This window comes from Zingiber officinale, chromosome 4B, assembly GCF_018446385.1.
Source record: "Zingiber officinale cultivar Zhangliang chromosome 4B, Zo_v1.1, whole genome shotgun sequence".
Lineage (NCBI taxonomy): Eukaryota > Viridiplantae > Streptophyta > Magnoliopsida > Zingiberales > Zingiberaceae > Zingiber > Zingiber officinale.
In genome coordinates, this window is record NC_055993.1 from 140138334 (window position 1) to 140279220 (window position 140887).

General features: G+C 38.3%; 13 protein-coding genes, 2 long non-coding RNA genes and 6 other non-coding genes across 39 annotated transcripts in view; 7 read left to right on the plus strand and 14 right to left on the minus strand.

The window, feature by feature from the left end:
• The window catches only part of LOC121978045, a 1453-nt gene extending 1014 nt beyond the window's left edge, over positions 1 to 439 (minus strand). Inside the window, exon 1 of the mRNA XM_042530438.1 lies at positions 396 to 439. Within this exon, the coding sequence (XP_042386372.1) occupies positions 396 to 403 (8 nt within the window). The 5' untranslated portion in view covers positions 404 to 439. The remainder of the gene's footprint in view (positions 1 to 395) is intronic.
• Positions 440 to 22049: 21610 nt separating this feature from the next.
• Positions 22050 to 26063, plus strand: LOC121977161 (peroxisomal fatty acid beta-oxidation multifunctional protein MFP2-like). The gene is made up of 18 exons (XM_042529721.1): positions 22050 to 22232; positions 22307 to 22378; positions 22473 to 22547; positions 22642 to 22698; positions 22769 to 22836; positions 22917 to 22998; positions 23072 to 23127; positions 23249 to 23551; positions 23642 to 23728; positions 23857 to 24031; positions 24126 to 24247; positions 24345 to 24508; positions 24594 to 24842; positions 24941 to 25062; positions 25226 to 25347; positions 25422 to 25573; positions 25655 to 25796; positions 25884 to 26063. The coding sequence occupies exons 1-18, from the start codon at positions 22139 to 22141 to the stop codon at positions 25890 to 25892; spliced, it is 2151 nt and encodes a 716-aa protein (XP_042385655.1). The 5' UTR covers positions 22050 to 22138; the 3' UTR covers positions 25893 to 26063.
• Positions 26064 to 26299: 236 nt separating this feature from the next.
• Positions 26300 to 31385, minus strand: LOC121977162 (E3 ubiquitin-protein ligase RFI2-like). Of its 2 annotated transcripts, none has more exons than XM_042529722.1 (6): positions 30305 to 31385; positions 28466 to 28632; positions 28090 to 28148; positions 27622 to 27650; positions 27210 to 27546; positions 26300 to 27043 (listed from the first exon to the last, which is right to left on the minus strand). In XM_042529722.1, exons 1-6 carry the CDS (start codon positions 30444 to 30446, stop codon positions 26593 to 26595), a joined length of 1185 nt encoding a protein of 394 aa, XP_042385656.1. In that variant the 5' UTR covers positions 30447 to 31385; the 3' UTR covers positions 26300 to 26592. The 2 variants fall into 2 exon arrangements, with proteins under 2 accessions (XP_042385656.1, XP_042385657.1); XM_042529723.1 differs by lacking the exon at positions 30305 to 31385 and adding an exon at positions 29958 to 30153.
• On the plus strand, positions 30996 to 36444 carry LOC121977163 (AP-1 complex subunit sigma-2-like). 2 transcript variants are annotated; one of them, XM_042529725.1, is made up of 7 exons: positions 30996 to 31129; positions 32512 to 32598; positions 33741 to 33832; positions 33945 to 34053; positions 34139 to 34174; positions 34258 to 34344; positions 36166 to 36444. In XM_042529725.1, the coding sequence occupies exons 1-7, from the start codon at positions 31112 to 31114 to the stop codon at positions 36235 to 36237; spliced, it is 501 nt and encodes a 166-aa protein (XP_042385659.1). In that variant the 5' UTR covers positions 30996 to 31111; the 3' UTR covers positions 36238 to 36444. The 2 variants fall into 2 exon arrangements, with proteins under 2 accessions (XP_042385659.1, XP_042385658.1); XM_042529724.1 differs by lacking the exon at positions 30996 to 31129 and adding an exon at positions 31631 to 31789.
• A 2023-nt stretch (positions 36445 to 38467) lies between these two features.
• LOC121977164 lies at positions 38468 to 43616 on the minus strand. Of its 2 annotated transcripts, none has more exons than XM_042529726.1 (5): positions 43236 to 43616; positions 40084 to 41788; positions 39557 to 39932; positions 39013 to 39314; positions 38468 to 38801 (listed from the first exon to the last, which is right to left on the minus strand). In XM_042529726.1, the coding sequence occupies exons 2-5, from the start codon at positions 41768 to 41770 to the stop codon at positions 38785 to 38787; spliced, it is 2382 nt and encodes a 793-aa protein (XP_042385660.1). In that variant the 5' UTR covers positions 41771 to 41788; positions 43236 to 43616; the 3' UTR covers positions 38468 to 38784. The 2 variants fall into 2 exon arrangements, with proteins under 2 accessions (XP_042385660.1, XP_042385661.1); XM_042529727.1 differs by having other exon boundaries at positions 38468 to 38806.
• A 275-nt stretch (positions 43617 to 43891) lies between these two features.
• TRNAP-UGG lies at positions 43892 to 43963 on the minus strand. The gene has a single exon. It is a non-coding gene; the product is annotated as a tRNA-Pro (tRNA).
• Positions 43964 to 44064: 101 nt separating this feature from the next.
• On the minus strand, positions 44065 to 44136 carry TRNAP-UGG. The gene has a single exon. It is a non-coding gene; the product is annotated as a tRNA-Pro (tRNA).
• A 90-nt stretch (positions 44137 to 44226) lies between these two features.
• On the minus strand, positions 44227 to 44298 carry TRNAP-CGG. The gene has a single exon. It is a non-coding gene; the product is annotated as a tRNA-Pro (tRNA).
• Positions 44299 to 44405: 107 nt separating this feature from the next.
• TRNAP-CGG lies at positions 44406 to 44477 on the minus strand. Its single transcript has one exon. It is a non-coding gene; the product is annotated as a tRNA-Pro (tRNA).
• Positions 44478 to 44641: 164 nt separating this feature from the next.
• LOC121978774 lies at positions 44642 to 50761 on the minus strand (the record flags this gene model as incomplete). Its single annotated transcript, XM_042531069.1, has 2 exons — positions 44642 to 45012; positions 50636 to 50761. Coding segments are annotated over 2 exons (342 nt in total), but the record flags the coding sequence as incomplete, so codon positions are not given.
• A 77-nt stretch (positions 50762 to 50838) lies between these two features.
• On the minus strand, positions 50839 to 53187 carry LOC121977165 (transmembrane protein 205-like). The gene is made up of 3 exons (XM_042529728.1): positions 52884 to 53187; positions 52524 to 52743; positions 50839 to 51191 (listed from the first exon to the last, which is right to left on the minus strand). The coding sequence occupies exons 1-3, from the start codon at positions 53081 to 53083 to the stop codon at positions 50976 to 50978; spliced, it is 636 nt and encodes a 211-aa protein (XP_042385662.1). The 5' UTR covers positions 53084 to 53187; the 3' UTR covers positions 50839 to 50975.
• A 1430-nt stretch (positions 53188 to 54617) lies between these two features.
• LOC121977166 (vacuolar protein sorting-associated protein 51 homolog) lies at positions 54618 to 68869 on the minus strand. Its single transcript, XM_042529730.1, has 20 exons — positions 68658 to 68869; positions 67629 to 67768; positions 67028 to 67082; positions 66830 to 66937; positions 66307 to 66405; positions 66127 to 66204; positions 65950 to 66027; positions 63701 to 63835; positions 62641 to 62741; positions 62444 to 62511; positions 61876 to 61949; positions 61347 to 61413; positions 59584 to 59699; positions 58403 to 58669; positions 57915 to 58031; positions 57365 to 57436; positions 57212 to 57262; positions 56583 to 56813; positions 55481 to 55657; positions 54618 to 54976 (listed from the first exon to the last, which is right to left on the minus strand). The coding sequence occupies exons 1-20, from the start codon at positions 68847 to 68849 to the stop codon at positions 54857 to 54859; spliced, it is 2346 nt and encodes a 781-aa protein (XP_042385664.1). The 5' UTR covers positions 68850 to 68869; the 3' UTR covers positions 54618 to 54856.
• Positions 68870 to 69511: 642 nt separating this feature from the next.
• On the plus strand, positions 69512 to 75824 carry LOC121977167 (probable serine/threonine-protein kinase DDB_G0282963). Of its 3 annotated transcripts, none has more exons than XM_042529732.1 (14): positions 69512 to 69634; positions 69730 to 70645; positions 70743 to 71148; positions 71306 to 71921; positions 72425 to 72465; positions 72724 to 72792; positions 73284 to 73384; positions 73530 to 73608; positions 74179 to 74277; positions 74365 to 74433; positions 74528 to 74577; positions 74684 to 74765; positions 75290 to 75381; positions 75465 to 75824. In XM_042529732.1, the coding sequence occupies exons 2-14, from the start codon at positions 70266 to 70268 to the stop codon at positions 75598 to 75600; spliced, it is 2220 nt and encodes a 739-aa protein (XP_042385666.1). In that variant the 5' UTR covers positions 69512 to 69634; positions 69730 to 70265; the 3' UTR covers positions 75601 to 75824. The 3 variants fall into 3 exon arrangements, with proteins under 3 accessions (XP_042385666.1, XP_042385667.1, XP_042385665.1); XM_042529733.1 differs by lacking the exon at positions 69512 to 69634 and having other exon boundaries at positions 69655 to 70099; positions 70170 to 70645; positions 75290 to 75371; XM_042529731.1 differs by lacking the exon at positions 69512 to 69634 and having other exon boundaries at positions 69656 to 70099; positions 70170 to 70645.
• A 31003-nt stretch (positions 75825 to 106827) lies between these two features.
• On the minus strand, positions 106828 to 115876 carry LOC121977169. Of its 12 annotated transcripts, none has more exons than XR_006110756.1 (8): positions 115621 to 115876; positions 115431 to 115548; positions 114398 to 114574; positions 112266 to 112365; positions 111137 to 111797; positions 110716 to 110943; positions 109684 to 109734; positions 106828 to 107140 (listed from the first exon to the last, which is right to left on the minus strand). It is a non-coding gene; the product is annotated as an uncharacterized LOC121977169 (long non-coding RNA). The 12 variants fall into 12 exon arrangements; XR_006110755.1 differs by having other exon boundaries at positions 112266 to 112369; XR_006110760.1 differs by having other exon boundaries at positions 111137 to 111501; positions 111604 to 112369.
• A 341-nt stretch (positions 115877 to 116217) lies between these two features.
• On the plus strand, positions 116218 to 117449 carry LOC121977168 (probable glycerol-3-phosphate acyltransferase 2). The gene is made up of 2 exons (XM_042529734.1): positions 116218 to 116353; positions 116463 to 117449. The coding sequence occupies exons 1-2, from the start codon at positions 116222 to 116224 to the stop codon at positions 117339 to 117341; spliced, it is 1011 nt and encodes a 336-aa protein (XP_042385668.1). The 5' UTR covers positions 116218 to 116221; the 3' UTR covers positions 117342 to 117449.
• Positions 117450 to 119890: 2441 nt separating this feature from the next.
• Positions 119891 to 123210, plus strand: LOC121977171 (probable pre-mRNA-splicing factor ATP-dependent RNA helicase DEAH2). Its single transcript, XM_042529735.1, has 6 exons — positions 119891 to 120206; positions 120426 to 120613; positions 120707 to 121830; positions 122476 to 122601; positions 122667 to 122905; positions 122986 to 123210. Exons 1-6 carry the CDS (start codon positions 120018 to 120020, stop codon positions 123106 to 123108), a joined length of 1989 nt encoding a protein of 662 aa, XP_042385669.1. The 5' UTR covers positions 119891 to 120017; the 3' UTR covers positions 123109 to 123210.
• A 508-nt stretch (positions 123211 to 123718) lies between these two features.
• On the minus strand, positions 123719 to 128046 carry LOC121977172. Of its 3 annotated transcripts, XR_006110765.1 has the most exons (6): positions 127474 to 128046; positions 126185 to 126350; positions 125614 to 126087; positions 125331 to 125507; positions 124964 to 125263; positions 123719 to 124832 (listed from the first exon to the last, which is right to left on the minus strand). It is a non-coding gene; the product is annotated as an uncharacterized LOC121977172 (long non-coding RNA). The 3 variants fall into 3 exon arrangements; XR_006110766.1 differs by lacking the exon at positions 126185 to 126350; XR_006110764.1 differs by having other exon boundaries at positions 125614 to 126350.
• Positions 128047 to 128176: 130 nt separating this feature from the next.
• On the plus strand, positions 128177 to 128248 carry TRNAP-CGG. Its single transcript has one exon. It is a non-coding gene; the product is annotated as a tRNA-Pro (tRNA).
• A 96-nt stretch (positions 128249 to 128344) lies between these two features.
• On the plus strand, positions 128345 to 128416 carry TRNAP-UGG. Its single transcript has one exon. It is a non-coding gene; the product is annotated as a tRNA-Pro (tRNA).
• A 96-nt stretch (positions 128417 to 128512) lies between these two features.
• Positions 128513 to 133462, minus strand: LOC121977173 (probable plastid-lipid-associated protein 14, chloroplastic). The gene is made up of 13 exons (XM_042529737.1): positions 133037 to 133462; positions 132899 to 132942; positions 132729 to 132807; positions 132495 to 132611; positions 132178 to 132360; positions 132017 to 132103; positions 130712 to 130818; positions 130525 to 130612; positions 130230 to 130310; positions 130061 to 130137; positions 129698 to 129833; positions 129363 to 129425; positions 128513 to 129261 (listed from the first exon to the last, which is right to left on the minus strand). Exons 1-13 carry the CDS (start codon positions 133316 to 133318, stop codon positions 128620 to 128622), a joined length of 1986 nt encoding a protein of 661 aa, XP_042385671.1. The 5' UTR covers positions 133319 to 133462; the 3' UTR covers positions 128513 to 128619.
• A 4765-nt stretch (positions 133463 to 138227) lies between these two features.
• The window catches only part of LOC121977174 (CTP synthase-like), a 5712-nt gene continuing 3052 nt past the window's right edge, over positions 138228 to 140887 (minus strand). Inside the window, exons 11-21 of the mRNA XM_042529738.1 lie at positions 140836 to 140882; positions 140670 to 140739; positions 140507 to 140569; positions 139943 to 140032; positions 139791 to 139829; positions 139457 to 139684; positions 139280 to 139365; positions 139153 to 139201; positions 138986 to 139066; positions 138812 to 138905; positions 138228 to 138689 (exon numbers count right to left, since the gene is read on the minus strand). Of these exons, the coding sequence (XP_042385672.1) occupies positions 138484 to 138689; positions 138812 to 138905; positions 138986 to 139066; positions 139153 to 139201; positions 139280 to 139365; positions 139457 to 139684; positions 139791 to 139829; positions 139943 to 140032; positions 140507 to 140569; positions 140670 to 140739; positions 140836 to 140882 (1053 nt within the window). The 3' untranslated portion in view covers positions 138228 to 138483. The remainder of the gene's footprint in view (positions 138690 to 138811; positions 138906 to 138985; positions 139067 to 139152; positions 139202 to 139279; positions 139366 to 139456; positions 139685 to 139790; positions 139830 to 139942; positions 140033 to 140506; positions 140570 to 140669; positions 140740 to 140835; positions 140883 to 140887) is intronic.

Below are 140887 nucleotides of genomic sequence, written 5' to 3' on the forward strand. Positions count from 1 at the left end.
GCTTCCAATGTGGCATTTACAAAGCAAGTTCTCTAACCAAGTATTTAGCAAATTCGATTAAGACACAGTCCAAGAAGAAAGATTATATGGTTTGCATGCAATAAATTGGACAAATGTAAATAAAATGATTGCCAAACCTTACTACTGGAGAAAGGGGAAATCGGTGATTTAGCATTACATTTTTATCTACATGAAAATAGTTATTTGGCTGTTGACTATATAAATCTTATACTAAGTACTCAGCTTTATATTTTACTTCATGAATAAATGATTTTAATGAAGACATTTCTTGGTATGTAAATAAAACAGCACTATTGATCTAGTCATTCTCTCATAATAGATTGGAATTGTCATTATACATAATATATAAAGATCATATGAAATGCAGAACTTACTCAAACATTGATGGAATTCTTGCCAAGTCGCTGATTGGACACCGATGACCTCTGATCGGCTGGACAAACAGATACAAACAAAAAAACACATGACTAGAGAAACATGATATGATTGGAAAGAAATATACTGAAAAAAAATACCACTAAAGCAAAAAAAAAAAAAAAAAAAATTGAAAAAAAACAACAAATGAGACAATGGGATAATGGAACAAAAAAGAAGCCACTACACTAAAAACAACTGAGAAAAAAGGCCTGACAAATGTTCTTTTTAAATAGTAAGATTTTAAGATGCTCAATTTCTAAATTTGATACATTATCAGAGGTCTAAACAAACAAACAGATGCAAAATCAAAGAGGGGAGTGATTCAAGTAAGCAGCATACACTTTCAATGTAACTATGATTGTAGAGGTCTCCATCATGAATCAATTCGTCAATGAAGTCTGGTGTTGAATGGCAGCCATTTGCATACAACCAATTTCCTTCTTCAACTTTTCGACAATTTGGGCATTGCATCACTCCCTTAGCATTAAATGCAGAACCAATGCAATCTGAAACAAATGGTTCTAAATGGTGATAAATCTTCACTATTAGACTACGTGGATGAGCCAACATAAATGACTGCTCAAAAGAGATGCTACATAGGTTATCTGAAAAGAGATTATGCACAAATTATTGTAAGACATAAATTCAATTGATTTAACTGTTTTTTCTAGCTTCATACATTTAGCCTATATATATAATTAAATCCATTGATGTGACAGATTAGGAAAAGGATGTAATAATAACACATTATTGATAATTTAACTGAGGTAACATCGTAAAATTTCTTACAGTAGAACTTTGAGCATTGGAATTCATTTTTCCTTGACTATCACTTAAACGGAAATAAGAACTGACATAAATGTTAAGATAAAGCTATATGTACTTTGAAGAGAGTGAATCGCAGGAGCTTAATTACGTTCAATGTTCAATGTTCAATAGTAGATTTCAACCAAAGTTTAAGAAGGTCCCAATGTTCACAAGGTTTGAGCTTTTTCATAAACCATGAAAGAGACCAAGGCAGCAGCAACAACAAATGAATGATGAAGAAAACATGGACAGCAAAAATTGTAAGTTAAGTCTTTCACTGAATAAATGAAGGGCCAATTTTTAGGCATATCTCGGTTTATGTGACGTTGTCATATCTCGGTCTGCATATTGATGTCATATCTCGGCTATATTCCAGCATGCGTGTCGCTGTTAAGTCCCGACCTGCATGTTATCTTCCGGATCCAGGTCACGCTCGACTAGGTGTCGTCAGATCCAGCTTTTAATCTTGCTTAGAGTCATCTATTTTTCTGGATCACGACAACTCGAACATCGTCCCGATCAGTTCATCGATCCATCAGAGCGCGGCCCCCTGGACCAGGGTATGTTACCGCACTCACTCTACATCCATTTCATTATTCTACTATTGTTGGTGCAATATTCCTTAGGTCAAGGTTGACCTGGTTGACTGAGCTTGAATTGGTTCAAGCTCGAGTCTTGATGTTTGAGTTTCGATGTTTGACAATACATGTAATCGATACATGGAGATTGCAGGTGGAATTGTTCATGTGGGGAGATTGTTGGTACAATTCCCTTTTTGGTCAAGGTTGACCAGTTCAAATGTGAAGGAGAGTCAAGTAGGTCAAGGTTGACTGGAAAATCCTGGTGAGTGAAGCCAGGTGAAAGACCTAGTGAGTGAAGCTAGGCAATTGGAAAATCCTAGTGAGTGAAGCCAGGTGAAAGACCTAGTGAGTGAAGCTAGGCAATTGAAAAATCCTAGTGAGTGAAGCCAGGTGAAAGACCTAGTGATTGAAGTTAGGCAGTATGGAAAATCCTGGTGAGTGAAGCCAGGTGAAAGTCCTAGTGAGTAAAGCTAGACAGAAGAAAAATCCTGGTGAGTGAAGCCAGACAGAAGGGAAGTCCTAGTGAGTGAAGCTAGGCAGAAGGAAAGTCCTGGTGAGTGAAGCTAGACAGATGAGAAGTCCTAGTGAGTGAAGTTAGGTAGAAGGGAAGTCCTGGTGAGTGAAGCCAGGCACGGGATAAGTCCAAGTGGGTCAAGTATAACCGGACACTTGGCACGAGGAGAAAAGTCCAAGTGGGTCAAAAGGATTGACCAGACACTTGGTGAGGGAGTCCTAGCAGGTCGAGGGTGACCGAATGCTATGCATGATGTACCAACAGGTCATGGTTGACCGGATGTTGGTTTAGGGGACTTTGAATTTGGTTTTGGGCAAAAACCATAAGTTGGATCGATCAGCCGATCGATTGGCTCATGCCCAATCGATCAGCCGATCGATTGGCTCATGCCCAATCGATCGGCCGATCGATTGGGAGCGGCGATTCTGCCAATAAGCCCTGGATCGATCGGCCGATCGATCCAGGCAATTCCCGAGAGCACAGAGGCGCTCTAGATCGATCGGTCGATCGATCCAAAGCCTCCCCAATCGATTGGGAGCAATCCAATCGATTGGGAGCAATCCAATCGATTGGGATTCGACCGTTGGCACTAGATAAAGACGTTGGCGTGCGATTTCGTCGATAGAAATTCCACGGCTTCGATCCTTCTCTTCAGCAATCTTCACAGCTACTCCATAGAGTTCTCACCGCCAGATCTTGAAGGCTCTTGGAGGCATTTCCAATTCAAGAGGTGGATCTACAGCAAGAAGAAGAAGCTAGGGTTAAGGTTTCTTGTGTAAACCGTGTAAGCTTTCCCTTGTATTTGCTTCTCTTTGTTTCTTGTTGTATTGAGAGTATTGTAGGGCTTCTCCGCCTTCGGTAGTTATCGTAAAGGAGCGTTTTCATAGTGGAGAGTGCGTGAGTGTGTGGATCCTTAGACTAGTCATATCTCCTTGAGGTGGATACCAAGTAAATCTACAAGTTAGCATTGTTGTGTTTGTGTCTTTGTATTTTCCGCTGCATTTCACCACAAGCAACAAGCAACGACGAGCATGAGATTGCGCCGAGCTATTCAACCCCCCCTCTAGCTACATTTCGGTCCCAACAAGTGGTATCAGAGCGAAGCCGCTCTTCACCGAAATCATCGCCGGAAGGGGCAACAAAGCTAGAGGATGAAGAAGTTGGAGCGAAATTCTTCAAGTCAAAGATTTCATCAAGCTCAACTTAAAATGGAATTCCAAGATGGACTTGGATTCAATACAAGGGTGCCTCAACCGTTCACAATGACAAGCTTCGATTCTTGGAAATCAAGAATCAAGAATTTTCTTATGATGGAGATAGAACAATGGTTTGCTCTCATGGAAGGCTTTAAGGCTCCAAGAAATTCAAAGGGCAAAATCCTCAAAAAGAGCAAATGGAGCCAAGAACAAATTCAAAGGTGTGAGGCAAATGACAAGGTAATCAAATTATTGGTTAATTTATTGCTAAGCACAATTCTATGCAAAATTGGAGAATTTGAAGATGCAAAGGAATTGTGGAGAATATTGGCCAAACTTCATGAAGAACTCTTCATTATACCAAACCAAGACAAATCCAAAGAGGGCAACTCATTGGGTCAAGATCAAGAGGAAATGGACTCCGAAGTTGAGAGATGCTCAACTTCTGAAGAAGAAGTCCAAGAAGTCTCATCTTCAAACGAATGCAATGAAAAGAGCAAAGAGGGAGCATACTCTTTGTTCCATGTACAAGATGAAGATGATGAAGCCTCCACCTCTAGGATTGAGGGGGAGCAATTTTCGTTGACACCGGTTCAAGAAGAAAAAGAAGTCTCTACATCCGGGTCAAGAGAAGAAGAGGATGAAGAAGCTTCCACCTCCACAAGTCGAGTCAAATCTATTGGAGGAGCATCATTGTCGGAACAAGAGGAAGTTTCTACCTCCGGATCAAAAGGGGAAGATGTCATCTCTACACATGAAGGTATAAATATTTCAAATAAAAATAAACAATATATCATATGTTTTGAATGTAGGGAACATGAGCACTACAAGAACAAGTGCCCTAAATTAGCCAAGAAGAAGGACCAAGTGGCACCAAAGGGCAAGGAGAAGTCCAAAGACCGCTCCCGAAACAAATAAGAGCAAAGAGCACATTGTGTACTTCTCTTGCAATCAAAAGGGACACTATCAGAGTCAATGTCCCAAGGGGAAGAAAGGGGTCAAGGTTCAAGGAAGAAGCACAACTCAAGGGGGAACCTCCAACGTAAAACGCAAGGTATCATTTGTTGAGCCTACCCCTTTAAATAATGGTAAAAAGCATGCAAATTCCAATTTTTTTTATCATTTTAATGCTATTTACCATAAAAATAGGGAGCATGATAGTATTAGAGAAAAACCTATGGCTCTCCATGCTAAGACCATCACACCTAGGGTTAAGAAGGTAGGTAAAAGTTTAGGCAATAACACTAAGGACCATAGTTATAAGCCTAGAAATAAAAATGCTCAAGGATTTAAGGAAAAATCAAAATCTAGGGATTTATGGGAAGAAAATCAAGTCTTGAGGTCAAGGCTTGATAAAATGGAAAAGACCCTAAAAAGGATGGAAAGTATCCTAAAAGGACAAAATGAGTAAAACCTAAGTTTAGCACAACAAGGGTCATCCATTGGCCATATATAGGGGTTTGGGATATAAACCTAAAACTAAAAAAGGATGTGCCTTCTTACCATATGATTTCATATAATTATAGAACCAACCCTAGGTCAAATGACCAAGTTAAAAATACAAGGGAAGTTATCCCTAGAAGTATTTTTGCAACAACAAACGTGACTAAAACTTCTAAGAAGTTCAAGAAAGTCACCAAGAAGGTCACAAGGGAGACAATCCCTAGAGTTGACCTAGAAAAGATGACCAAGGACTCTAAGAAGCCTAACAAGGTCACTAGGAAGGTATCTAGGGAAGTTATCCCTAGTGAATACTTAGAGCATCAAAGGAGCACCAATAGGTTTTGGGTTCCTAGGAGCATTTTCTCTATCCCTTAGATGGGTTAGAGAGTGTCAACTCCGATTAGAAGGGTAGTTAACCCAACTTTGATGAAGTTGACACTCGGAGAGCATTTTCAAGGTTATCATTAACCTTTGAAAATGAAAAGGATTATCATTTACTTCTTAAATGGAGTAAAATGTGTCATAATTTGAGTATTTGAATATAATTTTAATTGGCACAAGAAATCAAGTGTAAAGAAATGCCAAGTTAGGATTTTGGCATTTTATTGGAAAGTTAAAGGCAAATCTAAGCCTTATTTTGATTTGTTACTCTTTAAAAGAGTAATTTGTGCCAAAGTTTGAGGAATATGCTTAATTTAAATTGACACAATGTAGGAAAAGTAAAAAAAATGTCAAAATTAGGTTTTGGCATTTTCTTGGGAAATATTGGGCAATCTAGGTTTAAACTTTAAGTTAGCTAAGGTTTAAGGATACTTAGATAGTTATTCTAGATATTTTGTTTATGCTAATTTGCCATGCTTTGTTTGTCCATCATATGTCATGACATCATATTTATTATTGCACTCATGTCTTATTATGAAAAATACAAAAATACCATGTCATGCTATACATACATCATGTAGTTCTAGGAAATTTTCTTTTGAAAATTATTTATCTTTGATGTATGTCATATCGCATCATGCATAATTTTTAAATTCCTGAAATCAAGGACAAATGACATTTATTAACAAGTAACATCCTTGGTGGATGCTTATAACCTCAAAATGCCTAGATAGATATGCATGACCCTTAGATTAGGGCAAAACCAAATTTTACATCTCACTAAGAACTATAAGGTGACTTGTATGTGGTTTCGTACACATTAAATATAAGTGAGATGTTAGGATGATGAACAAAACTCAAGATGTAGATTTAGTGCACTCTTTTGAGTTTTAAGTTCATCAAAACACATAGTTATGTGTTTTCCAATCATTAGGAAAGCTAATGTACAAGTTATGTGCATTGAGCCCAAGGAACATGGTTGGATATTAGTTTTGAAAATAATTTTAAAATGATTTTGAGAAACCTTGATGAAGACTATCTTTTAATAGTGATCATCATTGAATAGTTAGACACAAACTTGAAAAAAACACTAAGGGTTTTCCAAGTTTTCAAATTTGTGTCAATATTTGAAAATAGAAAGTATTTTCATAGAAAACTATTTTTCTTGATATTATAAACTCTAAATAATGCCTACATGAATTTTCATGATTTTTGAAATTTTGTAGAATTTTCTAGGGGTTTCTGAAGTTGACTGAAATGAAATTTCAGCAATTTCAGACCTTCAATCGATAACCCTAAACCCGATCGATTGATGAGTCTCAATCGATCGGGTGATCGATTGATGAGTCTCAATCGATCGGGTGATCGATTGAGAGTGAGCTTCTCGCGAACAGAAGCTCACTGGATCGATCCACACTATCTGAATCGATCAGTGGATCGATTCAAGCAGGTTCAAACAATTTGAACCCAACTCCAATCGATTGGGAATGCTGATTTTGGTTGGGAAACCTTGATTTCAGCATTTTGAACCACCTTTAATCTATGTAACCATTCCCAATCCCTTAACACATATTTATATACATTTAGGGAGAGTTTTCATAATGAAAACAAGGATGGATTGGTCAAGGAAGACTAAGTAGAGGTTTAGGTTGATGTTTGGTTTCAATATTGAATTTTTGAACCTCAAAACTTCAAAATTTGGGTATCCTAAAGGTTTAGGGATTCCAAGTCATTGTTGGTGCAATGTCAGAAGTTACGTGCATGCCTTTAGGGGGAGTTACTCTTTAAGGACATGAAAATCTATTTTTCATACACCTTGGAAGGTGGTTAACCTTCTTTAGCGAAAATGCTCAAGGTTGGGCATTTGAATGTAATGAAGAGTGGATATCTTCATTATTCAAGTGGTATATGCTCACGGATGAGCATTTGATGACAATGAAGGGTATGAGACCTTCATTTGAATCGTGTGTGAATATACCAAGTGGTATATGCTCAAGGATGGGCGTTAAGAATAATGAATGGTATGGGACCTTCGTTATTGTGTTGTGAACAACGAGTGAAGTTGTAAACAACGTTGGGTAACTCTTCAGGGGGAGAGTTTTTGATGTGTGCCAATAGGGGGAGAATGTAGGGTTTAAGTTAGGCCTTCATTACCTAAGAGGGAGTCTGCTCTCTAGGAAAGGGGGAGAATGAAGGAAACCCTCATTCATACATTGACATAAAGGAACTTGAGACTATTGTTGGTTGCTACTCGGAAAACCTAGAGGTTCCACTGTACAAAAATTTTGTACAAAGGTCTGAACCTTTTCCTAGCTACCATGTGTTCTTTTAAATTAAATTTTGGATCGCCTGCGGAACTTAACACGTTTGATCCAAAGCTTAATTTATTTGTCCTTTTAGGTTTAGACTTGGATCTCTTGCGGAACTTAACACGTTCGATCCAAATCACCTAAGTTATTAATTCCATTAAATATTAATTTCCATAATTGGTTCCCAGTACTGACGTGGCGAGGCACATGACCTTCTTGGATATGAGAGCAACCACCACCGACTAGACAAAACCTTTTATGGAAAGCTAATATTTAATTTCCTAAAATAACTTTAGGTTAACCGAAAGGAACAATCAAATCACAAGGAAAAGAAATAAACATAAGAACACTACATCGAAAATAAATTCGAAATACTAGAATCGTAAATCTCTTGTATTTGGTATTATTTCCAAATATAACTAGTATGATGCGGAAAGGAAAAATTACTAGTTATACCTTCTAGAAAGACCTCTTGATCTTCTACCGTATTCCTCTTCTAACCTCGGACGTTGTGTGGGCAACGATCTTCCGAGATGAGAAATCACCAACACACCTTCTTCTCCTCCTTGCTAGGTTTGGCCAAAACAAAAGAGCTTCACCAAGGATGAAGGAAAAACACCAACCAAGCTCCAAGGGATACAAGCTTTCTCTTCTTCTTCTTCTTCTTCTCCAAGTAGTATCCGGCCACCACAAAAACTCCAAGCAAGAGGAAGGATTCGGCCACCACAAAGAGGAAGAGAGGGAGAGAGATTGGCCGGCCACAACACCAAGGAAAAGAGGGAGAAAACAATAGAAGTTGTCACCCATGAAGGCACCCCCACCCCTTCTTTTATATTCCTTGGCTTTGGCAAATAAGGAAATTTATTTATAATAAAATTTCCTTAACTTTCCTTGACAACAATTAATTAAGAAAAATTAAATAAAATTTCTTAATCAATTAATCATGGCCGACCACCTCAAATAGATAAATTAGGAGAGTTTCAATCAACAAAATAAAACTTCCTAATTTGTTTCCGGAAATTTAAAAAAAAAAATTCCCTTTAAAATCCCTTCATGGTTGATAAAAAGAAATTTCTATAATTTTAATTTTTCAATATGTGAATAATTTTCAAAGAGAAAAAATAAAATATCTTTCCAATCTACAAATAAGGAAAGAGATCTAATCTCTTTCTTTAATCTTTTGTAAATCCTTTTTAAGAGAGATATTTTAATTTTAATTCTCTTTAATAAATTATATCTTCCACATAATAAAAATTAAAAATTAAAATTCTTTTTAATTTAATGGGGCTTGGGTTCAAGCTAGGGCCGACCACCCATGAACCAAGGCATGGCCGGCCCAAGCTTGAACCACAAGCTAGCTTGGCCGCCCCCTTTATCATGGGTATGAAGGTGGGTATAGGTGGGTATAGTACTCTATAAATAAGAGACTACGATAGGGACCGAGAGGAAGAATTGGTTTTGGTCTCCCGATAAAATTAAGCATCCCGTGTTCGCCCCGAACACACAACTTAATTTTATCAATAATAATTCATTCCACTAGAGAACTATTATTGAACTACCGCACCAATCCCAAATTACATTTTTGGGCTCCTTCTTATTATGAGTGTGTTAGTCTCCCTGTGTTTAAGATATCGAATGCCCACTAATTAAGTGAGTTACTAACAACTCATTTAATTAATATCTTAATCCAAGAATAATACCACTCAACCTTATCATCATGTCGGACTAAGTCCACCTGCAGGGTTTAATATGACAATCTTTATGAGCTCATCTTGGAGACATTATCATCCTAAATTACTAGGACACAGTTTCCTTTTATAATCAACAACACACATTATAAGTGATATCATTTCCCAACTTATCGGGCTTATTGATTCATCGAATTAAATCTCACCCTTTGATAAATTAAAGAAATAAATATCAAATATATGTGCTTGTTATTATATTAGGATTAAGAGCACACACTTCCATAATAACTGAAGTCTTTGTTCCTTTATAAAGTCAGTATAAAAGAAAACGACCTCTGATGGTCCTACTCAATACACTCTAAGTGTACTAGTGTAATTATATAATTAAGATAAACTAATACCTAATTACACTACGACCTTCCAATGGCTTGTTCCTTTCCATTTTGGTCGTGAGCTACTGTTTATAATTTATAAGGTACTGATAACATCATCTTCTGTATGTGACACCACATACTATGTTATCTACAATATAAATTAATTGAACAACTACAACAAATGTAGATGATTTGATCAAATGTGATTATTTATTCAAAATAAATATTTACAAAAGCTTAGGCTTTCAGTATACACTCTAACAATCTCCCACTTATACTAATGACTAAGCTGCCATATCTTCTGCCATACATCTGATTTCCATTCCCTCCACATGCCGATCGAAAGCTTTTGCCGGAAGGGCCTTAGTGAAAGGATCTGCCAGGTTATCTGCTGATGCAATCTTGGCGATGACAACTTCTCCTCGCTTCATGATATCACGTATCAGGTGGTACTTGTGCTCTATATGTTTACTTGCCTTATGGGCTCGTGGTTCCTTCGAGTTTGCAACTGTACCGCTATTATCACAATAAATTATGATGATTTTGGGCAAACCAGGAATCACATCTAAGTCCATTAGAAAGTTCCTGAGCCATACTGCTTCTTTAGCCGCCTCAGAGGCTGCTACATACTCAGCTTCCATAGTTGAGTCCGAAACGTATTTCTGCTTAACACTCCTCCATGCAATGGCTCCACCTCCCAAAGTAAACACATAGCCTGATGTAGACTTACTGTTGTCCCTATCTGATTGGAAATCTGAATCCGTGTAACCCACAGGGAGCAAATCGTCTGCTTGGTAAACTAGCATATAATCTCTAGTCCTTCTCAGGTACTTTAATATATGCTTTACCGCAGTCCAATGTCCTTGTCCAGGGTTACTTTGATATCTGCTAACCATGCCCACGGCAAAACAGATATCAGGTCTCGTATATAGCATTGCATACATTAGGCTTCCTACAGCTGAAGCATAAGGAACTGCTTTCATGTCCTCTATCTCCTTTGATGTCTTCGGAGACATCTCTTTAGATAGAGCTACTCCATGCCTAAAAGGTAAGAAACCTTTCTTGGAATCTTGCATGCTAAAACGAGCAAGGATTGTATCTATGTATGAAGCTTGGGACAGACACAACATTCTTTTCTTGCGATCCCTTATAACTTTGATCCCAAGAATGTATGCACAATCTCCTAAGTTCTTCATATCAAATTATTTTGACAACCATACCCTTACGTCCGATAATACCTTGACATTGTTGCCAATTAACAAAATATCATCTACGTATAGTACAAGAAATACCACCACGTTTCCGTTACACTTCTTGTATACACAAGACTCATCCGGACACTGAATAAATCCATATGACTGGATTACTTTATTAAACCGGATGTTCCAAGACCTTGAAGCGTGCTTTAGTCCATAAATGGACCGATTGAGCTTGCACACTAGATGCTCTTTGCCTTTTTCAATAAACCCTTCTGGTTGCTTCATATGGATGATCTCTTCAAGACTTCCATTAAGGAAAGCTGTCTTGACATCCATTTGCCAAATCTCATAATCCATATGAGCAGCAATGGATAAGAGTATCCGGATAGACTTAAGCATGACTACCGGTGAAAAGGTTTCCTCATAGTCGATTCCCTCTTTCTGAGTGTATCCTTTCGCAACAAGCCTAGCTTTGAAGGTTTCTACCTTCCCGTCTGTCCCTCTTTTCCTTTTGTAGATCCACTTGCATCCAACGGCTTTTACACCATCAGGTGGTTATACAAGCTCCCAAACCTTATTAGAGTACATAGACTCTATTTCAGAATTCATTGCCTTTTGCCAAGACGCTGCATCTATATCTTGGAGTGCTTCATCATATGTTCGGGGATCAGGTTCATGTTTACCCGGGATCAAGTCCAAAGACTCTCCAAAAAATATGAATCTTTCAGGCTGCCTTACAACCCTCCCACTACGACGAGGCACTGTCTGTAGTTGTGTATCATGTGTGACATGTGTTGCAGTCTCTTGTGGTACTTCATCTTGTACTGTTGGTACTAAAGTAGACGTATCCTCTCTAAGTTCTTCTAAAACAACTTTGTTACTAGGCTTGTGATCCATTATATAGTCTTCTTCTAAAAACTGGGCATTGGTGCTAACAATGACCTTCTGGTCTTTAGGACTATAAAATAAACCACCTTTCGTTCCTTTGGGATACCCCACAAACACGCGAACTTCTGTACGAGATTCTAATTTATCAGCATCTGGTTTCAGCACATGTGCTGGACTACCCCAAATCCGAATATGTCTTAGACTAGGCTTTCGCCTATTCCACAATTCTGTGGGAGTAGAAGAAACTGATTTAGAAGGTACTAAGTTCAGAATGTACACTGCTGTTTCCAGAGCGTATCCCCAAAATGAATTTGGTAATTCTGAATAACTCATCATCGATCTAACCATCTCCATAAGAGTCCTATTCCTTCGTTCTGCCACACCATTCTGTTGGGGTGTACTAGGTGCAGACAGTTGGGATTGAATCCCGGCCTCTGATAAGTAATTCCTAAACTCTCCTAAGAGGTATTCGCCACCACGATCAGACCGTAGTGTCTTGATACTTTTACCTAGTCGTTTCTCCACATCAGCCTTGTATTCTTTGAACTTATCAAAGCACTCAGACTTGCGGCGCATTAGGTAAATGTATCCGTATCTTGAATAATCATCTATGAAAGAGACAAAATATTCAAAACCTCCTCTTGCCTGGACAGACATAGGACCACATAAATTAGAGTGAACCAATTCTAACACTTCTTTGGCTCTATACCCCTTGGCCTTAAAAGGCCTCTTGGTCATTTTACCTTCTAAGCAAGATTCACAAGTTGGAAAATTTTCCAACTCTAATGAACCCAAAAGTCCATCGGCCATAAGCCTTTGAATCCTACTTAAGTTAATATGACCAAGCCTTAGATGCCAAAGATATGCTTGGTTCATTTCCGAAGGTTCTTTTCTCTTATTAGAGTTAGAAGATGAGTTATAAATTCCCTTGTTTTGCTTTGTGGGAGAAATTGGATTTAAAGTATATAAATTGCCTACTAATGCACCAGAACAGATAATCACTTTATTTCTCTTAATAATTACATCATTACTAAAAGAAACTGAATATCCATCCAAAAACAGTTTAGAAACTGAAATTAAATTCTTTCTAAAACTGGGTACATAAAGTCAATTTCTTAAAACCAAATTTCTATTTCTATTAAAAGATAAGTAGACGTCTCTCACTGCAACAGCCGCCACCTTAGTAGCATTGCCCATGTAGACGGTAATCTCTCCTTCAGATAGTTGTCGGGTTTCCTGGAACCCCTGCAAGGAATTACAGACATGATCAGTGGCTCCCGTATCTACACACCAGGTGCTGGTAGATAACACCGCTAAACATGATTCAACAACTAGAGCTTGAGATATACCTTTGTTGTTCTGATTCCTACGAGGACAGTCCGCCTTCCAATGCCCTTCGGCTTCTTCACTCCAGCTTTAGGTCCTGTACTCTGAGATTTATTCACTTCTTTGCTGAACCAACTTGTTTCTTCTTCTTCTTTCCTTTCGGTTTAGAAGTAGAACCATTTTCAGCATAGTGAATATGAGAATTGTGACGAAACAAACCTTCTGCTGCCTGAAGTTCTGTCAGTAGTTCCGCCAATGAATATACCCTTTTGTTCATATTGTAATTCAGGCGGAATTGCTCAAAACTTCTAGGTAGTGTTTGGAGGATCATATCGATCTGGGTTTCCCCATCAATTTCTCCTCCAAGGATCTGTATTTCGTTCAGATAAGCCATCATCTTTAGGATATGATCCCTCACAGGAGTACCCTCTTGCATGGTGGCTGTCATTATCTTTCTCATGGCTTCTTGCTTAGAAGCCCGATCCTGATGACCAAAGAGTTCCTTGAGATTGTTCATAATATCATAAGCTGTTGGTAAATCTTGATGTTGCAATACATTTGACATTGAAGCCAAAATGTAACACCGCGCCATCTCATCTGCTTTTACCCATTTCCTATGATATTCAATCTCCTCTTGGGTAGATTCACCAGTGAGTGCATCAGGACAAGGCTCAGTCAGTACAAACTTATAGCTTTCAGCAGTAAGGACAATGTCTAGGTTCCTTTTCCAATCTATGTAGTTACGACCAGTAAGTCTATTCTGTTGTAGTATGATGGACAGTGGGTTGAAAGTCATCCTAAGAATCACAAATAACTTTTGGTCAGAACTCTAAATTTAGAATAATATTGATTCCTCAAACAATACTATTTTAAATTAACCAACGCCTCAAAACACCGTGAATTTTGTATGCCACGATAGTGTGGACGTATACAAATTCAGCATTTGTAAAAGGAGGGTTTAACCTATTAATTTTATTATCTTGTCAACCTAACTTTTTGACAAATAAAATTAATAGTTGGTATCCTTTGGTCACACGAATAATAGCAGTGACTCCGATGGGGAGGATACTATTAAACGTGCCTAAGTGTATACCATTACTTGACACTAAGTCCATTAATAAGATTGTGCCCCTTCCGATGGAGAAGATCACACGCTCTTAATTAACTTCCTATAGTCATCCAAAATGGAAGTTTGTTCTAGTGATCCACAAACAAGCTCATCCGATATGGAGGAAGGCACTCAGAGCCAACGCGCAAGCTTGTTTGCATCACTTACAAACCAGTAATGGAGACCGTGGAATTTATTTAAAATCCCTCTCCCACTTAGTTATTTATAAATGAGAAATTTTAACTATGCTAGCCTACTAGACATGTTTACTAACATGCACACACAGCACAATATAAAAGCAATAAATGAAAAACTAATTTTCAACTATTATGACTTTTATCTATTGTTGTCCTCCGTGTGTCGCCAACCCTAGCTGCTGCCTTATTTGGCCACCGCCACCGGGTCTTGTTGTCGCATCCATCTTGCTCCTTGTTCCGCTGTGCCTCTGGTCCTCAAAAGGTTCCACGCCTTGCAAGATTCGATCCGCGACATAAATAGAATTTTTATATTTTTCGATCCTATATTCCTCGAAGGAATGTACATGTGAACTAGATCGAACATAAAATAAAAATTTACATCCATCGATCCTATATTCCATAAAAGGAATGTACATGTAACTAGATCAAAAATAAAATCCTAATTAAAAACTAAATACAGCTCCTGCTGTATTTTATAATACAATCATGCACACACATAATTGCCCTTGACATGTCCAAGGGTCCAATCACACACATAAAGAAAACTATAAGCCATAATAGTTGGATCCTGCATCCACAAAGTTAGCACATCCTACTATTAACCTGCCTAAATTATGTATGACATGTGCATAATTAAACTAATACCAAATACACAGAGGCAAAACCCTAGCTCTGATACCAATTGTTGGTTGCTACTCGGAAAACCTAGAGGTTCCACTGTACAAAAATTTTGTACAAAGGTCTGAACCTTTTCCTAGCTACCATGTGTTCTTTTAAATTAAATTTTGGATCGCCTACGGAACTTAACACGTTTGATCCAAAACTTAATTTATTTGTTCTTTTAGGTTTAGACTTGGATCTCCTGCGGAACTTAACACGTTCGATCTAAATCACCTAAGTTATTAATTAAATATTAATTTCCATAATTGGTTCCCAGTACTGACGTGGCGAGACACATGACCTTCTTGGATATGGGAGCAACCACCACCGACTAGACAAAACCTTTTATGGAAAGCTAATATTTAATTTCCTAAAATAACTTTAGGTTAACCGAAAGGAACAATCAAATCACAAGGAAAAGACATAAACATAAGAACACTACATCGAAAATAAATTCGAAATACTAGAATCGTAAACCTCTTGTATTTGGTATTATTTCCAAAAATAACTAGTATGATGCGGAAAGGAAAAATTACTAGTTATTCCTTCTAGAAAGACCTCTTGATCTTCTACCGTATTCCTCTTCTAACCTCGGACGTTGTGTGGGCAACGATCTTCCGAGATGAGAAATCACCAACACACCTTCTTCTCCTCCTTGCTAGGTTTGGCCAAAACAAAAGAGCTTCACCAAGGATGAAGGAAAAACACCAACCAAGCTCCAAGAGATATAAGCTTTCTCTTCTTCTTCTTCTTCTTCTCCAAGTAGTATCCGGCCACCATAAAAACTCCAAGCAAGAGGAAGGATTCGGCCACCACAAAGAGGAAGAGAGGGAGAGAGATTGGCCGGCCACAACACCAAGGAAAAGAGGGAGAAAACAATAGAAGTTGTCACCCATGAAGGCACCCCCACCCCTTCTTTTATATTCCTTGGTTTTGGCAAATAAGGAAATTTATTTATAATAAAATTTCCTTAACTTTCCTTGACAACAATTAATTAATAAAAATTAAATAAAATTTCTTAATCAATTAATCATGGCCGGCCACCTCAAATAGGTAAATTAGGAGAGTTTCAATCAACAAAATAAAACTTCCTAATTTGTTTCCGGAAATTTAAAAAAAAATAATAAAATTTCCCTTTAAAATCCCTTCATGGTTGATAAAAAAAAATTTCTATAATTTTAATTTTTCAATATGTGAATAATTTTAAAAGAGAAAAAATAAAATATCTTTCCAATCTACAAATAAGAAAAGAGATCTAATCTCTTTCTTTAATCTTTTGTAAATCCTTTTAAGAGAGATATTTTAATTTTAATTCTCTTTAATAAATTATATCTTCCACATAATAAAAATTAAAAATTAAAATTCTTTTTAATTTAATGGGGGCCGGCCACCTAGGCTTGGGTTCAAGCTAGGGTCGGCCACCCATGAACCAAGGCATGGTCGGCCCAAGCTTGAACCACAAGCTAGCTTGGCCGCCCCCTTTATCATGGGTATGAAGGTGGGTATAGGTGGGTATAGTACTCTATAAATAAGAGACTACGATAGGGACCGAGAGGAGGAATTGGTTTTGGTCTCCCGATAAAATTAAGCATCCCGTGTTCGCCCCGAACACACAACTTAATTTTATCAATAATAATTCATTCCACTAGAGAACTATTATTGAACTACCGCACCAATCCCAAATTACATTTTTGGGCTCCTTCTTATTATGAGTGTGTTAGTCTCCCTGTGTTTAAGATATCGAATGCCCACTAATTAAGTGAGTTACTAACAACTCATTTAATTAATATCTTAATCCAAGAATAATACCACTCAACCTTATCATCATGTCGGACTAAGTCCACCTGCAGGGTTTAATATGACAATCTTTATGAGCTCATCTTGGAGACATTATCATCCTAAATTACTAGGACACAGTTTCCTTTTATAATCAACAACACACATTATAAGTGATATCATTTCCCAACTTATCGGGCTTATTGATTCATCGAATTAAATCTCACCCTTTGATAAATTAAAGAAATAAATATCAAATATATGTGCTTGTTATTATATTAGGATTAAGAGCACACACTTCGATAATAACTGAGGTCTTTGTTCCTTTATAAAGTCAGTATAAGAGAAAACGACCTCTGATGGTCCTACTCAATACACTCTAAGTGTACTAGTGTAATTATATAGTTAAGATAAACTAATACCTAATTACACTACGACCTTCCAATGGCTTGTTCCTTTCCATTTTGGTCGTGAGCTACTGTTTATAATTTATAAAGTACTGATAACATCATCTTCTGTATGTGACACCACATACTATGTTATCTACAATATAAATTAATTGAACAACTACAACAAATGTAGATGATTTGATCAAATGTGATTCTTTATTCAAAATAAATGTTTACAAAAGCTTAGGCTTTCAGTATACACTCTAACAGCTATGGGATTAACATAACTTAAAGGTATTGTCAAACATAAAAAAGAGGGAGATTGTTGGTGCAATATTCCCTAGGTCAAGGTTGACCTGGTTGACTGAGCTTGAATTGGTTCAAGCTCGAGTCTTGATGTTTGAATTTCGATGTTTGACAATACATGGAGACGATACATGGAGATTATAGGTGCAATTGTTCATGTGGGGAGATTGTTGGTACAATTCCCTTTTTGGTCAAGGTTGACCAGTTCAGATGTGAAGGAGAGTCAAGTAGGTCAAGGTTGACTGGATACTTGACTAGAAAATCCTGGTGTGTGAAGCCAAGTAAAAGACCTAGTGAGTGAAGCTAGACAATTGAAAAATCCTGGTAAGTGATGCCAGGTGAAAGACCTAGTGAGTGAAGTTAGGCAGTATGGAAAATCCTGGTGAGTGAAGGCAGGTGAAAGTCCTAGTGAGTGAAGCTAGACAGAAGGAAAGTCCTGGTGAGTGAAGCCAGACAGAAGGGAAGTCCTAGTGAGTGAAGCTAGACAGAAGGAAAGTCCTGGTGAGTGAAGTTAGACAGATGAGAAGTCCTAGTGAGTGAAGCTAGGTAGAAGGGAAATCCTAGTGAGTGAAGCCAGGCACGGGATAAGTCCAAGTGGGTCAAAAATGACCAGACACTTAGCACGAGGAGAAAAGTCCAAGTGGGTCAAAAGGATTGACCGGACACTTGGTGAGGGAGTCCTAGCAGGTCGAGGCTGACCGGATGCTAGGCATGATGTACCAACAGGTCATAGTTGACCGGATGTTAATTTAGGGGACTTTGAATTTGGTTTTGGGCAAAAACCATAAGCTGGATCGATCAGCCGATCGATTGGCTCATGCCCAATCGATCGGCCAGTCGATTGGCTCATGCCCAATCGATCGGTCGATCGATTGGGAGCGGCGATTCTGTGCGATAAGTCCTGGATTGATCGGCCGATCGATCCAGGCAATTCCCGAGAGCACAGAGGCACTCTGGATCGATCGGCCGATCGATCCAAAGCCTTCCCAATCGATTGGGAGCAATCCAATCGATTGGGATTCGACCGTTGGCGCTGGATAAAGACGTTGGCGTGCGATTTCGTCGACATAACTTCCACGGCTTCGATCCTTCTCTTCAGCGATCTTCACAGCTACTCCACAGAGTTCTCATCGCCAGATCTTGAAGGTTCTTTGAGGTATTTCCAAGTCAAGAGGTGGATCTACAGCAAGAAGAAGAAGTTAGGGTTAGGGTTTCTTGTGTAAACCGTGTAAGCTTTCCCTTGTATTTGCTTCTCTTTGTTTCTTGTTGTATTGAGAGTATTGTAGGGATTCTCCGCCTTCGGTAGTTATCGTAAAGAAGCGTTTTCATAGTGGAGGGTGCGTGAGTGTGTGGATCCTTGAACTAGTCACCTCTCCTTGACGTGGATACCAAATAAATCTACGAGTTAGCATTGTTGTGTTTGTGTCTTTGTATTTTCCGCTGCATTTCACCACAAGCAACAAGCAACGCCGAGCACGAGATCGCGCCGAGCTATTCACCCCCCCTAGCTACATTTCGGTCCCAACAACTATTAGTCTGTTCCTTACATATTCGTAGGATCTGCCTCGAGTATCGGGGTATCAGGGACCGGGGCAATCTGATCGTTGTTTGTTGGTAGTGTTGACCAGAGATCTTCTGACGACTTGGTCAACATAGATGACAACTCAAAGTATCTCCCTTCGGGCCATAGCGATTCGATCATATTCCAGCCATATCACCCCCGACGATCCATCTGACTAAGCTTCCGAACAAGATCATACGTTATTAATTAAATTATATAAAATCTTATAATTAAATATTTACTGTATTACATATTTCACTCTTAAATATTTTAAATTGTACCATTGAATATTTTACCAATTAAATATTTATAGTTTCACTACTATTGGATTAATTTACATCTAATTTTATATTTAAATAAAATTAATTATACTTATAAAATTTTAATTTAATATATTTTAATATTTATTTATATTTTGATAATTATTAAATATAATTAATATTCAACTTTTAAAAAAACCAAGAAGGGCCACCTCCTTCTCATGCAGCAGCAGCAGCTAAATTTACCTTTTTTCTTATTTTATTTTTACTTTTTATTTTTTTTTATGACAGTTAGAGAAATCATGGGTATAAATATTCTCAATCCCGGCCATCACAGTAGAAGATATTTGAACCCGATTATGATATTAGGGTAGGACATCTAAATTATTATCTAAGTATTTATACTTCGATCTTTAGCTATTATAATAAATCTCTCTCTATATAGAGTTGTTAATTTAGACTTGACCCATCTAATTAACCCCGCTTGATCAAACAATTTAAATATAAATACTTCGATCTTTAGCTATTATAATAAATCTCTCTCTATATAGAGTTGTTAATTTAGACTTGACCCATCTAATTAACCCCGCTTGATCAAACAATTTAAGTAGATTGAGTTGATATTTTATCGACCTAAGTCTATCGTAGGCTAAACCGCTTAGGCTCATTACCCGCACGGGTAAGTACGTGATGAGATTGATCGACCCACGGTTGAAAAATACATATAGGCTAAATTTTATTTTATTTTTTTATAATTTTAAAATAAAAATAATACTTTTTATTAAATACGTGTACTCGTTTATATCTAAACTAAAATGTAGGGGATATGAAACTTTTTTATTTTTTTTAATATTTGATGGACCCGTGGGTTGACCTACTTTGGATCGGGTTGAGTTAGAGATTTCCCAACCCACCAAGATGATAGGGCCAATCCGTCCTATCCCATCAAATGGTTGGTCCGTCACAGACTGACTCGCGTTGCCATAGATTGACTTGTTTGACAACTATACTCTAACCAAGTTATTCTAAAGTGTTAGTGGTAGCAAAAATATTATAATACTCATCCCAAACATCCCTAGTAGGTCAGCCCCTAGATTATATGAAGCAGTGATTAGTACACGAAGGAGGACAAGAACTTGGATATTAACCATGAATTGACTCCTAAACTTCGTCATGCCCCTCTATGTGCTAATCAACTATCTATTCTGAATCGATCATTGTAAAGTACTAGTATAACTAGTCCCCGAGATTATAGTGCTGTGGTAGGCCCCAGCTATGACATATTTATAGAAAGTTTTTCTCCAAATGAGACGTGTAATCAAAGGATCCTGGACTTCTAGATTATCCTTGTGCGCACTTTTCGATTTACCCTAATAGTCGGTGGAAAAATTTTATGGGATCCAATTAGTCATCCCAAGATAGATAATGAAATTAACTAGAATTTTTATTTTTATTTTTAATGTAACTAGACCAACAAGTTACTAAATCTTGAAATTTTCTATTAAATCAACTAAACTAGTCGAGGTTCAAATTCGGTATAATTCATTACTTGATCCTAAGATTTCTATTGAAACTCCCGTCGATCTTCCATAATTATTCAACATATCGCATCAAGATTTTCGATTGAAAGTTCCATCCATTTTCCCTTATTATTCAACATGTCACATCGGTATTTTCTTTTGAAAGTTAATTAGATCCAATTGAATTTTTTTCTAAACCATGTGTTCCAATATTGAACATTACTTAAAGCTAAATAAGATTAAAATAAAAAATATGAATAGTTATTGTCTTCCAACTACTCAAGTTGACTTTTCCACCATTTTGACCATTTCCAAAAGACATTTTCCTCTCAACATAATTTCACATTAGTTCAAAAAAGAAAAAATAATAAATAATTAATATTTTAGAATATTAGAATATTCTGAGTTACCTATCCCTCATGACTAAAATTTCCCAATTAAATATTTTAAGCACAAGAATTGTAAAGAACAACTTTAAAATATAAATATTTTAAATCTAAATAATATATATATATATATATATATATATATATATATATATATATATATATATAATTATTCTATATCTTCTAAGTTTACTTTGAATTAAGTATGAGTTCACTTTTTCTCTTGTTCCACGAAGTATGGGACTAAGAGCTAAAAAGAGGAAACGAAAATAATAAAACTATAGGGGCTAGAATATAAATTAATCTCTAACAACAACCCCCTAACTAGAAAACAACATCAACAACCATCATCTCAATAAAGAATTTGTATAAATACAAAATAAGCTAAATCCAAAGAAATTATAAGTCTTAAGGCATCTTTTTCAATATTTTCCATATAAAAATAGTAGTCAAATTTAATACTTGTAAATGAGTGAAAGTAATACTTTTGAAGATTATTATCCATTTAAAAATTATTAAATTTGGAGGGTTTATTTAATCTGATCTTATCCTATTTCTTTAGTCAATGAGTGAAAGTAATACTTTTGAAGAAGTCTTTTCTGCGCCACTGAAAATTTAATTATAGGGAATAATGAAATACTATGATAATTATCATTTATCCAAATCAAGTCTTGGTATTAACAAATGGTTTGTATAAAATATATACACATTAAAAGGCAAAAACTAAGATGCAAGCCACTAATCAGTCTAAACAACATTATATAGACATACTGTAGCAAACAATCCAAAACCAAAAAGAAGAAGAAAGAAGAAGAAGAAGAAGAAGAAGAGATGGGGAGGAAGCTGACCGAGATGGAGGTGGGCGGCGATGGCGTGGCCGTCATCACAATCGTTAATCCTCCGATGAACTTCTTAAACCACAGTGGTGATCATTAGCATATCCTCCCGCTTAATCTCTTTCTTAGTTGAGTATGTTAATGTTGTTTATCATTGTTTCAGTGTTTTGGAGTTTGAAGGATAATTATGATGAAGCTTTGAAAAGGGATGATGTGAAAGCCATTGTCATTACAAGTATTAATTCTTCAATCTCAAACAACTTTATTATTGATCAAGTTTCAGTATGCATGTTTTCAAGTGTAAGCTTAAGATTTCACTCCTCGATCAGGCGAAGGGCCTCATTTTTCGGGAGGTTTCGACATTGAAGCCTTTGGAAATTTTCAAGAAATTGATGAAGGAATAAGTAAGTTCAGTTCATCTTTCTTGTTTTCTCCATCCTTCAACTCCTTTTATGCCTCTAGTTCAAGCAAAGTTCTAATATCCACATTGATTGATAGAACTCGAACCGAAAGAAGGCTACTTGGCGATCGATGTGCTTACCGATACTTTTGAAGGTAGTTCAAAGAGAAACACCATCTGTTTCTATCACAATTGTGCATTTCTGATTTCTGCATGCTCATTTAGGTGCTGCTAAACCATCAGTAGCTGCTATGAAAGGCCTTGTTATTGGAGGTGGATTGGAAACAGCAATGGTGAGTGATTCGATTCATTCCTAAAACTCGTATCTGAATTTTAAGGCTAAGATATAACTTTATCTTTATCGAAACTTCAGGCATGCCATGCGCGAGTTTCGACTTCAGATGCTCATTTAGCTCTACCTGAACTTACGGGTGGGTTCATTCCAGGACTTGGAGGTAGGTACCCTTCCAAGTTTGGTAAGTTCTATATGTGTTAGCAACAAAATCATAAACTTTTGAGTTTATTTAGGAACTCAAAGGCTTCCGCGACTCGTCGGACTTCAGAAAGCCCTTGACATTATCTTGGTACAATATAGAAAATTTGAGTTAATTGATTTGAATATTGTTGTCATATAACAAATCTTGGTAGACTTTTGTTATTCAGTTAGTACAGTTGTTGTAAGTATGCTTTCATCAAACCTTGCAGTTGTCCAAACCAATTGGAGGCGAAGAGGCTTACAATATCGGTCTTGTTGATGCTGTAGTTTCAACTGATGAGTTAGTTAAGATGGCAAAATATTGGGCTCTCGATATCGCGGAGTTTAGGAAGCCATGGATCAAGAGTCTTCACAAAGCCGATAAGTTGGAACCCCTTGAGGAGGTGAAGAAAATGCTGAATTCTGCCAGATCTCAAGCTCGAGAGCGATCTCCTCATGTTCATTCCCCTTTGGATTGTATTGATGTGATCGAAGAGGGTATTGTCTCGGGTCCTCGCAATGGACTTATTAAGGTAAACTCGATTGGATTCTCACACTAAAAGCTCTCCTAATCCTTCACCAAATGCTAATATATGAAATGGTTTTTTTTCTTCTTATTGTAGGAATCCAGCATTTTTCAAAAACTTCTCTTCTCTGAAACTTGCAAGAATTTGATTCATGTTGTCTTAGCTCAACGCCGAGCTGCAATGGTACAAACACTATCTGCTTGTCTTTTTTATAAATTTTTTTTTTCACAAAAACTGAAGTCAGAAATCATAAATTTAAGTTTAGTTTGTGATGATTTGAACTAACTTTTATTCTTGAACACATCTTACAGGTTCCTGGGATCACTGACTTGGGTTTGATTCCTCGGAAAATAACTAAAATCGGTGTCGTAGGGGGAAATTCAATGGGCTCTGATATCGCAACAGCACTAATTCTGAAAAATTACCCAGTGATACTAAAAGAAGTAGATGAAAACATCTTAAATGCAGGAATAGATGGAGTCAAAGGTATAACAATCTATGTCACTGATGAATTCAGCTACTCACACTATAATTATGCTTTGAAAATTTGAAGTTCTTACTCGCAATACTAACTCCGCAGAGAATTTGCATACTTTCATAAGCCAAGGAAAAATGACACAAGAGCAATGTGAGACAACACTATCTCTACTCACAGGTGTTCTTGATTATGAATGCTTTAAAGATGTCGATATGGTTATCGAGGTAAAAAAAGGATTAGTCCAACTCCACAACTCAAATTTCGTGAGTAAAATGGTTCATTTCTAATTGTTTTTCCTCCTTGATACTTTGTCATTTTCAGACAGTTCTTGAGGATTTGCCTTCAAAGCAGCAAGTGTATGCAGATCTTCAGAAATATTGTTCTTCAGATTGTATATTGGCCACTAACACTTCTACATTTGATCTTAACTTAATCGGAGAAAGGACCGAGGCTCAAGATCGTATTGTCGGGGCACATTTCTTCAGGTAACAAAATGAAAATGCCAAGGTTGAACATTTGTTGCTTTTTTAAAAAAAAATTGGCACATTTCTGAACTTGTCTCTGTCGCAGTCCTGCTTATGAAACACCACTTCTAGAAATAGTTCAGACATGTGAAACATCTCCACAAGTCATCATAGATCTTCTGGATATCGGCGAAAAGATTCACAAGACCCCCATTGCAGCCACTAATGGCTCTGCTGTTGATAGGATGTTCATTCCTCTCACTCAAACAGCACTCTTTCTAGTCGATCATGGTCTCGATGCCTATAAGGTCGATGAGGCTTGTACTAAATTTGGAATGCCAAAGGGTCCCTTCAGGTACATGGACTAATATTCATTAAGATGATCAAGGAAATCTCATCAATCATCAGAGTGTGCAACTCACAATGATCTCTTTGTTCTTGTGGCTTGTACAGGCTAATTGATTTGGTCGGTATCCGAATTGCCATAGCTTCTAGCACAAAATACCTTGAGAGCTTCCCTGATAGATTCTACAAGTCGAGATTAATGCAAATCATGATCGACGATAAGAGGGAAGGTATGAAGATTGTCAAAGGTTATTTCCGATAAGCTAATTTAGTCTCATAAACAGTTTGTAAGTTTAGTCGAATGAATTACTTTTCAGTTAAACTTTATTGTGTATATAGTTACTAGTTTTTCAGTGAGTATATGTTTTTAACTTCAGAATCACTTTGTAACAGGCAAGGCCAATGGAAATGGATTCTACAAGTATGATGAGAAGAAGGAAGCCATTCCCGACCCCGAAATAGTTAAGTACATTAACAGTTCAAAGAATATGATCAGTGTCACTCCAAACCCTCAGGTTAGTTAACCAAAAACCCAGTAGAATTTGCTTAAGAACAAAATAAACACATGTTTGTTCAACTTGATCTGCAGCTGAAGACCACAATACCACACGAGGACATAGTTGAAATGCTCTTCTTTCCGGTTATCAACGAGGCCTGTCGTGTTCTCGACAAGAGAATTGCTGTGAAGCCATCAGACCTTGACATAGCTTCCATCATGGGGATTGGATTCCCAGCTCACAGGTTAAGTTGGCTGAAACTCAGAAGCATATGATTCACGATTTATATCGTTACGATTCATTCACTCATTTTCTTAAAATTCAGGGGTGGAGTGATCCATTGGGCAGACTCACTTGGTGCAAATTATGTATGCAAGAGATTGGAGGAATGGACAAAGGTGTATGGTGAGTTGTTCTTCAAGCCTTGTGCATTCTTGAGAGAAAGGGCAGGGAAAGGCATACCATTGGTAAGATTCAGATTGATCCTCCTTGTTGTATGTATATATCATTTGTGTGTGTGTGTTTTTTATAATCAATTTCTCAAACTTTTGCAGAGTGCATAAGGCAGTGGAAGGATCATGGCTGTGTTCTTCCAAAAACTATTTAGGGTCGACTATATGACTCGTACTGAAGAGTTGTGTTCCTCCAAACTATTTAGGGTCGTCTATATGAATCTTGTTATACCATTTAAATTCTGCTAAAGCTCATGCAATGCAAAGGCTGATAAAAGTCAAGTAATAGATTCATGATTGAATCAGTATTGTCATGATAAATACAACCATGTTTTTGAAAAAAACCACCATGAACTGATGCAACTGAGAAATCTAATTTTACCAACCAGAAAAATGAGCAAGTTAATGGCTAGTACAACATTTCATCACCAGAGCTAAGCATTTGTGTGTGTCGATCGAACAGCATAACAAAAACAAGATTCATCTTAAACTCAGTAAATGCAGCTTTGGAACACACATTTTCAAAGCATCCTAAATTTTTGATAGATTTTCCCATAATGAAAATCTGTGCATGTTTTAAGCTTCAGGGGACCTTCTCTCCCCTTACACTTTTAACTTACAACAGTTTCAACACCTTATTTTGTTCCTGCCATTTGGAGCCAGCATCCATCTTGCCATCACCAACCAACATGTTCGCACAGCTAGTAGAGTTTACAATTCGACATCACAGTTTAAAATGAAATTTACTGCATTCAAGGGGAGATTTGAGAATGCAAAAATAGTTCATCTTCTAGAAGTGCCAAATTCAGCATCACATCAACGACAGCATGAGGCCTGGAGGTATTATTGTCTGGTTGTAGCCTGCTTGTATTGATGATGACCTCTCGGGTCCGTTGTGTGACAGCAAGAGGGCCATCCGTGAGTTGCGGTCTGGTGCACCATTGGGCTGTGGGAAAGAGCCCCAGGCACTAGCCTCCCTGTCAATGGGAGAAGGATGTGTCATTACAGCTTCACGCTCCCATAGACGGTGGCGGTTTCGAATTCCCTCAGCATCTAAAGGAATGGGAGTTATCAGGAAAGGTGTCACACACTGGTCTGCTGGATTCAGACCCCTCGGGTTTGCAGATTGTGGCATACTTGTTCCATGCACACTTTGAGAATTTTGTCGATGGAAGCCTTCATGGAGATTGGCATGGGTTCGGAGGAATGGTGACACCGAGGAAAGGACAGAGGAGCTGGTGGGGCCAGATCTTGGGACATTTCTGGAAAAAAAAAAACAAAAAAGAGTTAAAATTCAGGTGGTGATCATATCGAACAAACTTGAATCATATTGAAAGCATGCATAATGATAATATTTGATAACTACAGATTTAGATTCAGAAAGAAACAGCCGGGTAAAAGGTAGGAAATCGATGCAATGCAACTCACCCATGACCAAGAACAAAAGGATGGAAAACAGAGTCTGCAGCAGGTAAACCATCCGTGTTGATCCTTGAAAAGTGAGATGCTGGATCATGGCTATTGAATAGGTAGGATGGATGATGGCGATTACTCTCTGCTATCATATGAGCGTGAATATCTCTTGGTCTTGAAAAATAACTCCACTGATGGTGATACCCAGAACCATCAAGCATGGCCTCAAATGACTGATTGGAGGAAGAAGGTTGGGGCAGTTGTGTGTAAGTTACGAAAGGGGGTGGATGAGGTGATGACATGGTCGACTGATTCTCAGAAACAATAGCATGATATCCAAAAGGATCACGAACTGCAATACCACAAATTCGCTGGGTTACTCAAAAGTTATTTAACTTGTCATTAATATAGATCTGCTTTGACTTACAAGGAGTAGCTGAAGAAGATTCGCCTTCCCTAAATTAAAATAGAAAAAAAGGTAAGTTAGATGACAAATGCCACTAAACGCTTCCAATGTGGCATTTACAAAGCAAGTTCTCTAACCAAGTATTTAGCAAATTCGATTAAGACACAGTCCAAGCAGAAAGATTATATGGTTTGCATGCAATAAATTGGACAAATGTAAATAAAATGATTGCCAAACCTTACTACTGGAGAAAGGGGAAATCGGTGATTTAGCATTACATTTTTATCTACATGAAAATAGTTATTTGGCTGTTGACTATATAAATCTTATACTAAGTACTCAGCTTTATATTTTACTTCATGAATAAATGATTTTAATGAAGACATTTCTTGGTATGTAAATAAAACAGCACTATTGATCTAGTCATTCTCTAGATTGGAATTGTCATTATACATAATATATAAAGATCATATGAAATGCAGAACTTACTCAAACATTGATGGAATTCTTGCCAAGTCGCTGATTGGACACCAATGACCTCCGATCGGCTGGACAAACAGATACAAACAAAAAAACACATGACTAGAGAAAACATGATATGATTGGAAAGAAATATACTGAAAAAAAATACCACTAAAGCAAAAAAAACAATTGAAAAAAAAAACAACAAATGAGACAATGGGATAATGGAACAAAAAAGAAGCCACTACACTAAAAAAATCTGAGAAAAAAGGCCTGACAAATGTTCTTTTTAAATAGTGAGATTTTAAGATGCTCAATTTCTAAATTTGATACATTATCAGAGGTCTAAACAAACAAACAGATGCAAAATCAAAGAGGGGAGTGATTCAAGTAAGCAGCATACACTTTCAATGTAACTATGATTGTAGAGGTCTCCATCATGAATCAATTCGTCAATGAAGTCTGGTGTTGAATGGCAGCCATTTGCATACAACCAATTTCCTTCTTCAACTTTTCGACAATTTGGGCATTGCATCACTCCCTTAGCATTAAATGCAGAACCAATGCAATCTGAAACAAATGGTTCTAAATGGTGATAAATCTTCACTATTAGACTACGTGGATGAGCCAACATAAATGACTGCTCAAAAGAGATGCTACATAGGTTATCTGAAAAGAGATTATGCACAAATTATTGTAAGACATAAATTCAATTGATTTAACTGTTTTTTCTAGCTTCATACATTTAGCCTATATATATAATTAAATCCATTAATGTGACAGATTAGGAAAAGGATGTAATAATAACACATTATTGATAATTTAACTGTGGTAACAACGTAAAATTTCTTACAGTAGAACTTTGAGCATTGGAATTCATTTTTCCATGACTATCACTTAAATGGAAATAAGAACTGACATAGATGTTAAGATAAAGCTATATGTACTTTGAAGAGAGTGAATCACAGGAGCTTACGTTCAATGTTCAATAGTAGATTTCAACCAAAGTTTAAGAAGGTCCCAATGTTCACAAGGTTTGAGCTTTTTCATAAACCATGAAAGAGAAGGCAGCAACAACAAATGAATGATGAAGAAAACATGGACAGCAAAAATTGTAAGTTACTAGCCTTTCACTGAATAAATGAAGGGCCGATTTTTTGGGCAAGAAATAGTTATCTACTTATCTTTGAATGGCCAACTAATCAACCTATTTACCATATTGTTGAATATAAATCACCATGAGTAACCCAGAAATAGCACACTCTTAAGTCACAAACAGTTGCAAAATCAAACCATCTACAAAGCTGGTGTTGCTACCTTGTCAGTTTCTGGAACCATAATTCTAATGGAAATGGAATTCTATCCCTAATTTTGTATTAAAATATCATTTTCACAAAACAAAATATTCGAAATAGGATTACATTATCACAGAAAACTTAGGTCTCAAATTATGATATTTGATTACTATGTTTGAGGAAAAGTAAGTTTATAGATTTGAAAGTCCAACCAGATGTGAGAGGATTTGTAAGTCTTAATAAGACGCAAGGGTATAATATCAAAAATATCTATACCCTATTATTCTAAACATAAGGAATGAATTATTTTTGTTTCTTGTTTTCCCAATGAAATGAAATATAACAACTGAAACCATTATTCTTAGAATTCCTTTCTGATCTACATAATATGTTGGGAACAAGCTAGGTTTTTTTTTATGTACAACCACCTTCAAACTCCACATAGAATGGTTGGCTTGTTGGTTCCTTGCCTTTGACAATCACACGGGCTGTTTTTGATATAATATGGAGGCTTTTGGAGGCAAATGTAGAAAAGGAAGCGGAGTGTATTAGATAAGTGTTCCACCAGAAACAAATTTTAGAAAAGGGAAAAACTCTTACACTTCTTTATTCCTTTACTTTCTACTTCAAACATCAAATTGAAATTCCAGTCCAACAGGAATCAATTGCAAACCGACTAGGTCTTTTTCTCTTCAACCAGCTTCAAACTTCCATAAAGTATGATTGGCTTGTTGGTTCCTTGTCTTTAAGAATAAGGGAAAAAGCTTGTTTGGACAGATAAGAATAGTTGATCAAAGACAATAATAGTTAAACAAAACAACAAAAAAATGCACCTTTCTATCAAATCAACTATTTTCCCCCACCGAATCATCAGAATTCAACCAAGTGATTAGCAAAGGAAAAAAAAAAAAAAAAATCAAAGAAGAAGATCCCCAGGACGAACTAACCGAGGTGGAATTCATGCCCGCATTGCAGCCAAGCGGTGGCCCGGTCCCCTCCGCTCTTGACGGCCTCGAGGCAAATCGAGCAGGTAACGCCGACGGCGTCCTCGCCTTCTTTTCCTTCCTCGACCGGCTCCTCTCGGTCCATCACCGCATGCCTGGTCCTCGATCGAAGAACAAGGAGACGAGGAGCGAAATCCACAAACTCCTACCCTGCGGCCGCACCCTAGATTTCGACCGCCACAAAAACGCCCAATTCTCCTCCTCTCCGCTCGCAATCAAGACGGCGATGTCTCTCTGATGAGGCCACGACTTTTTATTCGACGTACCGGGGACCGCAGAGTCCGCATACAGTGTATAATGCGGTAACGCGGCTTCATTTATCTCAACCGTTCCGATGCCGAGACGTGTTCACAGGCGCTTGGCGGCCTGAGATCCTTGCGGGGCCATAAATCACGTGCCGAATTCTACTTTTTCGAGGATCCCGCACAACTATGCTACTAATCCACGCTGCATCCGACCATTCATGTTTTGAATTTAAGGGTTTTACCGGAAATAAAAGGGGAGTTGTGGAAATTGTAAGAATAAAAATTTTCCCTGGTATTGGAGAGGATCCATACGGTGAAACGGAGAAGACAAGTCGCTCCTCCCTCTCCCTTCGCCAAACTCCGCCCGTCCAGCTCCTTCCCCGCCCAAAGGAGGCGTCTTGAGGAGTCATTCCCCTCCTTTCTCCTCCCCGCCGCCTCCATTTGGGACTTCCTGACGGGCGGCATCGCCGCCGCGCAAGAGGCCTCCGTTTCTGTCCGCCGAGGCATGCCGCTCTTCAGACAGGTAGGCCGCCAATTTTGCCCTACTCTTTCGGTTTGGTGCTGGGCAAAGAGACGCCAATGGGTCGTTGGCCGAGTTCGATGGAGCCATCGAGTTGGATCCGCGGCAGAAAGCATGTTTGCCATTAGGTTTCTTACCTTTCTTACACATTCCCCTTATCTCCGTCTTCTTCAGTTCTGCCAGACCATAACCTAATGCTTCTCCTCTGAGTTTCTGGATCACCGCTACTACTTGCCAATCCAGAAAAAAGTGATTTTTCTTCTTCTTCTTCTTCCTCTTCCTCTTCCTGCCAGTTAAAAAGTGAAGGGGTAGATAAAAGACGCAGCTCACGTCTTATTTGAGATATTGAAATTTTAAGGGGCAAATTGAAATTTTACCTTAGCTCGAATTCGAATATACTAATTTTCAGAAACAACCATATAATTTAAGTAATTGCATAACTTGGCCCAAAAATTCCCCCATTTGATATGGGCCTTTAATGGGCCCATTTGGACAGGACCCAGGGGCCTAATTTAGTGGCCTTCCTAAATCCTTTTAATTTTCATATCCTTTCATTGATCTTTTTAATTTTCATATCCCTTCACGATATTTTTCCTCGTCTTCTTCCGTCCTGATCGCGGGAGATCGAAGAATCACAGATCCGAAGGAAAGCCGATAGAAATGGTCGGTTATCGCTTGATCGTTTCCTTCTCCCTTGAATTTTTCTCTCTTATTTAAGATTAGAGTTAGGATTTCTTCGTATCTTACAATCGTTCGTCTATGAATCTATTCAATTTTGTTTTCCGATTCCTGAGTTAACAACTTGAGCTTATGTATGAAGGATTTCCTTCCGGTTGTGTGTCTGTTAATTTTCGAAGTCGGTGATTTCTTTGTGTACCCATCGGTATATATGCTTTAGCTAAAAAATACTCGTGGAATTAAGTGCGAAACATGATGGTAGATAATATTTATCGAAGTTGAAATCTCGTCTGTTGAGTTATTTCAACAACAGTGATCAGTTCCTCGGGTGCAATTTGCTGCTGTTTTCATCTTCTTTTTTTGTTTATGATGATGATCGGAAACCCAAATCATACGGTTTGAGATTTCCTTTTTGTCTTAGTTGATCGTGCATAATTTTATCCATTTTGAATATGGAAGCCATACAGATTTTTGTTCTATTGTGAAAATTGGTTTAGGCAAACGAAAAATTGTATGAGAAAATAGGCTTGTGATCCTGTTAATACTAGTGTATAGGAAAATTGCCCTTCTTGTTTAATAGGTCGATATGAAATTGGTATTGCCATCAGATTTGTCCAGAGTGAATGAGTGCCTTATTCTTTTAATTATCAAGCTACTTATTGAATTGTTTACCGAATTTTGATAACTTGCCTTCTTTGTAATGACAGATTCACTTTGTACTTCTAATTAGTCGACAGGGAAAAGTGAGATTAACCAAATGGTATTCTCCATATTCTCAGAAAGAAAGAACTAAGGTAGATATGATGTTTTACTCCAGATTTACTTTTCATATTTTAATTGCTTGCTTCAGTTTCACAATTCGTTCTCTAACTGTTGTCCTGGTTGCAAAGTCTGTCTGTGAATGAGTCTACTTCCGTTGATCACTGGAAAAGTAAAATTTGACCTAGTTGTTGAGAATGTCTTTGCATTTTGTTTCCTCTTCTCTCTGGTGCTTTTGTATATCATTCATGTTCTAAATTTTCTTTAATTTACTATAATGGATAGATATTAATATTTGTAAGCGGCATTATAGCTTACCTGTTTGCAGGTCAATTTGCATTATATATCTAAATTGTAACATTGTTCTATCATTTTTGCTCATTATTTCAAGTGTCAGTCCATGGTATCATATCATTTAGATACTGAATAGTGATTGTCAAAGTCTACGTGGTCTTTAGCAAATTGGTTCCTGTTTTCTACTTTTCCTTTGCTCGATGTTGATTCTTATAGACAAATAGCGACTGTTATCAGTTCACTAATTGCAGGCTTATTATGGTCAGCCTGATGAGCCTTGTAGACCTTTTAGCTTTATTTTTGGTCAATATTATGTCAATTATGAAGAATTAATTGGTCATCCTGAGTTAACTGCAATTCTGTTTTTGTTGGCCTGATCATGTATCTAATCTATTGTCCCTGAATTCTATTATTTTTTTTGGCAACATTTTCCTGTCTAAATTCTTATCTCTTTCATCCACTGCATTCGAAACTTAGGAATCATTCTAGACGGTGAAGTTTAGATGTGGACTCTGTATCCCAGGATGTTCCATTGCAATGATATGCTATTCTGTACAAAACGTGCAGTGAATTTACACCAAAAGCAAATTTTGGTTTCCTTGCATGCTACATATACCATTCTGATCTCAAGTATCCATTGACATTAGATTTACCCAATCATTCTCATGTAAGATTTTGCAAGTTGTTCATTCTGTTGTTGTGCATGAGATCCAGAATTTGTTCATTCTCTTGTTGATCGTATTACATTCAAGTATTCTATCAGCCTGGAAGGTTCACTATTATGGTGCTTGCACTCTGCTATTTTTTCATAGAAAAATATAAATGCTGATGCATTTTTTTTCTCACTATTATGACTTAATCACTTTCACTTTTATCTATTAAGGCCATCCGTGAACTTAGCGGACTGATTCTTCCACGAGGTCCAAAGCTTTGCAACTTTGTAGAGTGGAGAGGATATAAGGTTGTGTATAGAAGGTAATTTTGCTGTACAAATATGCATCTTTGTGGTGGTTATTTGTTGTTTTATGAAGTTTACTTTGCTACTTTTAAAATGCAATGCTCCTGACTCATAAAATATCATTTTCAGATATGCCAGTCTTTACTTTTGCATGTGCATTGATGCAGAAGATAATGAATTAGAAATACTTGAAATCATTCATCATTTTGTTGAGATATTGGACCGATATTTTGGCAGTGTAAGTCATTTCATTTAGTTGATGCATCTCAGAAAGGTTTTGTTCACAAATCAAATTATGAAGCTTTATGTTTCCTTATTCTCAGGTTTGCGAACTTGATTTAATATTCAATTTTCATAAGGTAATTTGTTTAAAGATGTAGATGCTTTCTTTGCCCATCTCTTATTTTCTTGTTTATTTCTTATCTGCTTATGAATTGGGCAGGCATACTACATATTGGATGAAATTCTCATTGCCGGTGAGCTTCAAGAGTCGAGCAAAAAGGCTGTTGCCCGTCTTATAGCTGCACAGGTATTTATTAGATTAATACCTTGACAACAAGTTTAAAGTGTGATGGGACTAATGGAATTAAGCTTTTACTTAAACCAAAAATAATCATCTATCTTATAGTTAGAGACAACAAATAAAATTTTGTTGATTGTGACACAGCCTTTTATTTTGGTGTACAAAACAATCATCCACTTACAAGCACACACTCTAGCAGTTCAAAATCAAATACCTCTATTAAGGTTATAAAACTATAAATTAGTTGCTTTCCTAATAGCTGAGGCTTTTGAGATAAGTGGTTAGTTAATTTTGAATCATCTATAGCAAAAAGTACCATCTCATCAATTTATGTGCTGATCACTTTCCTAATAGCTAGAGCTTTTGGTTTAAGATATCTAGGATTCAAATCCCTCGTGTCAAAAAATACCATCTCATCAATTCATGTTGTTGATCATTTGCCTAATACATCGAGCTTTTGATATAAGTGTTTAACCTATCATTAACATAGAATAAAGTGTAGGGTTTAAAGTTTGCCTTGTGAAAAATTATCATCTGATCAATTATTCCTATTGGCTTGAGCCTTTGGAATAAGTGGTCAACTAATCAACTATAACAATCTCCTACAATGAGGGTGGGCACAATCCAGTTTACTCTCTCGGTAGAGAAAAATTCAAACTTATTCAAAATTTTCTAAACTAAAGCTGAACCAAAAAAGAAGCTATAAGGTTTTCTACTACAACAACAACAACCAAGCCTTATCTCACTTGATAGGATCGGCTATATGGATCCTTTTACGCCATTGAACTCTATCTCTTACTATACCGTCATCTATACTTAAATAAATTTTATCTTGTTTTATTATTGTTAACCAAGTTTTTTTTTTGTTTCTCTCTTCCTCGTTTGATATACGTGTTTGTCATAGTTTCACATCGCCTAACTTGAAGTATTTATTGGTCGTCTAAGTACATGCACGTACCATCTTAAAAGTGTCTCTCGAAGTTTTTCCTCAATAGGTGCAACTCTCACTGTCTCTCTAATGTTCTCATTTCTTATTCTATCCATCCTCGTATGTTTACACATCTACCTTAATATTCTCATCTCTGCAACTTTCATTTTTTTGATCATGTGCTCGAGTCATAGCTCAACACTTAGCTTCATATAACATAGCTGTGGTTTGGTAGAACTTTTCTTTAACTTTTAAAGGTACTTTATAGTCTTATAAAACACACTCTTCTCCATTCAACCATCCTCCATTTCAGCTATAAGGTTTTCTAATTGAATTAAAACTTGGTTTGATTTATGTTTTATACAAAATTGTAAAACTAGCAAATTTAATTCTACTTGCTAGTTGCTAGAAAAAAGAGAAATCAGATATATATGTTTTCGTGTTGCAAGTAGAACTAGAGTTTCAATGCAATGGAAACAAAATTCTTTTGTTCAAAGTAAAGCCAAACTTAAAAATTTATGAACCTAATCTCTTGTTTGGTTTGATTCAATCCAAGTTAAATTTTCAATTTTTTGTTTTGGATGCCTGACCCTATCTTCAAGATTACTTCACGATGCATGCCACTACATAATTGGTGGAGTTAGGGAACAAAACAGATGTTATTTAGAAACTACAAGGTGGCTTTAAGACCATCTTTACTATAGCTTGTAGAGTGTCCTGCATGTATGGGAAGACAGAACATTTGTATGTGTCATATTCTATTGACAAACGACGAGCATCACCTTTAGTAGGCTAATTTGAGATGGCACACATCAGGTGCTTTCCCATAAATCTTCAAAAAGCCATTACCATTGCATAATAATCTCATTGTCATCGATCATTGGATTTTCTTTTGCTAGGACCAACTTGTGGAAGCAGCCAAGGAGCAGGCAAGTTCAATAAGCAATATGATTGCTCAAGCTACCAAATAGAGCTCCTTCAGTCATTGTAAGGCCTATCAAACATGACTGCCCTCCAACGTTTTCGATCCCTTGCACTTTACTACATGTTTTGGATGATTTAATTCACATTTCTCGAGCTTGATGAGGTAATCTTTTAATGAGAGTCGTGCTTGTAGAAACTGCACTCATTTTCAAGCTTAAATTTCTGAATAATAGTTGATGAAAGATTGTCTACCAGATGTACAATTTATCAAAAGGTCACAGCTTGTTTTGTGTGATCATTTTTCCTAGAAACTAACTGCTTCAGGGATTAAGAGAAAATGTTGTGATCAGCTCTGTCAATTTGGCATCAAGCTGTCAGCAAGCAACTTAGTAAATAGTATGTTATATCGAACATATTAAAACTCTTGTAGATCATTTTGTGCCTAATAAGAAAACCACAAACATAGGTCAAGTTTTTTAGTTTACACTGTATATTTAGTTTACGCTGATTAATCTTGACAGTGATCAATTCAATCCTTCAAAAGATTTCTACTGAACATCAAGATAAATTGGTAAGCGCTCTTTGCGGTTAATCAGTATAACATTTTTAGGTCCATTAAAAAAAATTATCTATTGATTTGTAGAAATTGTGACTCAATTCTTGTATGTCTGAGAAACTAAAAAAATAATCTGCATTGTATCATTATTTTGAGGGTCAAGTTCTCATCTCCTTTATAGTAAAAGATGAAATTCGTCATCCATCGACCTCATATGTCGGTTTCATGATCATCTATAGGAGATAAATCGAGAAATTATATTTACTATAATGGGAGGGTATTTTTCTCGGCCGATAAATTCTCATTGCATCGTATCTAAGTTTTCGATGTGATGGTTTCCAACTATAATATGCGGACTAATAAAAATAGTATATATGGATCAACAAAAATTTGACACCTTTTACCAACTTGATGTTAAGAAATCCCCGCACCTAGAAATTCATTTCGTATAATTGAACCTTTGAACCTTTTCAAACTGTTTCTTTTTAAAAACCAAAAAAACTTGTGCCAAAATAACAAATGCAAAAAAGAATAAAAAACCTTGGACCTGTAATGGGTCTTGAAACACTACTTCTGTATCTCCTTGACCAAAGCCTCCCACATTGGGATTGCTTGTTAATGGTTGATCAAGCTTGATGGATTCACCCTCTGAAACAAGAAGTTCTGGTCCTAGAGGTACAATGTCAACTACTTGATGTCCATCCGATGGATCAACAACGGTTATTTCATATCCACCCTTTTCTTTACGTATTTTGATGTGATGGTTTCCAACTATAATATGCGGACTAATAAAAATAGCTAGTAGTCATGATTTGTGTATCATTTGATTTCCATAGTTCATAAAGAAACAAGGCAATCTCATTTCCATCTAATTTCATTTCGTTTTATTTATAGGTAATTTTTTAGTTAATTTTATGGACATTTTTTTCTATTTTTATTTTTTGAGAAGTAATTGATTTCATTTCATCAAATTAATTAGTAAAATAATTGTTTTTAAAAAATTAATGTAAGATATATTTAATTCAAGCGATATATTTAAAACCAATTTTTCTTATTTTTAAATTAAAAAATACTTAAAAAATTTAATGGATTTTTTATTTTTTAAAAAATAAATTATTCAATTTGTTATTTTAATAGTAATAAAAACTACTTTAAAAAATTAATGGGCTTTTATTTTTTTTTAAAAAAATAAATCATCCAATTTGTTATTTTAATAGTAAATGACATAACAATATAGAAATCTCATTCAATTTATTTTTTATTTGAAAAAAAACTTAAAATCTAATCAACCTTTGATTTTATAAAAATTTATAAATACATAATTCAATTTATGCCATTTATCTTAAACGACAACGATTAGCAACATAAATTGTTATTTAGTCTCAAATATAATTGATATCTAAATACTAAGGAAATCATTTGTTATAAAATTTCTAATAATGATATATCTTACTTTCCTCAATCCTCCCTTGTATTATAGATTTCCATAAACACATTTAAATTTTCAGACTTCTTGGACAACGAGATTGGAGACTTAAGTTTGAATCCTAAAAACAACCTTTTATAAAAAAAGAGGATAAAACTATATACAATAGATCCTTCTCCGGGACCTCGTATGACGAGAATTTCGTGCACTGGACTATTTTTTTTAACTCGAACAAACAAGATCGGAGACTTGAGAGCTTTTTAGTTGATAGATTCTCTCTCACACGGTCACAATATTTTCAAAAATGTCTCACTAATACGTGGTGATAATATAGTGTACACTAAAAAAACCATGTAAATCATTTTTTCTAGGATTTCTAATAACTAGTAAAATTACAGCGGCCATGGCCTAAAGTTAAACTGATTTAGGTGGTGTTTACTTTGAAGAGATAGTAAGAGGGCTACGGAAGGGGATTCAGCATAAGCAAGATAAGAATTAGAATTACTTGGTCATTTTCTTCATTCTCTCTTCCTCTACCATCCTCTTAGTAAACAAACTCAGCCTCCTTCCTCAACTCATCGTCTCGTCACGGCTCCCCTTCTTCTCCCTCCTTTACCTTTTCATCCTTCCTGTCCTATCCATCGAAGCAAACACAATTCATTAATTTAAGCAAAGTAAAAAAGCAAGCATAAGAATTTGAGTTCAAAATAGATATCATCAGAATGCACACATGATGACTAATCTTTGTGAAAAGCCATCAGATTCAAACATTGAGCTTATTCTTATATTTAAGAAACTAGCAAAACAAACGTTGGGATCACACAAATTTCTGTGTCTTACCTGTGTGATCGAGCCTACTTGGAATACCAGCTCGACCTCCTCTCCCTCCGCCTGCACGCGCGGAGCTTGTTGTTTGACTTTGTTCATCAAGTTGATCATCACAGGAGGGAACGTCCTCGATGATCCTCAAAAGCTCTTGTACAGGATTGCTAGAATGAGAAGCCTGTTTTAACAATGAGTCATCATCGTCTAGTCCCATGAAGCACAAATCTTCCCACTGGAAAGCAGATTCATCGACATAAGGAAGCTCAGGGTTTACATCCCACTTTTGGTGTATGCCATACTTATAGCTTGGATTATGCCTACACCGACAACCCGAGAAAGCCAGTAATGATGTCAGACAACACTGCTAGAAGATCAAGTGATGTGCCAAATTGCAAAGTTAGACGCTATCAAAATCTAGTAAAAAAAGAATACTAGTCTCAATCCTGTGGTTTGGTCCTAAATACCATATGATGCCATACTAATTCTGCATGGTATTTGAATCTGTCTAAGCCACACAAAGTAGAAGTTCGCCAAAAAAAAAAAAAAAAGCAGACAGTACCTGGACAATAGCCGTAAGTTAGAATGTACATATACGAGATTGTCAGCGTAACTAGAATTTGATCTGTGTCTCTTTGCACTTTGGATATAGCTATAGGTACTCCATTGTTTCTCCACTGAAAATGAACTGATTGACTGAGAGAGAACTTTGAAGGCCACGTCTCTTAGCTCCTTTGTATCACCACCATGAAACTTCCACCACTGGAAAACATTGATTTTGGGATTTCGGGCATCTCTCTTGGCTATGGGCAAAGAGAACTTCCCCTTCTTCTCGATAAAAGACAGAAATTGCACACGGATAATATCCTGGCGGTCAGCATTTTGGTGCATTTTACATATGGCAGAAGTAGCACACTCAAATACCTCATCATCTTGATCTGTAAACTAAGGCAATTTCATAACTAGTCTAAAAGCATACTGGAAACAAGTTGTGAGATTAATGATGAAAACATAGTAGTATTACAAAGGAGGATTAATAATTTCATGCTTAGCATAGAAAGGGGAAAATGAACAGAAGAATGAATCTACCTGGGGGGCATCTCTTCCTACATCCCGGTGCCAGAAGTTGTAGGTATTCCTCATCATAGTACTTCGGTGTGAGAGCATAAGCCAAACAGTGCAATGGAAAAATTTTCTTGTTCCACCTTGAAAGAACCTTTTCTTCCACAATTGTATACATATCTTCAAGCCCACTCAGATTTTCTTTAATTTCCCCCAGCATATTATCCATTCTATCACATACATCACCAATAAGGGCACCATCTTGATCAGAAAACTTGACCATCTTATAAACTGGCTTGATAATGGATAAGGCCAACCGTGCTGGTACCCAAAAGTTCTCAGACACGACTGCCTCCTTCACATTATCGCCAAGAAGCTTCACTTTCTCCTTCATATTTGGAGAAGTAGCCCACAATTCCCAATCTTCAGACAACACAGCAGCTGTAAGAGATTCTCTGATGTCAAGTAGAACATAAAAAGTGATATAGTGTGAAGCAAATCCTTGTGCTGTAGCTTTCAGTAACTTCAATCTTGAAAATATTTGGAAGATATCACCAGAATGAGGATGGTGTAAGAAGTATCTGACTATACCTTTAGCAGTTCGATATGTCTGCTTAAGCCAAGGAAGAGCATTCATAATATCCTTCAGTATCAGATACAAAGTGTGAACCATGCAAGGATTCCAAAATAAGTGAGGATATACTTGTGCCACTTCATCACTGGCAGCTCTGCAGTCAATTGAATTGTCCGTTATCAATTGAACAACATTATACGGCCCCACCTTCTCAATTGCTTCCAACATAAAATCAGAAATGCTTTTCTGTGATTTCTCAACTGTTACAAAATCAAAGGCATTTAAGAACATGGATCCAAATTGGTTTGAAGCCAACATATTTATCAAAGGTAGGTTTTTTATGTCGCTCCAGCCACTTGAAATGATTGAAATTCCATATTGTGGCCACTTCTGTTTAAAGTCCTCCATTTCTCTTTCAACCTTAAGTCTTTCATTTTCTAGTAAGATCGTATTTGCTTTCTCATAAGATGGACTTTTGTAACCCAATTCTTTACTAATTGCCAATACCATATCTTCCCAATATGGCGATTTCAGAACACTGAAAGGGATTCCATTTGCACATAAACATCGTACTACTTTAGAGTCAACATCATCTCTATCCTGCGTTGAATACTCCTGCTCAAAAGAACTTACATAGGACAAGGCTAAAGAAGTTCCTCGCAAAGTTGCTTCTGAACTTGGATTGAGCTTTGACTTCCTCAAAGGAACAACATTAGGTGAACTTTCTACATTCTCAACTTCCCTTTTTATCTGCATTTGTAGATTTTTGTCAGCTTTGACAGTAGAACAATATCCGATCCCCTTGCTCTCTCCCTTTTTGTGACCCATCAAGTGAGCATAAACACGGGTGTATGTCCCATGATATATCTTGTGGCAATATTTGCACTTAAAGACATGAGAACCACCATGAGCATTTCCACACTTTTTCCCTTTGACAACATGTTTCCACAGCACAGTTGCACTAACATTAGATTGACTCTCATCAGTCAATTGTCTCTCAAGTTCTTCTTGCATTTGATCATCTTCATGATAAACCAAATTTTTATCCTCAAAAACAAAGTGGCTATCCCCAAGGTCCGGGAACCTCATTTCCCCTTCATTGGTGCCTGTATGTTCTTCAAAAGGAGAGCTAGTAGACATCTCTTGGCAGGAATATTCCTGAACATTTTAAGGTTTAGAATAAAATATGGATACTGGTTGTAAGAACAAAGAAGGAATTCTCTAATGCATGCAACTGGTGTTTGACCGTTTATTTCTTAAAACCATCTTATCAATTTGCACGTTTGGCAATATGGAATTCATCAATACAGCAGATAGTTTACCAATTATCATTATGCCAAAAATCTATCATCATCATAATCATCTCATCAGTAAAGCTAATCATTTAGGATATGCTAATTTTAGACAACAACGGTGTACTAAATCAATAAACTTATAATGAGGTTCTTTTAAAACTTCCTTTTCTCACATTTCAAATTCTCTCTTATGAGTACATTGGAAGTACCCATTCAAACAATACACTAAGGACATAGCATAGCAACAAGAAAAGCTAGTATTTTCCTAAGTACATCATTCTCCATTAAAGACAAGTTAATTGTGCTATGTGCCCTTCCAATACTCGACTTAGAATAACAGTTGGCATAAGCTAGAGTATATTGTTAAAATTTCCACCATTAAACACAAGTTAATCATGCTCTGTGCCCTTCCATAGGGATCCTCAAAATAGTTGATACAAATACAGGTTTCTATGTTTGTTCATGAATATTTATGATTTTATGAAGAAATATACTAGAAATTAAGATAATAACAAAAAAAAATGTCTACAAAAGGTAGTACCAGTGCAAGCATGTAAATGTGCCAAAGAAAATGGAAGGATTACTTTTGGCAGGATTGAATCACTGAAAACAGAAGAAGCATGAATATGTTTTGCCACGGTATCTAAGACTTAATGACCATACCTAAAAAGTAGTGTGCTCTAGTAGCCTCTTGCCAAAAGGACAATCCTCAAGAAGGGTAAGGTTTAACTGTTTAAGTACTTGGCTCATGGTACCACATTGGTGATCAACAACAACAGAGATCAAACATGGTAGAAACTTATCCCACTATTAGTCAAACAAATGCAGTAAAAAGATAGAAGGAATATTATAGCTATGTGGAGAAAATGCAAGAAGAAATTTGTTTGAACTGCTACAAATAGGATAGAAGCAAATTTAGCAAAACAAATGCCTAAGAACCAATAAGATAAGCTAGCTGGAAGCTACTGAAGCGCCTGACATTCAGCTGTCGCCAAGAATTTTTCTGAACCATAAATAACATTGGCGTTACTTCAGTAGCATGGAGCGCCAAGCCAACAAGTTGATGCCTGTGTCCTTCCACCGATATGATTAAGAAACAAAGGACCAAAGCAATCAAAAGCGACACTTAACATACGACACACACACAAAAAAACATGCCTTTGGTTCGAACTTCTGCCATAGAAATGGACAGAGGACCGGACAGTAAATGATTGCTAACTATATAAAAGAACTAATAGAACTCCAAAAAGGCATTACTTAACGCAATAATAAGAAATGAATAAGTTGGGATAGAAGCCTAAAGAGCATACCTTCTCAATCAATGAGCTACGTCCCAGCTAAACGTCGAATCAATCAAACTCAACAGTAGATCACGAGTCCGGAATCTACTTGAGCATAGCGGGAGCGAATACGATGAGAACAGCCAGCCGATGAGGGGAAACCCTAACGGGAAACGCGCTGTTTCCTCCGAGCGGGACAACTAGCGTACGCCGGGAGTCGTGTTCGAGGGGGAGAAGGAAGAATAAAACTCAAGGATTGGGGGGACACGCGAAGGGGATGGAAGGGATACGACGCCATTCGCTAGAGCTCCTCCACTGGCCCGCCATCGCCACACGAGCTCGGCCGCCGTCCCTTTCGCCTTTCTCTTCGCTCCGCTCCGCTCCGCTCCGCTCGTGCTGATGAAATTGGGTCGGGCGAGGCGAGCCTTTTGCGGGTCGGATTCTGGCGATGATAGAGGTTGGAGCTGCATGCCTGCATCCAGTCTGTCCTGTCAGTGACTATGTTAAATCCAGCCCGTTAACTGCAATCCGGACTTCGGAGACTGTTAATGACATCTATTGATATAAATTTAATCCGACACAATTTATTTAATTATAACATATATTGATATAAATTTAAGTTGGTTTACGAGGATAATAACAGGTTTTAAATGGCAAAAAAGTATTAATGGATTTAAAGGGAAAAAGGGGTGTTGCGAGAATCGAACTCGCGACCTCTCGCACCCAAAGCGAGAATCATACCACTAGACCAAACACCCTATTTGAACAAAGTTTAAGTTAATTTATTAAAATAATAATAAATTATATATGACAAAAAAGTATTAAACGATATGAGGTAATAATTACAAGTTTAAAAATTGGGGTGTTGCGAGAATCGAACTCGCGACCTCTCGCACCCAAAGCGAGAATCATACCACTAGACCAAACACCCTATTTGATTATAGTTTAAGTTAATTTTTAAAATAATAATAAATTATATATGACAAAAAAGTATTTATCGAGATCAATTAAGTTAAAAAATGGGGTGTTGCGAGAATCGAACTCACGACCTCTCGCACCCGAAGCGAGAATCATACCACTAGACCAAACACCCAATTTGATCTAAATATAAGTTAATTTATCTAAGTTTAAGTTAATTCGTGGAATAAGAATGTATTTTTCTTTGGAAAAAAAGTATTACTTGAGATCTGCTTAAAAATTGGGGTGTTGCGAGAATCGAACTCACGACCTCTCGCACCCGAAGCGAGAATCATACCACTAGACCAAACACCCTATTTGATGAGAAAATTAGATATTGGAAACTTATAAGAATAATAATTAGAAGAAGTCAATTTCAGATGCAACCAAACCAAGCTCCGAGATATATACAGTGGCATGTTAACTGCTTTGCAGCTCTAAAATCACACTTCCATTCAAAGGAACAAAACAGATGGGAGTTTCTGTAACACTCTCTGATGTAACATAATTTTTATAAATTCATAAAGGGTTCTCACCAGAACCAGTAGGGAAATGGTGAATCATACATCTAATCAATACATATGTGTGGATGAATAAACTGGTTGAGACTGCAGATGTTTTCGCTTTTTTGAGTTTAGAAATGCAGCTTGCCGGCCAAGTACCTTGAATGGATGGCCAGGCTACCGGATGCCATGAGGTTAGCAAGGGAAGACAAACCATGAATCATTCCAAACTTTTTGTTCATAGACTTGAGTTGTGCATTGGATTTTGCCGCTTCCATATTCTTTGAAACTCCGACTTCGTCACTGATGTTTATATCTCTTTCAACTTTGTGCCTCTTCTTCATCATCTGCGACAAAATGAAGATATGAATATGGATGACTTGCATGAATCTAAGAAAAAATTCAACTGCTCATAATAAGTTATTGGGTTTAATTAGAAGAGTTACTTTTTTGCATAGAAAATAAATATGGATTGTGCTTTTGTCATAAAAGCCCTAGGATAGAATTTGAATGTAAAAGCAACATATTAAATGTTCAACATAGTTCAATGGTATCTATAGCAGGCTTTGCTTTCCTATGAATGAAGGGAAATGGAAGGAAAGTACTTGAGGAAAAGTTTCTCCATGTGTTGTTTCTTCATTTCCACTCAAGGAAGTAGAAGATGACAAGAAAGAGGACTGAGAAATATTTTTCCAACTTCTTCACATATTTCTTTCGTTTGAAATCATCTTCTTTTTTTTTTTTTTCAAAAACTAGTATATTAATCATTTCCCCTACCTTTCCTCTAGATTTTTTTCTTTTGCTTACCTCCTTTTTATCTCAGTTATTTCTCCACCTCTAGGAAATTGAACCACAGACATGCACTAATGCATTTCAAGAATGCATGATTCAGTTCTAGCTGATCTAAACATCCAAGTCTCTACATCACAATTTAGCAATTTAATCAAAGAACTAAACGAGTAATTGTTGCTCTTGCTGTCACTTTAGAAATGATCATCTTCAAACCTCAATTGTAATATATCTTCTCATATAAAAGTAAATTGCAAAAGCAATTTAATCAATAAAATTGTTCACACACTATAACACAAATTTTCATTTTGCCTGCCAGAGTTTATACACTTATGCAAAACACCCTTTGTATTTCAAATTTCGTTTACTATAATGGAACTGCCTATATCAAACACTTTACAATTTCTACGAATACCAGGGAGCAAAATGTTAAGACAGTTGGAAAATTGGTTTTGGCAACTAATAAATTAAATAGGGATAAGACGACTATTTTATAATTGTAGGCCGTCGTAAATTTATTTCTCAAGTGAATGATAAATTAATATCTTATGAAAAATTAATTTGATATAATCGGACGAAAGTTTTGGCTCACACATGAACTGGGTTTATGGATGAGATTACATGAACGCTAACTCAAGTATGCGTAAATATTTCCATGGGAACCATTGATGGATGTCAAATTAAAATTTATTTCATTGATGAATTAATTGATGATGGTATAGTAAGTAAATAATTAATCAGATTAATTATAGTTATATCATTAATGATAATTTAATTAATTATGTTATTGATTAATTGAATCAATTAATGATAATTTATAATATTTAAGTGAAAACACACACCTCATATTTTTCATCTCTTGGCAGAATCTTTCGAGACTAATCCTTCGTCCTTATAAAAAAAAAAAAACTCTAACTCCATTCAAATCACTCAATTCTCAAATTATGAATTCTCTTCTTGAGTTCTCTTCTCTCTCTCCTCTCGTAAGAGTTCTAAGGTTTCGAAAATTCGATAGAACTCGAAATTTGGAGTGTTCCTCTTTCGAGACGTAAGTCATTGTATCTTGGGAGACAATTATCGATAAACCATAAGCATCTGGGCGGGACAATATCATCTTAAGGAAAGAAGATCTAGCATTCACTTTAAACTTACCCCAAAGGGATGTGTCGATATCCAAAGGGATAACTCGACAACTGACGAAATTAAGTGGGCAATGACGATACCAAAACGGATATGTATATTACCTGAAGTGGTACCTCGATAGCCAAAAGGGTGTGTCGAGTGTATAAATGGGACAAGGTCTACATCGTCATACCAAGCTCCACCGATTCGAGTCGATGACTCATTGTCAAGCTGATTAACGGACCCAGATGTTGGAGCAACACCGCCAATTCAATCAATATAAAATTCCAACAATATGAAAATGATTTTCACAGTTATGGAGACCGTGGGTACCTCTCTTACTGGAGAGAAATTAGAGAAATTCTTTGTAATCATCTTCAAGCACAGTAAAGAATATTATATAACTTAAAGAAAATGTACCTTGTAAGGTTACTTTCAAAAGATGTTGTAGGGCATCTAAAAAGTGAATCTTAAGAGATGAGAGAGTTATTCGTAAGGAAGAATAGAATTTTCCTATGCTAGGACCATACCTTAAAAGGTTGGATGACAAAATTATACCATGGGTGTAATGTAACAATGAAGTTCAAGGCTGTGTGAGAGTCATTTGACTAAAATCACAAAGTTTAGGATAATGGGTTTAAACTATCCAAAAAGAGGGCTAATGAAAGACTTCAAATAGAAGATAAAACTCACTTGGCTTAAAGCTAGATTTGAGTCTAACTCAATAAGACTTAAGTGGAGGTCAAAATAAATGAGTTAGAAGGATTGTATCACATGTATTGCAATTGACGAAATTGAGTTAATTGTGTCTCGAAGAATAAATGCAATCACAGTCAGGACTTCAATCAGACGACAGCAGCTATGGCTCAACAGGATTGGAAGACCAAGGGATGTATACTTCCGAGTGTCTTTCGAAGAGTAATACAAACCTAGTAACACTCCAATCAAACGACCACAACTTTATCTCGACGAGATTGGATGATCAAGGGATGTATACTTCTTGAGTCGAGTATCTCTCAAAGTGTGTAATACAATCCTAGTCAGCACTCCAATCAAACGACCGTAGGTTTGGCTCGATGAGATTGGAAGACCAAGGGACGTATACTTCTTGAGTCAAGTGTTTCTCAAAGAGTAAATACAATCATGGTTAACACTCCGATCAAACAACCGTAGTTTTGACTCGATGAGATTGGAAGATTAAGAGATGTATAATTCTTGAGTCGAGTGTCTATTAAAATGTAAATGCAATCCTGTCAACACTCTAATCAAATGATTGTAGCTCTAGCTCGGTGAAATTTGAAGACAAGTGATGCATATTTTCTAGATTGAGCACTTTTTGAGAACAAGTACAATCTTGGTCATCATCCTAACTAGACAACCACATTTTTAACTCGGTGAAATCAGAAGATTGGAGTTATAGAGACTTGCTTTTAAACAAGATTGAGGCCTTTGAAGTGTTTTAAAAACACTAGAAATGTATTTGGAAAAATCAAGTAAACAGGATCATCTATGGTATTGAGGGAGAGAATGCAAAATATTGCTTAAAGAATGCTTCTTGAGGAAGAGTAACATTTAATAATCGGCTATATCTCATTCACCTCAATTCAACAATATTGCGGCTAAACATTGAGAAGATTTGGGAAATGTATAAATACCCAAATGGGGGGTCCAAAGAATTAATTGCATAAACTGCATTGAATTATGCCAATATATATGATACATTATGGTATCTAAGAAATTATTAGAATGACACTAGTGTAAAATGGTAAGTCTTGAAAAGACTTAATATTATTAAAGTAATAGATCTCTAGTGGTGAAATTTTTATTGAATATGACGAATTGTGCAGATAAGTAGTTAAAAAATAACCTATCAAGAGATCAACTATACTGTATTTCTAGGGGAATGAGTTTAAAACTCAACATTTAAATCGATTAGTGTTAACCCAACTATGTTGACCGGAGATCCTAAGATCATAGTTTAAAAGAGACAACTGAGCTACAAGATTCGAGATACCTAGGAGTAATTAGTCCAACTTATTCTGAAAGACAAAAGCTGACACCTATAAAATGAGTAAAGATGAACAAAAATTCTTAATGATTCTTATATTATATTGCAAATGGTATAATAGGATATTATAAGATACTCTTAATATGATATCACCTATATAAGTGTCAAGACAGATCGCTTCAATGAAACACTTATGAATCTCAAACTTTATTCATGGCCAAAATGAACACGATACAGAACCGATAAAAGCCTAAGGGTTATTGTGTGAATATGATTGTCTTGGTTTACACCAACGGCTGAACAATTTAAGACATAGTTCATTTGGTAGCCAAGTAAATCCGATCGTATTCTACTTTGAAAGGTTCAAAGTCACAAACTACCTCTCCTGATGTAATAGTCTTATGACGAAACTCTTATTTGAGACTTGAAATTATCCATAATTTTTATTTATGAATAGACCGTCGTAAATTAATTTTTCGAGTAAATGAGAAATTAATGTCTAATGAAACGTTAGTCTAGTATGATCGGACGAAAGTTTTAGCTTGCACATGAGCTGGGTTCATAGATGAGATTACATGTGGCAAAAGGTTATTCGCTCGCCCCCAGCGCCCTCGTCAATCCGTCCCTAGGTCAACACGGAGGAGGTAAATTACGGGTGACTACTAGCCATTAGTGCATGTGGCAAGGCATGGGGGGAGGCATACTCGGACATGCTAAGTTTCGACCCCAAAACCTCATGTGACAACATCTCATGCTTTAATTATTGCACTGCCTCGAGAGAACTCATAGATGAGATCAAATGAACTAATTCGAGTATGTGTAAATGTTTATCCATGAGGAACCATTTTAGTGTGAAATTAGAATTAATTTCATTGATTGATTAAAAAATTAATTAGTGATTGTAATATTAATTAATTGATTAATTAAGATTTATAATAGATTAAGTAAATAGTTAATCAGATTAATCATAGCTATAAAATTAATTTATTTAATTAATTAATATTATTGATTAATTGAATCAATTAATGATAATTGATAATATTTAAGTGAAAAGACCATGTCTTTTGACCTCTCAGAAGAAACTCTTCATCCTTTGAGAATAATCCTTCATCCCTGTAAAAGAACCTCTACTCCTTAGATTCAGATCACTCAATTTTCAAGTTGTGAATTCTCCTCTTAAGTTCTCTTCTCTCTCCTGTCTTAAAAGTTTCAAGGTTTCGAAAGTTCGATAGAGCTCGAAATTTGGAATGCTTCTATTTTGAGACATAAGTTGTATTTTTGGAGATGATTGTCGATAAATCGTAAGCACCTGGACAGGGTAATATTGTCTTAAGGAAAGAAGATCTAGTCTTTGACCTTAATACTCTATCTGTAGGGATAAACTTACCCGAAAGTATGCATCGATATCCAAAGAGATAACTCGATGACCGATTAAGTGGGCAATGGCTCTACCAAAAGCGATACGTCTATTACCTGAAGGGGTACCTCGATAATCGAAAAGATGTGTCAAGAGTATAAATGAGACAAGGTCCACGTCGTCGTACCGAGCTTCACCCATTTGAACTGATGACTCGTTGTCGATCTAGGGGGGAGCGGGGGTGTGCTTGAGCACCCCCTTGCTCTCGGAAAATTCTATCAGTATGCTGCAGTCTGAGGGGCAATGAGAAGGAAGACAAGCTCCAGCTCCCTTCTTTGAGCACCCTCTTCCTTTTTTGTCTGGATCCGCCACACTTGAGCTGATTAATTGGACCCAACTATTAGATCAATAGCATCAATTCCATCAATATAAAATCCAAGAAAGACTTCAAATTAGTTAGGAAAGATTTTAATAATTTTGAAAGTTGAAACTATCTTAGGTGTTCAAAAAGTGTCAGCATCACTTGTCAAACTTGGTAGATATATCCATTAAATACTACAGATGCAAGAAAAGCGTATATATACTTTCAACAAGAGACCAATTCCTATAGTACCTTAAATCAAGGAGAAGCAAATAGATTCAACTAATGATAATAGATGTCATGTCACCATTTGCAGATGAGTTGGATGATTACCTCGATAGTCATTGGGGTGAAGACAATCAGGTTGCAAAGGTCGAAACCAAGAGCAGAAAGGAGGAAACCATGTCGATCCTTCTCTATAGACGAGGCTGTCCTCCACGGATGATTTGCAGTGGCATGTTAACTGCTTTGCAGCTCTAAAATCACACTTTTCATACAAAGTCACAAAACAGATGGGAGTTTCTGAACACTCTCCCGGATGTAACATAATTTTTATAAATCATCAAGGTTTTGCACCAGAACCAGTAAGGGAATGGTGAATTATACATCTAGTCAATACATATGGGTGGATGAATAAATTGGTTGAGACTGCAGATGTTTTTGCTTTTTGAGTTTAGAAACGCAGCTTGTCGGCCAAGTACCATGAATGGATGGCCAGGCTACCGAATGCCATGAGGTTAGCAAGGGAAGACAAACCATGAATCATTCCAAACTTTTTGTTCATGGACTTGAGTTTTGCATTGGATTTTGCTGCTTCCATATTCTTTGAAATTCCGACTTCATCACCAATGTTTATATCTCTTTCAACTTTGTGCCTCTTCTTCATCATCTGCGACAAAATGAAGATATGAATATGGATGACTTGCATGAATCTAAGAAAAAAATCAACTGCTCATAATAAGTTATTGGGTTTAATTAGAAGAGCTAACTCCGCCGATAACGAATTAGAAGAGTACAAGAAGAGTTATTTTTTGCATAGCAAATAAATACCGACTGTGCTTTTGTCATAAAATCCATAGGATAAAATTTGAATGTACAAGAAAAATATTAAAAGTTCAGCATAGTTCAATGGTATCGTAGGCTTTCCTAAGAATGAAGGGAATATGGAAGGAAAGTACTTGAGGAAAAATTTCCACCCAAGGAAGTAGGAGACAAGAAAGAGGACTGAGAAATATTTTTCCAACTTCTTCACATATTTCTTTCGTTTGAAATCATCTTTTTTTTCTCAAAAACTAGTATATTAATCATTTCCCCTACCTTTCCTTTAGATCTTTTTTTTTTGCTTACCTCCTTTTTATCTCAGTTATTTCTCCACCTCTAGGAAATTGAATCACAGACATGCACTAATGCATTTCAATAATGCATGATTCAGTTCTAGAAGATCTAAACATCCAAGTCTCCATATCACAATTTAGCAATTTAATCAAAGAACTAAACGAGTAATTTTGAAAGTTGAAACTATCGTAGGTGTTCAAAAAAGTTTCAGCGTCACTTGTCAAACTTGGTAGATATATCCATTCATTAATGGCATAATACTACAGATGCAAGAAAAGCGTATAGATACTTTCAACAGGAGACCAATTCCTAGATGATCTAAACATCCAAATCTTCATATCACAATTTAGCAATTTAATCGAAGAACTAAACGAGTAATTGTTGCTCTTGCTGTCACTTTAGAAATGAATCTCCAAACCTCAATTGTGAAAGATCTTCTCATATAAAAGTAAATTGCAAAAGCAATTTAATAAAAAAAATTGTTCACACACCATAACACATTCTCATTTTGCCTGCCGCAGTTTATACACTTATTCAAAACACCCTCTATATTTTCAAATTTCGCTTACTAATGGAACTGCCTAAATTAAACACTTTTACAATTTCTGGAGCAAAGTGATAAGACTTCCAATTAGTTAGGAAAGATTTTGATAATTTTGAAAGTTGAAACTATCATAGGTGTTCAAAAAAGTTTCAGCATCACTTGTCAAACTTGGTAGATATATCCATTCGTTAATGGCATAATACTACAGATGCAAGAAAAGCGTATAGACACTTTCAACAGGAGACCAATTCCTAGATTACCTTATCAAAAAGAAGAAGCAAATAGATTCAACTGATGATAATAGATGTCATGTCACCATTTGCAGATGAGTTGGATGATTACCTCGATAGTCATTGGGGTGAAGACAATCAGGTTGCAAAGGTCGAAACCAAGAGCAGAGAGGAGGAAACCGAGCTGATACTTCTCTATGGACGAAGCTGCTCTCCACGGGTGGAGATAAGCGAACGCGGCCACCGAGATTGCGGCACACACAGACACCATCGTGAAGTAGGCAGGGAACAACTTGCTCTGAAGGTTGCCGAAGTGGTGCCTCGGCAAATATCTGCATTATAAACGCGTTTACTTCACAAATCGATACGATTAAAGAGAATGGTAGAAAAGTTCCATCTTCATCGGTTTTCTACATCATCGACAATTGGAACAGAAAAGGTGGGGTTGGGAAAGGGGATCGATCGATTTTACTTGAACATGATGATGCCGCCGATGAAGGTGACCCAGAGCGAGGATCCCCAGGCGGTAGCAAAGGCGAGCAGGTGGAGGAGCTTGGCGGCTGTGATGGCTGCTGCGGGAGCGTCGGGCCCCGAGCCGAAGACGTCAGGCGCGAAGACGACGCCGACGGAAAGGAACGCCACCGCCGTCAGAAATCGAGTCGACCACGTCATCGGAGACCTCCGCGAGAGAGAGAGAGAGAGACAATCGAGGACTAGGGTTTGTGGTGGAAGGTTGGGTAGGTAGGCGAACAAAAGGGAGTCGACGGGAAACCCCGGAAGAAGAAGAGCTCTTATAAAGGAGACAGTTGAGAGTTGAGAGGGAGGCTAGATGTTTCCATTCATACCCTTTGATCTGGCGGAGTGTGTATCTTCTAGAGGCGGGCATTAATGGAATTTCGTTGATAATAATATGGAGTAGAAGTCACTTTTGGGAGTTGATTCTTCTTTCTGCATGTTTTCAAAGTATTCCAATTTTCGCTGCTCTTTATAGACTTTCTATATTTATGAAAGGGATTTTTTTTTCGTCAATATTTTCTTTTTCAAAATTCTTCTTTGACATTTTCACTCTTTTTATTTTACGATTAATCACAATGCTAATTCAGAATAATGACTTATCAAATTATTTAAGAACGTTAATAATTAAATAATAAAAATTTAGAATAAGATAACTTTGAGGTGAAATTAAAAAAAAATGAAACCGCCACATGATCCTCTTAGAGCCGATCGTACGGATATGGAGGGAAGTAAATATAAGTACACAGTTGAAAGTACATAACCGAGACGCTAATCTCAGGCAATAACATCCCGAGGATCGAATCCTGGATCTTTTGACTATGAAATCATGTGTTCCCAGCTGTGCTACGCCCTGAGGATTAAAAAAAAGTTGAACTTTAAGGTGAAATTAAAGTAGTAATAAGGATAGGTCTTGTTATCCATGTACAACTCACGTGCACGACTTTCATACAAGAAGGCATCTCCCGGTATGAGAGGCGTCCACGCGTGTCACCCATGCACATTGTGTAGATAAAAATTCTGGTATCGAGGATTATTATATGATGATTAATTTGATAAAAGGACAAACCAAGGTACGAAATTGTGATCAAGGAGTCTCGAAAATGAATTTATTATATGAAGTAGAGTAGAAGACTATTTTCAAAACTCTCATAACTTGCAAGTCATTACGCCAAACTCTCCTCCATCTAGAGACAGGATCTCTTGGATCACTTTTTGTGATCCAAGAAATGTGTCACTCATATTTACGATCGGATCGTGACCGCAATCCGACCGCAAATTATTATGATCCCTTCCTAGATTCATCATCCCCACCATGTTATAATTTTTATTTGGAACGAACGACCGGAAGTCACCCGAAGGACACCCTCACTCAGCACCTAATAACCTGACCACTTATCCACCACCGAAGATCTCCGAATGACCTTCGACCGTCCGCTCCGAACAAAAACTATAATATGATGAGAACAATGAACCCAAGAAAAGATCGCAACAATTTACGACCGGATCGTGATCACGATCCAACCGTAAATACGAGTGGCACATCCCTGGATCGCTTTTAGTGGTCCAGGAGATATGTGCTCTACCATCTGATGATGGAAAATAAACCATCTGATGATGGAAAATAATAAAGAATAGGAAAGATTTTTCAGCAATTTGTTGGATGATAATGTCGTGTCCATTTGCAGCGAGCTAAAATTAAAAGGAGTAAATCAGATACGTAAAGTTTCGATACATATACAACATCATTCAACCAACAACACTGAGTCCAGCACACTCACTACGAATCTTTATCAAGTTGAACACAAATGCCTCTTTATCAAAGAATTTAAGTGATCGAAAAAAAGGAAAATCAGAAGAGATGACAAATGAGGAATCTGATATTTTCCAGGAATCTCTACAACGAGTGCAAAAATGCAATTTCCTTTCTGATCATGGAGAAGTTTGGCTCTGCTCTTTGCTCTTTGATAACTTTATGCTGATCAGTCTATCTAATATGGGAGCTTCGAGGGGAATCGGGTCAAGACATCTTTCATGAGCCGCACCGACAACCTGCAAAGTTAAAATTTTGGCAGTAATTTCTGGTCCAATCGCCCAGGAAGAAGATTTTTCAATTTAAACGATATATCTGATGGCAAAAGTTGCAAGTCATGAAGTCACCAAAACGTTTTAAGTTAATCTACTCCAAAATTGCAGCTTGATTAAAAAATATTAAACCTTGATTATTGCCAACATATCATACTTACCCTTTGGGAAACTATCGACTAATTCACCCATAAAGTACGCTCTAAAAGAAAATTAATTCGATGACTGGATTTTGGTTGTGAAACAAATACTTGCTAAGAATAAAGCGTCATTACAATTAGTTGGATTTTCCACATCATTAGAACTGATAGAACAAGCTATTCATACAAATGAATGGATATTGAAATATAATAGCCAAATAATTAAATGTTAATAGCAGGATAGCAAGCCAAAGAAGATATTTCCAAAGATAGAAAATAAATGATAAGTGTATGTTGACTTCATAGTTAGCATAGGTGACGTGTCACTTACCTCTTTTAAGAGGAAATCAATTGCTGCTTCGTCATCGACAAATTCTTTCAGGGTGTTCTTCAAATATTCAGCATCCAAGTGAATCTGTTGAAACCCACTTCGGTTAAATGTTTGGAGCCGCACAAACTCTTGTAAGCTTTTGAGGCAGAATTTGATAATGGTTGATAAAACCGATTCCTGCAATCATAAATCAAAGCTCATTGAAAATTCAAATATTAAGCTATATAAGTTATCCGGCAATGGAAGGAAATGTTTGATATTGCAAAATTGCAAATAATTATGTTGGCAACAATGAAAACAGTGTGAAAACAATTCCAGCTAATCAGGTTCAGGACTATCTTTTTTAAAGGACGCCTCAAATGGAGACATTTATTTCCATGTAAGTAATTCTCTGTGCATCTTTTAATCAATCAGGCATTCGAGCACCCCATGGCGAAGAGCTTACTATCCCTAGGAAGTGTCGTGGCAAAAGAGTGAAAGTGGGAATCGGCATAGGGCGAGACCATTCTTTAAAAAGAGAAAGGTACGAGTGAAACGACAAACGAGTGATAACGACTACGGAGACCCGATAGGGATGTTAGGGGCGACATCGACGTGCTAGACCTAAAGTCAAGGTCTAGGAATGATCTATATCTTTCTCTCTATATACTATTCCTCTTATATAAGAAATCGATAGTGACGAACAGAGTGATGTCATCATACAACTCATTTCCTAACATCTTGTTCAGTAGAGTCAATTCCAAGAGTGAATGAGGGTACGAGCACAACGACGTGGTTGAAGAGTTCTGAAGATAGAGTTTCAAGTACGGCACTAATTTCATTTAGTTGCTTTTGCCAATGTGCTTTCCCGAGACGAGATCTCTATTCGTCTTTGTGGACATCTCTAGGTAGTTCGAGGGTATCCGGGTTTCTAAGGGCTAGAGACCACAGCCGATGATAGAGGCATTGCAGGAGGGGCAAGAAAAAAAGAGCTACTAGTACTTTTTGAAATCTACCTTGCTATATTAGTGAGCTTGGAACCATAAAAAGCTATCACCTATGGGCTTCATGATTGCCATCTGTGTTGAGATTAGCATTCGTAGAATAATCAACAAATTCTAACCTGTGTGTGCTGTACTTTAGTAAATATCTCCATTTTCTGTTCAAACAACTTAGCAAGATGGCTTTCTAAAAATTGGCTTCTGGCACGTTGAGTATTTGTCCGGGTTAATTTATCCTCGCGCGTTGGATTGCTACGTGATGAAGTAGTGCTTCCCAAACTGTCAGAATGGCGGTGCCGCCGAACCAATCCTTGAGGCAAAATTTGCTTGACTTCCATTCCTACAGCTTCCAACTGCAACAAAATGAAGAATGCTGCTCAAAATTCATCTGTATGTTAAAACATCCAAAGAAATAGAATTTAATTGCAACAAATCTTGCCCGTTTGATAGGCAATAAACATTGCCAAAGTGTGTCTAATCAAGATCTCAGCTACATTGCTAGTTAGTTCAAAAACATTTTATCAACATCTGATGGTTCATTTTATGTATATGTGTATATATCATTGATAACAGCAGATACAGAAACCCAGCTAATTCATGCTTTTACCGCCTAAATCACATAAACATCAGCAACAGAAGAAGAAGAAGAAAATAAATCTTTTCTAGTGAGAAGGACGAGTTACCAGTAAGTTAATGCATTTGAAAGTGTGTGGAAACAAAAATGCAGAATCACCTAAAAAACACAACTGACCTCTTGAAGGAGCAAGTCAACGAACATGTGAACTTCCCGTGGTTCCTTATGCTGTCAAATTATCAAACAGTTAACACAAGAATTAAATAGAATAAGAATCCAATTTCATCCATCAACTGCTAATGGACTACAACAGTTGGCAATGAAAATCACCTTCATCCAATTAGGTGTAATGAACCTCTTTTTCAAGAGAACTGATATCTTCTGGGTTCTCATGTTTATATACTGCAAACAGGAATCAATTAACATAGTATAACAATATGGATGTTTGAAGACAAATTACATAACAGTAAGTACAATAAAGAAACACAAGTTTTTTAAAACGGCAGGATGTTAGAAAATTTAAAGGTATTGCAAAAATTTGATCAAGTGTTAAAGGTACAAAACCAGGAGAGATACCATTAATATTCTCACTTAGGTCAATTGCAATAACAACCTCAAGAGGCCACATCTTATTCAATAGTCAGTAGTCAGTTTGCATGAGATGATCAATATTTTAACAGGAAAATCAATTTGTGATTGAAACTGATACAGAACAGGAAAAAAAAACAAGAATCCTTTGATATGAATCAGTATGAATGTAATTAATTTCTCAGTGTAACCAAAAAAAGTCCTAAGGCATAGTTTTGACAAACACACCTTTGTCCATGGTTGAGAAAAGATGTTCATGGAACCATAAAATCAAATAGATTGTAATACTTACAAGTAGCAAAAACCTTTCACCAGCTGAATGAAATATCCTACATATCTCTCCAGGTACAAATGGTGGTCCATGTTCATAGGCACGGGTACCGCCTCCAGAAAAAGAAGCAGCAATTTCCTGACATAGTTATTGTTGACTTTACTATCAATCTAACATTAAAAAAAAATGATAAATTCAGTTAGACTCATTGACTATCTATGGGATGACCGGCTCGGCTCCACGGAAGTTTACCACCGGCCACTAGGATAAATCGGGAAGCGCGAACGGCGGCCAACCCAACATCCTTTGGTTGCACGCCCCATTTGGAGGAAAAATTCCTGCAAATACGCCATAGCTGGGGATCGAACCATGAGTGCCAAGGTGACAACCTGGATGTCCTACCACGGCACCAAAGCCTCGGGGACAACTTGGATGTACTATCAATCTAACATATAACTGCAGCAAGATGTTGTTATCCTCGCATATGCAGAGATGATATTGACAGCTACCTCTGTTATTGTAGGTATTGCACTCTGCTCTATGAATACAGAAAGTTGAGCCAACACAAGGACTAGCCCTGCCTGCACTTTGTCCATTTGCACAGCATCTACTTGACATGAATCTGGATTTGCAATATATCCTCTACCACAGAGTACAAGAAACTGTTCGTTTAGTTTTTCAAAGAATCCTTGGAAACCTTCTTGCACCCAATCAACTATTAAGTCTGTCAACTTTGCTAGCAACTCTAAATTATCATCAAGAAGCTGACGAAAATCCTGCATTTAGTCGATGATGTTCACACTAAAAATTCACAAAATTCAGAAAAGGAGAGAGTAAAATTCAACATAATTCGCCAACTATGCAGACTGTACAACACGGGCAGTCTTATTCGTGGTTAGCATATACAGAGTACTGCTCTCTTTTGAATAACAGGGGACAATCAAAAAGGCCACATGCACAAGCTCAATCTTGCTACAAAAAAATTGAAATCTACTATGCAAATCCTTCACAATGCTATTATATGAACAAAAGCAAAGGCAGGAAAAAAAAACTGACCGCAGCAACAAAGAACAATTGATATTGTAGTGAAAACAAGAAATATAGTTGACTTATATTAACAAAAGAGGAGGAGCTTCTTATGAAATGTGAACAAGAGTAAGTTTACTGAAGTATACATATATGGTAGCATAACACAGAAGTCCTATACAAACTGATGCTCAAGGACTTCAGCCATCCACCTGCAGAACAAATTTCTACCAAGAACCTATTAAAACAAGCTAGTTGTTCAGTGCAAAAAGAATTTCCAAGTTTCCACCATGTTCCAAGATACGACAAAAACTTGTAGCAAGGCTACATATCAAACAGCAAGGATGCTAAAGTAAAGATATATGTCTTTGAAAGGAAAAAAAAAACCATTAGGGATTAAAGATATAACTCTTGGAAAAGAAAAAATCATTAGGTATTCACATAAACATTGAGGCATGTGTGGCCACAAATCAATTTCACACTATTGACTATTGGATGCAGCAAATGAATGGAAATCTCACTTCCCATAATTTCCCCATGAGAAATAAAACTTCAACTGCAATATTAGCTATGTAGGAAATATATGCCAATTATTTAAACTTTAGCAATGAACAATGAGGATGATATATATAAATATAATGCTTCATTAGATATCGGTTCTTACCAATAAGAGATCCAAACTGCCCTGTATTATAGTCTTTTTACTTGCTTCTAGTGTATTTTGATATGGACATTCTTCCACCACTTCCTTCTGGGTTTGTTGGCTTTTGCCAAGTGCATCTGTCAAAGCAAAATAACCATCAAATTGTAGAAGAAAAAATAGTACAATAATGGTTAGTAATTTCCAATTACATAGAAATTAGAATAGGTTAAGGTACAAAATAATCATCAAAGATTGGTTCTCAGAGAATGACTTCATTGCAAGCTACTTGTACAAGTAAATAACAAAAAAATAGAAGCAACAAAATGAAAAACTAGGGCAAGTTCTGTAATATTGTAAATCAGAAAATAATTCCAAGAGGAACAGATATGCACGGAGATTGGTTGTCATTACTAGGAATAAAGACTTAAAAAGTCAGAGACACAAAACCAGGCCAAATAAACCTAACACCAACAATCATATACTAGGGAGGAAAATTCCCAATGTATTATCATAAAAATCCTTCAACAGGTCAGGTGGGTGCATCCACATCTTATATGATCTTAGGACAAAATTTGATGCATCATTCGTCCCGCCATGCACTTAACACCTGTGGTCCTAATGAATCTCCTTCCATCGATGTGGGGCCGTCACATGAGGGGCCGTTAATGTGGCAGCTTCACATTTTTTAGAACAAAATTTGATTAATATTATATTATATCTGGATTCGTAGTTCAATTATAATGGCTTCCAGACTTTTAATTGCAGAAGAGTAATGGCTAGAGCCTAAAAGTTGAATCAAACAGAAGTAGAAATCTATTAAAAGAAGTACAACTGAACTGAGCACTGCCATATTTAAGTTGTCAATTTTGAACTTATAAAGCAGCATTTGAAATATCAAGCTGTCGTTCTGGATTTTGGTCTTTGACTAGAATGATGAGGTTTTGATACTACATTAGAGTACTAGAAACAAATTGAAGGTGGAGAGAGGGAGGAGATAAAGAAGAAGAAAAATGAAGAAAAGGCCAAGGTATGTTAAAGTCTTGGTCCTTAGGTTGAATGGTACAGTTTCGACACCTGTTTTGTGTCAATACTCCACACACTTTGGCATGCGCATGCATCAAACTATACCAAGATGAATTTACATGAGTTTTATTCCTTTAATACCTTTTTCACTTAGTTTATTTACTTATTTGTCAAATACTTTAGCAAAGTAGTTAATTGAATTACAAACTTTTATCATATTATATTGACATATTTTGGGATGTGTTAAAATGAGCCAAAATAAATTCATGAGTTTTAGTCATTTAATCCTCTTTTGTTTCTTTCTACTTTTAACAAGAATATAGCATTTAGTAATTGAACTAAAATCATGAGTTTTAGACATTTAATCCTGCACGACACAATAATCAATGGCATGACTCATTTAAAAGACATTACTTATGCCAATCAATATTAAATTTTGATAATTTCTAGGAACGATATGTTTGGACCGTGCTTCTTTATATGACACGAGATTCCAAACCATGCCAGAAAATTAAATGATTGACTGCCTTCTAAGATGACAACAAATGTGTATCAACCACACAATGACTTGGGACTGATTTTCTTTTGTTGCTTGTATAGGTAACTATAGCAACTAAGTCCAAAATTTATTGAGCTCACTGTTTGTACCTTTCTAATTCAGTGTTCCAAACAACATAAAAGAAAAAATTAATCTAAGGTCTTGTTAACAAACTTGCTCTCACAATAGCAGAAGTTTGAACAATAGAAATAAGATATATCACCTGTGATCTCGTCTAGAAGATAGGAAAAGGAAGTGGAGATATACTGTTGAACAATACTCCTAGCAGCCTATTATAACAGAATAAAGCCCAATAAGCAAATAAATATCACAAGATAATCTATATTTGAGAAACATATCGTGACAATTGTCAACCTATTGACTATTTGGGAATATGAAGCCATGCTTTGAAAAATCATTTTTCACATGTAAAACCACCAAGCTTCAACTTCAACAGTCCCAAACTATTTAATTGGTGAAATCAGATTGCAAGCCTTCCAAGGCCAAGAAAACAAAGTGGTCAATTCAAATTATAGTTTCTTAATTCCCTTTTAGAGTTGTAGCCACCATTCCCTCTCTTCACAACATAGGATGTATATGAAAGTCATCGGTGCAACTCATCCATGTTTTTAGTGATCTGATAGTATTAAGCTAGATTGGAAATCCTAGCATTGCTTTCAGGCTCTATCAACTGAATTTAACTTAGAAATGAATCAAATTCAGGTCTAAACATCAATAAGTTAGAGAAAGACCTCCAGAGAAAAAGCAGGAAGGGCTGCCTCAGCCAAAATTTCATCCATAACATTCACATCCTCCCAAATTGCTCCTGCATTACACGGGACAAGCCTCATTTGTGTTATACTGCCAAAGAGAAAGACACCAATGGTAATGCATAATGCACACCACAGATAGCCAAAAAAAAACTGGATGGCATTAGTATTCCTAGAGCATTGTTGTCTTTATACAATTTTGATCATGGAAACAAGAATAGTAGTTGAATGTGTGATTATGACAATTGGATCAATATTATTACAGGAGACTTTACCATGCTCATCAAATAAAGACGACCATATTGATCACAAGATAGACAGATATTCGGATGCACCTTGGTAGGTGCTACAAGGTGGACAAGATTCACATATATAGATGATCAAACATATACAAACATTAGGAAGCCTCTACATGCATGCTTCCATATAGAGTAACTTAAAATAAGAAAAAGTTGCATTTCAAAAGAAGGTTAAAAACAAAAATTATTGAAGCAAACATCACAATGATGAAAGTCTTCATATAACACAGGCTGATGACAACAGTCCTTACTCATCATGTTAAGTAGATCTGCAGGCGTCATCCTTTCTTTTATTCTTTGTTGAATAATTCCATAACGCCTTCAAGTACAACAATAAGCCAGTTAGCAATTACAATTGACTATAAATGTTCCAAAATCTCTTGACAAGGAGACTGAAAACTATTAACATAAAAATAAATCAAATTTAACCACCAAATTGGAGATTTACCGGTTGAATAGCTTCTGAACAAGTTCAATGAGCCGTTTTTCAGAATCAGGGAAGATGATAAGATAAGCACGGATAATTTTGGAGATGTCCCCAACAGAAACCTGCAAAAAGGCCGTACAAGGAGCTCAATGCTATTCATAATTGATAGAAAACAAGAAAATATGTGAACGAGAAAAGTGAATCTCTCTAAAATATATCGACAAAGCATCTCGAGGACCGGGATGCTTAACCAAGTTGTAGGTCCCATTTCTCAACCACCAAGCCCCCTTTTAAGTCAAAGAATGAGGAACTTCCACAGGAGGAAGGAAGAAGTGAACCATCCATATAATACATGTATAACCCCTGTTCCAAAAAGGTTTGGATTATCTTCTCTCAACGAATCCAAGGAGATGGGGTTCATCTGGCACTCTCTTCTCTACCAAAAATTTAGTTATCCTCACTTGTGGTTCTAATCTTGTGTTTTCCCTAGCACTAAGTGATTGCACAAACATGGGTTCTCAATATATTTCTTTTTCGGAAATGAATTTTATTGCATCCACATATTACAAATGTGGACAAAATACAACTTAAGGCTAATGTCTTAGCCTAAATTGATTGAATAGAATATCTGTAGCCTTTAGTTAATTAAACCTATCAGTACAATTTACAAGTGAGCATTCATCATGCCAGATTCTAGTGCTTTAAGATCATTATATCTAGGGCATCATGTGCATAGATGATTCATCAAACTTCATAATGTGTGTTTCAGAATAATCTCAATGTTAACAGATCTTTATTAAATTTCTATATCCAATAAAATATATTTTCAGTTCATATATGAACCCAAACAGGAGAAGATATCCCAAGGTGCAATTCAGATGGGCAATTCCAGACAGGCATGATAACTCAGTACTGCACCCCCCTCAACTGCATGAACTACTTTTGGAACAAACATAGAAAACAATTCAGACAATATAACTCTAATAAACAGCAACTGGAGAACTAGATGAAATGATTAAGGAACAGTAATAGATAAAGCTGCTACATGAGTACATGCTTAGTGCTGTTATAAGGAACTTACTGTATCTGGCAATTGCCCAATATCAGATGATTCAGTGGCATTGCATGCTGATACCCCTGTATCCTTGTATTCATCCTGGAATTTTAAGAGATAATCCTCCAGCTTCTCAAGCAGCTTTGTTTTTAAATTATCCACCTTTATGACACACCAGATTAATGATAGTCAAAGTTGAGCTCACCTCATTTGCTCTATTTTAATATCACAAAATCATTTTTGTCGCTATCAACAATCAACCACAGATTCAGAGAATACAACATAAAAATAATTAATTCAAATTGGGAATTGTTTTTATTAGAATTTTGAAATTATAATTCATTCTGATAATTATCCTAATTTAGGTTTTGAACTTTTAATTTGGTAGTAATAATTTTAATTTGGTTAGAGTTTAATGGATATCTTGTTTTAATTTGGTATAATTTTGTTTTGATTATTGTGTTACCCGATCAGTGGTGTCTCCTTCCTAATCTAGTTGATAAAGTCTATAAAAGTGGTGTCATCTCCTGTTGCAGAAGGTTTTTGATTAATGAAATTTCTTCTTTAATAATCTGTGTAACACAGGTTCATTTCTCTTTGTAAGATAATTATCACCTTCACTTCATCAATTTCATCCAAGTTCCTATGAACTTCACCAGTTTGATTTTGATGTTGCATCACCAATCCAACTTTCAATGGGTACATAGTTATGCAGAATTAAAAGTAAGAATCAACAATGAGTTATTGATTAAATAGAATCTCATCATACAAAAAAAAACTCCCATTAGCCATACTACAATCTGTCTTTAAATGTGAAAATCAGTCACACAATTACAAGGAAATAATACCCGAATGAAATATTCATCAAATAGGAGTTCATTATAAAAAAAATAAACTACAGGGAGACAGAATTTGAGTTCATATTGGTCAAAAACAATCATGTGAATCAAAAAATAAATATCAAAAGAATTAATTTGCATATATAGTCAAGCATTAATCATCTTTTAACTAATTGACCTCCAGTTTAGAATTAGCAATCTAATATCACCTCCAATTGGAACCACCAAATTTCTGAGCTCCTGATTGATCCAGGAATCCGGCTCAACATTTAATTTTTCAATTTTATGCTGAAGGGCAAGCACACTTCTCAGAGAGAGGAGTGACGTTGCAAATCAGTAACCCAGCTAAAGCACAAGTCAGTTGAATTAGCTTAGACTGAGGATTGAAATATCTAGCCAAGTAGAGATTTTGGTCCTCAGTCAGCTTGAAGTATGCAGTCAATGCTAAATATTGGTGTCAAAGGTGTGCCATAGGAGAAGGAAAAGGAGATGAGGAAACACCAATATTGGAGGAAGAGGAATAGATGACGAGGATGCTTATCTGGAGTGAAGAGACGTCACATGAGCTGACAATGGAGAAACATGAGTCATGACACACAAATCAGAGCAAGAGGAGGAAGCAAAATGGGGTTCAACATGGAGAAGGCTTCGGCACAGATGAGTCAGCACGAAGCTTATCACGCCACAACTTCAGGTGCAGAGGAAGAGTCAACACAAAGTGAGATTGTGATGTGGAGGAGCTCAATACAACAAACTATGTATTCGGAGAAGTCAGAGCTTTTCATGGAGGGCGGATATGAAGGAAGCATCTCTCGTTATATTGAGGATCTCATGTCAGTTGGTGGGATTCAGTGATGAAAAATAAAGCCATAGGTGCAACCTTAATAATTCCATTAAACATATTTATATCCTAACTTTTATTTGAAGAAATTGTTATGCCATAATTATAATTGTTTAGTTCGTAGGAAGAGTCATTCTGTGTAGATCATGTATTAGGAATTGATTTTTATAGGGAGTGATTAAGTAATCATATATACCACGTTTATAAGAGTTACACTAGGTTTATAGGCTTGAAAAGAGTTACAAACACAATAAATAATGTTTTTACAGTAATAGACAAAGGACTTTAATCCCAAACAATTATTTCTCCTTTATCCTCGGCCAAGAAGATATGAATTTTCTTCTCTCAAGGAATCTAATACATATTGCATTCTCTAATATCCTCACCCACAGTATCTGATCCTATGACTCTGACATTCACAGGAACTAACTCTAAGGGTCTGAACAAATTCTTGACATACCAGGGGGGAAAAACAGGTATAAATTGGCAAGCCATGCAAAAGACCTAGGTAAAAGGATAAATAAAATGACAAAATTGAGATTGATACAACAGGAAAAAAATAGAATGACTAGAAAGGAAAAGGAAAAAATACCAACAGGGAAGTTCAGCTGTTTCAGAAGCACTACAGCTTCAGCTCTAGCTTCAATAGGCTCAGAATCCAAGTATATCTTTGCCTAAAATAATTTCCTTCAGAACAATAGGGCAGAAATATACCAACCTTACATAGTTCAGAATAGAAGTTTGACAGGTAGTAGTTTTTTGCCTAGAGGTACCTGAAGGTTCTTGATAACCAAATCTATTGCCTCTTCAGAAGCCCGCTTACAATCTTGGAAAGATGAGTCCCCATATGCCTAGTAAAAAAAACACCTCCAAGTTGACCTGATTCTAAGTCCATGAATTACAGACAAATAGCAGTAAATGAACATACAAATAATTCAAGGAAAAATTTTCACCTCAAAAATTGGCTTGGCTCCAATGAAATATCTAACTGCATCTGCATAAGCTTCTACTTTGATACATTTTGCAAGCCGAGTTGGAAGGTCATAAATTAACTGCAAAGCATAAATAATTATAGTTTTCCTAGAAACTACACCTAAAAAGCAGGTAAATTTTTAGATTACAATTGTTAAAGAAGTTGCTAATGCCTCTCGTATTGAAACATTTTCTAATTTTATATATTTCCTGAATATAGGGATTAATCAATATATAATCAAAGAAACTTCTAAAGTAGGCATACTTCATCAATCAATTTAATTGACAAAGAACAACAATGATAAAGAGATAAGAAGATATTAAAAGTATGATTCTAACTCAATTTTGTAACATAAGCTTCATATAATTCTCGCTCATTCACCTAATGGAAAAAACAGTCAATAGTCAATGAAGAATTTGTAACAAATATGAATGCTACCTAGAGTTGATTAGAACAAAGATTTAACCAACTAGGGATAAAAACTACCATCTGCAAGTACGTACTTGAACTTTTCGTAGAAGATTCCGAGTACGATGCAATTTCTCTATGTGCTCCCTCTTTTCAAAAAGAGATGTATTCACCAAATCACTCTTGGATTGAACAGAAGTAATCTGCAGAATGGCTCATAATTATATTTTTTTTTTGTAATGAATAGATGGAAAATCATCGTTCAAATTCATATTAAAAAAACTGATGTCTACCTTTACGAGAAGTTGCTCCATATTTGTCTCCATTCCAACTATGTTATTCTTCATCCTACCAGTGATCAATATGCTAGTATTCAGAACACTTGGTTGAAAATCCACAGTGGATTATACAAAACACGGCGGTAACTAAACAATCAAAATATAGCAATATTTTTTAAAAAAAACAACAAGGCAAAAACTATGAGACTACAAAACATAGCTCTCAAAAAATGAAAAATACATTGTAAACAACAAAGATAAGGTTATATAATCTTGGGATCATATTGACTTTGCTACTGACATTAGAGATGCCATAAAATAAGATATTCTTCATGAAAACAACTTGATCATGGAAAGGAACACCAGAATGGATCTACAACTTGACAGAAGTGGTTAAAATAATGCATCTTTTGCTGCAGTTATTCACACCAATGTTGCTCTGATTTTATGTTTAGGCAGACCACAATTTCATAAAAAAGTTAGACAGATATATTTTGCAAGAGTTAGATAGGAGATAAAGCTTAAACCACTTTTATGAGAATAAAATAAATAGGTACACAGAAGAAACAAGAAGGCCATGATTACAGTAATATAACAAGTAAGAGAAGAGTTTTACCTTTTTATAGTCTCAGTAGCATTGATAAATTTGTTATAATTCTCATATACTAACATCTGCAAATCAGTATCAAGATTCTTAATTTCAGCTGCCATCTCAACATGCTTTTGAAGAAGTCCCTCCATGTTTAATTTTTGAACCTGAAGAAAGCAAGAAGGTAAGCATATTGCTCGGCTCTAAGCTGGGACATTAAGGAGTATTCCTTTCCATACTAACTCATGTTAAAAGATCTTTGAAGGTTAAACATTTTCTATTGTAACTCAATTCCATTCCTTTATTCGCATGATTACATGATTTAACATAGTACAATCTTTGCGCTAAAAGACCAAAAAAAAAAACTTTTTCCAGTCTTATCATATTTACTGTTTTTTGCTTCCTCGAATCTTAATAACAGCGAATAACCTATAATTTTCAATATGAAGAACGTGCAGAAATAACTTGTTGGCTTTTATTGTTCCTGGATTTTGCTTATTCATCTTCCTTTGCTCTAACATACCGCTCCATGATTTTGATGAGAGAATCAGTAAGGATCAAAAGCCATAGACACGAAATCTCATGAGGAGGAGCAAAGACAAAGACAGAATTAGTAACAGGAGGTACATAGGAAATTTGATTAAACCGGGAAAGGTTCCAAGTTTCATCGATTGATCGCAGTTCCACTCAATAACTAGAATGGCAAAGTAAAATGCCATAGAATTACTCGCCCTAAGATCCTAAAAGAGAACAAAGCTCAAAACCGAAATAAAGTGAGTTGTCTTCACAATGAGCTGACCGTTAAAATCCACACAAAAGGGAAGAATAGATAACCCAACGAAGCCACCAGATAGAATCGACATCTAAAAAGTGTGAGCGGAAGAATCCTGATGAATTCGACAAAAGATCTCACACACACCAGGAGGTCGCGGAGCATTCCGAGATCCAGAAAGGACGACCAACGAGAGAGAGAGAGAGAGAGAGAGAGAGAGAGAGAGAGAGAGACGAATCTGACAAAGTAGAGAGAAGTTGGAGGAGGCGCGAGAGATCCCGTACCAGGATGCTCATGTAGACTTCGGGATCGAAGAACGGCGAGTTGATGGAGTCGGGGGAGGCGATCCTTCGAGGCGAGACGCCGGCGCCGCCTCCCACTCCGAGGGCCGCAGAAGCATCGGGGGAGTAGAAGCTGGCAAGCAGATCGCGCGTCCTCTTCGCCTTCTCGTCCATCGGCGGAACGCCCTCGGCCATCCTTCTCCTTCCTCCGCTAACCACTACGACTCCGGTCGCCGGTCGTATATATAAGCGCAACGAATCTCGAGAAGAAAAGGCCCGATCGGCCCAATTACCCGACCCGGCCCGGCCCGAGTGTTGTAAACGGACCTGTGTCATCTTTCTCCTTCCTCCGCTAACATTTGAAAGATGGACGCTTAAGATTTTGACACTTGGCATTTTCGCAATGATGCATGCCTGCAATAACACCAATGACTAATTAGATAATTATCTAGATTTTAAAGTATATGGGAATTTTGACGGTCGGAGACAGCTTGGATCAACGGCCGACGTCCGGTGTTCATAGGTAAATTTCACACTGTCTGTACAGGCAGTGCCCCAACTTTTCATAAAGAGGTGGTGAGATTCACTACTTAAGTGTAAGTTTTATCATCTCAATGTGACAGATTGGGGCACTGTCTATACCAATAGGATCGAATTAATCATGTTCATACGTATCCTACTGAACTCTCGAGGAATAAATATAAATATTAAAATATAAGGTAAATATCTAAATGCAGTTTGAGATGCCGTGGCAGTAGGTGAAATCATTCATCTCAGTACTTTTACTATACCCGATCTCATGCCATCACGAGGAAGATATATCACGATAATAAATGAGAGAGTAAGTGGTGGGGTGAATTACATAGAATCTGAAAATTTATACTCCGATAATCCTACGATTTGATCTCACGATTTCATGTGATAAATTTATCATCATTTATCAAGTCGAATGACCCGTGGGATCAACCTGGATGCCGCATGTAACTACAAAATTTAGCTTCCCAATATTCAAACAGAAGTTTTTAAGTTCTTTTCGCTTCAACTTTCATCAATATTAATATCATCCAAAACGCAGAGTTTGCCGTAACATGAAGCAGTGGAAATGGAGCGACAAACCTCGCCGCAAGCTGCGACTGAAGTCAGTAGTCGTTTCCCGAGACAAAGATTGCAGCTTTGGAGCTCATCCAAAGGGCAACTTCTCCAAAGCCGCAAATTTTCGCAGCAATCTTATAAGGAGGAGGTGATTGAATAGAAGAAAGAGGGAGAGATCGAGATGCGCACGGAAGTGGGCGCTCATAAGAAACGAGGCATCATCGATCCAGAAAAACAGTTTTTTTATCCCCCAGAAAAATCACCTTCTACCAGAAAAGGGCAAAGCAACGAATTTGAGCAGGAAATCGATAGCTTTACGAGGATCGTGAGGAAAGCCCTTTCGTTCTGCGAAGGTGCGTTTTTTTTATTCATCGAGATTGTGTATTTGAGCAGAGAAGCAGCTGTCGATCACTTTCGATGCAGAGGAACAACCAGCGAACCCCCTCTCCTTGACCTAAGGGGGCACCTTGGTGTCTCTTTTACCAGAAACCTAACTTTCTAGCTGCCCCTCGAGGGTTAATGGAGATCCCACCGGACGATTTGCTGAAGAAGATTCAGGAACTGGAGACGGGGCATGCTCAACTGAAGCAAGAGATATCGAAGCTGATGCTGGCGAATGCTGGTGGCATGCGCCTACCCGACCGCGGCCGGTCACACTCCCTGTCGCCGCTGCGGGTGAGGCCCCCGATACAGAGGAAGAACAGCGGAGACCGAGGCGTTGATGTATCGGCGTGGAGGAGGGGTTTAGCTTCCGTTGGGCTTTCTTCAGGGTTGCACCAGGAGAGCCCGGGGACGATTTGCTCCGCCATTTCCTTTTCTGAGAGGCAGTATCTGAACATTTTGCAATCCATGGGGCAGTCTGTCCACATATTTGATCTTGAGGGCACGATAATCTATTGGTTAGTTCTTCTCTATCAACCCCTTGACTCTTTGATGTTACTTGGAGTCCTGGCTAGTTAGATTTGAGTGGTTTTGATGGTCTCATTTCATCTGTAGGAATTGTTCGGCAGAAAATCTATATGGTTATTCTTCATCTGAAGCTCTAGGAAAGCATGCATTTGATCTTCTTATCGATGCCTGCGATTTCAACATTGCCGGTGATATCATGCAGCGGATAGTCATTGGGGAGAGCTGGACAGGGAAGTTTCCTGTGAAGAACAAGTTAGGAGAACGTTTTGTAGCTATTGCCTCCAACACTCCCTTCTATGACGATGATGGTAGTTTGATTGGCATCATTGTCGTCTCGAGCGACTTAAGGTCCTTTCAGGATGATACATCTCCTCCACCGCCGTTTGCCAAATCACAAGCCTCTGAATGGAACAATGCAGGTGCTGTGCATGAGCATGGTTCTGATCCTCAACAACCCATCCAAGTTGCTATTGCATCCAAGATCACAAACCTTGTGAGTGTTGCGTAACTTGTTGCATTTTCATTGTACTAAAAGAGCTCAATGGATTGCATATGGTAGAAGCACTTGAAAGAACCCTTACTTGTAGAGAAGACTGGTTTTATCAATTCACATTCTAGTTTATTCAGTCTTTTTTTATGTTTAAAAACAGGCCAGTAAAGTAGCTTGCAAAGTTCGTTCTCGGATAAAGCCAAGTGAGCACAACATGGAACACGTAAACAGAGCCACAGATGGTCAGCGCCCTGATCTTGCCTTCGACCGTAAGGAGGAAGGTGGTTCTAGTGGATTTAGCACACCAAAAGATGATGCACCTTGTACCTTTAGCACACAATCTACTACAGTAGAGGAAAAGTTTCCTGCCAAAACAAGCAAAATAAATCGTTATGAAGATGAAGGAAAGGCATCCATTTTCAAGATCATAAGCAAGACGGAGGCATTACTCGTCAATAAGCGTATATCATGGCCTTGGAAAGGGCATGAGTGTGATGACAATGAAGCAAAGAATCACTGGATTCATGGTGACCAAGAAAATGACAAGCATAATCCAAAATCATCTGAATCTGTTATAAAAGTAGAAAATCAAGTGACTGAAAACAACTGGACAGGCAGCGACGATGTTTCAGGGTCGTGTTCCTCCCATAATGCAAACAGCATGAATAGCAGCGGAAGCACTATGAGTAGCAATGAAGTTCAGAGGGTGGATGCTGACTGCTTAGATTATGAGATCTTATGGGAAGATCTCATAATTGGAGAACAGATAGGTCAAGGTAGTCATTTTCCCGTAGCAATCACATGTGCATTTTAGAATTTCAAAAGAAATTATGAAGCTGGTTAAACCGTTATGGCACGCAGGTCGATTAGGTTCTTTTTTATTTTCCATTTTTTTCGGTTTCTAACAAGCAGTTTGGTAATAATTAGGATCATTACATGGCTGCATAAGAATAAGCAGTTGCTTTAGGCTCACCAAATTCCCAATTTAGAATGCATAGAAATTTATGTTTTACTTCTTTTCAGTTGAATTTACTAATTTTCCTCTTTGGTGTGTGCCATGGAAAGTTCTTAATTATTTTTTAGTTAGATGTCTTATTGCCATTCTAATTAACTAATCTAACACCTTGATGATAGAATTTTGTGGAAATTATTTCTTCATGAGGGATGTTAATAATTATCAAACCGACAAATCTGTCTGATGAGAAGATTGTTGCTCTTATCAATCTGGTTTCAAGCTAAAGCTTGTATCAGTGACTGCGAACACCTTGTACTTCTCCAGGTTCGTGTGGAACTGTATATCATGCTCTGTGGTATGGCTCGGTGAGTGTCTCCTCTACTTTTCATATTAATTCAAAAATGAGTTGCTGCATACCTCGCTCTTAGTAAGCTGCTACTTGAACTGCATTGTTGTTGAGTCTGTGTTGTTACATATAGAAAAATAATAAGATAATTAGAAGCCAGAAACATCTGATTGAACAAATTCCTCATTCATCGGCGACTAGTATGGGTAAATCTGATGTTCAAAATGCTATAGGTTCTTCTTTATGTAATGACAATTGTGTATTATGTTTCTTGCAGGACATTGCAGTAAAAGTATTCCCAAAGCAGGAATATTCGGATGAAGTGATACTTTCCTTTAGAGAAGAGGTCAGTGATTGAAACAACACTGTTTTACGTTGCTTCTAAACCCGCACGTCGTGCACTACTAATATCTGGCTCATTGAGAAGCCATATCTTATTACCTGTGATTAAGTTTTATTCCATATATTGCACATAGTTTTAATTTGTAAACACTATGTCAAATGTGACATTAGATTGATTTTGGTAGCTTTCTCTCTCCTCTTCTTTTTCAGCTTTCATTATGTCTTCATGTGCTTCGGTAGCTCGTTTGTTAACTATCTTGTTTCTCATAATTATTTTTGAAATTTATACTCTGGAACTTTGGCTCATTGGGATGCTTGAAGTTCACATTCACTACATTTTTGGAGGCATTTTTTGATGTTTGCTAATCTTGCAAGTCTATTCAGCGCTTGACATGCTTTATTTAGGCATGAAGCTATTAGTACGTACATTGCTAGTTCTCTGAGTTTTATAGTGCAAATTTTCAGCTACGGCTTAAAGCAGTGATTTATTTTAAGGTTTCACTCATGAAGAGGCTACGGCATCCAAACATACTGCTTTTTATGGGTGCAGTCACTTCTCCTAATTGCCTTTGCATTGTAACTGAATTCCTTCCACGGTTGGTACACTTGACCCTTTCTTTCTAATTTGGGCACGAGTGGTGTAACAACTACTCTCTTGCAATGAGCTTTTCAACAATTAGAGATGATTCTGAAATAAACTGATTATCACCTAACTTTGAATTCAATAAATAATAAATGCAGTGGGAGTTTGTACCGCCTGTTGCAAAGAAGCACAACTCGGTTGGACTGGAGAAAGCGAATCCTCATGGCTCTTGATATTGTAAGTGTACCTCCTCAAGCCTAAATTTATTAGTATGTGGCTGAAACTTCCAATTAAATTCAAATAAAAAACAAACTAAATCAGGGATTTTGGTTATCTGCACATGCCTTTCAACTTTGAAGAGAGAAACATAGCTTCCAAATTAAGGTTGTAATATGCATCATCCATAGGCTTATTGAGATTGTTTGAATGTTCCATCCATATTGCCATGGTTTATTAAGATTAGTTTAGTCATCAAAACAATCAGAGTAAGAACTGCAGGTGAAAGAAATCAACCTGAATTGGATGTCTCAAATAGTGTGGAAGTTAGGGAAGGCGAAACTTATTAGTAAGCTGACAAAGGTAAGTTTGATAAAAGCAAAAGTAAGAAAATTTACTCCTTGTTGTGGTATTGCTTTTGACTGTTAATGTGATTCAATTCATGGTCATCTCGCCAAATGTTTATTATACTAGCAATTCACATGTATATGACTTCGTAAGGTTATATGCATCGGCCCTTTTAAAATTTGCATCGTCCCCCTTTTAGTTGCATGTATATAGTTGTGGTCTAGTGTTTCAATTGTTTTATAGGCAAAGGGAATGAACTATCTTCATCGCTGCAACCCTCCGATCGTCCATCGCGATTTGAAGTCATCAAATTTGTTGGTTGACAAGAATTGGACTGTCAAGGTGGCTTTGCTTCCACACCACTGGGGCTCTTTTCTCACTTCTAACAGCTACATATCATACTCTATTATCTGCCTTTACCTTAAACAGGTCGGTGATTTTGGACTATCACGCTTGAAGCATGAAACGTATTTGACCACCAAATCGGGGAAAGGAACGGTACTGTCCTTATACCTTAACAATGAATACAGTTATTGAGGTAGCGGATTATTCATAAACCTTAAATATTTTCTTTTTATTCTTGTTGTTTTAGCCTCAATGGATGGCTCCAGAAGTTCTTCGAAATGAACCTTCAGACGAGAAGTATGTTCTTGTGTTGATTCTGCTGGCATTTCAGTTCACAATGATGTTCAATTTAGTAATTCAGGAGGGATTACTAATTTCTTCTTCTTTGGGAACAAAAAAATAGGTCAGATGTCTATGGCTATGGCGTGATATTGTGGGAGCTCGCCACCGAAAAAATTCCTTGGTATAATCTAAATTCCATGCAGGTCAGTATCATTTTCTAGAGTTGTCCATCTTGGTTCTTGCTAAGGGAAGCTAATGAATGACCTACGAAATATCTATTAGATGCACGATCATGCTATACCTTCACAACAATCGTCATTTACTATAAATAAAACCCTCCGATGCATTGATAAATCATTAAATTTACCTGAGACACTATATATCTTTCAAAACAAGCTTGAGTTTTTGATAGTTTCTTGATTCTAATTTCTTGTTCTATTTCAATTTTACTTGAGAATCTCAATATTTTTGTTTAATGATTACAGAACAACAAACTTAATGTATTTTGTTTCGTATTGAGTGTTCAGAAACCAGGTTCTTGTTGGCTCTATAAAAAATTTAGATATTCTACAAGTGTTGTCTATCTTGCAAGTTCCTAGTGCGACATTTTCAGGCTTGTTGTGTTATACAAGCATACTGTCAGTTGATACTTGGTCTTGTAATTTTGCGTGGTGTTATCCATTACATTTCGCAATTACTACGGTTCTTGATCTCTTCGCTCGTCCAGGTCATTGCAGCAGTAGGGTTCATGAATCAGAGGCTGGAAATACCGAAAGACTTGGACCAGCGATGGGTGTCTATTATTGAGAGTTGTTGGCTGTGATTCATTCTTCACTCACCTGTAAATTCAGTATCTTTGGTAGCTAAACCTCATTGAATGCTCGCCCTGTTTTCTGCTGCAGTGAGCCAAAACTCCGGCCGACTTTCCAAGAACTTATCGAACGACTGAAAGAATTGCAGCGACAACATTCTGTCCAGAGTCCACCTGCATCCAGGGATATCGCTCACAGCTCTCAGGAGTGGAACGGGGTGGAATGAACTGTGACAGAATTCCCACACTGTGAATCAAACCTTTGTGCAAATCCAATAAAAGGCTCTTACAAAGGAGCAGCTAGCTTACAGGTTTTATCTGCTTATCAATCTTTTGCCCGAAAGATGATGTCGTCTGTCATGTTTACAATCTCATCTTGTTGGTCACTGCTGAAACCGGCACAACTAAATGCAGTGGTTCAATTCATTCAAAAGACAGATTTCAGAGTTCATTTCATGAGCAAGATTATAAGACTTGAAAAGATGAGTGAAAATTAATTTCAAAATTAATTTTCATTAGCAAGTTTATTCAAGGGACAACCCTAAAAAAAAAAATTTAGAAATATTTGAAGAATAAATTCTTACTTTTGAAAAACACCATTATTTTTCAAAATACTCTTTTTCTTAAAAAAATATAAAATAATAAAAATCATTGATGATGGTTACCAAGGTAAAACTTCATAGGTTGCAACCGACATAATGCGTGATTGGTAATTACAACTAGAGTATAAATTTCAGTCATAGATTGTAATTAGTCATTGTAGTTCTGATCGTGCGTGCCCATATTGATAAATTTTTAAATATTTTATATTTTATAAGGATAAGATTATTTTAGAAAATAAATGTGTTAGTAAATATAAAAATTAAGTTAACTTTTTAGATATTTCTAAAGATTGAATGTATTTTTTGATAAATTGTCTTTTTTTAAAAAAATTGTGTTCGTAAACTTCAAATATGTCATTTCAACAAATCTTTTTGCAATTGGCAGTTTAAACTAAACCTTTTATAATATAATAAAAATGAAATTAATTATATATATATATATATATATATAATTTGATTTTGTAATTTAGTTTGAAAAATATAAAATATTTAAAATGGTATTTGATAGTGTAATGCAAAGATAATAAAATTTGTGTTCTTTCTATGATAAAAAAATATTATCCTAAAATTTTCCAAACTAAAATAAATTTTAATGGTAATGGTCAAATTTAATGGTCCATAAAATATTAGAAAATAACATCTAAATAAATTTTAATGGGAGAAAGACCGAGTGGAGGAGAGAAGTGAAGCATGGTATGTGTTATTAGAATTCCTCTATAATTAACATATATACCAATAGTAGCCGTATTGATACTGACAACATCCTAACATTTTTTATTATTTTATATTATTTTAAAAGAAATACTATTTTAAAAATTAAGTTTTTATAAATAACGGTTTATAATTTAGTTTAGTTTGAAATTATTAATGATTTTTTTAAACTTTTATAATCAACATGTTGTCTTGGCTTAACTCAATCTGATTTGTTTTCAAGAATTCTTTATTTTAGAAGATTCAAAAATATTCTAAAGTGCTTTCTTAAACGTTTCAATTTAAAGCCATTGTAGTTTGAAGCCATTAAAGATTTTTTTCCTAGTACATATTGAAGTTTTAACTGATTGAATATAATAAAAGTTAAATTGAATTAAACAAGAATATATATATAATTTATATTTTTTGTTTTGCAGTTGGGTTCGAAAAATAGAAAATATTTATGATTTATTGTAATTTAAAGTCACTTATGATATTTCTTTCTAATGACAAACTAAACTTTAAAGAATAAAAGATTCGTGATAAAAAAAAATTACTATCCAACATAAATTTTATTACTAATTTATTATTTAAACTTAATCTTGGTCAGTAAATTCACCTGTGATTCATTCTAATTTACTAGTTAAATTCACCTGTGATTCATTCTTCACTCATATGGTTCAATCTTTGGCAACGCGGAACGTGTTAAACATCGTCAAAAGATTACATTTAGCAACGTGTGCCGCACTATGCGTTGCGGGATGTTATGATTCTTGTAGCGCACGTGCTGAAGAACTCCCTTTCCATGAAAATCCTAGTTGAGGAATTATCAATCAATTTTCAACCCCCACAAGTGACAAATATGGACATACTAATATGAAGGGCCACCTATACCGGTTCAAAAACATTGTCATCATGCATCAATACTAGACTAGGTGAAATATGGAATTTTCCAAATAATTTTAGTTGGGTCAGCTCACAAGTGGTTTAACATATTGTGTGTAATCCAACAAATGGTGCACTAAACTTTAAAAAAAAAAACACATCCAACTTTTGTATCTACTAAAACATGGATACATATATTTATATCATTTGATTTTGTAATTTGGTTTGAAAATGGAAAATATTTATAATTATCTTAGTGTAATGTAAAAATTATAAAATTTGTATTATATATAACTGAATTATTTTCATGGTTGGGACCATGGTTTACAAAATCATGATATTGGATCGTACGGAATCGTTCGTAGATTGTGCAAAATCATTTTTTTAATGTAAACGTAGTAGGATCGGTAGGATCATGTCATAATCGACAGGATCAGAATAGAATCGGAACAAGATTAAGGTATGATCAATAGAAACTTTGAGATGTCATAACTTTTGACCCGAGTTAAACTACGGGACCTATATATCAAATTAAAACATATTTAGAGATCTACAATTAATTATCAAGTAAAACCCTTAACTTCTTAGTTTTAGACTCAAAAAGACAAACATCGTTTGAAGCCTTTTCGAAGACTCGGAAGATTTTTTATCTTTTTTTATTATCTTTTGGACTTTTTATAATTTAAGTTATTTTCATCTTTTATAGAGTTTTGAGACTATTTAAACCTCTATTAGTTATTTTGAGTTAGTTTTTAATTAATAATATTCTATCATTTCTTTTCCTTAAAATAATGAATTTTTTGAGTGTCTATTATCTAGTACTCTACAGAATCAACAAGTCTTTAAAAGATTATTTTTGACATTCATGTTTGAATCAAATGTTTCAATAACTTCCACTATGTCAGCTATTTTGTTGGCCTTTAAACTAAGTTATCTCGTGAACCAATGGAACATTCTTGAGGTTCATGTAATTATTGTTATTGCATTAGTATAAATTTTATACTCTTTAATTTTGTGATATGAAACATATATCATATTATGGAGTGTTATTGTACTGGATGGTAGTTAAATTGCTAATTAATTTAAATGTATACATGTAATAACGTCAAACGTGGTGTCAAGTGTCGAAAATTGTATGTATATATAAAATTATTAATCTATTTTATATATAAATAACTTTTTGAGATTTTTTTTTCTAAATATTAATTATGTACCATAAAATTTTAAGGTTTTTTGATAGAATCATACGATTCTACGATCCAATTCTGACCGATCCAATTCTGACCCCAACGTAGGATCATAATTTTACAAATTAGTCCTCTCGGGACAAACAATTGGCTAACATGTGGTGGTGTTTCTACCATGAGGTTTGAAGATCAAATCCTAACTAATAATCGGGCGTCTGCTCTCCTCCATGTACTATTCAACTGTCCGAGACAAAGATGAGCAAATTACCTTTTATAATTTACCTCTTTTATATTGATCTTGAACAAACTGACCGAGACAAAGATGAGCAAATTACCTTTTTGCCCCCATAATTTTACAAATCATGGTTGGGACACACGACTTTCTTTTTAATTCGATCAAAAGTAATGTAACAATTATTCTCACGCATATATCATATTTTTTGTAGCGGACTTTTAAACAATTGAAAACACTAAAACAAAACATAATTGATTAAATTTTCAAAGCCGAGATATATTTTAATGTAATTCATTGGCCAAACTTAGTTTGATAAAATATTAAAAAATATCATCCAAATGAGTTTTAATTGGTAAGCAGCTACCAATGCAGAATTGCGACAAATAATCGCGACCAATGTGACTAGCCACGTCGCCTACCGATTGCAACATAACATAAAAAATTTAAATTTAAGTGCAAACCACAAATTTCTCCATAAAATCATCCAATCTAGATAAATATTTGTCAAAAGTTAAAAATTAATAATTGTTAATAATGATATAGTATGTATAAACAAAAAAATGTACAAATTATGCCAAAAGAGATGTAACTTTACTAAAATATTATTTTAGTTGCAACCTTCTATTTTTCAAGAGATCAAACTTATTAATTATGCACTGTATATTAATTTCACGAGCTATTTCTTTTTCAATATACAAAATCATTACATTGTTCAAATATTCTTGCTCCATTTTATTACAGTGTGTCTTGAGAAATTTTATCCTTGAAAATGCTCACTTTGTTGTAGTCATTGAAACCGGAAAAGTTAAGACCAGACAAATCAACCTATCAATAACGAAATAAATCCTTGACTTCTTTGTTTCAACCAGCAATCAACATAATTTATGAAGAGAATTGACATCTTTAAACCTCGAGTCCTTAAATACATCAAGCTTGTAATCATCCAATTGAGTCTTCAAATGTTTCATGTCGTCTTTGGCAAACTCAGTATGATAAAATTTCTCAATTAAAGAATAAATTACACTTTTAGAGAATGATTTGAAACCATCACTTGGATTCAAGGCTTCACAGAGAGTAAGAAGCTCTATTGATTCCTTAGTAAATCTTATATTCAACTCCATCAATTAGTTTGTCAATCAAAACATTAAATACATGAAATTGATAGTATTCCACCACTATAAAATATTTTTCTACAGACAAAACACTTAGTACCTTTAATATAACGATCAGTCAAATCAGGCACTATAAGATCATGAGTATCACAAAAATTATTCACACTCCACAGAAAATCATCTCATTCATCATCTCACATTTTCTAGAAAAACAATTTCATAGTAGCGACTAAACACATTGCATTCAAAATGTCTTGAGTTTTTCGTTGCAATACTTGGCACAACATATCAAATGTTTCCAAAACTCTATGCATTAACAATAACATAAACACAAAATTAAATGTCATCATCCATTTAAGCAAACCTTTAGCCTCTACACGAATATTAAAGGTCAACTCCCCCATGAGATCTCCGAGAAATGTACAAATTGAACTAAATAATTCAATAACTCGAATAACAGAAGTGTAATGTGAACTCCAACGAGTAGATGCGGATTGTTGCAAAGTACTAGCTTGATTGACTCCAGTACCAGTCCGAAGTTCTCCATATTTTATCAAATTAATGATTTCATCTCCTCGAATTGATTTTAATTGAGAATGTCGGTTTGAAGAAGAACCCACAAAATTGACAATTGAACTCAATTTGGAAAAAAAAAATAATCATACATATAATACCTCTTTAGCTGCTACAACTAAAGTAAGTTGTAGTCAATGAGCAAAACAATAAATATAATATGTAAACGAACAATCTTTGAAGAATAGTACTTGTAATCCATTCCATTATCTCAACATATATCTAACACCATCGTATCCTTGACCTCGCATATTTTCAATCAAAAGTTTATATTGTGTCAAGATGTTACATATATGTGTTTTCAAAGTCAAGGAATTAGTGTCATCAAGACCAATAACTTCAAAAAATCTCTCTCTAACAAACCCATCACAATTTATGTACCGCAAAATAATAGTCATTTGTGATCTATGAAATTCATCAACAAGAATGTTAGGTTTTTCGGGCCGCGAAAACCGCTTTTTCGCGTCGCGGAAACCCCGAATCACCCTAGCCAACGGATCCGTGCGAAGAGTATAGAACAAAAATTTACGAGTACGGGTTTACAACTTAGATCTACTCCTAGACCTACATGAAGAAAGATTTATACCTTCGATGCGAAGCCCTTCGCAATCCCGCTTGTCCTCGGTTCGCCGGATCTCGAAAGTGTCAAAGTAGACACTTCTCTATGTGTATCCACACAAGTAAGAGATGGAGAAAAATCTCTAAGGATGTGCTAGCAACCTTAGAGATCAGTAGCGAGGAGAGAGAGAGGAAGAAGAAGATGGAGTTACAACCACTTGAATGAAAAAATCAATTTTCATTCCACCTAAAAGTGGCCGGCCACTTCAAGGGATGTAACCCCCATGGAATATCAAGAGTCAAGTCTCTTGATCTCCTCCATGAGGTGGCATTTGGTCAAGTCAAACTTGACCAAATGAAGAAGCCTTGATGATGTGGCATTGGTCAAGTCAAAGTCAAGTCAAAACTTGACTCTTCATCTTCCTACTTAAGTCAAGTCAAACTTGACCACTTCTCTCCCTTGGTTGATCTAATCTAATCATTGGTTCAAGTCAATTTTAATTTAATGAATCTCTATTCATTGAATTAAATTAATTAAATGAGTCTAAGTCCAAATTAGACTCACTTAACACATGAACCAAATTGAGTCCAACTCAATTAGCCTACTTTGGATTACTCTTAATCCAATTTGGTTCATCATATGAACGTAATCATTTAGGTTCATCTAATGAACCTAATCTCCATCTAATTGCCCTTAGTGTGTGACCCTATATGTTCTTGTTGTAAAATACCGGAAATATGCGAATATTAATAACGGAATTTTCTGGAATTTTTGGAAATTTTTCGGGAATTTTTCGGAGCTTGTACGGACGAGTTAGCGGGGATAACATTTGGGTTCCGGGAAAGCCTGTTTAGGCTACCCATTTAAGCGAGGAATTGTTTATTTTATAAATTCTTTTTTCCTTATTCTTTTTTTTTTATTTTCCCCGCTGATTCCTTTCTCCCTGCTGAACTCGCGCCGACGCCAAGCTTCCTCCCGATCCTTGCCCTAACCGCTCGGCGGTTTCCCTTCTCTTCATTTCTTCTTCCCGAGTCGTCCCTGTGCCCTAGCCGTCGGCGACGCACGGAGCAGCGCCGCACACCCCGGTGCCCTAGCGCTGATCACCGCGCAGCGTCCTTTCTTCCTCTGCCTTAGCCGGTCGACCCGTGACCCTCTCCGACCGATTCGGCCAGTTTACTGGTGCCCTAGGTTGGGTTCACAGCCGGCTGACTTCTTCCTCCCTCGACTCGCGACATCGCTTCCTCTGTGTGCCACTGCCGAGGCTCTTCATCACCGGCATAGAGTCATCACAGCCATATCCGAGTCGATCCTCTTTACTTCCCTCCGTGCCCTAGCCGGATCTTGGAGGTAAGCAGTGTACCGTGTGGGTTGTTGAGGTAATCTGGTGGTGGAGTCTTCTTCCGACGGCAACCAATTAGGGTTGAGGATCCCCGGGAAGTGGACTGTGGAGTTTCTCTAGGCTATACGAGAGGAAGATTCCAGCAGGGAAGCTTGGTTCCAGTAGGTCTTCTTGCCGGAAGCACTCAAACCAGCATCACCAGTGGGTTGGATCAAGAGCAGAGGTTTGAATCAAGGTAAGAAGTAGAGTAATTGTTACATGTTGATGAGTTAGGTTCATGTATTGGATTAGGAATATATTGGATTAATCCATGTTTAGGTATGATCTTGATACCTATTGATAATTTATTCATTATTAAGTTGTGTAGAATAATTAGGTTATATGGATTAGGTTTGGAATTAAATTAATGGTATGATTAGGGTTAAAGCAATTAACCCTAAATAATCGTTGGATTTAATTTTGGTAGGATTAATGCTATATGATTAGGGTTTTGCCCTAATTTAGTGTTAGAGATTTTTATTTGGCTATTTATATGAATTGTAGCTAAATAAAAATGTATATATATTGGTGACACAGGACTTTGACGCGAGACGGGTATCTCGGAGTCAGATTTGGACTTTTCTTATCGGAGGCGGGTACTTTTGACTTATGTCATTTGATATACATAGTAGTGAATTTAACAAGTTACATTAATTATGTCCTTTATGTTGGAGCAATCCCAATGGTCCGCGGGACCATGTGTTTTGGTGTTTGGGCAAAGGGTTTAAGTTAGGTTCACCCTTGTATTTGATATGTGTATTTGAGTTGTGCAGGTTTGCAGGATACACATATGACTCAGGTTGATGGCTTCGGGTCCGGTGAAGGATGGAGCATCCGAGGGACCGTGGACAAGGCAGCGAGGACAAGGGCCGAGGGAAGCGACTTCGAGGCATACGCGAAGGATGGCATTGGGTACGAGCCGCGGGCTTGAATGCATCCGAGGGACGAGAGCCAAAGGAAGTAGGCTTGAAGGCAAAAGGTCAAAGCTGCAAAGGAAGAATCAAGTGAGTCATAAGGGTGAGGGTACGAGTGCACGAGAGATTGTACTCGGAGTAAAATCCTAGTTTTTAGGGTTTTACTGTAGCGATCAGTAGCGCCATCTGTAGCGATCGTAGCACTCCGTAGCGATCTTTATGTGATCATTGCATGTTTTAGCGATCGGTGCGATCGGGATCGGCATCGAGCAGAATGTGTGGAATCGAGCCGTTAGGATGTAACGGCCGAATTTCCACAGAGGGCAGTCACCAGTCGACTAGTAAGGGGGTTTTCAACCGTGGCCTATAAAACCAAAGCTTGGGAGCTTGGTTTGAGTTGACGAAATAGAGGTGGTTAATCTCTATTAGTAGTCTACTTGTGCCCTAGCGTCAAAAGAGTTCTTGTGAGGGTTGTGGTGAGGTTTCTCCACCCACAAGGAGCTACGTGAGCTAGCCGGAGTTTGCTGGGGAGTAATCCACCGAAGGATCGGGATCGTCCACCTTACGGACAGCCGTGGAGTAGGAGCCCTAATCTCCGAACCACGTTAAACGATCGTGTCAATTGGTTTGCTTGTCTTTCTCATTCTTAGTCTTTAGCTTTCGTATTTGTATTTGTATTGTTTGTATTCCGCTGTGCTAACAAATACGTAGGAAGCGCTTATTTGGGGGTGCCGTCTATCCAACCCCCCTTCAAGCCGGCCGTCCGATCCCCAACAAGTGGTATCAGAGCGAGGACGCTCTCCGTTGGACTAACCGCCAAGGAAGCACAAGATGACCGGCTTGATAGAACCGCCAAAGTTTGAAGGAGGAAGCCTTGGGGACATCACATTTTGGATGATGAAGATGGAAGTCTTCTTCGACACGGATTGGGATACAATGATGGTGATCAAGTACCCGTTCGAAGTCCCAAGAGACAAGAAGGGAAAGAAGCTCCGAACACGACATTGGACGGAGGAGCAAACCTCACGGTCGGAGGCAAACTCAAAGGTAATAGCAATTTTAATTGATTTATTGCCTCCTAATGTGATAAGTGGTGTAGGTAAATATGAGAACGCCCATGAATTGTGGAGTAAAGTGAAGAAATTTCCATGGGAGGAATTTTTGCCTACACAAGAAGAAGAAGAAAAATCCGAAGAAAGTGATGAAGTGGTCCAAGAGGAGAAGAAGGACCAATCGGATGTGGAGCCCAAGGAGTTGGGTTTAGTAGCTCAAGAAGAGGAGGTGGAGCAAACGGAAGTTGAGTCACACTCAATATCCGAGGAGGAGAAGGAAGATGAGGTATCATCTACATCCTCAAGAATTGAAGAAAATTCCAAGACAAGTGAAGAAGATGAAGTCTTGGAAGTAAACATAGCAAGCACCTCCATCGAAGTGAAGTCAAAGAACAACATAATTTGCTTCGGATGTAATGAGAAGGGACACTACAAGAGTAGGTGTCCAATGAGTAAGAAGAAGGTATCTCCTAAACTCAATTCAATTCCTTTAGAATCTAATTTGAGTTGTAGGAAGAAGAAGGAGAAGAAGCACATTAGATGCTTCACGTGTGGAGAACTTGGACACTACCACACAAGATGCTCAAGGAAGGGAGAGTTCAAGAAGTTGGAGCATCTAAAGAAGTGGGAGAAGAAGAAGAGGAGCTCAAGTCAAGGGGGAGCTTCAAGGGTAAGGGAGGTATACCCTAATTTGAAGTGTAATTCAAATTCAAATTCTTATCTTCCCATGCATGCTAGGAGAAATAATGATTATCATTATGTAGCAATGAAAAATTTTGGATTTAGATATCATGATAGGAGTAGGGTAATTGTAGATCAAAACCCTAGAAGACCAATGCATGAAAAATCTAGAAACAATAGACCTAGGGAGACCCAAGGCATTAATCCCAAGAAGGGGAGACACATGCCTAGGAAGGGTAGGTCTAGGAATGTCCAATTTGGACAAATTAACTCTAGGGTTAGAAACCTAGAGAAGGAGAATCAAGCTTTAAGGGGAAAGCTTGATAAGTTGGAACAATTCCTTAAGAGATTCAATGTTGGATCTAAGGAATTAAGGATGATGTTGGGTAGCCAAAGACCCAATAATGATAGATCGGGCTTGGGATACCGATCTAGTCCCTCCAAGGCCAATGAGAGTTCATATGCTAGGGTGGCAAATGATCATGGCAAGGGAGAGGTCTCCAAGGCTAAGGGAAAGTCTTATGCTAGGGTTGCATATGACTATAGCAAGGAGAAGTCAATTAATGGCAAGGAAAGTCATTTAATGGTAAGAAGAAATTAACCAAGGACAAGGTGTCCAAGGTTAAGAAAGTTACGTTTGTAGGCCAAGTGTCACCGGGGGTGGATCGATGTGGCCTAGCCATTGTGGAAGAGTCACCTAGGGAGGTGGCTAAGGCTAAGAGCTCTAGGGGGAGCTCAAAGAGTCAATTTGGGACCCATGGCCAATGGATCTCAGGTGGGTTCTACTTGGGGGTCTAGAGGAGCCATGGAGTGTGCCAAGTGGTTTAGAGACGGACTTGAGTCTCAAACCTAGGGAATTGGCACACATGGTTTATGTTTCATGCAAGAAATATGACAATTGGGGTCATATTGCATGATAATTGGTTTTGGAAGTATAGATGCCATATAAACCAATGCTAGGGATGCATTGTGGGTTGGTATGGGCAAATACATCAAGAGGAAGCCAAAACTAGGGCTTTAGGTCAAGGTTAAATTGAACCATTTAGCTAGTTTTGAGTTTTGTGTCAATCTTGGGATTGGTGATAGATACATTTTTGAATGTATTTTTCCCAAGTAGACATGGGTAAAACAGACCTCTCCACAAAATTTGGGGATTTTTGGAGGTCTGTGGAATTTCTGGTGCATTTCTGAAATTGGGTCAGAAATGCTGAAAAAGGCTGAAAAACTGTGCCAGTCGACTGCAACTTTTAGCAGTCGACTGCACCAGTCGACTGCTAAAAGTTGCAGTCGACTGGCTGGAAACAGAAGCATTCTGTTCGCTCGACCAGTAGCGACCAGTCGACTGGTAGTTCTTGCAGTCGACTGATACCAGTCTGAAATTGTTTTCAGCATTGAATTTTGACCAAGTCAACTCATACAGGTGTATGAAATCCATGGGGGATTAATACATGAGTTTAGGGTCAATTGGAATGACAAGTTTTCAACAATTGGGATATTGTTGGAGGACTTTTTGGATGTTAGGCAAAGGGGGAGAAGTAAGGTTTAGTTGGGAAAACCTGAAAGTGCCTTTGTGTAGGGGGAGCCTTGGGATAGGTTCTTAAAAAGCCCGTTGTAAAAATCCTAGCTCAATGGAGAGCTTAGGTAAAGGGGGAGCCTTGGGATAGGTCCTTAAAAAGCCCTATGTGGAAAATCCTATCTCAATGGGAGCTTAGGTGTAGGGGGAGCCTTGGGATAGGTTCTTAAAAAGCCCTGTGCATTGTTTCGGCGGTTGCCAAGTGTGTAGCTTTGGCAACGTAAGTCCATTCGGCGGTTGCCAAGTGTGTAGCTTTGGCAACGTAAGTCCATTCGGCGTTGTAAGTCCAAGTGTGTAGCCTTGGCATCGTAAGTCCATTCGGCGGTGTAAGTCCAAGTGTGTAGCCTTGGCAACGTAAGTCCATTTGTTTTAGCATGTTTATTTGCTATATGTTTTCTCTAACTTAAACGTATTGCCAAACACCAAAAAGGGGGAGATTGTTGGAGCAATCCCAATGGTCCGCGGGACCATGTGTTTTGGTGTTTGGGCAAAGGGTTTAAGTTAGGTTCACCCTTGTATTTGATATGTGTATTTGAGTTGTGCAGGTTTGCAGGATACACATATGACTCAGGTTGATGGCTTCGGGTCCGGTGAAGGATGGAGCATCCGAGGGACCGTGGACAAGGCAATGAGGACAAGGGCCGAGGGAAGCGACTTCGAGGCATACGCGAAGGATGGCATTGAGTACGAGCCGCGGCTTGAATGCATCCGAGGGACGAGAGCCAAAGGAAGTAGGCTTGAAGGCAAAAGGTCAAAGCCGCAAAGGAAGAATCAAGTGAGTCATAAGGGTGAGGGTACGAGTGCACGAGAGATTGTACTCGGAGTAAAATCCTAGTTTTAGGGTTTCATTGTAGCGTTACTGTAGCAGTACTGTAGCAATCTTGTAGCACTACTATAGTAGTCGATTGCATGTTTTAGCAGTCGACTGATGCAGTTGACCGCGCATCGAATAGGTGTGAACAGAATCGAGCTGTTCGTTCTGTCACAGAGGGCAGTCGACTGCATGTTTTAGCAGTCGACTGGTAGGCGGGGTTTTCCAACCCGTGGCCTATAAAACCAAAGCTTGGGAGCTTGGTTTGAGTTGACGAAATAGAGGTGGTTAATCTCTATTAGTAGTCTACTTGTGCCCTAGCGTCAAAAGAGTTCTTGTGAGGGTTGTGGTGAGGTTTCTCCACCCACAAGGAGCTACGTGAGCTAGCCGGAGTTTGCCGGGGAGTAATCCACCGAAGGATCGGGATCGTCCACCTTACGGACAGCCGTGGAGTAGGAGCCCTAATCTCCGAACCACGTTAAACGATCGTGTCAATTGGTTTGCTTGTCTTTCTCATTCTTAGTCTTTAGTTTTCGTATTTGTATTTGTATTGTTTGTATTCCGCTGTGCTAACAAATACGTAGGAAGCGCTTATTTGGGGGTGCCATCTATCCAACCCCCCTTCAAGCCGGCCGTCCGATCCCCAACACTTTATTTGTTTCGGTTAGTCACTACCCAATATCTGATACATGATTGATTGATTGCTTGATTTACATCCCATGTATACTTTATTTGTTTATACATGCTTATAGGGGTAGTGATATACCATGCTTCACCTTATTCAGGACCTAGGTTTTTATACCTTCTGTGTACCTTTGATGCGATATGATTCGTTGACCTAGGGTGCACTTTTCTATATATATGGATTAGGTCAGGATGTTTTTATGGTTATTGTCATGCACCATTTGCATGATTGCATGCTGTGCGATAGTCCGCTCCATTATTGTTGAGCACATCGCCAGTTACATGGATCTGCACACACCACCACTCATGGGTTAGTGGTCGATTCAGGCAGAGTGTGTTGCAGCAGGGACTCTGTTAGGCACCGCTGGTCCGCTCATAGGTAGTGTGACACAACGTGTTATCGGACAGGGACTCCTCTGGGGCGTGACACTTGTAACGTTGGCAATGCCCCTAAACCCATTTAGGAGCATAAGTAATGAGCGGTATCTAGCAACACATCATTACTACCCAAGTTACAAGAATGTTGAGATCCAACATCACCTTGTGACTACTAATTGTAACTCCTCACAAAATATGACAAGTGTCCTTCTATCCTAGACATCTAGATTGATCAATGTGAGGCATAGACCGTGTCATCCTCTAATCAATCTAAATCTTGAACTCCAAGTAGACTCACTCAATCAAATGAGCTCAATATCCTATGATCCGGTAGTAAGAATAGGGGACCCCGTCCTGTGGAGTCAACGCCACGTGGAAGTCAAAGTGACAGTTGTCCATCCGGGGAGGGCCGGGTCCGACCGACCGGTCGACCGTCCGGTGGAATCGAACGTCCGGAGATGGATGGGTCCGACCGACCGGCCGACCGCCTGGTGTTCGGCTGGTGGTTGAAGGCGCCCTGTCAAAATCAGGGTTCCGGCGCTCAGTGGAGAAGGTCGCAGGGCCGAGCGGACTGCACGCTCGGCCAAAGCCATAAGGTAACGTACTGCTAATAGTCTCCACAAAGCACGTGATGGAGAATCTCCCCAAGTAAACCATCGCATATGTCCGGCCGGATATTGAGGGAACTGTCCGGTCGGACGCCATATATGGAGCAGGGAGAAAAAGACAAGGAACATCTTCTGACAGCTGTCATGCTCTAGGACTAGGCCGTACTCTAAACCTTATGACAGGGGGTTCCGCTGTTCCATCGAAGACGTGCTTGTACTGCAGCAGTATGGGGTCAGGTAAGCTCACTGACAGGCCTTTACTGGGGTATGGGCTGAGGACACGTGTACACCTTGGTATGTGTGCACCCGCTTCTCCACATCCCTATATAAAGCCTCTCATCCTTCGCCGGAGGTACGTTTTCTACGAGCTTTGGAGCCACTTTTTCTCTCTTGAGCTTCGCCTGACTTGAGCATCGGAGGGTCGCCGCCGGGAACCCCTTCCCGGCCCGACTTCTGTGCAGGTTCGACGGAGCTTCGTGCTACCAGTCGAAGATCCACGTCAACAGTCGAAAAGCGCCCCGTGGCCAGCGTCCGTTGATTCAGTATTCGGACAGGATCAATTTGGCGCCGTCTGTGGGAACGCTCCTGCATCCGAACGGAAACAATGGACGAGGCTGGACGACAACACACGGTGACGCTTTCGACGGAGGAACTCGACGCTCTGATCGAGATAAGGGCCGCCAAGCTTGTGGAGCAAAAACAGAAAGCCACAGCCGAGCGGCCGGAGCAGCAAGCAACGTCAGCGTCTGGTGGTCGAGCGGAAGCACCACCAGCCACCGTTGCATTTCATCGAGCCCTATTCCGCACTCCTGAAGCCGCAGCAGCTCATAGAGATCGGGGATTTTCTTCGGACGAAATGCCTAGACGAGATGACAGAAAAGGGAAAGCCCCTCGAGCGGACGCATCGCCTGAACGGATTAATCGCCAATTCTCAGAAGCCATCTTAAAGGATCCTCTGCCAAAGCACTACGTGCCCCCCGCGATCGGTGAATACCATGGAACCACCGATCCGGACGATCATCTGGGTAAGTTTGATAACACAGCTACGCTCCATCAATACACAGATGGAGTAAAATGTCGAGTTTTTCTTACCACTCTCTCGGGATCGGCTCAACGGTGGTTTCGGAGGCTGCCGGACGGATCCATCACGAGCTTCAAGGATTTCCGGACGGCCTTCCTCCACCACTTCGCCAGCAGTCGGCGCTATCAGAAAACCAGTGTTAGTCTGTTTGCCATCAAACAGGAGCCGAGAGAGCCGCTCAGAGCCTACATCCAGCGGTTCAACAAGGTGGCGATGGATATTTCAACGGCCACCTCGGAGACCATGATGAATGCCTTCACACAAGGCCTCGTGGATGGCGATTTCTTCCGATCGCTCATTCGGAAGCCGCCCCGAGACTATGATCACATGCTACACCGAGCCAACGAATACATCAACGTGGAGGAAGCGCAAGCGGCCAGGAAAAAAGAAACTCTAACTGAGCGGGCTCCTCCTGCCGAGCGGAAACAGCACGTAGCTCATCAGCCGCCCAGAGGACCGAGGGTCGAAGCAATCCGCTCCCCCCATGTCAGGTCTCACGTGCAAGAGGTAGCTGCCGGCCGACCCAAGCAAAAGAAGAAATGGACCCCGATGTTCTGCTCTTTCCACCGGACGGATACTCACAACACAAGGGATTGTCGAAGTCTTCCCTTCGTGGCTCATCCCGTTCCCCGGAATGGCAGTCGACATTCTCCCTCAATCGACAGGCGACAGAGAACTCATGAAGCCGATCGAACTCAAGCTGACAAACGACAACAACAGACCCCCGATCGGCATCGCTCACCAAGGCGGGAGAATCGCCGCATGTCTAGGGAACGGTCTCGTCCATCCATTCGGGAGGAAGAAAATAGAAGTAATACCTCCAGAGGCGAGATAAATATCATTGCTGGTGGGCCGACCGAAGGAGACTCCAACCGAGCGAGGAAGGCGAGCGTCCGACAGCTCCAGATTCATGCGGTCGGCTGCAGTTAGGAAAGGGCGAGCGGACCCGAGATAAGCTTCGGGCCCAGGGACTTGGAAGGGGTCGAAGTGCCGCATGACGACGCTCTCCTCATCAAAGCGGTAATAGCGAATTATACTATCCACCGCGTTTTTATTGATACAGGGAGCTCGGTCAATATCTTCTTCAAGAAAGCATTCGATCAGCTGCAAATTGATCGAGCCGAGCTGCTGCCCATGCCAACCCCCCTTTACGGGTTTACGGGCAATGAAGTCCTGCCGGTCGGACAAATCCGTCTGGCTATCTCTCTGGGAGAAGAGCCACTCAGGAGGACGCGTACAACGAACTTTGTGGTGGTAGACTCTGCCTCTTCATACAACGTCATCCTGGGACGACCGGCGCTCAGTGAGTTCCGCGCGGCCGTCTCCACCTTCCACCAGAAGATCAAGTTCCCCGTAGAAGACAAAGTGGAAGAAGTACGGGGAGATCAACTGGCCGCTCGGCGATGCTACATCGAGATGGTCCGAGCAGAAGCCAATTCCGCTCAGAAAACACCCCGGATTGAGGTAAACGCCATCACAGAAAAGTCTCCCTCTTTAGTTTATGAAGAAAAAGAGGAAGTGCAGATACACCCGACCCGATCGGAAGCTACGACCTTCATCGCGTCCGATCTAGAGGCGAATCAAAAAGAGGAGGTGATCCAATGTCTCCGAAGGAATCACGATGTCTTCGTCTGGTCGACGCATGAGCTGCCCGGAATTTCGCCGAGCATAACGCAGCATGAGCTACATGTCCGACCGGACTCACGGCCAGTAAAGCAAAGAAAAAGGGATTTCAGCGCCGAGCAGAATTCCATCATCCGAGCGGAGGTGGAAAAACTCCTGGAGGCCGGCCATATACGCGAGGTGCAGTTCCCGAGCTGGTTGGCTAACGTAGTATTAGTCTCCAAGCCAGGCAACAAGTGGAGAGTGTGCATAGATTTTCGGGATCTCAACAAAGTTTGCCCGAAAGATTTTTATCCTCTGTCCCGAATAGATCAGCTGGTGGACTCCACGGCCGGCTGCGAATTAATTTGTATGTTCGACGCCTACCAGGGCTATCACCAAGTGTCGCTCGCCCGTGAAGATCAAGAAAAAGTCAGCTTCGTGACGGCTGACGGCACTTATTGCTATAATGTGATGCCGTTCGGATTGAAGAATGCGGGGGCCACATATCAGCGCTTGATGAATAAAGTATTCAGAGAGCAGATCGGGCGGAATCTAGAAGTTTATGTGGACAACATTCTCATTAAGTCCGTCCGAGCGGCCGATCTCTTCAAGGACATGGAAGAAACCTTCCGAACGCTACGCAAATATGGAGTCAAGCTAAATCCCCAGAAGTGCCTGTTCGGAGCAAAAGGAGGGCGTTTCTTGGAATACATAGTGACCGAGCGGGGCATAGAAGCAAATCCCAGCAAGGTGAAAGCTCTACAAGATATGCCGCATCCAAGAAATACAAGGGAAGTGCAGCGTTTGACCGGTCGGATAACCGCTCTGTCCAGATTCATCTCCAAAACCGCCAATCGGAGCCTTCCTTTTTTCAAGATCTTACGCAAGGCTACAAAATTTCACTGGGACGAAGAATGCGACCGGGCGTTCGAAGATTTAAAGGCATATCTGAATTCGCTCCCGGTATTAGCCAAGCCGACTATTGGTGAGCCACTTTATATTTACCTATCCTCGACCGAGCAGGCAATCGGCTCAGCAATGGTGAGGGCGAGCGGAGAGGAGTCTGTGTATTTCCTTAGTCACATTTTAAAAGATGTTGAATCTCGCTACACTGGACTCGAAAAGCTAGACTTCGCTCTGATCCTCGCCGCTCGGCGCCTTCGTCCATATTTCCTGACGCATACCATCATTGTCAAAACCAATAGCCCGCTCGGGCGTGTATTGCTGAATCCAGAAGCGTCCGGGCGACTCATCAAGTGGACGACGGAGTTAAGTGAATTTGACATCCAATACCAGCCCCGCTCGGCAATCAAGGCGCAGTCCTTGGCGGATTTTGTGACTGAAGTTCAGAATTCAGAGCCGGAAGCTATGTGGAGAATATTTGTGGACGGATCATCCACTCGGCTCGGAAGCGAGATTGGAATACTGTTGCTCTCCCCTCAAGAAGAAAAGATGCACTTATCCGTCCGGCTGGATTATAAAGCTACAAACAACGAAGCAGAATATGAAGCCCTCATAGCCGGCTTACAGGCCGCCCGACATGTAGGTGCCGGACGGGTAACACTCCATTCAAACTCCCAACTGGCCGCTCAGCAGCTGACAGACACCTTTGAAATCAACAACGCTCGGCTCAAGCTTTACGCTCAAGCCTTCGAGAAGCTCAAGACTGACTTCAGAGAAGTTATCATCCAAAAGATACCCCGAGCAGAGAACCAAGCGGCTGATGAGTTAGCCAAACTTGCAAGTTCAATGACGCCGATCGCCATCCAGCAGCCAATTGAACAAGTATCTTTGGTGGCGCATGTCGAGCGGATGGAGGGCCTCGCATTTCCGAGCGACTGGAGGACACCCATCACAGAGTTTCTGCACTCGGGCGCCACACCGTCCGATCAGAATGAGGCTCAGCTGCTAAGGAGGAGAGCCGGTCGGTTCACACTCATCGGCGATCAGCTTTACAAGAAATCTTTCTCACGACCGCTGTTGAAGTGCGTGAGCTCAGAGGACTCGGCTTACATCCTCCAGGAAGTACATCAAGGATCCTGCGGAGGACATCCGGGCGGGCGATCGCTGGCTAGGAAGATCCTGTTGGCCGGGTACTTTTGGCCGACCTTACAAGCAGACGCAGCTCGGACCGTGTCGACATGTCTTTCGTGCCAAAAATACCACAACTTCTATCACCGACCGGCAGAGGAAATGAAGGCATCAACAATCTCATGTCCGTTCAACCAGTGGGGAATGGATATCGTTGGTCCATTTCCTATGGCGACCGGACAGCGGAAATTTCTACTAGTGGCAGTCGATTATTTTTCCAAGTGGGTGGAGGTCGAGCCGCTAGCTAGGATCACCGAACAGATGGCCAAAGAGTTCATATGGCAGCACATCATATGTCGGTTCGGCATCCCTCGTCGACTGATTTCCGACAACGGACGGCAATTCACAGGCAAAATGCTCGAAGATTGGTGGCAAAGCCTCGGCATTGAGCAACACTTCACGTCCGTGGCCTATCCCCAAAGTAACGGTCAAGCCGAGGTAGCCAATCGGGAAATTCTTCGCATTCTGCGCGCCCGGCTCGATCACTTGGGAGTTAGTTGGGTAGATGAAGTACCGGGCGTCTTATGGGCCATCCGAACGACTCCAAAGGAAGGGACAGGCGTCACGCCTTTCCACTTGGTGTATGGTGGCGAAGCGGTCATTCCTGTTGAAGTCGGCGCCGAGTCCGCTAGGATCCAAAATTACGATGTGGACAACGCCGAGCGGAGGAACATAGAGCTGGATTTGGTCGAAGAAGAAAGAGCCAAGGCGTCCGTTCGGCTGATGGCGTACCGGCAGCGGATGAAGCAAAACTACAACCGCCGCGTAATCCCCAGATCATTCCAGGTCGACAATCTTGTCTGGAAGAAAGTCAAGTCGGTCGGCGACGTTGGCAAGCTAGAGGCACCGTGGGCGGGACCCTTCAAGGTTATTGAAAAGCTCCGCTCGGGCGCTTATTATTTGGAGGATGGAGACGGGCGACAGCTGGACCGACCTTGGAGCGCAAATCATCTCCAGCCTTATCGAGCTGGGTGAAAAGTGCACTGATGTAATTCATTTTTGTGTATATTCTAGTCGCCCATGTCCTTGTAATGCAGGAAGCAGAAATGAATTAAAAGGATGGCTAGTATGCCCGCCGAGCGGCTGTGTTAAAGATTAGCCGTGAAGACCGTCAAGCTCCGACGTTAAATATCGAGAGACGAGCCGACGTCTATAAACCCTCCGAGCAGAAGACCGTCGAGCTCCGACGTTAAATATCGAGAGATGAGCCGGCGTCTATAAACCCTCCGAGCGGAAGACCGTCGAGCTCCGACGTTAAATATCGAGAGACGAGCCGGCGTCTATAAACCCTCCGAGTGGAAGACCGTCGAGCTCCGACGTTAAATATCGAGAGACGAGCCGGCGTCTATAAACGTCCGAGCATAAGACCGTCGAGCTCCGACGTTAAATATCAAGAGACGATCCGGCATCTATAAACCCTCCGAGCGGAAGACCGTCGAGCTCCGACGTTAAATATCGAGAGACGAGCCGGCGTCTATAAACCCTCCGAGCGGAAGACCGTCGAGCTCCAACGTTAAATATCGAGAGACGAGCCGGCGTCTATAAACCCTCCGAGCGGAAGACCGTCGAGCTCCGACGTTAAATATCGAGAGATGAGCCGGCGTCTATAAACGTCCGAGCGGAAGACCGTCGAGCTCCGACGTTAAATATCGAGAGACGAGCCGGCGTCTATAAACGTCCGAGCGGAAGACCGTCGAGCTCTGACGTTAAATATCGAGAGACGAGCCGGCGTCTATAAACCCTCCGAGCGGAAGACCGTCGAGCTCGGGCGTTAAATATCGAGAGACGAGCCGGCGTCTATAAACCCTCCGAGCGGAAGACCATCGAGCTCCGACGTTAAATATCGAGAGACGAGCCGACGTCTATAAACGTCCGAGTGGAAGACCGTCGAGCTCCGACGTTAAATATCGAGAGATGAGCCGGTGTCTATAAACCCTCCGAGAGGAAGACCGTCGAGCTCCGACGTTAAATATCGAGAGACGAGCCGGCGTCTATAAACCCTCCGAGCGGAAGGCCGTCGAGCTCCGACGTTAAATATCGAGAGACGAGCCGGCGTCTATAAACCCTCTGAGCGGAAGACCGTCGAGCTCCGACGTTAAATATCGAGAGACGAGCCGGCGTCTATAAACGTCCGAGCAGAAGACCGTCGAGCTCTGACGTTAAATATCGAGAGACGAGCTGGCGTCTATAAACCCACCGAGCGGATTAAAGCATCTAATGTGCCGAGGCACGCGATTTCGATACCGTTCGATCGTCTCTACGCTCTGATTGGCCCAGTATCCAGAAGTACTTGGGCATTTGATAACACGGTATATTTCGCCGAGCGGGGAGATCAGGATGATTACTTTGTTAAAATCCCTTGGGGGGGCACGAGAAGTAACAATGGGCGAGCGGATAAACACACATCTTATGAAATAAGACAGCAAATACAAGGAAAACATTGCATTAGAGGTAAAGCCTTAGGCCGAGCGGCCCAATTACAAAAAAGGATAATATCTGGGCGAGTGGCCGAATTACAGAAAACTACTCAATATAATCATAGAGGTCCCTGGGAATGTCATTCAGAAGCGCCATTTGATCTGCGGCTGGGATAACTGCGGACTCGGGAAGATGCCCCTTCGACTTCAGATACTTGGTGGTGGCGGTCATAGCCAGGTCGAAGGCCGTGTACATCCGCTCGCAGACTTTCTCCGAGAATTCAGGCGAGCCGATGTAGCTCTGTCTTAAGGCAGCGATCCGACTCGGCTCGGCATCTTGATATTCTTTGAAAGCCGCCTGGGAACCAGTAAGGGCCGCATTCAGATGCCGAATCTTGTCCGCGTCGGCCGAGCGGCCCGCCTTCTCCTTGTCGAGCTGCTCTATCAACTCTTTTATCTTCAGCTCCATACCCCGAGCCTCCACGTTTTTCTTCTCCAGATCGGAGATAGCTGTATTTTTCCGAGTGGTGGCCAGAGTTATTTTTTGTGTCGAGCGACTTGACTTGTCGCTCGGACTCAGCTAGGGCGTGGGCCTGGTCGGCTGTCTTCTTCTGCTCGGCCGCTAGCAGAGTTTGAGCTTTCTTCAGCTCCTTTTGCAGCTCGGAATAGGAAGGGCCCTGAAGGCCGGACGGACCAACTGCGGCCTTCAGTTGTCGTAGCTCTTCATCCACCAGGGCCAAGCGGTTGGAAACCGCAATTTCCTCCACCCATCTCTGGCAAAAGAAAATTATAGTTGTTAGCGGCCGATCGGAAAGAATGCATACAAAACTTCGTAGAGCAAACTTACCCCCGTAGCCTCCCGCATGTGGCTATTGGCCAAGTTTCCGAGGGGGATCAGCGCTGTGCGTGCTCGAGCATCGGCCCACATCTCAGCTAGGGGTCCTTTCAAGGTAATGGTGTGCTCGGGCACGGTTGGGCGGTCGGCCTCTGGCAGCAGCTCTTCAGTCGGTAGATGAAGAGTGACCCGAATCGTGAGACCATGACCAGGGGTCGTCCGACCGGCATCCGGAAGGGGATCAGAAGCCGGCGCAGAAAACTGTGAATGAATGGTCGAGCGTTGGACCGAATGGCGAGCAGGCGAGAGAGTGCTGATCGGAATAGTCTCAACCGGAGCAGCCGGCTCGTCCCAGTCAGAAGGGGTCCGGTCGGACGAAATGGTCTCGGCCGTAGGCGCCTTGCCTCGAGCGATGGCGGTGGCCCGGTCGGAAGGTTGGACCGCAGAGGTAGCATATCGCAGCGGAGTCTCCACTCGACGCCTCTTTTGCAGAGGCTGCTCCTCCTCCCGAGCGGAACCTTCCTTGGGGGCAGTTGGTTCTTCAAGGGGGTAGCTCCGCTGGCCACGTTCTGTTGAGAAGCTTGAGCGGCCAACTCAACTTGAGTCCCGCTCTCTCCTTCATGGGAGCCGACCGGTTGAATACCCAGCACTTCCATTTCCTTGGCCGCCGCGGCCTCTAGCGCCGCCGCCTTTCTCTTCAGAACACCGGCCATCACCGAGTCCATGACTATGTCAGCTGCAGGAGAAAGAAAAGAAATCAGTTAGCAATTAAACCAAATGCCCAAGCAAAATTCTTACCGAAGCCGGTCGGAAGAGGAGTCCGTATAGGACTCAGCCCGAAGATGTACATCACTCTCTCGTGAAGAAGTTTATTGATGTCAAGTCGTAAACCGGCCAGTATATTTGCAGCGTGGAGATAGTCCGGTCGGGTCTTGAACTTCTTCAGCTCGGGAGTGGGAGGTAGACTGACCTGCCACTGGGTCGGGAAGTTTGCCTGATTGGGCATACGGATGTAGAAAAAATAATCCTTCCAATGTTTATTGGAAGTAGGTAACTTGTTGAAGAAGACTAAGCCGGGTCGAGCTTGGAACATGAAGGTGCCCGGCTCAGCTTGCTTGGGATAGTAGAAATAAAAGACCTCCGGTCGGAGGGGGATGTTGTGAATCTTGAACAAAACCACAACACCGCAGAGGAGACGAAAGGTGTTGGGTACTAAACTGCCGAGCGGCACACCAAAAAAATTACAAACATCTACGATGAAAGGATGTACAGGGAACCGCAGACCGGCGGTAAATTGGTCGCGGAAGACACAGAAGGCTCCGCGCGGCAGCCTGTGCGGCCGAGCGGAAGGACCAGCTAAACGAATTTCGAAATCATCTGGGATTTCAAAATTGTCCGTCAAAATATCGAAGTCCCGTTGTTCAAAGCGGAACTGCATGGTAGTGTACCATGGGCCGAGGGACTGGTCTTCCGGATGAGAAGAACTAGCCATGAGCCGGGCGGGAGAAATCAAAAAGGGCAAAAAGGCCAGAGGAAAACAACCGACAACGAAAAGAAGTTTCAAGGATTGGAACTAGGGAAAGAAATGCGAATGAGACACCAGAAATAAGGAAGGAAAGTGATAAACCCTTACAGAGAGGAAAGGGATCGAAGAAGGGGCGCCGGAGAGCGTCGGAGAACAGAGATGGTATCGCCGGAGTTCCAAGCGTTGGGGACGGGTCGAAATCGCAAAGGCAAACGCGAGAGAGAAGGAAACGAAGGATTTATAGGGTGGAAGCCGGGCAGTCTCCACCGTCGGATCCAGGTCACAGGAATCAACGCGTACATCGGGCCGTCCATTTCGAATCGCTTCGATCACATCAAAGCACCATGCCACCGCCGTCGTACGATGATGGCATTGCGCCACGTGGCATTCAATCATTAGGAGCATTTAATGAAAGCATGATCAACCTTAATGTCGAAGATTGGCGCAGAACACGAGGAGATCCGGTGAATGCCATCGTTGATTCGTTTAAGGCTATCTCTACGGTTGGCCGAGCGGAGAGTACTAGCACGGAGGAGCCGTTCGGCTAGATTCGTAGTCCAGTCAGTCGGACTATTCGTCTCCTTCGACTAGACTTGAAGGGGAGGCAAGTGATCCGGTAGTAAGAATAGGGGACCCCGTCCTGTGGAGTCAACGCCACGTGGAAGTCAAAGTGGCAGTTGTCCATCCGGGGAGGGCCGGGTCCGACCGACCGGTCGACCGTCCGGTGGAATCGAACGTCCGAAGATGGATGGGTCCGACCGACCGGCCGACCGCCTGGTGTTCGGCTGGTGGTTGAAGGCGCCCTGTCAAAATCAGGGTTCCGACGCTTAGTGGAGAAGGTCGCAGGGCCGAGCGGACTGCACGCTCGGCCAAAGCCATAAGGTAACGTACTGCTAATAGTCTCCACAAAGCACGTGATGGAGAATCTCCCCAAGTAAACCATCGCATATGTCCGGCCGGATATTGAGGGAACTGTCCGGCCGGACGCCATATATGGAGCAGGGAGAAAAAGACAAGGAACATCTTCTGATAGCTGTCATGCTCTAGGACTAGGTCGTACTCCAAACCTTATGACAGGGGGTTCCGCTGTCCCATCGAAGACGTGCTTGTACTACAGCAGTATGGGGTCAGGTAAGCTCACTGACAGGCCTTTACTGGGGTATGGGCTGAGGACACGTGTACACCTTGGTATGTGTGCACCCGCTTCTCCACATCCCTATATAAAGCCTCTCATCCTTCGCCGGAGGTACGTTTTCTACGAGCTTTGGAGCCACTTTTTCTCTCTTGAGCTTCGCCTGACTTGAGCGTCGGAGGGTCGCCGCTGGGAACCCCTTCCCGGGCCGACTTCTGTGCAGGTTCGCCGGAGCTTCGTTCTACCAGTCGAAGATCCACGTCAACAGTCGAAAAGCGCCCCGTGCCCAGCGTCCGTTGATTCAGTATTCGGACAGGATCATCCTATATTGACTCATTTGGGCATGACCATGCACTTCGTGGTCTCACTCTATCAAGAATATCGATGTCGCTCCCGTCATATAGGAGGGATAGATCACATCTACATCACTCACATCCCACTGCATAATTCGTTACATACCCAGTAATCGCCTTTATAGTCCACTCAGTTACGGGTGACGTTTAACGAAACCAAAGTATATAACTCCTTATGTAGGGATCCATGGTGACTTCAGGTCTAAGGACTAGTAGTCATACTAATAGCCACATGAGAAAGTATATGACACTCATATAACGATCCATGATACTTTCTAATGGCGGGTCATTCAGTATACATTCTCCAATGCATACCCATGTGTAAACTTGATATCTCTATATCCATGACTTGTGAGATCAAGTCATCGAGTTGACCTACATGCTAGTCTTATTGCATTAACATTGTCCCTGAATGTTAATACTCTCGACTAGGAATGATTAAGAGTAGTGTTCCCTATATCATCTCACTATCGGTTCAACTAACCGATTGATATAGGTGAGAACTGTCTATTCAAGGACGTTATTATACTTAGTTTATTTGGCACCAATACAAGTAAGTAGAATAACCAAAACCAAATGCCTTTATTTATATAGAATATGATACAACAAGTCCAAAATACAATCATCAAATGATTGGCTCTAGGGCTCTAGCTAACAATCTCCCACTAGCACTAGTGCCAATCAGTGTAGGCTCTAAGCCCCAATGACCTAGTGTGGCCATCATGCTTCCTCTGTGTCAAAGCCTTGGTCAAGGGATCTGCGATGTTAGCCTCTGTAGGTACTCTGCAAATCTTCGCATCTCCTCTCTCGATGATCTCTCGAATGAGATGAAAGCGCCGTAGTATGTGTTTGGTCCGCTGGTGTGAGCAAGGTTCCTTCGCCTGTACTATAACTCCATTGTTGTCACAATAGAGCTCAATGGGGTCAGCAATGCTAGGAACCACCCCAAGTTCAGTGATGAACTTGCGGATCCAAACTGCCTCCTTTGTTGCCTCTGATGCAGTAATATACTCGGCTTCTATTGTAGAATCAGCTATTGTATCCTGCTTCGAACTCTTCCATCTGACAGCACCACCATTAATGCAAAATACGAACCCCGACTGCGATCTATAGTCATCCTGGTCGGTCTGGAAGCTAGCATCACTGTAACCCTTTACAGCTAGCTCATCATCGCCTCCATATATCAAGAAATATTCTTTAGTCCTTCTTAAGTACTTAAGAATATTCTTGACCGCTATCCAGTGACTTTCACCTGGATCTGACTGGTATCTACTCGTCATGCTCAAAGCATACGAGACATCAGGTCGAGTATATAGCATGGCGTACATGATCGATCCTATGGCTGAGGCATAAGGGATCTGATCCATGCGGTCTCTCTCCTCTCTAGAAGAGGGACATTGAGTCTTCGAAAGACTCACGCCATGTGACATCGGCAGAAATCCCTTTTTGGAGTTCTGCACGGCAAACCGTAGGAGTACCTTGTCAATGTATGTACTCTGACTTAGGCCAAGCAATCTCTTAGATCTATCTCTATAGATCTGTATCCCTAGAATGCGGGATGCCTCACCTAAGTCCTTCATTGAGAAGCAACTCCCTAGCCATGTCTTGACAGACTGAAGCATAGGGATGTCCTTCCCAATGAGCAGTATGTCATCCACATACAATATGAGGAAGACAACTATGTCCCCTACAACATTCTTGTAGACACAAGGTTCATCTTCGTTCTTGATGAAACCAAATTGTTTGATTGCATCATCGAATAGAAGATTCCAGCTCCGAGAAGCTTGCTTTAGTCCATAAATGGACCTATGCAGCTTGCATACTCTGCTAGTATGCTGTGGATCTACAAAACCCTCAAGTTGTGTCATGTACACATCCTCGAGTAGGTTTCCATTCAGAAACGCGATTTTGACATCCATCTGTCATATCTCATAGTCATGGTAGGCTGCAATAGCAAGTATGATCCGAATGGACTTAAACATCGCTACTGGAGAAAAAGTTTCATCATAGTCAATACCATGAATCTGCTTGAAACCTTTAGCTACCAAGCGACCTTTATATATAAGTTCATCCATGTCAGTCTTTCTCTTAAAGACCCACTTACACCCTATGGATTTTACCCCTTCAGGTGGATCAACCAAAGTCCATACTTGGTTGGTGTACATGGATTCCATTTCGGATCTCATGGCCTCTAACCATTTCTTAGAATCTGGTCTCATCACAGCTTCCTGATAGGTGGTAGGCTCATCCTCTATGAGCATAATGTCATCATGGTCAGACAAGATAAATGTGTATCTCTCAGGCTGACGACGTACTCTATCAGACCTGCGAAGAGGTATGTCTACTTGAACTGGTTGTTGTTCCTCAACTCCTTGTGGAACAACATCCTCCACAACACTTTGTGGTTCCAGTTTAATTTCCATCGAGGCATCAGTGCTATTGTTCGCATCTTGAACTTCTTCAAGATCGAACACGCTCCGACTAGTTTTTCTAGAAATAAAGTCCCTTTCTAGAAAGACCCCAGTCTTTGCCACAACTACCTTGTGCTGACTGGGAATGTAGAAGTAATATCCCTTAGTTTCCTTGGGATATCCAATGAAAAAGCACTTGTTGGGTTTGAGTTCTAATTTGTCTGAGATTTGACGTCGAACGTAAGCCTCACAACCCCAAATCCTCATGAAAGACACCTGGGCATCTCTCTCAGTCTATATCCTATATGATGTCTTTATCACGGCCTTGGATGGAACTCGGTTGAGTATAAAAGCTGCCGTCTCTAAAGCATAGCCCCAAAGGTATGTCGGAATATCTGTGTGACTCATCATAGATCGTACCATATCTAATAAAAGATACATTTATAAATTCTAAATTATGATTTTAATTTATGAAGCGATATTTACTATAGAACAAATTAAACTTTCAAATCTTACCAATGCAAATTGTAAAAAAGCAACGAAAATTATAATCACAAATTCACAACTAAAATATGGAATGTTAATTATCAAATACCATAGTTAACAACAAAAATAAGTAAATGAGTGAATCAACTCACCGAAGGACTCCGATAAAATTAGTGTAGGGTTGTAGAATGCAAAGATGAGTGAAGATGAATCAAGTCACGGTCGCACAACTCAAAGCTGAAGATGGGCAGTAGAAGAGGATCAAAGACATTGGGGAAGTTGAGATCGAGGCAGATAGCACCAACAGACAACACTGCAACAGTCACGCAGTGGAGTTTCAGAAGAGGTGTGTTGCGTTCACAAATCCTCCAGTGGTTCAGGAGGAGCAAGCGTTGTTGCATAGGCAATGTTCAATGATGAAGGAGGAGGAAAATTTTTACCTTTATGCTCTTCTCGCTTTCTGTTTTTTTGTTATTCTTGCTTTTTGCCGATCTATTTTGGAAGAAGAGAATTGTGAAAGGATTTTGGTAGATGGGATTTGATAAAATTTTAGTTTATATATATGGGCTTGAGCCCAGCAAGCCCATACTTACCATATGCCTCTACATTGATCATGACTAGTTACGACAATGCCTTTAGGGTTTGACACAGGTAATAACCGTATGATATTTTGTTCGAATCAAGTAGGTGTTGATCCCATAATTTCACCGCCGGTAGAAGCTCCACCTTGTGTTTGTCACATGTGCTCCTGTTAAATCTCCCTCCATATGACATGGACAGAGAAGCTGTTAATGTGGTGATTTGTATTTAGTTGTTACAACCATCAATCATGGCTACGCTAGTCTCTACGTCTTAACAATTATTTTTATATTATTCTAAAAAGAAATACATTTTTTTGGATATTTTAAAAAATTTAGTGCACTGATAAATTATCCTTATTCAAATTTTTTATTTTCTAAACTTCAACAACAAGGATGATCTTTGTTGTCATTTAGGTTGATTTTTTTTTTACTGATTGAATATAATAAAAGTTAAATTAAATAAAAATATATCTGTATACGACTATGATAGCTTGGGCGACGAGTTAAATTATATATATATATATATATATATATATATATATATATATATATATATATATATATATATATATATACTAATCAAATTAATTTTATTTGAAAAGTCACTACTAACACCGGAGTAAAACTTTAGATGAATTAACTAAAATATTTCTAATAAAAATAGAATTATACCAATAATTAATTTTAAATCTTAATCTTTTTAAATTAATTATGGATGAATTCAATGGACAATTTCAAACACAGTACCGTAGTACATATTATTTACAGATGATATCATTCTGATAGATAAGACACGTGATATAATATTATTTTGGTAGATAAAACACGTGAAGGAGTAAATGTTAAACTAAAATTTTGACAGGATACACCAGAAGTAAAAAATTTTAGACTTGGTGAAAACAGAATATATGAAATTTAAATTTAGCAATATTAGACGTAATGAAATAAATATTAAAATAAGAGATGACGAATTGTCTGGACTGAGAACTTTAAATATTTAGGATATTTTTATAAAATGATAGATGGATTAAGAGAGACGTCTTAGAATACAAATAGGATGATTGAAATGGAGAAGAACGACAAATATTTTATATGATCGTAAAGTACCTCTAAAACTTAAAGGAAAGTTTTACAAAATGACGGTCAGATCTACTATATTATATGATGCTAAATGTTGAGCTATGACTCGAGCACATGATCAGAAGATGAGAGTTGTAGAGATGAGAATGTTAAGGTGGATATGTGGACATACAAGGATGAGGAAGATTAGAGTTATATCTATTAAAGACGAGTTATATCTATTAAAGAAAAACTTCGAAAGATATATTTAAGATGGTATGGACATGTACTTAGACGACTAATAAATGTTCCAGTTAGGTAATTGAAACTATGATCAATACGCACATCCAAACAAGAAAGATTAAAAAAAGACTTAGTTAATAAAATAAAATAAGATAAATTTTATTTAAATATAGATGATAATATAATAAGAGATAGAGTCCAAAGATATAAAAAAAATCTATATATTAGACTCGCCTAATGAGATAAAGATTAATTATTATCGTTGTACATGTTATTAAATGAAAGAAATATAAATTATCAAAGGAAATAGATTGTATAATCCATTTATCAGCTATCAACAACATCCTCTAGTCCTCATCACATCACATGTCCACCTTATAAATTCTTTCAACTTATTTTTTTTTTTTTTTACAACTTATGATTTAAAGGGGATCCAAAATTTTCTTTACCCTCTTAATGCTAGCTTTATGATTGATTGACGCTGAGATAAGGTGGTCCTAAGAAAATATCAAATTGTCTAAATATAGTTAGTAGTTTCAATCACAAGAATTTATTAGGTAGTTGGTTTTTGAAATATTCTCTTTCTCTATATTTTAGGCCATCTATTATCTGATTTGATTTGTGACAAGCTTGTAAAATTGTACCACAAGGGATAACAACAAGCTTAATTATCCTTGTTCTACCCCTGGACTATAGTATAACGATAAGACATGCAAATTATCACTCAAGCATCCATGATTCATCCCTAGTTATAATAAATTTGTAAAAAATTTCCTCCAAATAGGACGCACAATCAAAAAATGTTGGGCTTCTTGGTCGCTCGCTTTCCCGATTTACCCTGGTGGCCAGTAGAAAAATTTCGTGAGACCAGATCGATACCTCAACGCTAATCAATAAGGCTAACTGAGTTTATAATTTTTTTTAATTGTCCTTGTTCTAGTTCCCTCAGGATGATACAATGGTTGAGGCATGGAGTGTTACCACATTAGGTCATGAAATCGAAACTCGACATGTCTTCCTCCATGCCTTGGCTACTGCACTAATAACTAATAGTCATCCGTAATTTACCTCTTTCGTGTTGACCTATAGATGAATTAACAGGGACACTGGAGATGAACGAATCATCTTTATTATTTTTTTTGTCACATTAATTGTCCTTGTTCTAGATGCACCACAAGAGATCAAGAAGAAAACAAAGAAAAAGAAATGAATTAGAGAAAATACAATTTAAAAATAAATAAACCTTTTTCATAAAATTTTAAATGTTTTCAAAATGAATGCTTTTCAATATAAAAAATATATTCTTAAAACCTCTTTGGACAAAATAATGGGATGAAAGCAATATGAGATGAAGTTACTCCCCTCATCATTGTTGCCTAAGAAAATAATGCAAAATGAATTATGTAAAACTGAAAGTGAAATGGGGTGAAGATTTTCCCGAGTGATTCTTTCAATCCCATCATTTTCATCGACACGAAACTACAAAGAAAATCTACTGAAGAAGCTTTTCTCCTCAGGCATTTCCTTGCATCCACTTGTTCACAAACATAACACTTGAAATGAAAACTAAATGACGTGAATAGGACTATTACCTGCCTGATGGATCGACTCAAATTATAATCTATTTAAGAGGACGTTTGGTTAAATGATGGGAATGACTATGGGTATGAATTTGATAGTAAAGTGTAATAGAAATATGAATGGAAATGAAACTCACCTAGTTATATGGATTTGGTTGATTCCCATAAATCTAGAAATCATTCCCAAATTATCATTCCCAAACCCACAATCCAAATACCATCATTTATTATCATTCCATTCCCTTATTTCCAAACCCATCAACCAAACACCCCCTAAATATTATTAGGGATCTGATTTATTGGAATGGAAAAATTTAAGCCGACAAAAAAAAAAAATGAATGAATGATCCTCTAGATGTATTCAACTTTGAACATCTGATCCTCCGTGAGTTGATGGATGTTGCATATATATACTCGATTCTATGGCAAACTGAACGTCATACACGCTGAAGAGAATAGAGATGTTTTAATATACGATTGTGACATGATAATGTATAATAATTGCTAATAAATGTGCAAATAAAATATCATTAATGCACGCTACTAAGATATTCACATGCAGACTAAAGATTGGTTAAACTTAACCATCAATCCACAATGGACTATTAGAGCACAAAAAATCAAGATCATTTGGCAGGTGGAATAGGTTGATTATAGTTATGAGAAAAAGATGCATAGCTAAGCACACTATAAATGTTGAGCCCACTAAAAATATGAACACAAGGTGGAAACAGGATTGCCTATAAACAATGGAATCGGTAGTAGATGTGAGATGTAATGGATTCTTGGAAAAGTAAGCTAACATCATACAAAGATTACAATGGATTCGGTGGTAGATCAGATGGGAGCACTTTGGAAGCCAAAGTTTTGGAAGCCAAGATTGATACCAGAAGAATATTGTACTTGGTCTTGTAATTTTGCATGGTGTTATCCTACTTTTTCAAGAATCTATTACATTTCACATCGACTACGGATTCTATTATTTGTAACAAGTTTGCTCTCAAACTAACGATTGAGTTTTAGTTGCTCAGAGGACCGTCACTAGTTGTTCTTTGCTGATCCAGATTATTGCAGCAGTAGGGTTCATGAATCAAAGACCAGAAATACCGAAAGACTTGGACCAGTGATGGGTGGCTATGGTCCATTCTTCACTCACCTGTAAATTCAGTATCTTTGGTAGCTAAACCTCATTGATTGCTCATATCCTGTTTCAACCAACTTTCCAAGATCTTATTAAAAAGAATTATAGCGACAACATTCTGCCCAGAATCACCCACCCCATCCTGCATCCAGGGATATCGCTCACAGATCTCTGAAAGAGAGCTCTCAGGACTGAAACGAGGTGGAATGAACTGTGACAGAATACCCACACTGTGTGAATCAAGCCTTTGTGCAAATAGAATAAAAAGTTCTCAAAGGAGCAGCTAGATCAGCGCCAAAAACAAGCATGGCAAACGTTTACAATCACAGGGTTTATATGTTAAGCCTTGAGTTTTCTCCTAACCGCATGAATACCAGGAGAACTCAAACAGAAAAAACACAAGACATATCAGCATGGATCTAATTACTTCGAAAACATGGCATAATAACATGAAGCATAAACAAATAGTGTTAATAATTATTATTTTAATTATTAATACTATTAATTTACCTAATGGATTATTGATCACACCTCATTATTATTTTTGTTAAATAATAGTGTTAATAGATAAAGTTTAAAGTGATAAGAATTTAAAATATTAAAGAATATTTTGATATTTTACAATTTGTATATAATATAAAGATGATAAAATTCAATGTATTATTTTATAAATTGTTAATATTAAAATTTGAGCACATATGCTATTTTTATTTTTAAATGTAAATTAAACCAAATGCAAATCAAATTGAGTTGTCCCCAACCATTAAATATGAAAGTTTAAAATTTGATTTATTTCGTTTTACTTTAAAATTTTCTATATTATCATTTAGGTTAATTCGAACTATCTCTAATAAATAAATATTAAACATTCTTCATCATTTGCATAAAATAATCTTCAATATTCTTCTTATATAATTATTTATAACTATTTAAATTTATATTTAAAATATATATATATGAACTTAAACTAAGAAAAAGTTCTAATTTAAGAGCTTTGAATTTTTTTATTTGTTTGAATTTTATGATTATAAAATCAAGTAGAAATATAGTAAATTCTTTGTATTAATGGAATACAAGCCTTTATTAGTTTTACTTATAATATATATAGTTATTGTATTAATACCAATAGAGTGATACAATAATTAAATAATTTTTATACAAAATTTAAAATCCAATGTATATCCAAATATATTTTTTAATCTTCAAATTCTGACTCAAAATCCTAAAAAAATTGAGTCGATTCAATTTGAATGGATATGTCAATCACCCCATTAATGTCTACAGTAAATACAAGCATCCCCTTTAAATCTTATATGTGACAGCAGCAAGTCTAATTGCCCTTCTTCTAGATCCTCAAGGGACAAAGAAGAGAAATAAAGGGAAGGGAATGAGCTCCAGAAAAGAAAATTTTAATAAATGAATAAATAATAGGATTAACATGAATGCTTTTCAATATAAAAAAAATAAATATATGAATATAGTCTTAAAAAAAATTTGGGTGCCAAATTAGACCAAAAAAGAATTTGAACAGATGAAAGCAATATGAGATGAAGTTACTTCCCCTCATCATTGTTGGTTGCCTAAGAAAATAATGCAAAGAAATGGAGGGGAATTGAAACCTACAATCAAAATGAATTATGTAAAACTGAAAGTGACATGGGGTGAAAATTTTCCAGACTGATTCTTTCAACCCCATCAATTTCATCAACATGAAACTAGAAAGAGAAGCTATTGAAGAAGGTTTTCTCCAGAGGCATTTTCTTGGATCTACTTGTTCACAAACATAACTTAGAAATGAAGGGGACTAAAACTTGAAATGAAAACAAGTGACGTGAATAGGGCTGTTACCTGAATGATGGATGAACTCAAATTAGCATCTTGAGTTGAGACAGCACCAACCTTATTGTACACAAAGTGAATGTCGAGTTAGAAAAATAGCAGAGGAGATCTTTTTTTTTAATTAAAACCAACCTGGAAAAAAAATTAAGTAAATTTTAAGAGCTAGAATGAATAAATTAAGATTAGTATATGAAAGACAAAACTGATGGGAAACAAATAAGAAAAGAATGGTCAATAAACTAAAAAATATTATGATCTATTTAAATATGACTAGTGATCTGATTTAATGGAGAGGAAAAATTTATACCAACAAAAAAAAAATGAATGAAGTGCACTGAATGTATTCAATCTTAGAATTTAATTATGCCGACTAAATGCTAGTTTAGTTTACTAGTTTGGGTTATGGATGCCCACCCTTACTGAATAAATTAAGATAGTATGTGAAAGACAAAACTGATGGGAAACCAATAAGAAAAGAATGGTCAATAAACTAAAAAATATTATAATCTATTTAAATATGACTAGTGATGTGATTTAATGGATAGGAAAAATTTAAACCAACAAAAAAATGAATGAAGTGCAGACTGTTTTCAATCTTAGAATTTAATTACGCCAACGGTAATAGATGCCCACCCTTATTGGGCGCCTCCCTCCTCTATGTCCACATTGTGCAACAATTTCTATTTAAGTAGAATTCTCCCCTTTCCTTTGAAGGGTGTTTTCGAAGTGTTATAAAATGAAGTGTGGTAGCAATCCTTCAAAATATCCAATTGGAAAGAGGAGATGGTAATGGACAATTTCTATCTTGAAGCATGTTATGTGTTGTGTTCACTGCTCGAGCTCTTAAAAATGTGCTTATGATCATACATAGAGCTTGAAGAGTTTGAAAAATAAATTTGTCAATGGGAGACATATATCGATTTACAATTTTGGACTTTGTTTTTTTTTTGTACTTTTTTTTTTGGTAATCCAGGTGTCTAGGTCACGATGTCTATTTTGTACATGAGATGTCTAGTTGTGGGGTTTTTTTTGAAATCACACCTGACCTCCAATTCTGAAGCTCGAACTTGCTTTATCAAACTTCAATTGACTTGAGCATCAAAAGACTCGCGCAAAGGCCCCTGAGATAGATTTCTTGCAGGTTTAAAGGATTGTTGAGCCACCACTCTTGGGTTCACTTCTCACTCCAGCCCCATGCTAAATTCCACTACTCGAGATAGATTGATCAATAAGGTCAATTGAACCAAATCATTATATGGATTAGACCACCTGTCAAACCATGAATGCAAAAACATCTTAATGCAATGTTCACAGACAGGACAGAAATCCATAAACATCAAAACAAGGGTAAGAAAGTAATGCTAGATATCAAATATAAGTAAACTTCAGATTTAATTATAGTCAGCATCATGCCAAAACACTATTACATTGGTTTAGAAATGAAAAAGCTAGAATAACTCACCATCTGGTAATCAAGGAGATGAAAGCATCCCAAGCGGTACCATCAATCAACTGTATCACATCTTCAATCTATGTGTGCGCACTAAATAATTTTGGTAATGGTAAAGATGAGGCCTGATGAGGCAAGTGATTCATGAGACGAGATTTAATTCCATACCATCTGGTAACCAAAAGGGATTTGTTAGTTGTATAACATATTGAACCAAAAGGAGAATCTTGACGCAACGGTAAAGTTGTTGTCATGTGACCAAAAAGACACGGGTTCGAATCTTGGAAACAGCCTCTTACAAAAAGCAGGGTAAAGCTGCGTACAATGGATCCTTCCCCAGGACCCCACATGGTGGGAGTTTCGTGCACCGGACTGCCCTTTTTTTTATAACATATTGAACCAAGCAAAACATTCATGTGAGCATCAAATACCTCTAAGCAACAAAAGGCAATAAAAAAAAATGCCATATCATTAGATACTTAGAAGAATTATCCATCTCAAGCGACCCTCATTTGCCAACTCTGTCACATCTTGAACCAATACAAGCCAATCGTGTGCAAGTCAAATAGGAAGCAAAACACCTAAATCCAAGGCAATTGTTGCATTGAAACGCCAACTAACTTCATATCTGTTCATAATTTGTCCATCACCAACAAGCCATGTAAATCACAACCTGCATCTGATCCCGGTGAGTTCATGTATGTAGTATGCATGTATACTTAATACTATGGCGTGAACTGAACGTAATATACACAAAAGAATAGACATGTTTTAATATACAATTGTGAGGTGGTGATGTATAATAATTGGTAAGAAGTATACAAATGAAAATTCATTAATGCATGCTACTAAAATATTCATATGCAGACTAAAGATTGGTTTAACTTAACCATCAACCCACAGTGGACTATTAAAGCACAAAAAAATCAAGATCATTTTGCAGGAACAAGAATAGGCTAACTATAATTGTGAGAAAAAGATGCATAGCTAAGCACGCCATAAATGTTGAGCCGATAAAAATATGAACACCAGGTGGAAACAGGATTGCCTACAAGTCGATCTTACTCTATAATCATCTATTGTATGCTAATTTCAGAATGTGTTTACTTGGATGAAAGTTAGGGGGAAGAGAAACACTCACGACATTATATATGGAGCTCCATCATTATAAAACCCTTTTTTGTGTGACTTCCTTTCACCCATCGTATCCTCCAACCAAGTAAACTGACCACCCTCGGTGTCTTACTTGCATAAAGCAAATAGAGGGAAATCAAGGAAAGAACAAGGAAACTGGAGACAACACTATATACTAAAAGCCAGCTTGATCAATATAAATCATGTACTTCTCTTTCCTTCTACAGCACTAACATCCTAAGTCCTAACTTCTTGAAATAATTTAAAGGGAATCTGAGAAAATAATGTGCAACTGTGGAAAAGACACAAGTTAATGTGGTCTCTCTAGAAGTGTAGGCTTCATATTTTCCCTTTGGAGTAGCTATTTACAATTTACAAAAGAAAAAAAAAACTATATTTTACATGAGTGTAAACTTTAGCATTGAATATTAATAACTTCTGATGTTATGTATATAAGGGTTGTTTGGTTGCTTGCAAATAGGTAGATCAAGCTGTAAATAACATAACTACACTTGGCCAGAAATTGCTCAGTTGTGTGCAATTTCAAGGACACGGAAAAAGATTTGGGGAAGATAAAGTAAAGAAGTAATCAAGCAAATGATGATAAGGTGTCAAAGACAGTCACAGAGATAAGCTCAACGATAATCTGTCTGTTGGATTTGTCGAAATAAGAAAGCAGATGGCTTATAGATCTTGATGACATGTAACTGCAAAGGTTTCTACTTTATGTGACATTGCCTAACCTCATACAAAGTGTAAGCCCTTAGATTATTCACAATTGATATTGAGGAACCAATGGATTAGCACGGAAATCCTTGAAGTCTTTGTGTACTAAGATATCAATCAATGCCACAGCTTCCCGTCATTAATTAGATCGGCAAATCTAACTTATTTAAAGTGTGACTGCAAACCAACCAATACTAAAGTCTGACAATAATCAATGACATAGATCCTATCTGTGCACAACAACTCAATATAGTCCACAAAGTGATTGAAATATTCTCGCCATAACTCTCCAGTTATAGTCACTAAGTTGAGGGTTCAAATGTTACTTTCTATAAGCAAACTTTAAATTTGATTTGAAAGAATTTAATGAGAGCTGGAAGACGGTTGTACTTTTAGGGATGACTAAGAGAAAGTTCACATTTGCAATATGGTCGGGCATAAAAAATGAGCAATTAGAACAAAAATTTGCAGAAGATCAGACTGCAAATGGGAAGATGAAATGAACCGGGAATAATAATAAAAATGGTAGGTAGCCATTAAAGTCTGGTTGGTAAGGAATAGTTAACAATAATACTTTCTTTATCCCAAAGCAAACCATCTATTTGTTTATTTTAGGTTCCGACTATAAATAATTCCATTTTTAGCCAATATTAAATGGCAAAAGATTATTTTATACTTCTAAAAGTATAATTATCATATGCAAAGTTAATTATCTTTAAGGACGATCAAAGTATACAATAATTGATTAAGCTTAATTATAAAATTGCTTTGAATTTTTTGACTCAACTCATAACAATTATCTCATCTTATTCATATCAGTCAATTTTACAGCGGGAAGGACTTTTAATTTTTATTAATGCTTTCAGACATGCTATGCTAATTACCTTTTGCTCAATATGTCATTCCTAACTTTTGCTTATAGTTATAGAGAACATAGTTTCATCTTTTTCAAATTTATAGTATCATATGCCTTGAAAATCAGTAAAAGGTTAATAAGTCCTGAGAAAATATTAAATACGCTTGATTACGTATTCAAATCAAAATTAGAAAATTCATGAACTGATTCTAATTATCTTTGTGGAGGAACAAGTAGACAGAAGGATTCTACATTTGAGTAAAATCTGGAAAGGTGACAAATGTATATAAAGTCTAAACTCTTCAATATTACAAGAAATATAACTTAAGTTTCCACATCAATGTTTCATTTTAGCGTGATGATTTTGCCGATTCCATGTTTTAATTTATGTATATGATTGTGTATGCCAAAACATACGTGTTCACACACTACTGGTTAACTATATTGTGTGTTTTAATTTGTGACATGTGGACAAAAACATCCATGAGGATGATAAACAATTAATTGATGAGATTGGTGAAATCATACGACAGGCATGAAAAGAGTAGGAAGCTCACATGATTGGTGCAGGAGTCCATATCTTATTCTTCTTCTGCTGTTCACCTATAGGATAACATATAACTCGGATAAGTGATAGAGGACGTCGGCCGTTCGCACAAGGATCCTGTTCTTGATCTTGGTGATGCCTAAAAGTCTAGATTGCAGTTGAGGTTCTTTGATCTTCCTCTATCATCCTGTTGAAGCTACACTATTAAAGCTTAACTATTACAAAACTGGTGTTGACTTGGACTATTGGAACACTACAATCACGTTCAAAAAACTCATAAAAGATGGGAGTTTTGGGGAGGTGCATGGAAACATTCAAAGTAAGATATAATGATTGACTCAAGAAGGCAATTAATACACCAAACAAAACAGCTGCAAGTTTTCTAGCCTCAAATTATTTTTTTATAAGAAAGATCCTAGATGCATAATGGCTTCCGTCGAGTAATTCTCACAGATCAGTTTAATTAGCTCATTTATTTTGATGAAAATGACACCTTCAAGAAGATGTGCATGCATACAACATTGACAAAAAAAAATCATGAATTCATATATCTCTCATGTTCAGATTACTGTCAAGGAATTCTTAGATGAGGTTGAACATAAAACAACTAAAATATCTTCAACAATTACTCGTCTGGGGTCGGCAGAGTAACAGATTATTGATAGTGTAATTAAGGATCAAGTAAAGAGCTAAAAAAACGCAATCCTAGTCTAAAGTCTCATTAAGCATACTCTGGTATATAATTCCCAGTTCGAGCCACCTGGTTCATCTACTGAAAATCAATTTATGACCATTTGGTTTGAAACTTCAACTCAATAAGAGCTGGAGCCTGTTTGAATTTCATGGGACACCCTTTATTGGCCTATGCAGACATATGCCATGGATGAAGATGCATTCTATTTCATAGAAATAATGTCGGACCACACAGAATTGACATGATTTAATCTAGTTGATACACCAAAACTGCGCCACTCTTATCCAAAATTCCTTGCCACATAAATTGAAGGGAACAAACAACCAAATGCTTTGATTCAGATCCATACCTCTGAAGTGCTGCTGACCAGAGAGATTCTCAATGGCATTAATGCTCCCTTCACAATCCATCCATCCATCCCCCAAGTGTATGGCCTCCAAGCCGCCCACGGTGGGGCATAGCCAACGCTGCAACAATGAAGGATCCGCTTTTCAGAACTTTCATCGAATACTTGCACTGCACAGTGCACACTACCGGACCATTAGTGGCGTGTCTATAAATAGCGAAGTAAAAAAGGCAGCAGCGAAGCCCCGATCAAGCACCAACATGACCTCGAAGACCTTCAAGAGCCTCCATCTGTTCTACCGGTTCCTGGCGAGAAGACTCCGGGCTTTTTATGCGAACCATGGGAAGGCGCAGAGGTACCCTCCGACGGAGAAGCTGCGGGACCAAACCGTAGTGTTCGACGTGGAGGAAGCGGTGCTAAGGGACAGATCCACCTTCCCTTACTTCATGCTGGTGGCGGTGGAGAGCGGGGGACTGATGAGGGCGATGCTGCTGCTGATCCTGTACCCGGCGATCTGCTGCCTCGGGAAGGAGGCGGCGCTGCGGATGATGGCAATGGTGACGTTCTGCGGCCTGAGGGAGAAGGGGATGAGGGCGGGGAGGGCGGTGCTGCCCAAGTTCTTGATGGAGGATGTCGGGGAGGAGGGGTGGGAGGTGGTGAGCAAGGCGAAGAGGCGGGTGGCGGTGAGCTGCATGCCGACGGTGATGGTCGAGCCATTCGCCAAGGAGTATTTGGGGGCGGAGAAGGTGGTGGCGAGGGAGATGAGGGTGGTAGCGGGATACTACACCGGGTGGATGAAGTCGGCAGAAGAGGAGATCCCGGTGGCGGCGTGGTTCGGGAAGGAAAAGCAGCGGAAGGAGGCGGTGGTGGGTTTGGGAGGCAGTGGCAGCTTCGGGATTCATCGCAACGTCTTTGCTCATTGCGAGGTCGACTTTTGTATTTGAAAAAATATTCTTTTATTTATTTATTTATTTTTTTAAAAAAAACACCGTGAGGTCAATTAAATTATTATTTTTGGGGGGTTAAAATCGACAGGAAGTTTATTTCGTGAGCACCGCGGAGAAGCGGCGGTGGCGAGCGCTGCCGCCGTGCAAGTACCCGAAGCCGGTGGTGTTCCACGATGGCCGGCTCGCCTTCAAGCCCGTCGCCTCATCGGCTGCTGCCATGTTCTTTTGGCTCCCTTTCGCCCTCCCGCTCGCGGTCATCCGCGCCGTCGTCTTCATCCTCCTGCCCTACGCCCTCTCCGTCCCTCTCGTCGCCTTCCTCGGCATGCACAATCGGGTCATCATCTCCTCCTCCGGCGAGCCAGTCTCACTGGACTCCCACGCCCGACTCTTTATTTGCAACCACCGCACCCTCCTCGACCCCCTCTGCATCTCCGCCGCCATCGGCCGCCCCGTCACCGCCGTCACCTACAGCATCAGCCGCGTCACCGAGTGGATCTCCCCGATCCGCACCGTCCGCCTCACGCGCAACCGCGACGAGGACCTCCGACTCATGCGCGACCTCGTCGACCGCGGCGAAACCCTCGTGGTCTGCCCCGAGGGCACCACCTGCCGCGAGCCCTATCTGCTTCGCTTCAGCCCCCTCTTCGCAGAGGTCAACACCGACGTGGCTCCCGTCGCCATCGAAACTGCCGTCTCCATGTTCTACGGTACCAGCACAACCGGCCGCCTCAAGAGCCTCGACCCGCTCTACTTCCTCCTGAACCCCATCCCCAGTTACGTCTTGGAGTTCATGGACCGCGTCTTCACCGGAACGATCGCCGGCAGGGAGTGCAGCAGCCGCGACATGGCGAACCATTTGCAGACGGAGATCGGAAGATTGCTAGGGTTTGAGTGCACCGCCTTCACCAGGAAAGATAAGTACGGGATGCTCGCCGGGAACGAAGGCTTTGCCGAGGTGAAAAAATAGTTATTATTAGGACCCACAAAAAAAAAGAAACTAGGAAATTAATTATCTATTTTATTAAGAATATCAGTCCTTTACTAATTCACTCTCTTCAACTTTTTCTAGCGTGCCCTTTTGAGATTGCTAACTTCAACTTTTTCTATGTGGCAATTCGGTTTAATTTATTTATCCGGAAATTGTTTTAAAAATATTTTTTTTAAGTTTTACAAATTAACTAAACTGATTTTTTATTAATAATAAAAAATTTAAAAAATAAATATTTTATTGAACCAATTAAGTTTTTATTTAAAAGTTCTAATATATTTTTTCTAATTTTTTTTTTAAAATAACTCAGTTAATCAATTTTAAGGTAAAATTAGGACGGTTAAAAAAACGTTTGGTTAATCAATTTTAATTAGGACCTTTAAATTCTTTGTGTCTACTCCCATCGTTATCGTCTTTGTTCCGTCAAATCAAAAGCTTCATTTTTTTAAAATATAATTCGGATTCGATCTAAACTTGAATTTAATCCGAAATCTTTACATCTGAATCCGATCAACCTGAATCCGAAAATCCAATCTAAAATAATTTTTTTTAGCTATTTTCCTATAAGATTTAAATAAGATTTTATTAATTTTAATTTTAAAAAATTTATTTCTCCTAAAATTATATATTGCCAGTAGTATTTTATAAGGTATTTATATATTTAGAAAAGAATTTAATTTTGTGTGGTTTTTAATTTGGATTTATTATTTCTTTTAAAATTTTAAATTTTAAAGATAAATCTAAACCTTTAATATCATACAACATTCTTTAAAAAAAATTAGTTTTAAATATATATTTTTTAAAATCATTATAAAGTAATTTTAAATTAACTGGTTAACCACGAGAAAATAAGCCTTCTAATCCCCAATCACTTAGAATGAATTTAAATTTCCCTCCAAGTACTCTAAAAGTAAAAGGGCCTTCATATAGGGCAGAAGCAAAAACTGTTACACTAAATTCTCTATGATTTATTTTATATATATATAATTTAGGTAAAGAATGAGATTCGGACGTAATTATTTTTTATTACAATGATTAAATGAACCCGGCAAGTGGTAACTTGAGGAGTTTATTAAGAAAATCCTTTTGCAAGACATGCTCATAATCCAATAATTCTATCAGCCCAAGCCCAGAAGCAATCATCTGTTGAGTGGCAAGGAGATGTGATATTGAAGATTAGGATAGAACGTCATATCTCGTGGTAAAAAAAATGAATATGTTCGCTCATAGTGTCCTTATTAGCTTGTTTCAGATCAACAAAAAAGAGATAAATTATGATGATTGAAAAGACAAGTGGCAGGTAAGATGAATTTACATAAGTTATAGGTATTTACGCCCCGCTAACTCTAAAATTTGATTCCAAAATTTCAGGCCTCGAGTTTCATGTCGTATCTTGAAATATGGAAAACATACTCATACTATACCCTGATTAGTTGTATGATTAAGATAAGCTCTCACGGCAAAACTCTTCAGAGAGTTTGGTTTAATTATAAATTTTGTAAATCAAATAAATTGATTATACTATTTTTTATTAATAATATTATTTTTAAAAAAGAATTAAATATATTTTTTATTAAATCAATTAAGTTTCTTTAAAAATATTTTAATATTTTTAAGTTTAAAAAATTAATTCGGTTACCACCGAATTTATCGATCTTTGAAAGACCTTCCTTAGTCCAAGAACCCCATTAAATGAGTTTTGTAAGTGACCACTGGAGGAGTATGTTTTTTTTCTACATTGATTAATCCTAATAATATTAATTCGCTTTATAGAAATTATTTAAAATTTTAAAGAAAAATTCAAGGATAGACGTATAAATTCATGATTTATTATTTTCACTTTTATAGATCTATTATTTTACATGTCTACCTTTAAATTTTTTTTTAAGATTTTTATCTCTACAAATTATTTTTCTTTCTTGAAACATAGAAGATGTGGCCATATGTTACTCAGATGGATGTAAAGCTACAATGAATTTGATTTATGTCAACCTTTTTATTGTCATTTAAAAAAAAAAAAATTCAAACTCTACAAGGTTTGCGAGAGCTTTATGAAATAAAAGAAAATTAAATAACAAAAATTTAAGCTATTGTAAAAATGAGATTTGAGTTTTATAATTTAACAACAGTTATGAAAATTTAAACATATTCTTTTCTTTTATCTTGAAATTGATGTAACGGGTAAATTTATATAATTATATGTTATAAATTGAATAAAAAAATTATTTAAAATTTTAATCATTAAAGATATTTTAATAAAATTTTATAATATTGATCTAACATATTAAAACATTTTTAAAAAAAACCTTATTTAGACCTGAGTACCTTTACGACTTCAGTCAAACAGTCGCGGAGATATAAATATTTGAATATTTAAATTATAAATTATGTTATTTTTTTTATAATTTTTAAAAATGATGCACATTTTAAAAATATATATATATTCATACAAAGACCGCTCTTCTCATTTTCTGCCAAATTATTCGATTTGATGGAGGAGAGAGAGAGAGAGAGAGAGAGGAGTATTTTAGTCACAAGTGCGCATTTTAATTATTTCTTCCCATCGAAGCTTTGTACTGGTCTTGCTTTACTGGAAAGTGATCCGACGCTTCGCCTCCTTATTATTCTTCCTCCTCCCCGATCGCGGATCCGGCGATGGCGGATGAAGAGGCGACGGAGGTGAACCCGGCGACGGGATCGCCCTTCTCCCGGCGCTATCACAAGCTCCTTCAGCGGCGGAAGAATCTTCCCGTGTGGGCCGACCGGACCAAGTTCCTCGACGCGCTAGCCAAGAACCAGGTCGTCATCGTCGCCGCCCCGCCAGGATCCGGAAAATCCACCCAGGTCATCCACCCTCTCTTTTTCTTATAAAAACTAAAAAGGGTACGGTTCGCAAACTTCAGTCGAAGTTCTTGACATCGTCTTCTTCGATCGGTATACGGTATTAGTAGTGTTGCATGATTATATGTGAACTAGGAAGATGAAGTTACATATGATTGGATGGATGTAGGGATTCAATTCTTGATTGTTTCTAATGTTTTATTTGGATTGTCGGGGCGGCAGATTCCACAATTTGTCATTGAGGCAGGATATGCAAGAAAAGGGAAGAAGGTTGTCTGCGCTCAACCTCGCCGTCTAGTAGCATCGGCCCTGTCCCGTCGAGTTGCTCAAGAGATGGACGTGAAGTTGGGAGAGGAAGTGGGGTACTCGGTGCTTTTTGAAGACTGCAGTGGACCAAAGACCACTTTGAAGTAAGGTTTTGTCTAGGCACTGGTTCATGGATACATTCTCTCTGTTTATGCAACATGGTTCTAGTCTTATTTTGGAGATGTGAATTTGTTTAGGTACTTAACAGATGGTGTGCTTCTAAGAGAGGCAATGTACGATCGAATGCTACAAAGTTACAGAGTGGTAATTCTAGATGAGGTGCACTTGAGGACCCTAGCCACTGATATACTTCTTGCTTACTTCAAGGATTTGTTCAAATCAAAATCCCGAAGCGACCTTAAACTCGTGCTCATGAGTACTCAGGATGAATTGAAAAAGTTAAAAGATTACTTCAAGGGTTCCCGAATTGTACAACCACTTCCATCGCTTCATCCTCTAGAGATTATTCATTCACAGGATCCAGTGAGGGACTATGTGGACGAAGCAGTAGAGATTGTTTCTCAGATTATTGTATCTGAACCAACCGGTGACATAATTGTGTTCCTTACTGGGAAGGAGGAGTTAGAGAGATGCTGCTGGAAAATTGAAAAGCTAATCATGGACTTGGGAGACAGAATTGGACCTGTCAAGGTCATCGCTCTTGATTCATCTATGCCTGTTGATATGCAGAAGAAGGTCTTCAAGGCGGCTCCACCTGCAACAAAAAAACTATCGCCGCCAATCGATGGTGTGATCCAACATCCACCAAGCCTTGTTGGAAGGAAAGTTATAGTGTCAACGGAAATTGCAGAATCTTCATTGTCAATTGATGGCATTGTTTACTCTATCGATTGTGGGTACACGAAGAAAAAGGTTTACAATGCAGATCGTCATGTCGAGTCCTTGCTGATTTTACCAATATCAAAAGCAAGTGCACAAAGGAGGGCAGGATGTGCAAGAAGGTCAGCTGGAGGGAAATGCTTTCGACTTTATTCCAAGACTTTTTTGGGGAGAAATCAGCCTCAAGATTCCCCAGAGATTCTCCGAGCAAACCTTGCTGGTTCTATCCTTCAGCTTAGAAAGCTTGGATTTCAGGATTTACTCAAACTTGATTTGATGGACCCTCCTCCTGCTGAAACAGTTCTGCAAGCTGTTGATACCTTGAAATGCTTAGGTGCTTTGGATGATGAGGGTAGTGTGACCAAATTGGGAGAGCTCATGAGTGAGTTTCCTTTGGATCCTCAAATGGCAAAGATGCTCATTGAAAGTCCAAAGTTTTGCTGCTCTAATGAGATTCTTTCGATTGCTGCTATGCTGTCAGGTGCAAGACAAATTCCATATGTGCTTTTCCTTAAATCTCTTATGCTTTTCTTTAGTATTAAGAGATAGAATTTAGGTAAATTCTATTTATCATTTCAGATTTTTCATATGCTGTGTGTGTAATTTATGTTAATTTGAAATGTGATTGAAATGATGTTGCTTATTTCATTTACAGTGTTAGACAAGGTGTAAAATTTATGAAATATCACAGCATTGTATCTTATAGAGAATAATTACATGTATTTATAGACTCAAAATAAAATCCTTTAAGATGACTAATTTTCTCTAAATTACTGATAATAACTTAACATAGGCACAAGGCTAGGTAGGTTCTAGACTAGATTATACTCATTTTTTTTTAATCTAACACTCTCTCTTAAGCTACAGTATGCCATCTATGCCTAGCTTGTTGCAGTCTTCTAATTTCACTGCAGATTTGTTGTTTCAAGTGGTGATATTGACATTTTTAATACTTTGCCAAATAGATTCACTGTATATTCGATAAAAGAAATCTAAAAATGACATCTTGTTTGCTCAAACTTTCAACTCTTCCTATTGAAGCAAAAGCCAGCCACTGTGCACCAAATCTAGGAAATGCTCGAACTAAAATTTTACTTTCCTATTCTTTCTTGAAATTTCATATCAGTATCGAATTGCTTCCTACGGCCCATCGAATGCCAGGAGGCTGCTGATAAAGCTAAGGCAACGTTCATGCATATGAATGGCGATCACCTTAGTCTTCTCAATGTTTACAGTGCATACAAATTAAACAGTAAGTTGTATTTTTATATGTATATGCCTGTGCTCACAGTATAATTTACAAAGCATAATTTGCAGATGGAAATTCTGCATGGTGTAAAAGTAAGTTTATCAGTCAGGCAGTGCTCAAAGCTGCTGACAATGTCAGGAATCAACTCAAGTTGATCATGGATAAGCTTAATCTTACACAGTGCAGCCCAAATTCGAACAGCTCCAACATTTACAATGACATTGGAAGGGCATTGCTAGCAGGTTATTTCATGCAGGTCGCGAAGCTCGATGATTCAGACAGCTATGTAACAATAAAAGGACACCATGTAATGCATTATTCATTCTGCTTTATACTCATGTTATCGTCAATTCCATGAATTATTGCTCGTCGTCTTTTTTTGTACAGGTAGTTGACCTCCATCCTACAACTTGTTTGTCGTCAAGGCCAGCATTTGTCATTTATCATGACTTTGTCTTCGCAAGCAAGAATTTCATTCGGATAGTCACAGATTTTCCTCAGGAATGGTGAGTTATTCCAATCAGAAAATTATTAGATCATCTAACAAAAAGAAAGAAAATAGACTCCAAGGTTTCTTTGTAAAAAATTTTGAGGGTGATAATTGTAGGATCGAATCATGTTAATTTTAAAAACTTAATTATTTTTTATTTCATAAAAATGTGAGTGCATAGCGGAAAATAGAAACAATAAAACAAGTGAAAGAATACAAGGTCAGTTATTTGGTTCAAAGTCTTTAGCGGCTCCTACTTCAAATCCATGTCTCTCGGACTTATCAATGAACAATCTATTAAATTCTCTACCAGTATTTAAAGGTGGTAGGAAAGTTATGTATCAAGTGTTGGTCAAACAAGCCTTTTAAAGAGTATTAAAGGCACCTCCATCTGCAAATTTAATCTTGTAAACTTTGGCCTCGAGTGTCAGTGTTGGTTCGTCTGTAGTAGTCGAGCGTAGCAGAGTTGCAACACAATAGTATCACAAAGACGGCACACTAGGATGATCATGGAAGCTCGTAGGAAAGTTATGTATCAAGTGTTGGTCGAACATGCCTTTTAAAGAGTCTTAAAGGGAGATGCAGAGCTACAACAGTCCTCTAATGGAAATCAGTGGCATGTTTCCATGGTCAGATCAGTTGCTGCTTCCAAACAAAGGAGCTGAAATCCACATTGAAGGTGAGCCAGAGGACCTCAAGTGGTCAGAGTACCTCAATGGCACCATTAGATGCTTGAATTCTTGGCATCCAAAATGAATAATAATAATAATAATAATTATTACTATTGAAGGATTAAGAGAGGGGGAAAAAAAAAGACAAAAGAAGAAGAAAGATTGGTAATTTTTAGGGCCTGTGAGTTTGTGTACATAAGGAGTCATATATACTTGAGCTGTTGATGAATAATTTGGAAGAGAACGTGCATGAGGCTCTTTTGTTAGTTTGTTTATTTTATTTATTTATTTTATTTTCACTGTGATTCTACCTTGTTGAGTAGTTGGAGTAGATTTTTTTGTTTTGTATTTGGAATTTTGTACGAATTTTTCATATTTCAGCAGTCAACGTAATGCAATTATACGAAGACAAAGGCATGCAGCGTCTACGTCTTGGCTTCATCATCTGACAACTACTGGAGGGGTCTCCAAAAATATGACAAACTTTTTATTAAAGAAATAAATATCTCGAGGTAATAAAGAGTTGTCAAAATAAATCTGAAATAGCTTTATATATAATGCAGATGGTGACAATTCAATATCCAATTGTTAGGGATGCAATTAGAAGTTATGACCACGAATTAAGTATAGTAACTAAGACATGACACGATTAAATTTTAAGATAATCACAAAAGAGAATATCTTAAATATGATTGATGTCGATTAGTAAGAGAGACAAGGCCAAGTTCAATGATCAAAGGCTCCAGCTATAGGATAAGGAGATCCATTTAAGAATCTTCTTCTTTTTTCTCTGTAATTTTTATGAATCAAAGATGATTAATTATTCTAAATTATGAAATGCCTTTGACTTTAACCATGTGAGAGGAGGTGTAAACAATATAATTTTGCAGATGAAGATGGAGCAAGAAGAGTAATGGAGATTATGAACCCAACATGCTTAAGTTGATTTAAGAATGTACCTTGGTGATGCTCGAGTTCTTTCCAATAATGTACTTGTCTTCATCCCGAACAAGTGATACAATTGTTTAGGTTCTCCACCAGCACAAGCCAACCTTAGCAACAATAGTGAACAACTGTGACATGTGAATAAAAAACAATCGCAGTAGGAATGAGTTAGTGTTATGCTCCAAGAAGAAGCATGCTTTTATTTTACTCTTAACTTGTTTATTCAGGAAATATCCTATCATAGAGGTCGAAAGTTCACCTTCGAAGGGCATTCCATGAGCTAATCCACATTTTTCTCTATTATAAACTTGCAGTTATCAGTGTCCAACTGCAATTAACAATCTTGCAAACACACGCAACACAAACATCACACAAATATAGCACACCTGAATTGTAACAAATCTATTGCATACGACTTAACTGTAACAATCCTATTGTGTCCTTTCAGAACACAAAAGGAATGCTGCATCTGTAATCCTTTAACCTCGGCAGATAGATCACTCGTCCGCTGATAATTAAGCAGAAAGCTTGACGCCAAAGTCTCCTTTCACTGCACATCCTGTACAACAAGAACATCAACTATTACATTACTCAAAGAGAGTACTCTATGATGTAATGTTACAAACCTCTCGAAAGGGCAACTAAATTAGATAAAAACTTGAACAGCAGATAGCACTGATTGAATCAGATGGCCCTATAGTTGAACTATGCTACAACATCCCAGTAGTAGCGACCCTGTTGAATATATTGCAGAGGAGGCTGTAGTTGACACACCCATTCCTCTGAGAGATTTTAATCCCTTTCTGCATCACAAAAATAATTGAGAGTGATTGAAAGCTAATATAGCATCATAACAATAAAATCCCATCTTAACCATGCATTAATAATTGAAATAAAAAGAATACTCACCTTAAGAATACTCTCCTACACATTTTCAGGGGCCAGAACAACATTGGAATTCATGACACTTGACGGCGCCCATGAAAAAAAATCAAGAGGCCCTTTTACTCAATCCCAAACAGCCTTACACCATTAGATGCCATACAATGGCACCAAATGGAAAGCATGAGCTAAGTTCATAAAACATTATGTGCAATGTTGATAACATCACAGTTCATGTGCTTTTATATACAGTATATAATCTGCTAGTATGACAAAGCTTCAAATGTTATATATATATATATATGGGCAAACCCATCCCTATGTGTAGTCACCACTACTTCATCCCATGCTTGAACTCTCTCCAATAATATCTCCAAAATGGCTGATTGAATTCTTGTAGTTTTGTTTCTAGCAGAAACTTTTCTTAAGATGATCTAAACCTTTGATGGGCACAATATTCAATAAATTCCTCCACTAATTGATTTCTCTTCCATATGGTCCCTGAAATTTAAATCATAAGAAGAGATAAATCAAATCAAATCAAATCAAAATATTGTCATTGCTTCAAAATCAATGTACATATGATGACTGATCTCACGCCTGTCCATTTTCAATTAAAATGAGTGAAAATATATTCGGTGTGCACTGAAGAAGAGAAAATAGCACTTCCAAACTGTTGGAATTGTGACCAGAAGTGGATGGATCTCCAACTTCAACAATTTGTAAAGAACTGGTAAACTTTCTGGAGTAAGCATAAGCTATAACTGAGAAAGAAAAGAAAAACACTGAATTAACTAGGAAAAAAACAACAGTCGTATTGAAAACTTTATATATCACAGATTCACAAACGATCTAAAATCACTATGAAAAAAGCTAGACCAAAATATGATATTAACTCCTATTTAACATGTTGGTTATTTATGGTGAATATTAATAAGATGTCTTATCAAATTATTCTGTAATTGAACATTAATTGGCATTGAAAAGCAATTGACAATATAGTCTTGCAATCTAAACAACCAATGGCATCTCTCTGCTACCAACAACACTATTTTGTAAACACAAGCAAAAACCAGATACATGGAGTAAGCTTCCCTGGAAATGCCGATAAGGTTCGGCATTGAATAACACAAACACTATTGTTATACTTTCTCTCTATGTTTTTGCCATTCTGCATGCTCATGTGCTATCATCAAGAGAGGCTTCATCCTCGATCAAGCAAGAAAGAAATAGTCCCAACAAGGAACCAATTCCAAGAAACCAACAACAGAAGATGACCAGGCAATTAGATTCTCACCATGACTAAGATGTATTTTTTTTTAGATAGACATGTAATATAAAATTAGCAAGCAAAAATAAAAATTTATATCCCTTCGTCCATGTCCCTTTCTCTCTATATCTACTCTTGTTTTTGCCCCTTTTTTCTACTATCGCCCCATAGTAACCAATCCCTATAACATTATGCTGATAAGCATGTGCACGCACACATAATTTACATTGAGGATTCTTTGTCCACATGAATTCTTTTTCCAATATATTATCCATTTATGACCATTTTCATCATCCCTTTAGGTATAGTGGTCGTGTAGATTCTTTTTCCATAAAGACAAAAAATTAACTACTCTGTAATTGATATAAATATCTTCCATCGATGAACATTGTGCTTAATTTAATGTCCTACAAGTACACATACCGAGCTAACACACATTTAGGATTCAAATTCCAATCTACTATACTATGCATTGATGACCATTGTCATTTTGCATTAAAAAATCTTAAGCTCACCTGGAAAAGGTTAATGAGTTATACCATTTTGGATTTTTTTTCCCTAATATTTTGTAGTTTACAATCTAATTATCGTTAAACAAGAAAAAGATAACAATATACCTTGCTATAAAGAGACAAGTAATGAAGATAGTGTTCCAAAAGGCTCTGCAACTGAACAGAGGCCAACATACAACTGTTCCAGACGAACATCGGATTTCAGCTTTAAACGTCCGAGTTTCTGATATTGATCAACCGAAATCCTGAGTTTAATGTTAATTTTCCAAATCAGGCGAGCAAGAGAACAGCCTTGCCAACCACTCCTTCGAAATCATGAGTGAAAGTGTATTGACTGAGGAAGGTCGGGGACTGACTGCCACGAGCGATGGCCAAATGGACAGACTCCGGAGTGGGACCGTAGTCGATCCAGTTGCAGCGGCGATCCACGTCGGGGACGAATCAACCTGCAGTCGGAGGCGAGTCGAAGACGCCCGATAGAGCAAGAGTAGCAACGAGTCGACGCCAGCTGGTAACCTAGAGGTCCGCTTGAAATAGTCGGAATGCGACACGACGCCATCGGCAAGCGAGGGCGGAGGTGCGGAGGGAGTCGCGGGTGAGGAGGAAGAAGAGGACTGGGGAGATCGCTGAGGTAGTCTTCCGGCGGCCTCGGCCGCGGCAATGGCGAACGAAATCGGCCACAGCAGAAGGATCTAATTATTTATTATATTTTTTTAAAAAAAAATAACAGCCGGAGAAAATTTAGAATTATTTACCTTTTACCTCGTTGATTACATTCATTATGTAAAATAACAATAAAAAAACAACAGGGTGTTTGGTCTAGTGGTATGATTCTCGCTTCGGGTGCGAGAGGTCGTGAGTTCGATTCTCGCAACACCCCTTATTTTACCATATTTTTGATTTTTTTTGGCACAATTTATCCAAACTGACCAATGCACTAGAGTTTCCCACCAACTTCACCGTGTAAAAATCAACAGGGTGTTTGGTCTAGTGGTATGATTCTCGCTTTGGGTGCGAGAGGTCGTGAGTTTGATTCTCGCAACACCCCTTATTTTACCATATCTTTGGTTTTTTTTTTTTTTTTTTTTGCCACAATTTATCGAAACTGACCAATGCACTAGAGTTTTCTGCCAAACTCACTGTGTAAAACTCAAAGTGCTGCTGGATTGAGAATATGATGCTATATTTGTACAGAGGGGAACAGCCTTAAAAGAGTCTGGAAGAATTTACATATTGAAAATCTTTTGGATTTTAGACATTCTCATTTACAGAACACGATCTTGTGAAGAGCAAAGCCGACCCACTGATTCCGCGAAGAACCATCATCCTCGAATCTACATAAGTACCGCAAACGAATTTAGACACGTCGAACATTTCAAACGGGATCTGTGTGCGGACCTCCTGAAGCACTTTCTTGGCGGCATCGGCACTCAATGAGGAAGAATCAAGTTTCAACGATACATCGATATCATCCATGGTAAGTTTAACAGCTGGAAGGCTGGAGGGAAGCTCTTTAAGATTGTCCATCCCTTTCCATTTCCTACTGGACAAGTGACCCGACGCGGAGTTGTGGATGGCAAACCTTCTGCTTTCTTCGCTATCCTCTTCTTTCGGGTAATGCCTTCTCCCAGGGCAAATCCTCACAAGAGACTTTACCTGCAAACTTCCAGTAGGCCCAGACTTGTCGTGCGGCCAATGAAGTGTTGGTATGATCTTGAAGCTTATATTAGATACAAGTGAAAAGCTGCGATGATCTGGAACTGAAGCTTGTCGCAAAGTTAGGTATGCATCATCGATAAGGACTCTCGGGGTAGTTTGTCTAAGAGTTAATCCAATATGCCTTCCCGTGGAGTATAACAACCTCCACCTACCGGGTAAGAAGTTGAGCCAACCCTGCAAGGTCACACGAATGCACAGGAAAATTACCTCTAAGCTCACTGAATTTATGCATTATATATTTTCCATGACTTACAATAGTAAGTCTGGATAGATACCTTTGTTCTAGGATTTGGATTCAGCAACTCCATCAGCTCTATGAAATAAGCAATCCTACTTCGCTGTAATATGGCAAAAACAATATTAAGATCGAAGTTGTAATTAATATTGACAGGATCAAGATCAAAAAAGTGGATGATATCCACGAGACTTTAGATTTTAAAAGAGGGGTGCTCATACTTTCTTATGGCTTTTGTCCTGACTATTTGGAGTTGGCTATATGGATCTTATTGTATTCTACACAGCTTGTTTGTCCTAACCAAAACTAGTGTGGTAATCATGTGCATAATTTGAGATTATACATGAAATATAAAAGAAATGTGTGGTCCATCACCTGATGACCAACGTAGATGTAATCTTCTGACATCCGAACGGTAGTTGAACCTAAACCCCATCGGATCAAATCCATGGAAGGACCTGTGCGCCACTTAGGACCACATAAAAATGGATGCCTTAGTGCGTCCAAACAACTGCATGGAAATTCAAAAAAAAAAAAAAAAATTATCACTAGGGAGTCTAAGCAGAACCGAGCATAAGGTTACAAGTTTGCAAATACACTCACTGAAGTTATGTAGTTACACTAATGTAATGTTACATGTGTGACATCGTAAAGTTCAGCATCCAACTATTTTCAGTTTTATATTTCGCTCTAGGGGCGAATGATAATTCTCTCTGTAAAGTCATGTTCGGTTTATACCTTATCCTCTTAGAAGGTTTCAAAGCCAGCAACTGCGAGAGAAGGTTCCAACCAGCACCCCAGTTCCTATCCATTATCTATAACATAAAAATATAAAGACGAACTCTTTTTAGCAAACCAGCTTTCTCTACATCTTACAAGAAATTTAGAGAGTAGGTGTACATTTAACCTGCAAACCAGGATTGCCAGATGGTGAATCTCGACACAGAATTGGCAAAAGGAACTCACGCAAACATGACGGGTCATTTCCCTGCAAATAAAATGTATAAATTATCATAAAGAAGATACAGAAGTGATTAAATCTAGTAACACTGGAAGGCCTTTTTATTCTTAGGATATTTATAATAATGATAATTTGATTCCTCTATTTACATGCATAAAAGCATTACAATATGTCTATTCCACTGTACTGATATGCAGTTCATTTCTCCAAGGAGTTGAAGTAATTTTACAAATTAACAAACCTTTGTCAAGAAAGACTTAAACTTTAGAAAGATCGATGCATCCATTAGCTCCTTCAGAATCAGTCTTGCCATGATGAAACCAACACATCTATAACAGAAAAGACAATTAAAAATTGCAGCAAGAAACTTCCATAGTTTCTGGTAGAACAATTCTTCACATTTGTTCACCTCGTATTTATCACTATACCTCATATCAAACGCAATCATCAATTTCCTCCTGTCATTGTTCACCTCATTGGTGCTATGGTTTGGATTGCTGTTGTTGAAATCAGCAGCATTTCCAAGGATACCTATCTAATAACATAAATATCATCTAATTCAAATGATGTTGAAACTAAATGAACGGAATCCCTTTATGCAGTGTATACAAACTTTAGTAAGAAACACCTCAACAATGAACATTGAATATCTATCCATATTATCTGCAGTTCGAAATAAACTTCAAAGAATGGCTTCACCTAAGGGAAAATCATATTATCTAAAGCATCCTCATTTGTCCTCAGCTGCTTCAAAACCATTCTACAAGGAAGTGAGACTTGATATGAGACAAGCCAAGACTCACCATGTTCGAATAATGAAATAAGTAGCTCAGCTCTAGTTTGCAGCAGTCTAGTATGATCAGTTAACAAGAAGATGTGCCCAAGAAATCCTGAGTAAGAACCAGAAGAGTAAGCGGATATGATCAGAATGAACACATAGGATAAGCTGGGAGATGGCACTAACCATGGTTTTGATAGCTACTTTAGTTTAGTTTGGAGCAGAAAATTATTGTATCTGAGAACTCCCTCGATAGGTTCAACCACTAACCATGGTTTTAATTTACAATTTTGAAAAATTGTAAATTAACACACACATTATACATTCAATAAGCAACTAAGGTACATGCAGGTCTATGTTATATGCTTTCTGCAATTCCATGTTTGTGTAGTTTGGCAATAACCAGAGTTGTGAATTTGGAAGGCATATCTCTCATGTGTTAATGTAAACAATGTGGTAGTATACCTTGAGAAAAGAAAGCAATGCAACCTGTATGCGGGTACATTAAAGATAGTAAGTGGTTTTGATCAGCTACCTTTGCTTAAAGCGAGGATTCTAGAGGCAGTAGGAAGGGCAAAACTCAATTTTATTTAACGCAACTAAAATTTATCTCTTGACAGAAATGTCATAGTTCCCGACAACAATTAAATTGTCAAAAAAAATCACTGAAGGACTTTCAGTTTTTAGAGCTAAAAGCTTGTACAGGAAAAAACAACTAAGCAAGAGATTTACTCTTCTTCTAAATCAATTAAGATTTTAACAAGATGTACAGAATGTGAAAAAGGAAGGTATAGCCTACCTCAAAAAATTTAGCATAATTTACTAAATCTAGCTACATAGAATTAAATAATATAAAAACTCAAAAATACCAGCAATAGATTGGCAAATTCTAGTTAAATCAAGCAAACACTTTCCAAATAGCAAAAGAAAGTATAAATAGTAAAATCTAACTTACTTTAACATGTTTGTCAACGGGACTGATATGTACATTCTCTAGCCTTAGTTCTGTATGAGCTAGCCCATGACTATGCAAGTAGTTGACCTACAAAAAACCACAAACGTTAATATAATCCATGATGAAAAAAACAAATGTACACACTAATACAGTTTGCTCACTGCAATGAGAAGATCTCTCATTAAAATTCTGGTGAGGCGATGTTGCCGGCTAACAGCAGGTCCACCTGTTGTATCATCCCCAACCCTCCTAAGACACTCGTCATCTAGTGCCAAAGTAACTTCCAACGTGGGAAGCCAATCTGAGAGTTGAAGCCAATGTCTCAGGGAATAACTACCATGATACTGCAGAAAGAACCTAGCATATTAAAATACTCTGGCTAAGGGCTCGAATAATCGACTATCTAAATTCATGATTTATTTTGTCGTTCCTAAATATGTTATAATACCATGGTAAAACATAAGATGTTAGAACTTACTCCGTGCACCAATGTAAACGGGATATTGTCTCCAATGTCTGAGGAGAACACATAACCATAGACTTGCATTGCATAGGAGTGATACATAAGCTTGCGCCGAGCAAGTTTCTTCAGAACCTGAAAACAATGCCATGTCGGGGTCTTTCAGTAGTTATATCATGTGTATTACTTCTAATCAAATACTGGAGCAAAATCACTCCATTGATTTAGCAAAAGAAGCTCAGTCCAGCCGACCTCCAATGCACGCTGACCTCTGCGCTTCGCTTGCACAGTAGTCAGTTGCCGAAGCACTACCCTCGATTTGTAAAGCGAGCTAAAGTGGTACAAATCCATCAAAATCCGAACTTTGGCCTTCGTGGGGCATTAGAACAAGTTAGGCCAAAAGCGGGGAGAATTCTACTCACCTATTGGGATCACAAACAGTCGCCTCGAAGATCAACTCGTCAGCCTACGCAATAAGAAACAAACCGAGAGAATAAGCGCCTTAGATTTCAAGAACAAGAAAAGTCAACATTTTGCTTGAAGAACAAGCCATAACCCACCCGTCCATGAAGACCGACGCTAACTTGAGAGGAGATTGCAAAATCAGACATCCTGAACTTCATGACGGGTCCGATCTGCTCATCGGCCTCCAACGCCGGTTTACCGGCGCCAGACGGAGCGGTGGAGTCGATCTTCCGGAGAGAGCACGTGGCCTGACTTCTCCGCATAATTCTGGATCCCCAAGAACGCCGAGAGCAAGGGAAGGGAGAAGAGGTGAGGGGCGGAAGGCTGATCCGGAGCGCATCGCGCGCGGGGAGGAAGGAGACCCCGCAAAGCGCCATGGCGGTCGGTCGGGAGGCCTAATGAAATTGGAGCAGGAGAACCGGAGAGGGGAAGGGAAGGGGGAAGAATAAATAGTGGGGAGAGCGGGAGGTGGGGAACGAGGGCGTTGCGTGTTGGGAAGAGGCAGAAGCGTTGCCCCATGAGCTCGCTGCGCGTCCACCTCGAGCAAATATCTGCAACCGAACCGCCGGTCGAGATACCGAGCCCGGTCGGTTCGTTTCACCCGTCAACCATGAATGTGGTCGACAAGCCATTCGAGTTCGCAATGATTCGAACCGCTTCGAACTGGATTTTAGTCAAATCTAGAAAAAAAACTCATTTTGCCCCCTATATTTTATATTTTTAAAAAAATCTCTTTTTATTTTTTAATAATCTAGTATCCACGCCTTACTACTCAACTAATCATTTAAGGGACATTTTAATAACATTTGCAAATATAAAAGGAAAAATGATGACAATAGAATTAGTATTTTGAAAAAAAAAAAAAAGTATGAGGTAAAATACTTCTTATATAAATAAAAACAAAGAGCCATGGGATAGAAACACTGAGAAGGAATTGAATTGATTGCTTCGACACAGTAGGCATGTAACAAAACAATCAAAGCAAGGAGAGACTGCGTCTCTAAAGAAACTAGAACGAGTAACATCAGAATCAAGTTGTCCTTGACAATCTTGTATCCAAATGTGAATCTTATGACAAAAGAAACAAAAGATGGCAAAACAAGTTGTGAATTGGTTTATTTTTCCTCATTTTCTTCCTGCTTCCCGTATCGGCGGTTGAACTTTGCGATCTGCCCAAGGCTTTTGGCCATCTGGCGCCTAGCTCTCAAATGGTAGACTTTACCAACATTGCTAATTCTGGTCATCATAATATTCATCAATCTACCACTTTGAGTCACATATGAAATCCACTGCCTTTGAGGATGTACCCCTTTCTTCATCTTGTTTTTTTTGCTGCCATGAAAAAAGACAACCTTGAAACAAAAGGGAAATGGAAGTAATAGCTGTAGTTTACAGAATAAAGGCACTTTTAGCAAGCATGATTAAAATGGTGAAGAACTGGTAGGATATCATTTGAAGCCAGTATAAAATGATCAAAGATATATATCATTTGTCTATATTAATCTGATTGTCAGATAACAGAATGTCAAGTAATGGATCAGTTTCCCGGGAAGGATCATGCCAGTCAAAACTTTGATGCAAATTCAATTGGGGCTAGTAACATTAGACACATTGATTCGTCAAAGAAAATTCAAATAATTTTTCTTCATATACGAAACAATTTATATCATGAACAAAGACATGATGGTCAGACAACAGCCTATATACTACAAAATTGTTAGCAACAGACAAAAACACATTAAGCAATTGACATGTATTTTGCTAACTTAATTAGATTATGGATTATTAAAAGAGATTATTGGAACAAGGATATAGAATATAATGAAAATTTGTATGAGATAATGATCTATAGACTATCAATTGAAAGTTACATGTATACTTTGCAGTCGCTCCCAATTCGGTTGACATCTAGGCAACAGGTTTGTTTACTGATCCTGTCCGAATCGCTGAACCAAAGGACGCTGGGCACGCGGCACGCTCCTAGTCGATGGGGTGAATCTCCGGCTGATCGAACGAAGCTCCGGCGATCCTGCACGAAAGTCTAGCCGGGAAGGGGTTCCCGGCGACGACCCTCCGACGCTCAAGTCAAGTAAATGGTGGAGAAAGTGGCTGCCAAATTTGTATTACGCGTACCTTTGGCGAAGTAATAGCTTCTTTATATAGGACGGAGAAGGAACTGATGCATGCCCGCCGAGGTGCGTACGTGTCAGCAACCTATACCACGGTATGCACTTGTCAGAGAGCTTACCTGACACCATGCTGCCACAGTCCGAGCATGTTCTTTGATGGGACGGCAGGACCACCCGTTGTCAGACTAGAAGTATGGCATAGCCATACGACTTGACGGCTGTCAGAAGATGTCCCCGTCTTTTACCCACCGTCTGACTGGGGTGTTCGGCCCGCCGGGCGGACGATGAACGTCGTCCGGACGGCCTTGATTCTTTGCGCCGTCCGGGCGGCACCTCCTTCCGCTCGGTCATTACGTACTGCTTTATTTGAGCGTCGGAACCCTGGTCCCTGCCAGGGTGCCTTTTACTATCAAATTTCCCTTTCTTCTGAATCCGGTCGGCTCGCCCTTTTCCGGCGAGCCACTGGACCCTTTGACCTCCTCTTAGCGTTGACTCCTTCTTATGGGGTTCCGGATTTTTACCGCCGGATCATTTACTAAGCAGGGAAAAGTATTGAACGAAGATAGCAAGACAATGTATATACACAAACAAATATGCTTAATCAACCAACTTGGGTTGGTATAGAAAGGAGTGATAGTCAAATCTAATCTCAGAACTTTAAGTGGGATTAGGCATGTTGTCAGTACTCCAGTGAAGGAGATCCTCATTAGCCTCTGACCTACAGGGGAGTCTCTATAAAGAATGGAAGGAAATCATCAACAGCAAGCAAATACAATATATGCATTGGGAGAGGTGGCTTGACCACACTTTGTGATCAAGGAGTAATTGCAGTAGTTGGTTAGCTAGTAAGATTTTTATGTAAAGGGAAAGGTGGGAAATGAAGTGAGAAGAATTATGTCTCTTGTTCAGATAATATTGTTAAGGAAAACAAAAGGAAAGTAGAATAGTTTCCCTTTGCTTTACTGATATCAAATACAATATATGCATGCAGCGATAACCTATTGCTTAGTTATAGAATACATTAACAGTTAAATGCTATTGTCCAATTAAATCAAACAAAATACCATTCAATCCATGGTTCGTCGGAACGGACGTGGAACTGCCGGGGCGTTCCGGCACGTGAAGGCCTCACGCCGTTCCAAAGTTCCGGTAAATAACGTTGCTCGCAGATGCCATTCTCGGACGTTATAACGGAAAAAAGAACGGATCGGAACGGCCGGAACGGATCGGATTGGAAATGATTACCTTGGATGAATCGGACAACGACGTCGGAGGCGCTCCGGCGTGGCCTGATCTAGCAGCTCACGGGGCGGGCACGACAGCGCGAGAAGAAGAAGAAGGCGGCGGCGGCAGTTTAGGGTTTAGGCGACGAGAAGACAATGCTTATATCATTTTGATAAATTTAGAACTTGGAATTTAGATTTTGATAAACAAAATTTATTTTTCTAAAAATATAATCATTTAAAAATATAATATAATAAAATTCATTTTAAATTTTTTAAAAATCTAAACAATTCTATATAATCATATAAAATTATTTTCGTATTAACTATTAATTATATTATTATTATATTCTAAATAAATTTAATTAGATTAAATTTTAATTAGTTTTACATATAATTTTGCTTCGCTACCAAACAAAATTTGTGTTGCCTCGCTGCGGGTCATGCCAACGAATCACCCCAGGCCGGACCCGAGCTAGACCTCGATCAGATCCCAACCGGATCGTGGTCGAATTTTGGTCGTATTTCGGACGAATCATGTCTTGTTGGATCGAGGCCAATTGTGATCAAAGTCTAGCTACAATATGGCCCAATCCGGTTGTGGCCCAATCGGGGTCCAGCATCGGCTGGATTCTATCTGCGATTGCATCGATGAGCTGCAATCCTTTTTGAGTTCACATTCTCTTAAATTGTAATTTGAGTCAGACAGACACCTGAGGTCGTCAGTGGTGGGAACGGAAAAGAATGTGCATTTTAAACGGATACAATAGACTAAATAATAGAGAAAAAAGAGATTCATTGAAGAGAGTAAATGATAAAACAATTATCAGCATCAAGGTGAAAGAATATCACCGTTACACAATTAAGTATAGCATATAGAGAATTAGGACCGTAAATAAATCAAACGTTCGTAATAAATCTGGTGTTCAATTTAGTAAGAATTTATTTATGTTCGTTTAATATACATAAAATTAATTAAACAAATAAACTTGAATAGCTCGTTAAGTTAAACAAACAAGTTTGAATACATATGTGTTCAACTAGTTAATGTTAGTGAACAATATTCACGAATCATATTTATTAATAAAACTCTTTCCAATGTGCTAAATAAAAAATACAATAAATAGATAGATAAATTTAAATTATCAATCTTAATAATCAATCAAATAATTAAACAAACTTAAATTGAGAGCTTGATAACATCTAAATGAATCAAGCTCAAGGTAAACTCGAACCAAGCTCAAGCCAGGCTTGAATTGAGAACTTGATAACATCTAAACGAACTAAGCTTAAACTAAGGTTCAAACAAGCTCAAGCTCATAAAAAATAAATCAAGTCAAGCTTGAACACTCATTTTAAAAGTTTGATTTATTTTAAGTTCGGCTTGACTCGATTATCTTATAAGAAAATCTTGAACACCCCAAAACTTAGACTCGATTCGGTCCGATTTATTTACAGTTCTATATAGAATCAAATCAATTAAGAGTAGATCTATATAGTGTGAAACAAATCAGTTAGTGCCGACAGCAGGGGAAAAACGCGTACCTGCATTAGGGTGCTGACGCCACTGTTACAGGAGGATGAAGAGGTCGAACAACACGTCAACACGGAAAAATTCAATTCTCCCTTTACCGACAGTATCCCAACATGACTAGGGGTCAATGGAATCCACCAGGGGTCAGTGGGATCCATCCAATTTCAGTCAACGTTGGACGTTGGGGTAAACGCACTGCACGTATATCCTAATTGGAATATCAACCCACATAGTTTTATAATTATTAAAATATCCTTCTAAATCTTCAGAATAATGCCGATGGTTTTACTGAAATAATAAAAATCTAATAACAATAAGACTTAATTTTTTGAAAAATTTTAAAAAAACTTTTCATCCCACCCAAAAATAATTAAAAAAATATTTTCTACAAATCAAGATATACTTCACAACCAAAATTTTAAAAATAAGTTAATTCTTTATACAAAAAAAGTTATACCAAAGTCCCCCTCAACGAAGCCAAGAGGAACAAGGATGTTTGCTCTCTCGTAAAACCTTAGAACAACCCCATGCCTCTTAGTCCCTCGAGTTCGCAAACTTCTTCCTCGATGGAGCGCGAAGAGTAGCCTCAACACGAAAGAACAACGAAAGTAGACACGGCAAAAAAAGGGAGCAACAGATGCACATCACTGCAAAAATCACACATGCACACCATTGCCATTGATGCTGTTGGCATGGTAGTTTCCATTGGCGAGGCCATTGGTTAGCTTCTTCAAATTCCCATTCTGGTGAGGTTTTAGTGTCACGGGACCATTCGTCGAAGGGAGTCTAGGTGGTGCTGCATCGGAAGCGAAAGGAGTTCTTAGCAAAGCATTGAGCTGGCCGCTCGAGGCGGCGATTAGTCCTGTCAAACATTTTGAGAGAGCAACATTTAGTTGAACAAACCTAAAGGGTGCAATGTCATAATCTAGAATTAACCATTCTGAACCATCCGCGACAGGATTATTTCTAAGATATGGCATTTACCTAAGAAAAGAGCAGATGGTTTTCCAGGTCTAGATTTGAATTCTGGATGAAATTGCACTCCGATAAAATAAGGATGATCGGGGAGTTCAATAACCTACAGAAGTTGGTAGCATTTCGGGTGTCAGGACGGAATTCAAAATGTATTCAAGAATGCAAGAATGATCTTCTGTGCACCTCCATTCGCTTTCCGGTTTCATCTTTACCGACAAAAGCAAGTCCAGCCTTCTCAAATTCTGGGACCATATCTGGATTTACCTATCAAAAATGTAATCCACCTATTTCAGTAGTGATGGTTCGAGAACAACACCTAGAGATCGTTGGCTATTTAAAAGTGAACTGACCTCATATCGGTGCCGATGTCGTTCGTCAACAAAATTAACATTGCCGTACCTATCCAAAGTGATACAATAATTGAAGTATGTGAAAACACAAAAAAAAAAAAACACCAAGGAGAGTATCAGTTATTACAGTTTCGCAGCTTTACAGTTAGGGACTTCAAAATATGTCGTCCTAGATCCAAGCCTCATCGTAGCGCCCATATGAGTTTTAGAGCCCTTGAGATTGCATTCGATATTCATAAGGCAACACGAGCCTGAATACATCTAATCAAAATGACATATAGAGGTTAGTATATTTATTACTTACCTCAGGCATGAAGATAATACACGGTGTCTTTGTATCAGGGACAAACTCTGTACTATTTGCATATGGCAACTTCATAACAGATCGAGCAAATTCAATCACAGCAATCTGCATTCCAAGACAAATTCCAAGATAAGGCACTTTGTTTTCACGAGCATATTTAGCAGCAAGTATTTTTCCTTGCACGCCCCTATCCCCAAAACCTCCTGGAACTAGTATGCCATTTGCTGCCTGAATCAAGCCGTTAACAATGTGATTAGATGCAAACACAGCATTAAAACCTCCACATCAAAATCATATAAGCTGTGGCGATTTAAGATAGCTAGAGCCAACGCACTTTCAATAGACCCCAAGCTTTTTTGTGGACTTCAGGAGCCTGTGTAAGGAAGCAAACATTGTCGTAAAAGAAAGCCATCAGGTTCAAATAAAAGAGTAAGAAAGCCTTATAACAAAAAGGTGCTGAAGGCAGAACATGATTGTAAAGCAAACCTCTTTTTCAGTAGTTTCTTCAAGGTCAGGAGATGCTATCCAATCCACAACCAGTTTCCTTTGGCAAGCAACAGCAGCATGCAAAAGTGCCTGACCAAAAAGGTTCATGAGCTAAACAACTACAAATGAGTATCTACAAAGATACATCCATATTGCTATCGTCCTAACTAATTATTAGTTATCAACAAATGGTCCCAAACAAAGTATGCATACAACTCTAGCAAATTTACCCTACACATAGCAGTTAATTTTGATATCTTAGTAATGCCAGAAGAACCATGAAAGCAGTCTAACATATTTAGACTCCACTTGTCAATTGATTAGTCCAACAACAGTAGCTTGCATATAAAACATTGCTGTTAGCTGATTTGACCAGCTATATCAATGATCATGGCAGCTCATAAACTATAACTACCTCTCCGAGAAGCACAGGACCATTAAGAATATTATTAATCTTTACTTGAACATAAAGAATGAGAGCTTTTGCTAAGATTATAAAATATTACAGAACATCTATAAAGAAAGGGGAATGATAGGATGTAATTAGAAATGTATTTATCTCACCTTCAAGACCGAGAGATAAGCATCAGAAAGACCAGTATATTTTCCTACCATTGCAATTCTGACCTGAGAAATCAACGGCAAATCCTCTCACTGGTGAACAAGTCTATAGTAGTGGAAAAAATAGGGCAGATAAGAATATAAATGCAGAAGAGAGGGAACCGACGGGATCCTGCAACGTGTCACATATTTCAGCCCTTCTTGTCCATTCATCCAACCTAGGTTCCTTAGCAACTCTATATATGCCAACAAATGAAACACTGAGTTTTAGTTAATCACAAACCAAAACTATCCTTGAAAAAAGAAATATTTTGAGTGTGTATCATGCAGACCCTTGGAGTTGTAAAATTTTTATGAGAGCTTCATGTGCCTTCTGCTTCTGTA

Bases quoted from the DNA above. Each gene is read 5' to 3' on its own strand.
- LOC121977165 (XM_042529728.1), bottom strand. From the start codon at position 53,083: ATGACGTGGTCGACTCGATTTCTGACGGCGGTGGCGTTCCTTTCCGTC. The intron at 52,744-52,883 runs GTAAAATCGATC...TTTATAATGCAG, and splicing joins GGCGGCATCATCATGTTCAA to ATATTTGCCGAGGCACCACT. The intron at 51,192-52,523 runs GTAATCATCCAA...ATTTTGTCGCAG, and splicing joins TCACCCCAATGACTATCGAG to ATGATGAAGAAGAGGCACAA.
- LOC121977163 (XM_042529725.1), top strand. The intron at 32,599-33,740 runs GTAGATATGATG...TTATCTATTAAG, and splicing joins CTCAGAAAGAAAGAACTAAG to GCCATCCGTGAACTTAGCGG. The intron at 34,054-34,138 runs GTAAGTCATTTC...CCTTATTCTCAG, and splicing joins TGGACCGATATTTTGGCAGT to GTTTGCGAACTTGATTTAAT.
- LOC121977167 (XM_042529732.1), top strand. From the start codon at position 70,266: ATGGAGATCCCACCGGACGATTTGCTGAAGAAGATTCAGGAACTGGAG. The intron at 73,385-73,529 runs GTTGGTACACTT...TAATAAATGCAG, and splicing joins GTAACTGAATTCCTTCCACG to TGGGAGTTTGTACCGCCTGT. The intron at 74,578-74,683 runs GTATGTTCTTGT...ACAAAAAAATAG, and splicing joins AATGAACCTTCAGACGAGAA to GTCAGATGTCTATGGCTATG.
- LOC121977161 (XM_042529721.1), top strand. From the start codon at position 22,139: ATGGGGAGGAAGCTGACCGAGATGGAGGTGGGCGGCGATGGCGTGGCC. The intron at 22,233-22,306 runs GTGATCATTAGC...TCATTGTTTCAG, and splicing joins GAACTTCTTAAACCACAGTG to TGTTTTGGAGTTTGAAGGAT. The intron at 25,063-25,225 runs GTATGAAGATTG...ACTTTGTAACAG, and splicing joins GATCGACGATAAGAGGGAAG to GCAAGGCCAATGGAAATGGA.
- LOC121977166 (XM_042529730.1), bottom strand. From the start codon at position 68,849: ATGGCCGAGGGCGTTCCGCCGATGGACGAGAAGGCGAAGAGGACGCGC. The intron at 66,938-67,027 runs GTAGACATCAGT...GCCATTCTGCAG, and splicing joins TGGAGCAACTTCTCGTAAAG to ATTACTTCTGTTCAATCCAA. The intron at 66,406-66,829 runs GTACGTACTTGC...TATGCTTTGCAG, and splicing joins ATCTTCTACGAAAAGTTCAA to TTAATTTATGACCTTCCAAC.
- LOC121977162 (XM_042529722.1), bottom strand. From the start codon at position 30,446: ATGGACCGAGAGGAGCCGGTCGAGGAAGGAAAAGAAGGCGAGGACGCC. The intron at 28,149-28,465 runs GTATGCTGCTTA...CTGTTTGTCCAG, and splicing joins ATCATAGTTACATTGAAAGT to CCGATCGGAGGTCATTGGTG. The intron at 27,651-28,089 runs GTAAGTTCTGCA...ATTTTAATTTAG, and splicing joins AGAATTCCATCAATGTTTGA to GGAAGGCGAATCTTCTTCAG.
- LOC121977168 (XM_042529734.1), top strand. From the start codon at position 116,222: ATGAAGTCGGCAGAAGAGGAGATCCCGGTGGCGGCGTGGTTCGGGAAG. The intron at 116,354-116,462 runs GTCGACTTTTGT...TAAAATCGACAG, and splicing joins ACGTCTTTGCTCATTGCGAG to GAAGTTTATTTCGTGAGCAC.
- LOC121977171 (XM_042529735.1), top strand. From the start codon at position 120,018: ATGGCGGATGAAGAGGCGACGGAGGTGAACCCGGCGACGGGATCGCCC. The intron at 120,207-120,425 runs GTCATCCACCCT...TCGGGGCGGCAG, and splicing joins GATCCGGAAAATCCACCCAG to ATTCCACAATTTGTCATTGA. The intron at 122,602-122,666 runs GTAAGTTGTATT...CATAATTTGCAG, and splicing joins CAGTGCATACAAATTAAACA to ATGGAAATTCTGCATGGTGT.
- LOC121977173 (XM_042529737.1), bottom strand. From the start codon at position 133,318: ATGGCGCTTTGCGGGGTCTCCTTCCTCCCCGCGCGCGATGCGCTCCGG. The intron at 132,104-132,177 runs GTGAGCAAACTG...GGTTTTTTGTAG, and splicing joins TGAGAGATCTTCTCATTGCA to GTCAACTACTTGCATAGTCA. The intron at 129,426-129,697 runs GTGATGGACCAC...GCCATATTACAG, and splicing joins ACATCTACGTTGGTCATCAG to CGAAGTAGGATTGCTTATTT.
- LOC121977164 (XM_042529726.1), bottom strand. From the start codon at position 41,770: ATGTCTACTAGCTCTCCTTTTGAAGAACATACAGGCACCAATGAAGGG. The intron at 39,933-40,083 runs GTAGATTCATTC...CTTAGTTTACAG, and splicing joins TAGGAAGAGATGCCCCCCAG to ATCAAGATGATGAGGTATTT. The intron at 39,315-39,556 runs GTACTGTCTGCT...TTGTCGGTGTAG, and splicing joins AACTTACGGCTATTGTCCAG to GCATAATCCAAGCTATAAGT.